At 51.1% G+C, this 129,212-nt stretch overlaps 1 protein-coding gene and 1 pseudogene across 1 annotated transcript; one reads left to right on the plus strand and one right to left on the minus strand.

The window, feature by feature from the left end:
- Positions 1-7,343: 7,343 nt before the first annotated feature.
- LOC107540255 (cytochrome c oxidase subunit FA4 pseudogene) lies at positions 7,344-9,321 on the minus strand (annotated as a pseudogene).
- Positions 9,322-13,803: 4,482 nt separating this feature from the next.
- On the plus strand, positions 13,804-120,460 carry TTC7A (tetratricopeptide repeat domain 7A). The gene is made up of 20 exons (XM_016216977.2): positions 13,804-14,109; positions 22,430-22,593; positions 27,569-27,737; positions 38,398-38,528; positions 40,821-40,936; positions 52,422-52,500; positions 53,306-53,463; positions 54,075-54,138; positions 63,682-63,819; positions 65,499-65,582; positions 70,126-70,230; positions 77,568-77,685; positions 78,816-78,873; positions 79,979-80,051; positions 82,380-82,540; positions 95,054-95,170; positions 98,826-98,923; positions 100,508-100,642; positions 107,523-107,725; positions 118,462-120,460. The coding sequence occupies exons 1-20, from the start codon at positions 13,926-13,928 to the stop codon at positions 118,681-118,683; spliced, it is 2,577 nt and encodes an 858-aa protein (XP_016072463.2). The 5' UTR covers positions 13,804-13,925; the 3' UTR covers positions 118,684-120,460.
- Positions 120,461-129,212: the final 8,752 nt, after the last annotated feature.

The following is a 129,212-nucleotide window of genomic DNA, read 5'->3' on the forward strand; positions in this document are numbered from 1 at the left end:
ACAGCTTGGAAACTTGCTGGGTTGAAATAAACAATTTTCTTCCTATACTCAAGCTGAAGCCAGCAGAATTGGAGACAGGAAGGAGGCATCTTTATCAGGAGATTATGATTGAGGCCCAAGGTAGCAAAGATGGACTATGGGGTGGCCTCTCTACCTGCAGCTGTTATTCTGAATTGCCTCAACTGCAACTGAGCACACAAAGGCCGGCCCCTAGAAGACTTAAATATTCTAATACTTTGTGGTAGCCCAGTTTCCATTTTCAACCCCCTTCTCTTGACATCTCCCCAATAAAGCCTAAAAAACAATCTACTTTGCAGCCATATGGCCATGACACAGTCTCAGGCAATGAGACATAAGGGGAACTTGGGAAATCTTTTACTCTTCTGATAAAAGAGACACGTGGCTGCTGCAGACCTTTCTTCTTCTTCTAACCCTGAATGGGGTATGTACCGCCTCAGTCATCCTCAACTGCGAAGGAAGTGGGAGAATTTCAGAAAGGCTGCCCCAATGCTGTGGGGCTGCTGAACCAGCAACAGCAACTGCTTACCTTCAGTTATCTTGTTATGTGGAGAGAACTATTAGTTTAAGCCTCTCTAACAGTTACAGTCCAAAGCATTCCTGAGTGATACAGAAGTCAAGCAAGATGTGGACTCAGATGTGAACTGAATTTATCAACGTGAGGTCACTGGGGCTCAGAGAGCAGTTTCTGTGGAGTGATGAGCAGCAGCCTGATTGCATTGGGCAATGAGTGGCTGGTAGGTAAACACTGGGTGCAACAAGTATGGGCAAGTCTTTCAAGCACTGGCTGTGAAGGGACAGGAAGGTAGCTAGAGCAGGGCACAGGATACAGGTTTTTTTTAAGATGGAGGGCCTTGTGTATGTTTGAAATCGTTCTGGGAAGGAGCCAGAAAAAATGAGATTGAAGAGACATGAGAGTGGAGAAAACGGAAAGAATAAGGTTATTGAGGAGGCAGGAGAGAATAACTACAAAGCCCAGATGGGGGTTAGCCTGAAATTTGGGAAGTGTGACTACTTTCTGAGCCCACCATGATCTGGGGAGGGCAGGGAGATTGACCAGTCGGAGTGTGAAATCTGCATTGTGTGACTGGGAAAGCAAGCTGCCCCGGGGAGAGGAGACCTGCCAGCCTGAGTTGAAGGCTCAGCTGAGATTGGAGATTGTTCATTTATAATGGTACAGTCTGCATAATTAGTTGACTGTATACAATGGTTAATGTACATTTCTTGAATTTTAATTCTAAAAATTTTTGTAGCTAAGTTGTACATGAACATGGCTAGAAAAAAATAAATAGAACAGAAAGTTGTCTAATAAAACAAGTTCCTCTCGCTTAATCACTAACTTTCCCCCCTCTTGCTAGCTGCTGTTTAAGACCACCTTAGGGTTGAGTGGGGGGTGGATTGGAGAGTGCTTAGACACATAAGGAAGTTTTTACTTGAGTAGTACAAGAGTTGGCTCTTCCACCCTGCCCCCAGTTGACTGCTGTTTAATGCTGACTCACTCACAGTGCTTCTGTGTGGCTCCCCTGGAGCCCTCCCTGCGGTTCCCTTGACATGGCAGCACCTCTTTCGGAACACTGCTGGCCCTCAATATCTCGTTTCCTCTGGCACTCAAGCAGACACTATTTTGGGAAAAAATCCCCTTTAAAATGATCCCAAGCTGGTTCGAGGGCTCATGACTTGGGTTGTGTTTGAGCCAGGGTAGAGACCGCAGTTTCCTTGGGTGTTTTCCAAGCCCCTTGGGGCCCAATATGGGACCTGAACAATGGAAAAGCCATACTGAGGGTGATGTCTGCAAAGGTGGGCCTAAGAGCATCCTCAAGGAGCCCTCCATCCCCAGCATGACTCAGCAAAAAGGAGGCAAGAATTCCCAACTCCTCCAAGAGGGCCAGGTGTGAGAGCAAAGCAACCAGGTGAGACCTGATCATTGGGGTGAGGATAATGCCAAGCAGATCTATGTGACAATGAGAGGCCATGGCAGGACTCCAGGCATTAGTAGCACATGCAGAAAGCACAGGGGGTGTACCGTTCTGGGACTATTTGCCTTCAGAGCCATCCTCTTCCCCCATTGTGTTCTGCATCACAAGGGGGCTGACCCCAGTGGGTTGCATTTCCTAGCCTCCCCGGTCACCTGGCTTCCTGCTGGCTAAACTAGTAGAGGACACCAGCAAGGGATCGAAAGGTGGAAGGAAGAAGCTGCTTCTACTGGCAAGAGAGATTCAGTGAGTTTCAGGAATTCCAGGTACTCTTGAAATCCACCTATATTCCCCCATTCTAATTCCCAAAGTTCCATATGTTCTTAGCCCATTCCAAAACTTTCTCATGAAGCATGATTTGTTTGTAAATTCATCTTACATTGTAATAATATAGGTTCCCACAGTATCAGACACGGCATCTAGATTTAGATGCTTATGATCAGCAGCTCTAAGAGAAAAGAGATTTTTTTTTTTTTTTGGACACTTTTAGAGGTTCTGACTGTGGTTTGAAGAATTTAAAATTCTGAGTTGGTGATTCTTAAAAATTTATTATTTTAAAGCTCTCTTATGCTTATAACCATCAAAACTAGTCAGCCAACCTATTTTACATTGTGTTCCAATTCCCATCATAATGACGCATCGCTGTTCATACAGAGCATGAGTACTCACAAGGTACTTGAAAGCATTCCAAGGGGTGTCCAGGCACAGGTAGTTTTAGAAATTACTTTGCAGGTTCTCTGTTTTCATATGCACTCTTTGCTAAAAGTGACCTGCCTGACAAGGACCTGCCTTAGAATATGTGTGTGCTTTCATAATTATGTTCCCTCCCCACCATCTTTAAAGGGAACTTAAATCCTAAATCTTAGTAAGATGCATTGCTCCAGGGCATAAAAAGCTCAAGATAACCACAAAAGGGGCAATTCTAAATACTGATGTCAGTAAGATCTGCTTTAATCAAGGCATGGGGGGGGGGGGGGCGGTCATATTTCTTTCTCCCTTAATTTTAATTCTGATAGGGGCGAAAGGTGCTAAAAGAATTTTGGCTTCTCTTGGGATGTTCTGAATTGAGATATACTGTAAACTGGGGTGTTGGAAATGATGAACATCTGTATTTAATGACTTTACTTCTTCCATCTTTGTTATCAAAGAACATATCATCACCCTTGATGAAAAGTTCCACAACTGTTGATTTTGTAAAACTTTTAAATATATGTACTTTTCCCCTAACAAGTCAAATACATTAGCATGTCTTAATATCCCTTTTGTCTCCCTCTCCTTCCAGTCACATTCTTGTTTGCAATTTTTGACATTAGTTATTTTGGATAAACATTCTCTTCATTTCTTCAGTCTTAGCTTTTTTCTTTTAGAAATCAATAAATTTATCAAAGTATATATGTGTGTATATATATGTGTGTGTGTATATATATTCTCACCTGAGGATATTTTTTCCATTGATTTTAAGAGTGAAAAGGAGGAAGAAGGAGAGAAAAAGAGAGAGAAACATCTACACTAGAGAGACATATTGATTGGTTGCCTCTCACACACACCCCAACCTGTGCCCTTGCCTGGAAATTGAACCCAAGACCCTTCGGTCCTCAGGCCGAGGCTCTAACTACTGAGCCAAACCAGCCAGGGCTCAAAATATTTGACCACCCTGACATCCCATATCTTTTGAAGATGCTCCTGGATTTGTTTCTCTTACTTGAACACTTCCTTTAAAGATATTTTCATTGTGGATTTTTGTGTGACAAAATTCTGAGGCCTTGCATGTCTGAGAACATTTTTATTACTCTCATCAAAATGAAAATTTGTATACAAAATTTCAGGTTCAGAGTTCTTTCCCTTCAGTACTTAAATAAATAATAAATATATGGTCATAAGAAAAGTTATATCATCTAAAAATATGGGTGGGAAGGGGCATTTAACAAAATTCAGTACCCTCATGATAAAAACTTTCTGCAAACTAGGAATAGAAGAGCAGTCTCTCAAACTGATAAAGGTACCTAGTAAAAACCCACAGTTAATGTTCTTGTAGTGGAAGACTGAATACTTTCCCCTAACACATAGTCACCATTATGTTTACCATTATATGAGAACTTCAAGCCATTGCAGAAACAGATGTAAAAGGTACACAAATTGGAAAGGAAAAGGTAACAGTCTTTATTCACAGATAACATGATTATGCACAGAGAGAATACTAAAGAAACTACAAAAAAACTACTGGAACTACTAAATAAATATAAGAAGGCCAGAGGCAACAGGTCAATATAGAGTAATCAATGCTATTTCTATATATTAATAATGAACACATGGAAAATGAAAAATTTTAAATATCATTATAGCCCTAGCTGGTTTTGTTTGGTTAGAGCACTGGCCCATGAACTGAAGGGTCCTGGGTTCAATTCCAGCCAAGGGCAAGTACCTCAGTTGTAGGCTCAATCCCCACCCCAGTTGGGGCACATGCGGGAGGCAACCAATCAATGTGTCTCTCCCACACTGATGTTTCTCTCTCCCTCTCTCCCTCCCACTCTCTCTGAAAAAGCAATGGAAAAAATATCCTTGGGTGAGGTTAAAAAATAAGTTAATAAATTAATTAAGGTATCATTACAATAGCACCCTCAAAACATAAAATACTTAGAAATAAGTCTGATCATTTTAAGCATGCTTATTTTAATAGTCTGGTAATTCTATTATCTCTAGTTATTGTGGTCTAGTCTTGCTGTTGTGTCTCTTCTTTTGACTGTCAAAGCGTAACTCAGAGACATTTATCTGCATGCAAATGATATACTCATTTTAAATAGTAATTAGACTGTTGTCAACAAGAAGGGATTTATGAGAGAATAAAAAACTAAAGACACTCTGAGAGCAGTAAGTTTTGGATATTTTTGGTTGCTATTTGGGTGTGGGGAGGCTAATGGATCAGCTGGCATCTAGCAGAGTCTAGTGTGTGAGGTGTGCCCTAGGACAGGCTGGCTAGGGCAAGCAAAGGAGGAAACAATTTCAGTTACTGACAGGTCCTTCTGATGTCTTGGAGATTTTAAGTATGGAATATTCGTGCCAAGCTGACACTATTATATTAGGTGAGGTCTGTACCACTTCCCTCAGAATTTCTCAACTCTCACTCCCAGTGATTATTTCCTCCTATATTTTATAATTTCAGATGATGAGCTCATCTTTAGTGGGGCTTTGTCTAGGGGAATTCTGTATGGTCCAGGTGGAAGGTATGTTCCTTCAAAGAGATTTTATTATCTGCTTAGTATCCATTTTAAGTTAATTTTTCAACTTGTGGATTCCAGGTTTCTATAGGTAGTGTAAAATTGAACTCTAGATCTGAATTTGGACAGACTGTAATTATAAATTCTCAGGGGAATTTTTTTTTCCCCATCAAGATGCTAGGCCAAGAGATACAGCTTTACTGTTCCCCTGCACATCTCTGCAGATTTTGTTTCTGCTTCATACTTTCACCAACAGTATAACCCTTTGAGAGTTCCAACTTTATGTGAAAGTATCCAGTCTATCTCTTCATTGTTGTTAACTCAGGGTCTTTCCTCCTGTTGCTACATGCCCATTAAAACTCAAAGTCCTTGGTTCCTGAGACAAGTAAATCCCAGGGAAGCCTCAGTATCAGCTCATCCAACACTCCCTCCACCATTCCCCAATTTAGCTCCCCCTTAATTTATTGACCACTGAGAATTATCCCTATTTTATTATAAGCTTAGCTTTACAATTAATAGAAAGCTTGATTTATTTTACCATAATTTCAAGATGTTTTGAAAGAAACAGAGGTAAATACGTTTATGAAACATTCGTATTCATGCATTAAAACATTCTAGAATATGTTGAATATGAATGTTTTGAATTAGAATATTTGAGAATAATACCTGGAAGAAAAATAAAAATATCCCATGTGGTATTCATAAAAAATAACTTAATAGTCATTGGATATTTTCCTGAGTACTCTAACTTTCTGGTAAATTGCACATTTGGCAAATTCGGGGTAGCTTGGACATTGAACTAATTGATCCCCCTATGAATTGGCCTTTAGGGATCTGGGCTCTTCTATTGAGCTTTCAGTATTTTTTTTTAAATACAGGTCAGTTCAGTGCACTGCACTTGTTTTTTTAGTAAAATGTTGACACATGCCTGCTCAGAATAAGTTAACTTGATTATATCACCTATCAGGTGACTTTTCTCCTGCCTATCCCCAAAATCCCCACCATTATGATCTATTCTCTAAGCAACATTAATAATTGTTTTCTCTTCTTAACCCAACATCTTAACAGTTTTAATAACAATAAGTGAAGGGGTAGATGAATGAATGAATCAGTTAATTTTAAAAGAATGGTAAGCTTTTTAAATTTTCTTTTTCACAGTGACATCTGTTAACCTATACCTGAAATTCTTATTATGAGTATACTAAAGATTGCAATGATAAAAATATAGAAAATAAGGGAAGCAGCAAGAGAAGCATTTAAAAAATATATGTTTTTATTGATTTTAAAGAGGAAGGGAGTGGGAGAGAGAAACATCGATTGGCGGCCTCCCTCATGCCCCCCACTGGAGAACAAGCCCGAAACCCGGGCATGTGCCCTGACCAAGAATCAAAACAGTGACCTTTTGGTGCATGGGATGCCACTTACCCAACTAAGCCACATTGGCCAGGGCAAGAAAAGCTTATTTATTTATTTATTTATATAATTTTTTTAATTGTTCAAAATATTACAGATGTCCCTTTTTCTCTCCATTGTCCCCTTCCACCCCGCCCCACCCTCCTCCCCAGACCCTCACCACACCATTATTTATGTCCTTGGGTTATGCATATAAATTCTTTGGTTAATCTCTCCCCCACCCCACTACTTCCCTCTGAGATTCGTCAGTCTGATCCATGCTTCCATGTCATTCAGTCTATTCTGTTCACCCGTTTATTAAGTTCTTTAGATTCCAGTCTTTCTCTGCTTGTATTATATCGTTTAGCATAATATTCTCCAGGTTCATCCATACTGTCCCAAAGGGTACGCGATTCTTCTTCTTTACAGCAGCATAGTATTCCACAGTGTAAATGTCCCACAGCTTTTTATCAACTCATCTCCTGATGGGCACTTGGGCTGTTTCCAGATTTTAGCTATTGTGAATTGTGCTGCTATGAACATAGGGGTGCATATATTCTTTCTGATTATTTTTATTTTAAAAAATGTTTTACTGATTTCAGAGAGAGAAAAGGAGACAGAGAGAGAGATAGAAACATCAATGATGAGAGAGTCACTCATCGGCTGCCTCCTGCACGCCCTCTACCGGGGATCAAGCCCGCAACTCAGGCATATGCCCTGACCCGGAATAGAACCTTGATCTCCTGGTTCATGGATTAATGTTCAACCACTGAGCCACACCAGCCAGGCAAGAAAAACATTTTTAATGTATTGAGTATTATACTTCTCTTCAAAAAAAAAAAAGCATCGCAGAAATTGAATACTGAAGAGTTGAACTGTAGGACAGAGACAATGTTAAAACTGAGTGCAGAGATGAAAGAACGTGAGCTGTAAGACCTGGGTAGCAGGAGAAGGCTTCACGGAGTAGTTGAGAGTTGAAAGCTGAGATGCAGCACCTGGGCATTCAGGGATGAGACTTGGATATATAGAGGCCATTAGCTAAACAAACAATAATCTATAGGTTACAGTCTGACTGTTCATATTATGAAAGTCTCTTTTTATAGAAGGCATTTTCTTTCTTTCTTTTTTTTCAAGTTGCAAATATTTATTAATCAGTGTAAACCCCAACACAATACAGCAACATGATATTGTGCATTTGGAAGGGAAATATTTCCTGGTTAAGTGGAAAATTGTGCGGATGACTTCTGGAAGACCTTCATTCTAAACAGCTTTATAGTGAAACATTTCATTTAGAAGCCTGGACCTTCTTTCTTCGGTTTGCTGTAATCTACATTCACTGAGTAGAACTTGTATTGCTCACTGGGACCCAGTTTGTTCCAGGGTTCTGGGTTATTCTTTCTGTCCCAACAGACATCTGGATTGAACAATGTGACATACAACATTGCCCCAGTACCTCCTGCTCCAATAAATACAAAGAGAGGGATCAAGCTTGGATGCTTCTTTGCCTGACTGAGGATCTGGCGGAGCATGGTTGCCGCAGAGGGTCCAGAAGCACAGAAAAACAAGACTGCACCACCGGGCAGCAGGTACTCAGTGCCAAGGCATTTTTCTGTGATGATCATTTTTGCCTTTCTAATAAGATTTAATTTACAAAACTTCAATTGACATATCACTTTTCAGCATCACAGCCACTACATGATCAGAGGTAATTACTCATTCTGGAGTTTCCCCAGCCACAGTGTTTACGCCAAGAATTAGTTCAAACCCTTGGCTCAGCCATCGATTCATTCATTATCCTTTGTAAGTGATCAGGATAAGTGTTCTCAGGGCCTATGGGTTTATGGCACACTCAAGGACCACCCTGGACATGGAGAAAAGGAATACATTAAAATGAAAGGGACTTCTTTTGATAGAGCACTCTTTTTCAGAAAAGGGTAAAGGTATGAATGATAGAAAATGATCCTTCTGGAAGAATATTAGAAGCTTCCTTATAGCCAAAGAACCATCCAGACTGTTTATATGAACCCCCCTGTACTGACTGATGGCTCATCCTCTAGTGCTTGGAGGTAGAGAAGGGGACTAGAAGGATAAAGCAGGTCCATGTTAGATGCCATCCTGGAGGCTTATTACCAGAGTTGCCAAGATATATATAAAGTCAGAACGGGAAGATCTCCACTGCTGACTTAAAAGACCTTGAATTGCATAGGAAACTGAAGGGGTTTAGAAGAGCTGTAGGTGTTGGTCAAGGTCTTTGAGAAGCTATCCTTTATCTTTCCTGTGAAAATAGACTATGCTCTGATTCAGTTCTTCAAGCTTAAAAGGGAGCAATCTGATGGAGACTTCAGGGATAGGTTCTTTACTACCTTGGGGCAGTATTCAGGAGTAAATCCTGAAGCAGACTTGACCTTGGCTCTCCCACTTGTCTTTTTGTAAATGGCCTTAAACCAGAAATAGGGAGTTGAATATGCAAGCGAAAAGTAGAATGGGAAATAGTGCTACGGTCAGATCGCCAAAACCTTGGAAGAGCTCTATATTAAAAGAGCTACAGAACTAAGAAACTAAAAAAAAAGAGAGAGAAAAAGTTATCATTGAAGGTGTTCAATTTTCCATTCTTCTCTTTAAAACTGCAAGGAAACATTTCTCTAAAAATTAAAGGACAACGTTACAACTTTTTGATTGATATGGGCATAATATTATCAACCTTAAACCAGAGCACTATTTTTTTTTTTAATATATCTTTATTGATTTCAGAGAGAGGAAAGGAGAGGGAGAGAGAGAGATAGAAACATCAATGATGAGTCATTGATCAAGCCCGCAACCTGGGCATGTGTCCTGACCGGGAATACGAACCCTGATCGCCTGGATCCTAGGTCAATGCTCAACCGCTGAGCCACGGCTGACCAAGCCACCAGAGCACTATTAAACAGCCTGTTCCTTGGAGTCAACAAACTACTTCCTCTGGTCATGCATCTAGCTAATCCTCCTCATCGCACCTTCTCCAGGTACCTCACCCCCCAACTGTCAGCCTTGAACCTTCTTTTTTTTCCTTTCCTTTTTAGCCTTGAACCTTTAACCAAAGAGTTTTCTTCTTCATGACACTACCCTCATTAACTTAATAACAAGAGATTTACTGTGTGAAAGCTCTCCTGATGGTCTCTTCCTTCCAGTCTCAGAGGACATCTCTATTCTTAATGAGGTCCTGGCTAATTTGGATATTGATTTATCAGTACTTTTGTATGTAGATCAAGCACAGATTGAAGCTCTTTTGTAGGTAAACAATTCTACTTATATTCTTCCACACTAAACTCATCAAGGTTTAGACTGACTCATCTAAACCTCTACCCAAACTTGCACAGTAGCCTCTAAAACAAGGAGCTAAAAGCAGGAATAAAAGTAATAAGCAAGAGCCTTAAGAGAAAGGAGTCTTCATATCTTGCCCTATTGTGCCATGGAGAAACCCAGTAGGCAAGAATATAGATTCACTTAGGTCCCCATGGCCATAAATAAATTAGTCATTCTCCAGCTTTGCTTCCCCTGGAACCAAACTCAAATACTTTATCTTCAGGGCCTAAGGAGTCTGACTGCGTGTTTTACAATTGTAGCACTATGTTGTACTTTCTTTGGTGTCTCTTTAAATCAAAAAATAATAGCTGTTTGTTTTCTCCAGGGAAAATCAAGAACATACCTGGATCGCTATGCCTCAGTGAACTGAAGTGCCCTTCTACTTTTCAGAAGACCTCAACCAGGACCTCGAGGGCTTTAAATTGCTGTGATTCTATTTTTATTCAATATGGATGATCATTTATGTTGCAAAGATAAGGTGAGTTCTTTTAGCTCAGAGAGGGCATACAGAAGTTAACAATTTGTCAAAGGAAAGTCCATGACCTAAGACAAGGTTTATCTCATGTAGGTAATCCCCTAACTCTGGACAACTGGCTGTGCAAAAGGTTACCCGCCAATAACTAAGGGACAGTTATTCTTGGATCTCACTGGCCACTGCAAAGCAGTGCATTCCCAACTTTCCTGCAATTACCATGCCATTATTTGACTTACCAGAGTACTTGGTAACCAATCCTTTTCTCTGGGAACCCAAGCCTGAACAGGCTTGTGAGTTCAAATGAGCTTTGTTTTTTTGTCTTTTTTTAAATATATCTTTATTGATTTCAGAGAGAGGAAGGGAGAGAGATGGAAACATCAATGATGAGAGAGTCGTCATTGATCGGCTGCCTCCTGCATGCCCCCGACTGGGGGTCGAGCCTGCAGCCTGGGCATGTGCCCTGACCGGGAATTGAACCGTGATCTCCTGGATCCTAGGTTGATTCTCAACCACTGAGCCATGTCCAGGCCTCCCATTACAGGCCTAACTATATATTATAAACCTTTCCACCTATAAGAACATGAGAGATCTCACCATGAGAACCAAGACCAAGAGCCTACTCAACAAGGCCTGGAAATTAGAAGCAAAATTCCCTTTTTACTTACTAAAGGACATTTAATATAAGCTTTTAAAAAGAGTTATATGCACTTTAATTGTTCTTAAGCTGTTTCTGTAAAATTTTTCCTACATTGTCAGCATATTTATGGAAGTTTGAGGTGGGAAATTTACTGTTAACTTTTTCCTTACCAAGGCAAATAAATAAAGATTAAAAAAAAAAAGATCAATAGCTTACTACAGCCTCTCTCGTGATCCAGTGGCAAGAGCCTCCCCAGCTTGTCTGGGGCAGCAGGTGAACTAGTAGCTTCCCCCGTTGGCTTGGTTTTACTGTTCCCTTTAAACCAGATGGTCCCTCATGCTGTATCTTCATTGCCCTGTGAAAACACACATTCCTTAGCAAGTTGATTTACCTCCTGTGAACTTCATTACTTCCTCTGAGATGCTACTAAGATGTCATGGCAATGTTCTCCCTCACTCTGGCAAGCAAGGAGCTCAGCTTTGTCTGACCAGCAAGTTATCTTGGTGGCATTTTCAAGGTGGAAAGCAGTCTTTACCAGAATTTGTCCTAAACTCTCTTCTAAGGGATTTCAGATTATTAAAAAATAAAAACAACCAGTACCCTTTCTATATGCCTTTGATTTTAGCAAATGCTACTAATACATCTTGGTTGTTCTTTGTTGTACCTACAGTCTCTTATTGCCCCCCAAAAACGCTGGTCATTAGCGAGCGGGTTGGGGTCTTGTCTCTGCTGGAAAAGAGCCATGAAGGCATGTGTTCCACAGTATTGAAGAGCTGCTCATCATAAGTTTTAAACATGACACATGGCAGGGCTTTCCTTGCCAAGGGGTATCCCTCCCACCATGACCCATGCCCACACAAATAAATATTAGAGCACCTGTCAAAGGAACAAGCAGCCATTCCCGTTCAGCTAGTTCCCTAGAGTCCTGCAATCTGGGGGCAGGGTTGGCAAAGGACTGGAGAAAATAGGGAGGAGGGGAGGTTTTATTTTTTCCATAAAGATTGCCTCCTACTTATCAACTCTGCTTTTCTTTGCCTGCCTCACGGCTGACTCTGGGGAATGCCAGACCTGGGGTAAATCACAGGGTGTTCTCAGGCCACCCTCACCCGAAGGACAGGCACAATTCACTCTCCTAGCAAAATCCAGTTCTATTAACTAGCAAGGGCAGCCAAGGGTAACTAACCAAAAGCCAACTAGAGGAGCTGACAGGAGTCAGCAAGGAGGCGCGTGTGCACATTGAGTGAGTCTGTCAGAGCTGTCCCAATTTTCCTTCACCTATCTCCTGGCTTTTGGGAGTTCAGAACAGACCCCAGGTGCTCAGAGCAGCCCCCACGTTGAGGAAATCCTGCCGTGGGGTGGGGCAGGAAGACTGCCTTCCTAAGATGACTCCGTGTGGCTGCAGAGCAAAGGGCCCGGTGGGACTAAGCCCCAGGAGCCTGGGCGGCCCCTGACAAAGCCTCCCACGGTGACAGCTGTCCAGAAGCACGGAGCAGTGAGAACGGTCAAGCTCACTCCCAAGGTCACGGTCCGGCAGGTCCGGCAGTGGTGAAGACCCGTGTGAGGGGTCTTCGGAGTCTCTGCTTAAAAGCTTGCCCGCACTCCCGTTTTCTGGAGTCTTCACTTATACACAGGGTTGTTCTTTTGTTGTTTGCTTTTTGTTTTGGTCTTGCTGTGATTTCTTTCGAGGTGGCTCCAATCCCTACATGAGAGTAAACCGAGGTGACCCCGGAGGCGGGGCCCCCACGGGTGTCAGGCACAGGGTGTAGGTCTCCCGCTCCCTCCAGGCCACCAAGTAACCCTTTGAACTTAGTACCCCACAACGCCGAACTGAGCCCCGCCAAGAGCTCGATACAGCTTTGATCGCAGTCTTTGAACACCAGAAGTAATAAATAAATACCAAGTTGGAGAAACAGCTTAAAACCTTTAAGAAATCCAGGGCAACCGGGCTCTGCGGCGGACAGGCCAGCCGGTTAGTGCAGGGGTCTGGTTGGAAAGAGGAACTCCGCTTTTTAAAAAAAGAAAAGGAAAAGTCTGTTAAGAGCAGAGGCGCCCAGAGCCGAGCCGCGAAGCCCGCGCGCCTCCTCCCGCGCACCCCGCGGGCTCGCACGCGGCCCGCACGCTCCCGGTGGGTGGGCGCCGCGCGGGGCGGCGGGTTTCCGGGGAGGCCCGCCCTGCGAGTGGGGGCCCCGGCCGGCCGGCCTCTCCTCGGATTTGTGACGTGTCGGGCGGCGGTGTCGACCGGGCCACCACACAAAGCCTCCAGGACGCTGGGGCGGGGGTCCCCGAGGCCCGGCGCCCCCACGGGCTGGGAAGGGGGCGGGGAGCGAGGCGCCCCCGGGCGCCGGGACTCCGCGCAGCATTAAAGTGAACGCCGAGGCCGCCGCCCCCGCGGCGGGGGGTTGGCGCCGGGGCGGCCGCGAGCGCTCCGCGTGCGCCTGGCTGCTGTGGCCGCGCTGGCCGCCGGCGCGCCCGGCTCTCCGCAGCCGCGCCACGCCCCCGCGGGGGCGGAGCGCGGGCCCGGGGCGGGTCCGCAGCTGGCGGCGCCAGGGCCCGGGGCGGGGGCTGTGGCCGCAGCTGCAGCAGCGGCGCAGGCAGCAGCGACAGGAGCTGTTGCAGCAGAGGCGGAGGCTGCTTCTGGACGCGCCCGGGCCGCGCAGCCGGAGCCCCAGCCCGGAGGCGCCGGGCGGTGCACCAAGTGCTGCTGCTGCCCCGCCGCCGCCGCCGCCGCCGCCTGGGCCCCCCCCGCCGCCGGAGCCCCGGACGTCGTCCGCGCCCCCAGCGACCCCGCCCGCGTGTGCGCCCCAGCCGGGACGCCGCCCCCGGCCGGGTCTCCACTTCTCGGCCGCGCCTTCCATGACAGCGCCCGCGCGAAGATGGCTGCGAAGGGCGCGCACGGCTCCTACCTGAAGCTGGAGAGCGAGCTGGAGCGCTGCCGCGCCGAGGGCCACTGGGACCGCGTGCCCGAGCTGGCCCGGCAGATGCAGGCGCTGGTCGCGCCCAGCGGCGGGGGCGGCCGGAAGGCCGTCCCGAGCTCCTTATTCACCTCTCTGGACACCGGTGAGCGAGGGAAGGGGCTGGTTCACAGGCTGGAGCGCGCGAAACGCGCCGCCTCCTCCAGGAAGCGCGCCCCGACTGCCCCCGGCCGGCGACGGCCGGCTTTGGTATTACTCTTCCTGTAGTGCTCGCCCTAGGAGTGCCGCGGTAGTCTGGACGGTTTTTCTGCCGCAGGAGAAAAATCGTACAGGTTGGGTGCTTGGGGGAGAGAAACGTCTTTCGCGCTCTGCCTTTAGGATTTTGTGGGCAACTCCATCTATTGTGACATGGTGGTATGGGCACGTGTCAGAGTAGGGCTGGGGCTGGACTCTGCCCCTCCACCACCCCAACCCTCGCTCTGGTCTTTACACTACTTCGGGCGAGGTCTCCGTGTCTCTCCCTCCCCCCTCCCTCCTCCCCTTCCCCCAGGCCGGGTTGACGGCGGAGCCCCGAGCCCGGCAGACCCAGTCGGAGGGGTTCCTGAGCCGGGGCGGGTGGCGAAGTGTGGAGGAGGCCTGGCAAGCCGTCTCCGCGCGCGGCCGGCGTCGGGACCCTTCCAGCCCGGCAGCCGTGGCTGCAGCAGCAGGGCCGGCTCGGCGGGCTGGGCTCTTCCCGTTCCCGGGTGGGAAAGTACCCTGATGTGGCAGTGGGGAACCCGCCCCCGTCTCCAGCCGCAAATCCGGTCCCCGTGCCTTCAGCCCAGCCTGGGGAGCCCTCGCTCTGAGCCCTGCCTCTGAGCACGTTAGAGCCCTGTGGAAGGAAGGACGTAGACACAGATATTAAGAGTTTTACCAAGTATTTGCCAGTCTAAGAAAAGGTTACATCCACAGCATTTTAAAAATTGGATTATTGTATAATGTAAATAAGTAAATAGGATCAAAATATAACAATAAAACATACTAACAAGGAGGGAAAATACTAAATATTGGCAATTCTTTCTTTAAATGTGCTTCAATTTTATTTCAAATAACTTCACATTCACAGAAAAAAAAGTTTTAAGGACTGCCTATGGAAGGCTCTGTGGAGGAGAAGGAATGATAATAATTGTAATTGTAATAGCTAACACTTATCTAGCACTCACTGTGTGCCAGACATAGTCCTAAGCACTTTAATCAACTCATTAATTCCTCCCAACAATCCCATATTGTTGGGGTTGTTCACCCCACTTACAGATAAAGACACTGGGACACAGAGAAGTTAAGTAACTTGACCATCCAGCTGATAAGTGGTGGAATCAAGATTTGAACCCAGGTTTCTCAGTATATCCTTTTAGCCATTTGCATTGTTACGTCTTATCTCAAAGACGTATAGCACAAAATCCCAGCTTGAAGAGTTGCCAAAATGGATGGGGAGGCAGGGAGGTGATCAGAGCACAACTGTGCATTAGATAGTGGGGCTCAGAGGAAGGGGAGAGGGTTTTAGGAAGTAGCAGAAGTGTACTGACCTCTGTGGGATGGGCAGAGTGTGTCTGCCCAATGAGGAGGAAGGACAGGACACTGAGAGGGGCTAGGTGACAGTCAGGTTGAACCTTTGAGATAGGTCTAAACATGGCAGTGAGGGGGAGTCGCCAGAGCTGGTACATATATGGGAGAAGCTGGTGAGCCCCCCCTTTTAGGGCAGAATAGATAAATTGCAGGTTCCCCTCCATCCCTGGTGTGGGATGATGTGATGGGGTAAGTCGGATGAGGGTGGGAATGAAAGTGACCCATACAGAGGGCATTGGGGCCTGGGAGAGGTATGGGAATTTGAGTCAGATTGGCACTGAAGAGACACACGCTGGGACCAAGATAGGAACCTGGCCGCCTCGAGTCCACACAGAGATATTTCCTAAGCTATTCTTTAGAGGTCTCAAGGACATTGAATAGTTTATTAATTGATATCCCAGGAAGAAAGGATTTAGAGAGCCACGCAAGTTGAGAAATTGGACCTAATGGATTAAATATCATTAAACAGATGTTTTTCAACTGCAGGACGTATGAGGGCCTTTAATATGCTCACCTGCATGTGATATAAAAGCCAGGGTTAGAGTATAAATACTACATTTCTCAAACTTCCCTTACCATATTCTATGAAGCATTATTGGGAAACACTGGTAGGACATAGTTTATAAATGGTATGGTATATATTTCTTAATATGTCTTTATTGATTTCAGAGAGAAAGGGAGAGGGAGAGAGATATACAGAAACATCAATGATGAGAGTCATTGATTGTCTGCTTCTTGCACGCCCCCTACTGAGGATTGAGTCTGTAACCCGGGCATGTGCCCTGACCGGGAATTGAACCTCGATCTCCTAGATCATAGGTCGATGCTCAACTGCTGAGCCACGCTGGCTAGGCTGTTGTCGCCATTTTAAACACAGGGACACCAAGACTCATAGAGCCTGTACCTAAGCCTGAGTCCCTGCAGCCAAGTCTACTAGTGACAGAGTGGGGTGTATGGAGCCTGGCCTGGCTTCACTGTGGGAACCTATCAGCACAAGGGAGATTGAAGGATAGTGGGAAGTCTCCTCTGACAACTTTTGGGTTTGGTTCTGTGAGTGATTTCTTTTCCCATTGTTAAGTTCAGATACACTAACTATCCCAAAATGCAAGCATGCACACGAGCAAGGAGGAAAACAAGGGACTCCCAAAGCCCATGCATGGAATCATTTTTGTTTTTGGATTGTCTGCTATTTTGGTCCTCTCTCCACAGGATTCTTGATCAACTGGAGAGATTGAGAGCTTATTTTCTGGGAGTGTGGGGGTGTTGGAGCTGACCCCCCTGCAACCCAGGAGGGAGATTCCTATTTATTTATTTATTTATTTATTTATTTATTTATTTATTTATTTATTTTTTATTGATTTCAGAGAGAGGAAGGAAGAGGGGGAGAGAGGTGGAAACATCAATGATGAGAGAGAGTCATTGATCATCTGTCTCCCGCATGCCCCCTACTGGGATCAAGCCCAAAACCGGGGCATGTGCCCTGACTGGGAACTGAACTGGTGGGGAACCGAACTGGTGACCTCCTGGTTCATGGGTTGACGCTCAACCACTGAGCTATGCCAGCTGGGCCAGGAGGGAGATCCTTAAAGTCCCACCTGACCTATTAGACTCTTACAGTTAGTGACTGGAAGCTTTAACAGTTGTATAATTTGGGAGAGGAGGAAGATACTGAGGGGAGAGCTAAACCCCAATTGAACCCCATTTTACAGACTGACACCCCGAGGCTGTGCTGTACCTGTGGGATCTCCTTCAGAAACTAAAAATCCCAGAGCATGGGTTTCACTGCAGGGGGTAGGAGAGGTGCCATCTGGGAGTGCCTTTTTCTGGTCTGGTGGGAGTGAAGGACCAGGAGATCCTCCCTCACAAGGGGCCCTACCCCTTTTCCTGTCTGGGGAGGCTCTCCCCGCCACCCACCCAGAGGGAAGGTGGTTGCTGCTTTTTGTACATTTACTTTCAAACTCACATCCGGTTTAGCTTTGGTCAGGATGGAGCAGGGGAACCCCAGAGTAAGGCTGTCTGTGGTGGGGTTTGTTCACGTAAAAACAAAAAGCCCATCCAAGTGGTTAAAGAGTATTTCTTAGGGGATGTTTGAGGCAGGTGGCCTCTCACTAGTTTCGGCCTCTTCTCTCTCCATGGTTGGAAGGTCCCAATCCTTTGCAGTCCTGAGAGGTGAGCAGCAGCGGGGACTGCTGTGTCCCCATGTGACCTAGGAGGAAGGGCCTGGTCTGAACTCCAGGCTTGCAGGTTTCCGGATAGCGAATTGGCAGGTTGTGGAGAGGGGAACACCGTCCTACAAGTGGGGGTGCGGGAAGGAGGCAGGTGTCCTTGAAATGGGTCTCTGTGACCTGGTACCCTGAGAGAGTCCTGGAGAGGGGTGGGAGCACAGAGAAAGCTAGCTGCCAGAGGCCTTCCAAACAAGGTGGGGGGGCAGGCTGGGTGGCCACTAAGTGGTGGCCTAATTTGGGTCTCTGTCAAGGGCAGGGGATTAGGATGGGCTGCCAGGATCAGCATCCAGGCTCCCAGAGTCTGCCTCACTCTGTCAAGAAGGCCCTCCTAATGGCCCTGGGAGGGGAGAGCTGGAACACTTTACCCAAACCGGGTAGGGAGTTGATTTTGGACATGATGATAAAAAGCAATTGATTCATCTTTAGAGAAGGACAGGAAAGCCTCTATTCACCTAGATTCTTATTTAACAACTGAAAATTTTAGAACTTTTTTTTTTCAATCATCACCCAAGGATTTTTTTCCCATTGCTTTTTCAGAGAGAGTGGAAGGGGGACAGGGAGAGAGGGAGGAGAGAGAGAGAGAGGAAAAAAAAGAAAAAGAAACAAAAGATCAATGTGAGAGAGACACATTGACTGGTTGCCTCCCACACACTCCCCGACAGGGTTCGGGGATCGAGCCTGCAGCCAAGGTATGTGCCCTTGGCTGGAATCGAACCTGGGACCCTTCAGTCCACTGTCCGGCCTTGTAACCACTGAGCCAAACCGGCTAGGGCGTGAAAATCTAGAACTTTTAATTGTAAAATATTCTTCAGTTCCATAGATTGGCCAGTTGAGAATAATAGGATGGAAAGAAACGGGGAAAGGAAGAGAAAGAATGGTGCAGGGAGAAGTGCTGAGCAAGGAAGAAAAGAAAGTACATTCCCGACACCGACTGAGTGTCTGCTGCAGGAGACGGAGCCTGAGTGGGGGATGCGGAGGGGCAGCATGGCTCTGGAGAAGGACCTGGGGTGTTAGTTTACAAAATCATCGCAAAATCTTTCACGTATGACAGTGAGAACAACTCTTATCCCTGTCCTTGGAATTACTGTTAGCTTTTTAAAAAAATATATTATTTTGTTGATTTTAGAGGAGGGAAGGGAGAAAGAGAGGGGGAGAGAGAAACGTTGATTGGCTGCTTCCGGCAGGTACCCTGACTGGGGATCAAACCAGCGGTGTTTCCATGCGCAGGATGATGCTTAACCAACTGAGCCACACCAGCCAGGGCACTGTTAGCTTTTCACCAGCTGTTTACAGCTCTCAGACTGTTTTTTATTTCTAAAGTACGCGAAGCTTTGCTCTGCATGGGATGCAAGGGAGACAGACTATTCTTCTGCTGTGTCTTGTTATAGGCTGTGACCATAACAATATTGCATATATATATATATATATATATATATATATATATTTAAGTATACCTTTTTTGTTGTTTAAAATATTACAAATGTCCCTTTTTCTCCCCAATGACCCATTCCACCCCATCCCATCCCCCTCCCCAGTCCCCCTCCCCACCATTGTCCGTGTCCTTGGGTTGTGCATATATAAATATACCTTTTATTGATTTCAGAGAGAGGAAGGGAGAAGGGGAGAGATAGAAACATCAATGATGAGAGAGTCACTGATCAGGTGCCTCCTGCATGCCCCCAACTGGGAATCGAGCTGCAACCTTGGCATGTGCCCTGACCAGGAATCGAACCATGATTTCTTGGATCCTAGGTCGATGCTCAACCGCTGAGCCATGCCCAGCCGTGCAATATTGCATATTTTTATTATAATCTATAAAATGGGAACAATATCTACCTTTTAGGGCTGTGCTGATTAAATGATATTATGTAATAAAGTACCTGGCAATCAGTAGGCCCTCAACAAATATTAGTCTCCCTTTCTCATTATAAGATGAAGGGTTTAGCTAAAGAATATATATGCATAGTCCATGAACACAGTAGTGTGGAGAGGGCCAAGGAAGGGGGGCCGGGGGCTGGGTGGAGGTGGGCAAAGCGGGAGAATAGGGAACATCTGCAATAGTGTCAACAATAGAACATTTAAAATTTTTTAAAGGTTCTCTTGTGGTTTAGAGCAGTGCTTCTCAAACGATCTGTGAAGGATCAGTTTTATGTTTTTAAATTCCCAATCTGATGTGCTCTGATACTTTCAAAAGATACACAGACTTTTACCCCCCAATTTTGTATTATTTGATTCAACAGATTCAAATACATTCTGTCATGTTATCATCAACCTTTGTAAACGTGTATTCTAAATTTCTGCATTTACCTCCAGGGATTGGGTCATAAACACAGACCTACCTGTTCCAGTCCACGAACCACACACTTTGAGCAGCAAGTGTTCAGAGGACACTCCCATTATTTTGAGGAGCAGTGCGTGCCCTGGGGAGTTTTTCAAGATTGAGGGTTGCCTAGAAGGAAGCTGGTTTCTCCAGGCCCCGAAAGAAAGAGCCAATGAACCACACAGAGCTCTGGGCCCGGCAGTTGGGTGGCAGAGGCAGGGCCAGGTGGCCAGATGGCTCTGCTGCTGCGAACTGGGTGGGGAGTTAGCTGTGCTGAGCAGGGCCTTGAGCACTCGCAGGAGGGCTGGCACCAGCCTCAGGGGAGGAGCTTGGGGAGGGCCTGTTTCCTGCAAAGAGCAGGTCCCTAACCCCACCCCTGGTTTTACGGAGGAAAAACCAGTGAGGAGGAGAACAGTTTGCCTAGAGGCCCCCATCTCAGGACTGCTGCTCAGACACCCACTGCTAAGCATCCCACCCCTCCTGGCTGAGATTTGGAAATGAAGAAAGGTGCCTTTCATTCTGGGGTTGATTTAAACTTTTATTTGTGACTAGGTAATATATCCACATGGGCCAACCCTCCAAAAGTACCCACTGTAAAGAGTGAAAAGCCTCCCTCTCTTTCCCCGTAAACCAGCAAGGTTATCAGATGGTTGTGTATCCTTTCACATATTTTTATGCTTGCATAAACACACAGTGGCCCATTAATTTAATTTGAAGGTAGTTTAGCACATACTGAGCTTTTTTATTCCTTTTTATAGCAGCGTGGTGTCCCTTTTTATGGATATACCATTCTTTAATCAGCCTCCTGTTGATGGACATACAGGTTGTCTCTAATTTTCTGCTATTACAGGTAATGCTACAGTAATGACTTTATAAGGACATCTGTAGGAGCAAAATTGCTGAGTCAGTGGGAAAGTACAAAAATAATTTTGATATATGTGCTAAATTGCCCTTTATAGAGGTCCTACCAACTTCTATTCTACCAGTGATGGATGATAGTTTGAATTAGGTACTTGTCAGACCATTTCCTACAAATGTTAATTTTAGAAATCATGAGGTAGGTATAGCAAAGGGCCCACTAAAAGGCTGTGGCATCCTCAGAGGAAAAATCTGTGACCGTCCTCTGGGATCTGGGCTTTTAGGATGCTCTCTGCATGGAATCTTCCTTATGGATGGAGAGTCTTCAGAGGCATGCAATTTGGGACCGGTGGCTTTGAGTTGTGAGCAAACTGCAGTGGTCCTGAGAGTGAGGATTTAGTGGCATCCCTGGGTAGGTCTGACAGCACCTTTGTGGCAGGAGAAGGAGCTCTGTGAAGAGACGGGACCAGGCACACATTCCTAGAGACGTTGTGGATTGGCACATCACTCCCTGAGCCTCATGGCTTCCTCCTGGGGTAGTGGAGAGGATCCAATTCACTTGGCGGCTATTTACTGGCACCTATATTGAGTGGTGGGCCTGGTCCTCACCCTGGTTGAAGGGGAAGGGCAATGAGCCAGTCACATCAAGCACAGCCACCCGAGGCCATCATGAAAGCACACTTGACCTATGGCCCTGCACACTGAACACCTGAATCCCACCCCCACCTGAGTCACTTTTGCTGTAGGTAGCTGGAATATGGTGGTCACAGAATTGGAGTTTTCAGTGTGGTAGGGGAGGCAGCAAATTAAACAAAGCAAGATAAACTCACCTGCCAGGTGGTGAGGTCTGCAGATAAGCTACCATGTGAGAGAACTCCAGGCAGTGCCAGTACTAAACCTGTTCAGGGATTTGCCTTGCTGCGCAAGTAAATCTGCTTCCCACCTCAGCTCTCCACTTGGTTGCTAGGTTCTCCTTGGGTCATGTTAAATAAAATACCTTTAAAATGGAAAAAGCCAAATGTGGTTACATGGAAATTAAATTAGGAGCACATGAAAATGCATTATTAAACTGCTTCATATCATTTTCTTCTCTGATTGTTTGGAGAAATTCCTTCTTGGTTTAAGAACTTATTACCCACAATGGGTCATGAGTGTGACTTTGTCATTTTAATTCTGAAATTCTGGCAATTTGTCCCAACTCCTGGAAACTCTGCCTCCCCAACCACTAAACTACAGAAAATAAACCCAAAGGGGCGATTTATGCTGGTACAATGGTAGAATGTCTGTTTTTGTTGTTGTTGTTTAAAGGCTGTTTAAGTTTATGGAAACAGTGTCTTTATTGATTTTTCTCAGACCTGGGACATTTATGTGCTGGGATGGGGCTGTTGGGTTGGAACAGGGACTTGTCCCAGTCTACACATTTGCCACATTCAGGGGATCACTGCCCTGTTTTGCAGATGACTTTGGAAAATTGCTCCTGGCCGAGGCCCTCCTGGAGCAGTGTTTGAAAGAGAACAGTGCCCAGATAAAAGACTCCATCCCTTTGCTGGAGAAGAATGAGCCGAAGATGAATGAAGCCAGAAACTATCTGAGTAGTATCCTCAACCATGGGAAGCTGTCAGTAAGTTGTCAGCCCCTCAAGCCTGGGGTCCCCTTTCCTCCTGCCTCCTGTCTGCTCTCAACCTCCCTGAGTCATTTGGTCAGCTGAGCAGCATGTGTCTCCTAGGGTTGGCCTTGTGCTATTCAGTACAGTTGCCACTAGCCACATGTGCGCTTGAAATGAGGCTAATCCAAATTGAGATGTGCTATAAGTGTAAAACATATACTGGTTTTGGAAGACTTAGTACAAAACAAAGAATGTCAAAGATCATTAATTCTTTACATTGATTACATGTTCAGATGATAGGATAAATTGGGTTAAATAAAATTATTAAAATTAATTTTACCTTTTTTAATGTGACTAGAAAATTTAAATTACACATATGGCTCAGGTGATATTTCTATTAGATTTCATTAGACTGGCATGTGCCCAGTTCTGTGTGCTCTTTGGCAGTCTTGAGAAATAAAACTTTAGTGAGACTAAGATCTAGTTGGAAACAGGCAAACATATAGAACTGGCTAGTGATGGAAGAGCTCAATAACAGGGCAAGCCAGTTTAAGTCCAAGTGCACTTATTGAGCACCTACTGTATACAAGGCACTAAGGGCAGGTATAGAGGGAAATATAGTCACAGCTTTCTCTAGATCTTTACTACTCAAAGCATGGTCCACCCACCTGTAGATTGGGCATGATATGGAAGCTGGTTAGGAATGCAAAATCTGAATTAGAATCTGTAATTAACATGCTCTCTGGGTGATTTATTGCACATTAGAGTTTGAGACTGTTCTAGATTACAGTGTATGCCAAGCTATAGTGGAGGTATTGGTATGTTATTAGAGACCCAAAGAAGATATAATTTTTCAAGACATGTTTTAAAGTAATATATTTATTGACCTAAACATTTGATTGCAACCTACTGTGTGCAAGGCATTGTGTTATGTAATTTGAGGGCAATAAAGATGGGTTCAGCATGGACTCTGTCCTCTGGGAAGTTGCAGATCTACTGGGAAGATAAGTCCTATCAACACATTGTCCAGTGTGGACTCTGACACATGTCATAGGCACATGCAGAGGCAAGTCTGAGGGGAACGCTCCTTGGGATGAGGTGGGAGTCATCTGGGGGATGGTAGTACTAGAATTGGACCCTGGGGGAAGGGCTGGACCTTGAAGGGGGAGGGAGATAGACATACAGAGATAGGACAGAGCATTCCAAGCTAAGGAAGCAGTGTGTAATCTAAGGGTTCTTCTTACAAGAATTTCATTACATTATGTCATTTCATAAGAGTAAAAGGGAATGGTGGGTAATTAGGTTATATAAGTACACTGGGGCCAGAGAATGGGGACTAGAATGCCACACCAAGAAGCATCGGCTTTTTCCTTAAGCAGTGCAGGGAGAGTGTACTGGAAGTTTAAGGTTACTGCCTTTAGGCTCATTGCTGTGATGGGATTATTATAGCTCTGGGAGATTTTGAATTGGATTTAAAATAGCTGCTTGACCCTGAGGATGTTCCCCGACCTCTTGGGCCCTCCAGTTCCCCATCTGCCAGTCAAAAGAGTTGGACTTGATTGGTGGGTCCTAAGCTTTTCCCACTAAGAACCCTTTTAATTTTTTTCTTTTTAGTAAACTTCATCAAATATTTAAAAATTGTTTTTAAAATAAAGATGACTTTGGCTTATTGTAAAAAATTTACTACATAAAAAAGTAGTTTGAGTAATAAATAAAAGTCCTTGTTTGCCACGCCCATTCCCATCCCCAGAGTTGAGCACTAGTCACCATTGGGCATGTGTCCCACACTCCTTTCTCTGTGTTAACAAACACTCACACATGCTTATAAAGCTTTCTTTTCTTATTAGAATCATAGGATACATATTTGACAAGTTGCTCTTTTGCACTGAGAACTTTCACTTGGAGCTTTCTCCATGCCGATGCCCCTTTCTTTGTATTGGCCAAATAGTATACACATGTATTGTGAAAACCGTTTTTTCTACCACATCACATTTATTAAATGCAAATTTTACCATGCTTTATTCATCAAAGGCATACACGGGCACCAATAACATTGAGAAATTCCCTGTTATCCAGGCCAAAGCCCAAAACTTAACATTGATCTGGCAAAATAAAATATTAAAAGTAGTTTATGGGATTCTCTTGTTTTACCCCAAAGGCTGGGGTGTGGTTGGGGAGGGGGTGATTTTTCTTGGCAGCAGAGGAAATCCCAGTTGGATTCCCATGTGTCCTGAGTAACTGTGATGGGACAAAGAGAGGAGAGAGGTGGGTCCTGAGGCACCTCCTTAGGGTAGTTTGAAATCTACTCTCAGTGACCTCTAAGATTCTGCCCAGCTCAGTCTTGTGGAGGTGGGTGAAAATGAACCTTTGTCATAACTTGTTATGCACTGAGCACCTGGCATTGCACCATTTCATGAGTGCCTCATAGTAACCCTCTCAATGGATCTCGTAGTATCCCCATTTACCAGGAGAAGAAACTGAGACCCAGGAGAGGTTAGTCACTTGGCCAAGGATCACAGTGGTAGGTCCAAGACTTGAACACAGGCCTATTTGTCTCCATATCCCAGGTTCTCATGTTCTCTGTTCCTTCTCAGTGCTGTGTCCCTAAGTCCTTGAGTAGAGATAAAACAATGACCGAGAGACTCGGATTAATGTCGGTGATGATGGTGACACTGGCTTTTACAGGCCTATTTTGCCTCTGTGAAGTATTTCCTCATCCGTTCTCTCCTCTTACCTGGGTATTCACATGTCGTCATTCTTTGCTTTTTATTGACAGAGACATCGAGGCACAAAGACTAGGTGACAGGTCTGCTCCACAGCAGAGGGACTATTCCCCAGACGAGTGACTTCCTGCATAACGTCCTTTCACTGGGCCAGGGCTCTCTGGTTCCCTGACTATTGGATATCGACAGGCCAAGAACATTTCAGATTCAAATGCACGGGTCCCACGGAGTGTAGCCAACTTTAAAATCTGCCAAATATGGACATTAAAAAAATAGCAGCAAAACTGTACCACTTTCTATTACCATCACTCCATAAAAGAAAGTGCATCTTAACACCAAAAAGCAAGACACATATGCTTTCAGAGTTAAGAGCAGCTTTTTAAATAGTATAAATTCAGCTTTATGAAACATTCACCACATTGTCCTTAATTTGTCCCCAGCTAGGTGGAAGTTCTTGTAAACTGTCATTGGTCCACCAGGAACCACTGAGCTCTGCCCTATTATCACACCCTGAAACTTGTCCTTCTGAGCTTAGCTGCCCTTTATCCCCTTTACGGTAGAACAGAATAGTAATTATTCATGTTCTGTGTTTATCCTGCTTCTTTCTAAAGAAAAGTTAAAACTTCTTTTCTGGACTTTGCCCTATTAATGCTCTTGGCATTGCTGTGATGGGAGGTGAGGGATGGGTGTTAGGATCTCGCCCTCACAATGGGAAAACAAGGCCGAGCAGGGAGGAAATGTGCCCGTGGCTTGAGACGAGTGGAAAGAATAGCAGAGATGTTGCCCATCTTGGAGGGACCGTGGACTGCATGCCCCTGGGGATATGAAATCTATGGCCCCGGCCCAGGGAGTGGGTAGCCTACTGGGGAGACTAGCAAATGCCCTTGAAAAATTCAGCCTTCGAGAGTTAATCAGTCATCAGCAGGTTAGGCTTGCAGGAGCTGATAGGTCCATTGGTAGAAGCATTGCAGGAATTCAGCAGAAGGGAGCTCCCTGGTAGTCAGGGAGGCTTCTAGGAGGAGGTGGGCTTGAGCAAGGCCCCAAAGGATGGAAGAAGATCTGGATATCTTGAGGGAAAGGGGAGACTGTTCCAGATAGGGGCCTGTGTGAGCAAAAGCAAAGGTAGAATGGGTATTTACAAAAACCAAGAAGACCAGCGAGGAAGGAGAATTTAGCTGTGCCATGCTCCATTTCTCTTAGCTGGCTTCTGAGAGGACAGGAGATGGTGGGGAGTGGTGGAGGCTTCCCCTGGGGTCTGTCACATGTACCCCAGAGTCTGATCTCCCCACAGGGAGTCAGGGGCAGCACCTTCTTGTGATGACAGTCTGGGATGGGGACCAGTGCTTCATCTCCAGAGAGCTCTGTGGACAGAATCAATGCTGTGTGGTGGGGACAGTGCCTAGCATAAGGGGTGGTGGGCCTGCTGAGCACAGAAATGGAGACAGCAGACTAGAGCAAGTAGTCTCAAAAGGTGGGAGATCTTGAAACCAGGCTGGGCCCACGTCCAAGGCCATAACTCTCAGGCAGGGCCAACCAGACCTCCTCGAGGCCTGAGAGTCCTTGTATGGGGTGGAGATTTAGGCATAAGCAGCACTTGAAAAAGTAGGGCAGAGAGAACAGGTTTGAATTCAGACACTTGATTGTGACTTTTATTACCTACTTCTGATAAGATGGGACAGTAGCCCAGCAGGCCTCTGCTCTCCTCCTCTCTTCTGGCCCACAAAGGTCCTGCTGCATGGGGTCTTCAGCTTGAGGCCTGTCACCTGCATGGGCTCTTTCCAAGGCCTTTTACCTAATTGTATATTTGTGTGTGTTTATGCACCCCCAAGTTATATTGGGCCCCACAAAACTGGGCTGGGTCCCTGACTCCTCACTTGCATTGAGAACAAGTGCCTGAACTCCTGAGCGCCAGCCTTGGGCTGAAGCTTCCAGGGACTACAGGAGAGAAGATGGGGCCCAGTCTGCAGGTTGCCTGCAGTGTAGCTGGGTGCATAAGACACACAGGTGAAACAGTGACTCCTATAAGAATTTTAGTAAGAATGTAAGAATTTCAATAAGTAGGCCACGGACTGCAGGTATGGAGAGAAGAGAGCCCCCGCCTCCCAGCATGTGCTCAAAGTCCAGAGAAGGCTTTTGCAGGAGGAGGTTTCTGAGCAGGGTCTTAAGCAAATTATCATGGCTCAGTGAGAGGGTGTTCCTTCTATCTGGTGGGGGTGGGGCAGGGCCTTTGGGGCAGGAGCCTGCTGATGTGGTCCTTGTCCTTTCAGCCACAGTACATGTGCGAGGCCATGCTGATCCTGGGCAAGCTGCATTACGTGGAGGGCTCCTACCGGGATGCCATCAGCATGTATGCGCGGGCCGGGATCGATGACATGTCTGTGGAGAACAAGCCCCTTTATCAGATGAGGCTGCTGGCAGAGGCCCTTGTCATCAAAGGTAGGTGTGGGCACTGGCTGGGGCTCCCCACTCCCATGCCCAGCTCATTACACTCAGGCTTCCCTGTGCTGGGAGCAGGCGGCAGTTGTAGGGCAGCAGATGCTGGGTTGAGGGTGAGCCTGCTGGGCCAGTATCCAAGATATGTCACCCCAGGCGCTGACCAGCCAGGTGGACACCAGTGGTAAGCGGGCATGCTGGCTGATGGCGGGCACCAGGCTGGGTGTCAGAAGACTCAGGTTCTCACCCTGGCTCTGTTGACAACTGGCCACCCACTGTGTGCCTCTGCGAAAATTACCTCTTCACCTCTCTTAGCTGCAGTTGACTCATTTCTAAGACAGGGTTGTAATGCCTGCCCTCTAAGGGTTACCATGACCAAGAGGAATCAGTTGCGTAACCAGGTTGAGAAAGGCTTAGAAAATGTACCATCCCTTTGGCAGGTGGGTGCTGTGGCTGACAGTGACTGCAAATTGGGTATTTGAGGTCTAGAGCAGTCTATCACTTCTCAGGTATTTGTTGGGTACCGACTGCGAGTGGCCCAGGGAGGCGGTGCCAGGATCCAGTGATGGGTAGGTCAGAACCAGGTCCCGGGGTGAGGGGTCTCTGGTGGAGACCCAGGCACACAGCGTCAGTGATGTGGGAATTTCATGATATAGGGGCTGTGGATGGCCCAATTGGTAATAGTGCCATTGACCTGGACCCTGAAGGTGTTTCCTGTTAGTAAAAGCTCTGCCCCAAACTTTGTGCTTCAGGCTCCTTCTTCCCTCCATCCAAAAGTGCTGGGATCGTAGAGCCTGAGGCGTGGCCCTGGGTGGCAGTGAGGTTCCTGGAGCCCTTCTGCCCAGGAATCTTGAATATTTGATCACCTCCCTATTTCAGCACAAACCAACCCCCAGAGAAAACTGTAGCAACGTGTGTGGCCCTATGGGGATTTGGTGTCTGGCATTGGTAGACTATTTGTCACCTTCTTTCCATCATATAGAGGGACTTTTTCCAGTTTATATATATGAGAAAACTGAGGCCCAGAGAGGATACGTACGTTCTACAAAGTTACCTGGAGATTTGAGGTGGAGCCAGGACAGGAACCTCCACTCTCTGACATTGGCCTTGGAATAAGAGTCCCTCACCCCCATTCCTGTCTCCTTTGGATCCTGGGGAATCGACGGTGACATCTGTGCAGGGCACAGCCTCCTTGTCCCTGGCTGGTGGGGCTTCTTAATGGCTGTCCACTGCTGGGGCCCTGGATCCCTTTCCCCATTGAGAGACTGTTCACGCCATCCCAGGAAATCTGCCGAGAATGTCACCCTGGACAGACCGAGCACCAGCCTGCAGGAGGGCAAGTGCCCATCTGGGGTGGTCCAGCCTGTGGGCTCTTCTCCCTTTGCTCTCTTGCCCACTTCTCTGGGCCCCTGGCACAGGCCGGTCTTGGGGGTGATCTTCATTTGGCATTTGGGTCCTTCGGGCCTCTTGGAAACCACCTCTGCCACAGACTTCCCAAAGCTAACACCTTTCCTTGGGGGTCCTTTCCAGCACTTTTTTTCCTGTAGAACTGGCTCGGTGCCTACTGCTCCCTGTCTCCTGCTCTCTACTCTTTCCAGCACGCCTCCAGCTTCTTGGTGGTCAGAGGTCCTGCAGGGGAGGTAAGGAGCCGGGCACCGCGGCGTGGGCTGCTCGGTCGTGGGCTGTGCCAGCTCCCTGTCCCTCACTGACTGCACGTGGCCTCCCACTTGCCTGCCTCCTCTCTGCTTGTCCTCCCTGTCCTGTTGTAGTGACTGTGCCTGCTGCTTGGCATGCTGAGGTTCATCTGACCCTGCGTGTGCTCGAGACCATGCACGTGGCCTCCAGAGTATGCATGATGTTGATTTTCCTAGGTTTGGGGGGACCCAGTGGATCTCCCCATGCAGAGATTAGGAGACGGGGATGGCTGGTCATTGGTCCTAACTCCATTTATGAGCAAGGGGTTTTTATTCAATTTGGGCTGCCAAAACCATAGGCAGTGTGGCTTAAACAATAGGAATTTATTTCTCATAGTTCTGGAGGCTGGGAAGTTCAAGATCCAGGTACCAGCAGGGTCAGTGTCTGATGAGGGCTGTCTCCTTCGGTTGCAGATGGCCACCTACTCACTGTGTTCTCACATGGCCTTTCCTCCAAGTGTGTGCATGAAGAGATCCCTCTCTCTCCCTCTTCTAATAAAGCCACAAATCCCATCATGAGGTCCCCACCCTCATGACCTCATCTAATCCTCATCACCTCCCAAAGGCACCATCTCCAAATAGCAATTCATTGGGGGTTAGGGCTATGATTATGAATTTTGGGGGAGACACAAACATTCAGTCCATAGAAAGGATAGTGGCAGCAGGAGGCCATAGTGCCCCCAGGATAACAACAGTTCCTAAGCCCTCATTCTGTGCCAGGTATGCCCTCATTGAATCTACACAGGCCCCTTGCCCCCAAGCTGCGTCTGGTTGTCTAGCAGCATGTGAGAACCACAGCAGGGGGGCTGGGGAGGTCCTGGGGGATTAGGCCTTTCCCAGGCTCTCGCCTGATAGGGGCTGGCCTTTCTGCCTCCTCTGGCACTGCCTGCAGCAGGAACAGAGAATGTCCAACCCTGATCATCTGACTTGACCCTCACCTACCTTGAATTGTTGTCCAAAGGGAAAAAGGGATCCTTAGCAAAGCTGTCATTCAGGAGGCTACCAGGAGTAAAGCTTGCCCCCTTTTGTAGGCCTTACTGTGAGCCCAAAAAAGTATCCAACATAGGCTAATATCCTGGAATGTTCCACCAGATGTCCTAAAGCTCCAGCCTCCATGGCCCAAGGTCTCACCTCAAGACAAAAGAGGCTGCATTTTAACCGCTGTTGCTGCTGTGTATCTGGAATTCTAGTTTCTTAGCTGGGAGATGGCAAAATCCTTACTGCCGTACCTGACCTCCACTCAGCCAGTCCTTTACTTCAGGAATGGTCCACTCTGACATCATGCTTCTGGGATCAGTTTCTATATAGCCAGACTTACGGTTCTGATGACAAAAATGCAACTCTAACTATCTGGAAAAGCAACACCCAAAAGGGGGTGAGACTAGGAATTTATAGGCTCATGTAACTATTAAGTTGGGGCCGGTGGCATCAGGCATAGCTGGATCCAGTAGCTCTGTGTGTTAAGGTCTCTCAGCATCTCCAAGTTTACATGGTCCTGCAACACAGCACTCACTGCCTGAGAAAGAGTGCCCCGGGGTCGTTCCCATTGACCTAGCTTGGTCTCATGCCTACCCAGGCACCAGTTACAGTGATCAGTGCCTAGGTTGCTGGGGTGATGCAGGGGTGGGATTTCCCTACCTGAATCTTGTGGACTGAGTTGGAGGAATGGTGCCCTCTAGGAAAATCAAGGTGCTGATACCAAAGTAGGTGAAAGGTGCAGAGGGCAGAACCTCAGAGCTGAGGCAGAACTGACTCACCTCAGGTTACACCAGTAGTAACCAGGTCAGAATTTGACTTGGCGCTCTCTGGCTTTGGGGCCCGTCCAAGGAGTACAGGTTTGATTGGACTGCTGTGTTCCAGAGAGGGAAGTGAGTGAGACCCAGCTAGTATGCAGCCTTCCTGGGCGAGCTGGGAGGTGAGCCCGAACTTGAGGAATTACCTGCAGAGGAGTGGGAGACATGCTTTCCAGGTAGAGTCCAGAGGGAAATGGAGGTAACTTGTTTAAAAGGGGGTATAGTCACACCTTCTTGGAGCTAAGAGGGGGTGCATGTAGGAGGGAGTGGGAAATAAGGGGCCATTGAAAGTCTGGCAGTAAGGCTCAGGGTGTCCCTTTATGCTGGTGTTCTAGAACTTTGGGCTCGGAGCCTCACCATGACGTGTGGCGCAGTCTGTCATGCTTAAAATCGGGCTCACCTGTTGGTCAGCGCTGTGTCTGGGTCTGTCCAGGCAGGTGGGTCTGGGCCCTAGACCCTAGGACGAGACCTTTGTGGATCCAGGGTTACATGCTGCCCTCTTTTCTGCTCGTCTGAGCCCTAAGGGGCATTCCCAGCTTTGATGGACACGCAGGATGCTTCAGGTCCTGCACTTTTGACATCTCAGACCTTTCCTAGTTCATCCCCCCAAAGCCGCAGTGCCATTGTCCACCTCTCAGAGGCCTGTTCTGTGACGAAAGGCTTCTTTCTCTCCTCAAGCCTTCTTGTGTCGCTTCCATTTCTGGAGCTAACTTAGTGTGGTAGTGATGTAGGGAATGACGCCCTGCCCTGAGTGTAGCTTGGGGCTCGCTGTGGCCCCACAAATGAGGTGTGAACCCTTTGAAAACTAATGTGCCCTGTGTTTCCGCCTAGCCAACCCCTTTTCCCCTCGCTCACAGCCCTGCGCAGGGAGGCCACAGTCCATGCTCTGGGCAGGCTTGCCTGCTGGCTGAGCACTAAACGGTTGGCTTGGCTATGGAGAAAAATGGCCCATTCACCCAAAATAGTGCAGTGAGATGCTAAATTGTGAAGGTGCCGTAGAAAGTAAAAATGTAAAAAACACTAAGCAGCTGTGAGAATTATGATCTGCAAGTTCTCTTCTCGCCCCTCAAGATCTGCTGTTTCTCTTTTTCAGTTATCTTTCAGTCAGTGCATCCCCAGCTATTCTGCTCTTACCTGGGATTTTGTGGCTTATTAAAACTTTTAAAAATAAAAGAACACCAGCCATGCTTAGGACAGGTTATGGTGACAGATTTGGTCCTGTGTTTTTTTTTTAGTCCTGGTATGGAAGGAATTAGCTGTCTATTTTGGTTTCCTTCTCAAAGGGGCGTGGGTGGTTTGCCTCACGGGGAAGCAGGTCAGCACTTTTGGTTCTGCGGCCCTGGCTCTGGACTGAATGGAGAGGCATGAGCAGGCTGATGTCGGGGCATCTTGGAAGGAGGCAGGTGTATTAATTGTGTGCACACCAAGTCTTCGTTGAGTGCCTTCCTGGGCTGCAGGATACAAAACAGGGCAACATGGTAAACAGGATCCCAGGAGGGACACCATGGGGTTGGAAGGGAGGAAGTTGGTGTGTTCTCCCCTCACCTTCTGCTGGCAGCCCTTTCCTCCGTTGTGGGGGGCCACCCCAGAGAGTAGTCGGTTGGGATGTAGAGTGTGGGCAGGGCTTTTGAGAAACCAGCTTCAACACTAGGATAGACGGCTATAACTAACTCAACCATTAGATATGCAGGGGCTGGCCAGAAGCCTGAGATTTGGGAACCCCTGAGTAACCTAAGGGTAAGGAAGGATACCTGGAGTCTGGGCTGAGAGAACAGACAGAATTGAAGCCAGATGACCTGAACCTAGTCTGGACTCTGCCACTTTTAGCTGAGTGGTGTTGGAAGGAATCTCTTCTCCCTGAATTAGATTGTTCATGTGTCGTTCTAGGGAAGAGCTAAACGCCTCCCTGAGAGGTCATTGTGAGCATCACTTGCCAACGTTTTCTGAGAGCAAACGTTCTGCTCTTTATAATAGCATCTAATTTAATTTTCACGGCCACCTTATGAGGTAGGTATTGCTAATATGTAATCTCATTTTGTGTTTGAGGAAACTTCGACCTCTGTAAATATTTTGAGGTATATCCTTCCAGTTTTTTTCCTATAAGTTTTTATGTGTGTTGTTGTTGTTTTTTTAAAACAAAAGTAAGTTTATACAATTATATTTTTTAAAGTTAATATTTTTATGGACCAGTTTCTAGTACACATCTACATCACTGCTTAAAGTGGCTTCATAGCAAGAATTTTATGGTAAGGATCTATTATAGTTTAGCAAACTTGTTCCCTGTTATTGGACCTATAGGTTAAATCTCATTTTTTGCCATTACGGACAGTTCTGCAGTGGGTATCTTTGAACCTAAATTTTTGCATACATCATTAATTTTTTTAAACATAAACTCCAAAAAGTAGAGTAACCGGATCAAAGTATATATATTTTTCGGAGACTTTGATAGCAGGAGTCAAATTGCCTACTTTTTAAAAAAATTTTCCATTGATATAATATACTGAACATAAATTTAGCATCTTAACCATTAAAAACATTTTTTAGAATTGTGGTAAAATACACATAACATAAAACTTATCATATTAACCATTTTTAAGCTTACAGTTCAGTAGTATTAAGTACATTCACATTATGCAGCCAATCTCCAGAACTGTTCATCTTGCAAAACTGAAACTCCATACCTATTAAATAAGCCCCTAATCCCCCCTGCCCCAAACACCTGGCAACTGCTGCTGTGCTTTCTGTCTCTATGAATTTGACTACTGTAGTATCTCATAGAAAGTGGAATCATACAGTATTTGTCTTTTTGTGACTGGCTTATTTCATATAGCATAATGTACTTAAGGTTCGTCCATGTTGTCACATATGGCAGGATTTCCTTTTTTAAGGCTGAAGAATATTCCGTGTATGCACGTACCACATTTTGTTCACCCATTCATCCACCGATGGACACTTGGTTTGCTTCTACCTTTTGGCTGTTATGAATAATACTGCTATGAATATCTCTCTAGACCTTCCTTTCAATTCTTTTGGGTATATATACCCACAAGTGGAGTTGCTGGGTCATATGGTAATTCTATTTTTAAATTTTTGAGGAACGGCCAAGCTGTTTTCCACAGCAGCTAAACCATTCCCACAGTTGTCCACTTTTGTGTTTGATTTATGGGGGTTCTTCCCTACCTGCCTTGAGGCTTCCTCCCTAAGGGCTGAAGCACTGACTTGCATTTCTTCCTCCCCCACCCCACCCCACCCCGGGATTCACAAACTCTTGGCTCAGCCCTCTGTGGGTGCCCTGTGCTCTTGGATCAGCTGGGTAGGCGACAGGGAGGAGGTCCACCCGTATGGAAAGTTCCATTGCAGAGGAAGCGTTGTGCTCTCCACCTCTGCATCCAGGGCCCAGGGCTCCCAGGGTGGAGCTTCTTGGAAGGGCAGCTGTCTGGGATGTGATGAGTCATCCCAGACTGGAGAGGCTGGCAGCAGGATGGGTGTTGAGCCCTGGGCTGTATGTACCAGGATCAGCTTTCATCCAAACCGAAAGTTAATGAAAAAAGCAAGCCCTCCTCTTGAAAGGAGCCCTCCCTTGACTTGTAGAGCTGGGTGTTTTCACAGAAAGGCAGCAGAAATTGTGAGGTAGTGCCTGGCCCATCCTGGTAGCCCTGGCTTCCTGCCTGATTGACAAGGCTTTGTTAAAACCACTGGGATCCTCTGAGGGCCCGGCTCAGGAGCAGCCCATCTCCGTCTGGATCTGGATTCTGGCCACTTGAGCAGAAATACTCAAGGGCAGAGGGTGAAGGGGAACCCAATAGTTGGAGTCTTCAGCACATTTCCTGTTTGTGGGCAGGAAAATGGACCTTCATATGAATCAGAGAGCAAATAGAAGGTAAAGAAGCCCCTTTTTGTGGGCAGAACTGGGTGACGGGACTGTGACCCTGATTAGGAAAAGCCATTCCCAGCTGCAGGAAGGTTTTTGTTTTATGCATGTTGGAAACTATTTCACAGAAGACCACCTCGGTGATTGCAGCCCCTCTGCTTTCATCTTTTAGTTCTCCAGAATCACAACTTCTTCCTTAGAAAAGGCATCATATCCATATTTTTAGATAAATTGTCATACAGTAAGGTGAACAGATATTAAGTGTATAATTTGATCAGTTGGACAAATGCAAACGCCCATGTAACCAAAACCCCAGTAAAAGCAAAGGCAATTTCATCACCCCAGGAAGTTCCCTCCGGCCTTTCCCAATTGATCCTCTCCCCACCCCAGGCAGTGATTGGTTGATTTCTATTAATGTAAGTTAATTTTGCCCTCTTTTGAATATTATTCAACTAAAATAATACAGCATATACTTTTTGATATCTGGCTCTGTCTGCACAATATAATTTCTGAGAGATTCATCTATGTTGTAAGTATATCAGGAGTTTGTCCTTTTGTTTATTTCTGAGTAGTATTCTGTTGTATAAGCATACAACTTGTTGATGAATTCTGCAAGAACTATTTTTTTAAATGGAGAGAGAGAAACCCACTGGGCTCTGCACTCAGCATGAGAGTATGTTCATTCATCCATGCACCCATCCACTCACCCTTAGCCGGGCCCTGCTCTCACTGGGTGCAAAGATCAGAAATGGGCAGAGAGGGTGGTGACAAAGTAGGTCAAAGGAGATGCAGCTAAAACACTCTGGTGGTCCGAGGTTGGGAGGCTTAAGAAGGTTTCAGAGAGGAGGTGGTTGTGCTGTGAGCAGTGAAGGAGAGGGTGAGATTCAGAATTCTCAGAGAAGCGTGGTGGAGAGGCTTCTGCTGGGAGCAAAAGAAACAGTTCTGGACCCAGAGGTGGGGCAGGAGGAGACCCAGTCAACAGCACATTTCAGGGTAGGGGGACAGGGTGGCTGTGTTAAAACAGATCCACGCTGCCTTCTGGAATTGGTGGTGTCCTCCTGCCACCTGCAGTTGGCCTCCCTGTCTAGGTCCCTGAACAGCTTGTATGTTTGTCCCACCTTCCTGCAGGGCAGACAGGCCGCGTGACTGAGGATCAGGGGCTGGGCCAGCCAGCAGTGAGCAGTGGGGCCCGCCTTCTCCTGCCTTCTTTCTGCGCCTCCTCCAGTGCTCCCTCTGTTTCTCCTCCCCCTTTAGTCCTCTCCAGTGAGGAGCTGAAAGGTTGTGAGTCATTTGGCAGGAAGCAGGTTGACACTCAGGGACTCGGGTAACAGTTTTTGCGTTGAGCAAGGGCCTTCACATTCTGTGCCTGCCTCCCCCTAGGCCGAGGCACCTCGACCTTCGGACCTGTTCACAACCCAGCCTGGCAGAGGGCAAGGTCACTGAATCCGTAAGAGTTGGGACATAGCCAAGAAAACAATCGTAACTCCTCACCTTGCACTGGCAGAGCACTTTGTACTTTGTCAGACGTGATCAGACTTGCTGTTTCTGCAGCCAGCCAGTGCTTGCTGACTGCCTACTGTGTGCCAGCTTGTGGAAAGGTGAATGCGGTGAGGTTGATGCCTTTAAGGAGCCTACAGTCTGGCTGGGCAAATGCGTGAACAAATAAGTCTAAGAAATGGTGGGGCAGATATATGTAAAATACAGACCGGGGCCCAAGAAGGGAACGGTTGGTTATACCAGGGTATGTTGGGAGGGGCATTGTAGAGGAGTGTCAGTGGGGTAGAAGGGGAGAGGTAATTTTGGGTGGACGGGGTGAGGTGGTACATTCTAGGCAGCAGGAGCAACTTGAGCAGGGTCAGCAGTTGGGCGCGGGAGGTTGGTGTGGATGTGGCAGTTATGGTACATTAGACAGTGCAGGCTGCTATAACAAAGTACCACAGACTGGATGGCTTATATACCACAGACATTTATGTCTCACAGTTCTGGAGGCTGGAAGTCCGAGATCAATGCTCCACACAGTACTTGGCATGTACTGGGTTCTCAAGATGAACTACCAAGGAACTATAAGGACAGAATCCTCAACTGTCTCCTGCCCTATACCCCCAACATCCAACTGATAACCAAGCCCTTAACATTTCAAATGTCCCCTCCCCTCCTCCTTCCTCTCTGTCTATTTACCATCTTAACCACTGTAATGTATACAGTTCAGTCGTATTAACTGCATTCACACTGTGTAGCTGCATTTGAAGGCAGGCTTTCCCTGACATTTTCAGGCTGACCGCTTACCAGCTTACCAAGCCCAGTGGAAAGAGTAACATTTCCAGGATTGGTTCTTTCTTGGCTCATACTAGGCCGTGTGCTCCTCCTTGGCCACTGGTGGTCCTGATGGTGGGTCAGCCTGGCTCATGTGCTGCCCCTGAGGTGGAGTGCGGTCATCACCTTTGAACCACACAGGCTGAGACGGTGGGAGGGTTGCTCAAAGGGAAGTGAGGTGCTGTTGTTGAAAGAATGGGAAGTGCCCAGCCGGAGTGGCTCAGTTGGTTGGAGCATCGTCCTGTGCACCGAAAGGTTGCTGGTTCAATTCCCAGTCAGAGCACATACCTGGATTTTGGGTTCAATCCCCTGGTCAGGGCACATACAGAAGGCAACAGATCATTGCTATTCTCTCTTTCTCTTTCTCAGCATGTCCTTGGGGGAGGATTAAAAAAAGAAAGAAAAAATGGGAATGCGGAGGCAAAAATAGCAGATGTCCATCCACTCTAGGCAGATAAGACCTGAGTGCAGATCACTTAGGCAAGATAGAAACTGGTTCCACGGGAGAGGCGCACGTAAAATGCTGTGTAACTCGAGCCTCTGCTGTGTGCTAGGGGTTGTGGAGGTCTACAAAGAATCACATTTTGTCCACATGGAGCTTTTAGCTACTTGGGGAGAGAAGAGCTGGGCACAATCACCCTGCAGTGCAGAGCTGGTGAGTGCCTGGGGGGTGGACGTTTTCTTCTAGCAACAGGAAGGAGGATCGGGAATGGATTTCTAAGGAGGTTGGTCTGGAAGCATAGGCAGGATTGGACGTGGGGGTGTCACAGTGTGGTTCCCCATGTGGGGCATGGGTGCCTGCTGTCTGCCCGCCGCTTGACCCCAGCTGCTGCTAATCCCACCATTGCTTAGCCCCCTCCCCCGGACCTCCGCATCCCGCTGGCTGCTCCAGAGCGTAGGTCTCCTCGGCTGAGCCCACCCGGGCCCCGCGGGAAGGACCTGGCGTCGGGGGGGCCTGAGCAGGGCAGGTGTGAGGTGCTCTCCTCCTGCAGGCCTCTCCCTGGAACGCCTTCCCAACTCCATCGCTTCCCGCCACCGCCTGACTGAGAGGGAGGAGGAAGTGATCACCTGCTTCGAGAGGGCCTCCTGGATCGCTCAGGTCTTCCTGCAGGAACTGGAGAAGGTGAGCTGGGGTTACACTGTGCTCACCACCACCTCTGGTGAGAGCCTGACTTAGCCCACTTAGCCCATAGGCCGGTCGTTCTTGTGCAAATTAGGAAAAGACGCCCTGCACCCCTCCAAAAACATGCTACCTCATTAGGAAAACTCATAGTAGACAGATTCTGTTAGATTGAGACTCTTTACTGCCAGGAAATCGTTTTAATAATTAGAGAGTCCACATTGTCTTTGAGCGGCCAGGAACCACCTCGGTGAGCTCAGCTTGTAGGGCCGAATGTGACAGCCCTGTTTCTATCCGTTCGCTTGTTTACTCCTCAGGACAGCTGTGCAGTAGGTATTCGATTCACCCCTGTTTCGCAGGTGAGGCCTAGAAGTTCTCATGCCCCTGCTCCCCCTTAGGGAGGCCTGTATGGGGCGGCCATTCTAGGTATTAGCAGCGTATTGTGATGTTACCCTAGTTTCCCCCTTCTGGGGGGCTTTTGGTTTATTGTGGATGAGCACAAGCAGGCATATTGAGCAGAGATACTGCTAGCAGTCACTGAGTCCCCGTTTCTGTGTCAGGCACTGAGTTCTTTCCAGTCCTTCTCTAATCTAACGCCCACACTGTGGGCTGGGCGGAGTAGGTGCTGTACTCGTCCCCATTTACAAGTGAGAAAATATGGGCTGAAGAGGAATTAAATAGCTTCTCAGAGTTCAGACGGTTAATATGTGCCATCAGCAGGACTGGGACCCTGAGAGTGTGGCTCTGGTCACTTGTGGGGAGAATTTGGGGTGGTGCTTAGGCATTTTCTCTACTAGTGGATGTTTAGTAGCTGTTAGACGGCAGGTGCGAGGGCAGAGTAGATAAGGACCGGTGTCCCGCAGGAGGAGGTGGTTATGAGCTGAGGGACTTCAAGCCCAGCAGACATTTGAACCTCACTCACTTACTTTGGCAAATGTCAAATGTTAACCCAGCACCTATTTTTGTGATGGGGCTTTTTTGAGGAGTCCTCCTTGGGCCAGGCCAGCTCAACCTCAGCACTCCTGACATTTGGTGCCAGATAATTCTTGGTTGTGGGGCTGTGTTTTATAAAATGTTTTGCAGCATCCCTGACATATACCCACTGAATACCAGCAGCCCTTTTGGGTTGTGACAACCAAAAATGTCTCAGATACTGCCAAATGTCCCTAGAGGGCAAAGTCACCCCCCTATTGGGATTCACTGCCCTAGAGTCCCTCTCCTCGATTGGACTTCAGGAGGAAAGAAGCAGTGATTAGGCCCTCAGCAAAGACAGGACTCAAGTGCATTCCCTGGCAGAGGTCCACGGGGAGAGCCACGTGGATCACTGCTACCAGCAATGTTTTAGGTGCTCTTCACATCACATTTGAATTGTGTGGGGTTTGGAGGAAACTTTCATGAAAAAGATAAAGTCTTCCATTCAGCCAGAAGCCTAGGCTTTGAGCTTTTAAAAGGGGATTGAGGTGATGAGCTATAGTGGTGCCCAGGCCTGGAATCAGTGCCTGGTGGCGGTGGGCAGGCCAATTGGCCCTGATAGCTGGTTATCTTGGGTTGAGGGAAGGCAAGCCAGAGAACCCTGTGCATTCTCGGAAATGCTGTGTGTTCCTCCAAAGACCCAGCTCCAACCTCTGAGGAATGGAGAACATCTCTTAAATCTACTCTGATTTCTGAAAAATAAGGTGGCTGACTCATTGATTTTTTTTCTTGGATCAGAGAAGGGACATGGCTTCGCAAAGGCAGGCCAGTCTTGGTGGGACTGGGTGGCCCTCTTAAAGCTGAGAGACTTAGAGCTCAGTTAATAGGGACAACTCAGTTAATGCAACTGTTTCTCAGCTTTTCTGGGGAAAAGCTGCCCTTGGGCTATTTTGATGTTTCATGATTGTACGACAGGGACAGCGTGGTGCCTGGCATATGGTAGGCACTCAGGTGTTCGTTAAATGAATGAATGAACCAATACATAGTAGAGAAAGCCTGGAATCTGTAGCTGGCCAGACTTGAGTTTGAGGTCAGGGCACATGCCAGCTTTGTGACTTTAGGTACTTTCTGAGCCTCAGTTACCTCGTCTATAAAACACAGACAAAACCAGCTTTGTAGGGCTGTTGTGGTATCTGTCATTTGGATGGGGAGAGAGTGCTATAGACATATTGTGAATTAAAGCAAGTTAGGTTGGATTTGGTCTGAGAATTGCATCCCGTTTCCATGGGGTGGTTGGGGACTTGGGGTGGCCATAGGGACATCTGGGCTTAGACTGACCCTAAGAACTCTGAGACAGTGGCTTTCTCTGTGTTCCCTTTCCAGATCACTAATAACACCACATCGCGGCACCTGAAAGGCTCCCACCCCGTTGACTATGAGCTCACCTACTTCCTGGAAGCTGCCCTCCAGAGCGCTTACGTGACAAACCTGAAGAAGGGGTAGGTCGCCGGCCGCCAAGTGGGACTGTGAAGTGTTTCTCTGGGCTGGGTGCTCCTGGCGTTGCTGGCAGTTAGTCTGGCCTCCCTCCTCTCTGTGTGCACGCGCTCTGGAGGGGATCAGTGTTCGCATTTTGTCAGACTGAGCTGCTCAGAGGCGCTCTTGGGGTGAAGGGCCAAGCTTCAGGAGCAATAAAACCTGCACATGCTTCGGGGGAGAGCTGGGTCTCTTTAGAAGGACGAGCGCGAAGGACTGTGAGCTGGGCAGCTGGTGCCTGCCTGTATTGTTCACTGTCACATCAGGTGTTGGGTAAAGTCATTTTGTTTCCTTGAGCCTCAGTCTCCCCAAAAATGAAATGGGGAAGTTGATTCTTGCTCATTCCAGCTTCCAAGGGGCAGTGAGATGTGAGGGCAAGTGTGGCCACTGTCTCTGCTGATGAGGTGGCAGAAGAGGTTGTTCTCCTGTGTGTTGACTGGAGGGCCCTGGGAATGCTCGCCTGCCTCAGACCCAAGAACTGTGGTGCCACACGCCCTCCTCAGTCTTTTGTGTCCTCCCTGTATGAAGAGCGCAGTGGATGCTTCCCTGGGTGGGATGGGATAGTGGTATGGGTGCTGGGACCAAAGGGGTGCTTCATGGGGTGTGTGGGTGGTGATGGTGAGGGAGGGAGAAGCTACAGAATCAGGAGGACATGCTGCAGGCAACTGTGGCTCTTTGGCAGCTCTGCAAGGGTCAGTCCTACCTGCCTGGAATGCTGCCACCAGCCCAGGGACTCACTGGTGGGAGCTGGGGTTCCTGCACCTCTCTGCAGCCGAGATTTTGTGCCCTATCAGCTCCCTCCTTGGCATCATTTCTGCACTCTACAGACACTAGTCTGGGGCTATGAGGACATCCTGGGCAAGGGAGGGCTCCATGTGCTCACAGGTGAGGAAACAAAGGTCAGGATCACAGAGCTTTGCTCTGACTGGCTAGAGCCCTTTGAAGCCCATATTTTATTTTTGGTATGTTTTATTTTGTTAAATTTACCTTTATTCATTCTTTTAATTAAATGTTTTTTGAATAGGTGGTTCTTGGCATGATAGCATGCTTGAACTTTACACCTTTTGCTTTTCTTTTTCTTTCTAAAAAAATTTCTCAAGTGCTAGGCCAGGGAGGCGGTGGTGTCCCCAGGGAGGCGGTGGTGTCCCCATTTGGGACTTGTGCACCAGGAGGCCCAGAGAGCAGTGGTAGCTCCCCCCCAAGGGTTGGTGGCCCTACAGCCCTGAGCTCCTCACATCACCCTGTGGCCCCTGGGGTGGGTCTTGGGGGGCATCACAAGGATATTGGGGAGCACGCTGGTTCTCCCCCAGCTCCATCTGCTTTTCTTGTCCTTTTTTCATTGCTGAGCTTTAGTTTCAGTGAGACAGTGGCCCAGAGGGCTGGTTCCTGTTTTTACTGCCCAGGCAGCTATGCCTGGCTGCCTGTCTAACTGGAGACTGCCATTGCTCCAGCTCTGCCCTCTTCCCTGGGGAATCGCCAGTGGGCAATTGCAGGTCAGGGATAAATGGGGGACAAGAAGAGATGCCACTCTCAGCCCCTACCTGCAGAGATTCGGAAGAAGGGGCTGCTGAACTTCGGCAGCCTGTTTTTGCAAATAAACTTTTATTGGAACATAGCCACACCCATTATTTACATATTGTCTCACACACAGAGCTGAGCAGTTGAAATTGAGACCTGGTAAGGTGAAGCCTAAAATGTTTACTTCCTGGCCCCTTTTAGAAAAGAGTTTGCTGACTGACACCTGCTCTGTGGTTAAGAAGCCCTCTCTCCCGAGGCCTCCTATAGAAGAGGTGCCCTTGTCCTCCTGCGTGGGAGCCCTGTGGAGTAGATTTTGTGGGGAGGGGACAGTTCTAATTTCAGTGTTCTGTCCCCTCATTCATTCATTTAGCAAATATTCATTATACTAATACATGGCACTTATTAAGTGCTGAATTTGTGCCAGGTGCTTGTTAATGCTTTGCTTGCATGTATATTTAGTTCTCCCAACAGCCCTTTGAGGTGGGTGCTGTTGTTAGCATCCCCATTCTACACGTGGGAAACTGAGGCACAGAACATAAATGACTGTCATGGGCAGGGCCAGGACTATGTGTACAGGGCCCGTCTGACACTCTTAACCACTAGGCTACCCTGCCAACAGCAGAAACCCTGCTGCTCACAGCCTGACATTTGTTCCCCTGAGTGTGCTCAGGCTTGGTAGGTGTGGTCCTAGCTTCTGGTTGGAAGAGTTTGGTGGGTGCCCTCACCATCTAGAGGACATCAGGACAGGACCTGGAGATGGAGGCCACTCAGTGACCCTGAGCAAGTTCCTCTCTACCGTCCAGCGCTGCTTCCTCCCCTCTAACAGGGGGCTTCTGTGTGTCCTGCATCCTGGGGTGTGAGGGTCCAAGAAGAAGGAAGGAATGAAAAGATACCTTGAGAACAGGAGGCATTGCTGTTAACTCCCTCTCCGCTGAGTTCCCCAATCTCCACCCCTCAGAGCTGCCTGCTTCCCTTCCCCACGTTGTATTTTCTGCAAGTGTGATGAGGTTAAGGTGAATGTCAAGGACGACCAGGAGGGAAGGAAGGAGAAGACCAACAGGTTCCAAGCACCTGCTATATGCCAGACTGGATGGCATGCTTTGTACAAGGTCGTGTGACCCCACTCCACTTGCGAGGGGACAAAGGCTCAAGGAGGTTGAGTACCTTGCCCAGCCTCACCCACTGGGATTTCAATTTCAGATCTGAGTGGCCTGGAATCCCATGCCCTTTCCAATTTGGGGTGTGGAAGGGCAGCCTGGGCAGCCGGGGGGGAGGGTCGTGGGAGAAGGACAGGAGGACTCTGGTGATGGTTCCAGTCTCTGGGCTGATTCCAGGGACTCTCGTTGCCTCTCTGGGACCTGAGTCGTCATTCCCAGAGGGAGTGGCTCCTCTCTCTTTAGCTGGTCCCACACCCTCTTCAGAGTGGGCCTGTTTCTTCCCCTATCTTCTGCGTTCTGCACGCTCAAGCTGAGCGTGGGTGTGCGTGTTGCCAGCAGTGGGCAGAGGCATTAACTAACCATCACCCTCCAGGAAATCCCAAGTCATTTCAGTTACTTTTCTGTTCCTGTTACTCTGCTCCCCTCCCTTCAAACTCTTTTCCTCCTGAAGCACAAACTTAAGTCCTTAAAACTAGGATACTGACTTCTCCCCGCTCTCCCTCCCGCCCTCTGGCGCCTCCCAAATAAAGAGGAATGGAAATTGAATCATTTCTTTCCAAGCAAACAGCCCAAACATTTGAAAGTTTGAATGTGAGCAGCAGTCCCCAGGACACATGGCAACAACTCAGTCCCTCTGTTAGTTTCCTGGGGCCACATCCAGCTCAGAGGTGGCCCCAAAATGCAACAGATCTGTAAAGCAGAGGTCACAGCCCTGTGTGCCCAGCTGGGCTTTAATTAATTTCTTCACACCTTCTTAAAAGTAGCTAATTATTTGTTTAGTACTTACTTCATGCCAGGCAGAATGCTTTGAAATGGGGATTAATAATATCCCCATTTTACTGAAGAAAGGAGAGGTGAAGTCACAGGGTTAACAGGTAGCATTGCCAGCAAATCTGGCGCTAAACTGGGTCTGTGGGCACCTGTCCTGTCCATTGAAGGTTTTAGGGGCATCACTGGCCTCTACCCTTTAGATACCGGTAGCTCCCTCACCCCAAAGTATAACAACCAAAAATGTCTCCAGACATTGACAAATGTCCTGAAGTAGGGGTGGGGAGGGGCAAAATTGCCCCCAGTTGAGAACCACTGTCACAGACTAAGGTGTGAGAAGCAGAAGGTTAGTGGGAGATTAGAACCCAGATACCGGACACTGAGTTTTCTCCAGGGCAGCTCTGAAAAGCCCTTTAAAGGGCTCCAGCGCCATTTCCTGCTGGTTACATTCACCCCCACTTGCTGGGCTCTTGGAGTGTTCAGAGGGGTCACGGCCCAGGAGGGGGAATGGGGCTAAGGTAAGAAAGCCCAGACAAGAGCCCACTGTGTGCTAGGCACCCCGCCTGATTCACTGGGTTGGAGCCAGGAACAGGACGAGGTGCCCTCCTATGGAGCTTATATCCCAGTGGAAGCCCACAGCGAAGGAGCCAAAAGTAGTCAGTCAGACTGTGCTCCGTGCTAGGGAAGAAAAGGCAGCGAGGTGGGGGTGTTGCTGGGACAGGGTGGACTCTGAGGACACAGTTCTTCCTCGGGGGCCAGGTGGAATAGAGCCAGGAGCTAAGGTGCTGCTTGGGTATTAGAAGAGGCTCCTTAGGGCCTAAGGAACAGGGAGAGATGGTGGGACCTGCTTCTGAGTGGGAATCTGAGAGCCTGAGTTCATTCCCGGCCGGACCTGGGGTGGACCCAGCCTCCAGAGGGGCCAGAAGAGCCTCTGCTGAGAATTGAGTGCTTTGCCCCCCAGGGACCAGAGAGCCACAAGCAGTGCCTGCCCCCAGGATCCAGGAGCGTCCCTCCAGTTGAGGGTTTGACATATAACTTAGAGGGTGTGGTGTTCTCCATTCTTCAGAGTGGGTGATGTTTGCTTGAGCTCCAGACAGTGCTGCTTTTATCCTGAGCTTTGATGAAGCCTGGGCCTCCATCACGCTGGCTAAGTCTGCAGCCACTACCCAGTTACTCATTCAGTGTATCCGACGGACATTAATTTTTTCCAGGGGCCTTGCCCTATTGTTCCAGCAGTTAATTCCCCCAGATGACTCCTGCCCCTTGTTCTGTGACTGGTGACAGGGTTTCTAATTGACCTGGAACTATAAGTGCTGGCTTGAAAGGACAGTCATGAATTGGGACGCCCCTCCCACAGGGCAGCCGCCGGAGACTCCTGGCGCTCGAGTCGCCTCGTGGCCACCAGAGGGCAGCCGTGGACTCTAGTTGGAGCGTCACCCCAGGCAGTTCTGAGGATGGCAGCTGCCAGGAGGGGGCACCTTTCTGGCATGTTCTTGGGGAGACAGTTGTAGCTGGGCCCAGGGCCCTGGCTGTGAGGGTGGCTTGATTCTCCTTCGCAGGAAGCAGCTCCAGGGGTGAGGCAGCAGGGGAACTGGTACAATGCAGTGCCCCGGAAGCTGACTGTCCCTCCCTCCATGGCCTTGACCACTAGGACCAAGTCCCTGGGCATCTCCCAAGAATAAAAATGTGAACCAAGTTAGCTGTTTTCCCTGGAGTGGGCAAGGGGCATTTCTCTCTGGGGAGGTTTTTTGCTCTTCTTCTGCCCTGCCCTGCAGAGCCTGTTCCTGGCTCAGGGCTGGGAGTGAGTTTAGGTCAAGTGTGTTGGCTATATGTCTTGTGCATGTTCTTTAAAAAAATTTTTTTTAATTACTAAAGCAGTATGTGCTCATTGTACCAAAACCAAACAATAGAGAAGGGAGTGTGTGTGTTTTCTAAGGGAGTTCCCAGGAGCTTGGCAGGTTGTTCAGCCTTATGAAAGCACTCTCCCCTTCTGCTGTGTGTGTGTGTGTGTGTGTGTGTGTGTGCGCGCCCATGCACACACATGATTCACCTTGCCAACTAGGTGCTGAGTCGAGAAGCAGCTAAGGCAGGGTTGCAGATCGCTGTGGGGAGACACCTTAGAAAATCCAGCTTGCTATTTGGTGTGACCCCGTGAGGGTTGTGTTCAGTCAGCAGTCATTTTGTCTTAGTCTCAGCAGCCACCCAATATCAGCAGTGCTGGGGAAGGGCAGGAGGCAGATTGCTCTAAGGGGGAATTTACAGGCCAGAATCACTCAACGGAGAAGCCCAGGAGAAACTCTTGGTGGTCTCTCACACTTTGGGGCACAGGGAGACCTCTGAGTCCCACTGGGGAGAACATTCTCTTCCAGCCTCTTTTAATGCGCAGCCTTTATTTATTGTTAGGACCCACTGCCACCCCCCCCCACCCCCCCGATCCCCTACCTCACTAGAAAGGAAAGAGCCCCTTGCCTGGATCTTTTCAGTGCCCCACAAGAACAGTGTTATAGCCTTTTTCTGAGGCTGGGGTTGAAGAGGAGAGTTTTAGTTTTTAAAACTGATAGTGTGGGTCAATGACAAGAGTGAACAGCTTTATAACCTTTGAACTTCACCTGACCTTGCCTCCTGATTCAACCCTCTTGCTGTCGGGATCTGCCAAATAACTGTGCTCTTCTGCGTCTTTGACTGGAAACTTCTCATATACAGTTTCTAGTGCCAGCCCTGAGACTGGAACTTCTGGTCAGCGTCATATGCACTAGCATCTGTCTAGGCTCCATTCAGCCATAAATTCCATGCCATTTCTTATTCTGTTTCAAATCCAACTAAACCACTGAAGTGTTTTTTATGGAGCACCTACTGTATGCAAAAGTTTGGTAAGCTCTGAATACATCTAGAGTGTGGCTAATTTAACAGACTGAGCTCCTTCCATGCAGGGCTGTGAATGTGATACTCATTCAGTCTCTTAGTTCATTCCACCAGTATTTGTTGGATGCCTGTTGAGAACAGGGCTGATGACCAGGCTCTTGGTATGCTGTAGGCACTTTGGAAAGATTTTGTTAGCTGAGTTCTGGAGTTCCGGTGGCTAGGAAAGGAAAGTGTAACCTTGCCAGGCTGAAAAACAGGTGTCTTTCTCAGGGGTCTTTTTAGTTAAAAGGCAGTAGAAGCTGGACCTCTTGGTGTCTATGGTAAGCCTGCCTCTCCCCTTGGGTAAGTGATAGCCTGGAAAGGTAGGTATCTTCCAGGCTTTAATGTTCCTCTTAGGGGATTGGGGTTATTTCTTGAGTGCCTTCTATGTGCCAAGCATTGTGCTGGGATAACAAAGCCTGCCTTCTCAACCTCCTCAAAAGCTGCAAACACTGAATGAGATGGAGCACTTTGAAAAATCTGCACTGCTGCCTGCTGCTGACAGGGCACCTGCGGAGCTTGCCACCTCCCTGCACATCCCACCTGGAGGCCTCGAGCTGTTTTCCTTGACCCCTCCCTGCACATACATCTCTTTCTGCTCCTGGCCAGCTTGGCTTTACTTGAGTTGGAATCAGTGGCTTCCTGAGGCTTCTCCACGTGCAGCCTATTTCTGGACCAGGGTTTGTTTGAGACCCTGTTTGGATATTGTTAAAAGTGGCAGCTTTGCTCAGAAAGGTCAGCGTGAGAGACCAGAACAAAGGGATCTTTCAAGCTGGCCTCTCACGAGGCTCAGAAAAGCCCCAGCTCCACCTGGTGCAGGCAGCTTTAGACTTTGGGGGCAGGATTGCTCAGCCTGGTGGGAGAAACTCCCTGGCTGGTTTCCAGAGGGGTGAGCTGAGGGGCATTCCCAGCACCTCAGAACAGATCAGCCTGAGAGCCAGAATCCCTGTGCAGCCCTGGTCACTGGAATCAGTGTGTTGGTTTTTCTCTATGTGCATTTAATAAAATTTGAGATTTCTCCAAAAGATGCTTGAGGGTGATTATTTCCTTAGCTAAAGAATTCCTGGGAGCTTATTTTGATACCAAAATTCCTTATAGATTTGAAAATGGTAAAAATGCGTGATCTTTAAAAATAAAGGATCTTGTTAAAATGCAGCTCCAATTTCTTAATTGTGTGTGTGTTGGGAGAAGTAGGGCCTTTGAGGGTCTGCATTTCTCTCAAGCCCCCAGGTAATGCCGGTGCTGCAGGCCTGAGAGCACTCTTCAGTGCTGATGATGTAGGGACTAAAGGCCAAGAGAGGACAGTCCTTGCCCTGGAGTGGGAAGAGGGGGGCCTCAGTTTCTTTTGGCTCTGGCCTCCTGGTAGCAGCCTGGACCATGCTGCCAGGGAGGAGGTTGGCAGGTAGCCCACAGAGTGGAAAATCACCCACAGGTCCCAGGATCCAGCCCCAACTCAGCCTATGGCCATTTGGCCAGGGAAGAGCTCTCCAGCAGACTTGAGTTCCCAGAGCCAGCCATTTCCTCTCTTCTGGGAGCTCATTCAGTCTGTGTCTGTTTTTTCTCTCCTGGTGGTAGCCTGCTGTCCAGCTCTGGTTCTTTCCTAAGGCAGAGGTCTCAGTGGCACCGAAGGCCTCTGTTGCAGATTCTTCCTATTGGACTCGTGGGGGCTCCCAGCCTGTCTCTGGGTGTGGTTTGTCAACTAGGGAATTCTGTTCTTAAGTCCCCTGTGGGGGTGGGGAATGGTGGAGTAAGTAAGATGGACACAAAACTGGAGGATCTCAGGCAAACTTGTTTCCTCCCCCTACTCATCAGCTCCCAAACATGCATGCAAAACAATGTGGCAAATTAAGTTAAAGTACTAAGATCTTTAAGACCCAAATTACAAGGGAGAAGGAAAATAACTAATATTTAGTGACCCTCTACCACATGCCTGGGTGTGCTTGGGGCTTCTCATGCATCATCTTCCAGACAGCACTATGAGCAAGTGAAGAATCTCCCTTGATGGGGAGACTAGGACTCAGAGAGGCTGTCTTCCTTCCCAAGATTACAGATCTAGGATCTGGCTTGAAAGCTGATTTTTTGCATCTGGTTGTGCTTTCTGGAACCTGGCTTTGTAGCATAGGAGAACTGGAAGACACTGGGGATCATCTAAACCAATGGTTCTCAAACTTGAGTGTCCATTGGAACCCTCTGGAGATTTGATAAAACCCAAATTGCTGGGCTGGAGTCGAGGGGAGGGGTGTGTCTCAGAATTCGATTTTCTAATAAGTTTCTAGGATGCTGATGCTGCTGGTTCAGGGACCACACTTTGAGAACCTATGGTCTAACTTTTTGTTTCTCGAAGTATGGGATGAATAACTCTAGCAATACACAAGGTGGTTTTAAGTGATACACAAAATTTTTAAAAGTACTTCTGTATTTCTGTTTGTTAGCCAAAAAAGAACTAGCACACCAAATCCATGATTTTGGGTATTTTTGATTAAGATACGATATCTACTGAAGTAAAAAAGAAGATATAAAGAAAAGTGTTACATGAATAATAACTCTGATGGTATGTAGCTCGTAGCAAAAATTGTAAATGTGGTATGCAGATAACACAAGTCTGGGAGATGCTGATCCAAACTAAAGGCCTGACTTTGTAGAGGAGGAGACCATGCACAGCCCACCAAGGTGACTGTGCATCCCTGGGCCACTTGGCCACCAGTAGCAGTGTCCATACTTGAATTGTTTCTAAGGACGCTGTGGTGCCCTGTCCTGCTTTCCCCCCCTTGTTCTTCAGAAGTAGTGAGTAGGCTAGAGAAGGTCACTGTGAGTCAGACTCCATCCCACAGGTCTTTGTCTCTATTCTCTTTGTCTCTATTCCTAACCTTACAAACAAGGGCCTGTGTTTATAATGTTGGTAGTTTTCGTATTTGGAACTTGTTTAAGTGAAACCAGAGGCCCCCGAAGGCAGGGAGGGACTTGATCTACAAACCTGACCTTTTATGGCTCCAGGCCTCGAAGCCCCCTGGAATCTGGTCCATGCTTAAAGATTGCAGGAGGGGCCAATGTGGTTTTCTTGACTGCCCCCTTTGGCTTTTCACCCTCTGATCTTTTCTCTTTTCTTTTCTTTTCCTCACCCGAGGATATTTTTTCCATTGCTTTCCAGATAGAGTGGAAGGGAGAGAGAGATAAAGAGAGACATCTACGTGAGAGAGACACATCGATTGGTTGGTTGCCTCCTGCACACTCCCAGACTGGGGCTGCAACGGAGGTATGTGCACTTGGCTGGAATCGAACCTGAGACCCTTCAGTGTGCAGACCGACACTCTAACACTGAGCCGGACCAGCTAGTGTTGATCTTTTTTTAAAAAATATATATTGATTCCAGAGAGAGGAAGGGAGAGGGAGAGAGAGAGAGAGAGAAACATCAATGATGAGAGAGTAATTGATTGGTTGCCTCCTGCATGCCCCCAACTGGGGATCAAGCCCATAACCCGGGCATGTGCCCTGACCCGGAATCGAACCAACATCTCCTGGATCCTAGGTCGATGCTCAACCACTGAGCCATGCTCAGCAGGGCTGATCTTTATTTGCTGGCCTATCAGCCTCTGCTTTCCCTGTGTGCTGTGATCCAGGGAATCCCTTGAACAAATGAGAAGAGTAGTCCTCAGACTTTGGTTGAGCACTTGCTGTGGGCCAGGGACTGTGCTAAGGCTGAGCTTCTGGAACAAGACAGGAGTCCTCAGGGCATGAGAGATCAGCCTGTAAACAGAAAATGACCGAAAAATGGCATGCTTGCTTCTGAAAAGGAATCAACAGGGTGCAAGTGTCACAGCATGGCTAGGGACCTGGGAAGGCTGCAAGAAGGAAGTGATACTGGAAAGCGTTTTGTTTTTGTTTTTTTTAAATATATCTTCATTGATTTCAGAGAGAGGAAGGGGGAGAGAGAGAGAGAGAGAGAGAGAGAAACATCAATAAAGAGAGAGTCATTGATCAGCTGCCTCCTGCACACCCCAGATTGGGGATCGAGCCCGCAACCCGGACACATGCCCCAACGGGGGGGAATTGAACTGTGATCTCCTGGATCCTAGGTCAATGCTCAACTGCTGAGCCACGCCCGGCTGGGCTAGAAAGGGTTTTTTAAGGATAAATACAGGAAAAGCTGTGTAAGGTAGTGTGAGGAGCCTGTGACATAGGGAACTGGGCGGTCATGCAGAAAGGACTTGAGTGGTGGGAGATGAGATGGGAAGAGAGAGGCAAGGGGCAGACCCAACAGCTGAAGGTCTAAACTGGACTCTAAGCACTGAGGGTGCCAACAAAAGAGCCAACCTGGGGAGGAATAAGATGACTTGTGCATGTCAAGTAGACCCCTTGAGGGACGGTGGGAAGCAGTTTTTTAAACTGCAGGCCACAACCCATTAGTGGGTTGCAAGATCTATTTAGTGGGCCTCGGCCAACATTTTTTGAAAAGGGGAGTAAGAGGAGACATAAAATAGAAATATCAGAGTGGATTACATGTCGTAGAGGTAGGTAATGTCAAGAAACTTGGTTCAATTGTATGTAAGGGAAGTGTGTATATATCCAGGGTTGTAAACTCAAATGTATTTTTTACTATGAGTCACACTTTAAAAAGCTTGAAGATTATTTTAAGGAACAGGGTTGACTGGAAGGGGTGAGGCTGGCCAGGTTGGTTATGCAGGCCTGGGGTGATGCAGGCCAGTCTGGGCCCTGGTGGAAGGGACTAAGGTGAGGATGGGTTCTAGTGTTGGCCAGATGCAGAGAGTAAAGGTAGAGGAGTTGAGACCAACTCAAGTCAGAAAGTCTGACACCAGCCCAAGGCTCTTGGGCCAAAATAACATCTTGTTTGAAACACTTGACCTTGGTCCCCTTCTGGGTGCAAAATGCAAGGCTGTTTCGGGGGTTCTGGAGAGAAGGATCCCCCTGTTCTTTGATGGGTGATGTCCTGGCCCTCTAGGGTCTTGGTGTTACAACTCTGACCTTCCGTTCCAATTACTGAATGTTTTCAAATAAAACTCAGTCTGGTTCCTAGTGTTTACAGGCTTGATGAGGTGTCCTTGGGGGAACTAGGCTGGTACTGACCCTGCTCTGCTGTCTTCCCAACTAGGAATGTCGTGAAAGGCATGAGAGAGCTCCGGGAGGTCCTACGAACTGTGGAGACCAAAGCAACCCAGAACTTCAAAGTGGTAACATGGAGGAGGCCCCAGGGCTGGGTGCTGGGTGCTGGCTGTAGCCAGTTTACTCAGGGGTCAAGTTCACTGGGAGACAGCGGAAGTCCTAGTGGCAGCCCCTGAGTCAGGGATGGCAATATGTCACGTGCATACTTCTCCTCTCCCCATTTGTGCTCATGGCACACATTGTAAATCAGCCTCAGCACTTTCCTGCTAAGCCTAGGAAGCACCCTCAGCAGCCTTTTCATCACAGCACTGCAGATGGCCCCTCGCCTCAGATCAGAGTTGAAGCCTACGGCCACCATACCCCAGAAAGGTGGTGTGCTAATTCTTAGGGATTTGTGATCTTAGTAAATAACCTTGACTCTACTTTGCTGTCCCACTTCAGCCCCACCTTCCCAGGCTTTGATTCAGCCCGAATCAGAGCCGGAGCAGCTCTTCACTCTAGAGTTTTTGGTCAGATATCAGAAAGGTGTTTGGTAGAGAGAGCTTAGCTGCCTGTGCCCACGGCTTTATGCTCTGCAGGGGCCTGTGAGTACTCAGCTGTGCTAGGCCCCGCAGCATCAGGAGAAGGGAGAACTGCACTCTTGTCCAGGAGAGGAGAAAGGTTAAAAGGTTAAGTAGGAGCCACCAAAGGCCAGCAGAAAAGATGGGTAGCCTCAGTGCTGGAGGGCGCTCCTCGGAGTGGAATGGTGGGCCTCCTGGAGGGGAAGCATTTTGCAAGACAGGTAGATTTGGTTGGGAGGTGGGTGAAGGGCATTCTGGCCACATCAGGAGAGAGCTGACCTGTGCCTGGGCCTTACCCCTCCCTCTCTGTCAGATGGCGGCCAAGCACCTGGCTGGGGTCCTGCTGCACTCCCTGAGTGAGGAGTGCTACTGGAGCCCCCTGTCCCAGCCTCTACCCGAGTTCATGAGTAAAGAGGAGAATTCCTTCATCATGCAAGCCCTGCGGAAACCTCACCTCTATGAAGGAGACAAGTAAGCTCTGCTGGCCCTGCTGGCCCATGCCAGTCTCACGCCACACCCCGGGTTTGGTCCCCGCTGGTCACCCCTCTCTGCCCCATGCACTCTAGCTGACACCCAGCTCCCTGTCAGGCAAGCTCTTCAGTGTCAGCAGGAGCCAAGTAGACTAGATGAGACAAGTCTTGAATGGGGGCTGGCAGGAAATTCCCATAGGGCATCCCAAGGCCACACAAATTATTTGGGGGGTACCTGCCTTCCTAAGTGTCTTACTTAATATCCCATCTCTCTTGTTTGTGCCAATAATTGAAGGTGGGGTCTGTGACCACCCAGCAGAGCTCCTGCCCCAGCCTCTTTGCACAGCGCTGGGCACTGGAAGAACCATTTCTTCCCCAGGAGCATTTGCAGTACTTCCAGCGCAGCCGCCCACAACAGCATTTCACATCCATAACTCTGGGGCATGATACAGAGCTGCAGGTGGTATCCAGTGCCCGTGAATTATGCAGGAGAGGGTCACCTTACAGGGCTGGTGCTGACTCCGGGACAGAAGGGCCAGTGTGGCAGGCGTGGTGGGCCAGCAGTGCTGCGTGAGGCTGTGCTGGAGCCACATTGCCTTTTTTGTCTTTCAGCCTCTATTGCCCAAAGGACAACATTGAGGAAGCCCTCCTGCTGCTTCTCATCAGCGAGTCCATGGTAAGCTCCAGGGCCTTCCTCTGCCTCTGTGGGGTACGACTGCTCAGCTCAGGCACAGGCCACCAGTCCTGGCCTCCCAGGGACATCCCTGAAGCAGGATTCTTAGATCTGTCTCCCCACCCCCCCAGGGGTGAGGTGCACAAGGTTGGGTCATGTGCATAAGGCTTAAGGCTACATTTGGGGGCCCGGATCCTGCTCCCAAATGAGTAGGGCCTGAGCTAACAAGTCCCGACCCACGTCTTCTGGGATTACAAGAGATGGTTATCAGCAAGTCAGCTGTCTGCATCTAGCAGCTCTGTGCTGGGTCTGGGACCCACATAAGGGAGTGGGAGGAGCATGTGCTCTCCATGCAGAGGCCCTGGGTTCAGGTTCCAGCTTTGCCGCTTGTTAGCTGAGGGCCCTGGGCGAACCTCCTAACCTCTCTGAGCCTCAGTTTCCTCACCTATTAAATGATAGTAACTCCCAGAGGTTAGTTACAAGGTGCCTGTAAAAGGAACTTTTTTTTTTTAATTTTTAAAAATACATCTTTATTGATTTCAGAGAGAGGAAAGGAGAGGGGGAGAGAGAGAGAAACATCAATGATGAGAGAGTCATTGATCGAGCCTGCAACCCCGGGTGTGTGCCCTGACCAGGAATCAAACCCCGATCGCCTGGATCCCAGGTCGATGCTCAACCGCTGAGCCACGCCTGGCTGGGCAGTAAAAGGAATTCATTTGTTCACAAAACTATTTACCCAGTGTCATCTACTTTGTGCCAGGCCACATGCTAGATGCCAGAGTTGCAGCAGCAAACAAAACGGAGAAAAGTCCCTGCCCTCATGGAACTGATGTTCTAGTGAGGGGAAGGACAATACATTAACTATAAAATATCCCAGTTCCAGTGTCTGTGTGTGCCATGGGAAAATAAGGCAATGGGGGAATAAGGCGTGCTGGACAAAGCACATGCGAAGTGCTTTTTAGATTTTTTTTATGAGACCCATTTCCCCTGCCCTGGGCAGGGAGACAGGCACACACACATATGAATATGCGCACACATATGCGAACATATGTGCACACATGCCTGGGTTTGGAGGCTCAGCGAAGGAGAGAGGTGTGGTTGGGTGGTCCAGGAAGTGGTGAGATGATGGATGCCCTGGTCTGAGGGATGAGGGGGAGGGGTGGGCAGGAGTATCTAGGACCGTGCGATCCCAGGACTGGTTTAGAGAACTTTGGTCAGTGGGTTGCCTTTGGTTCAATAAGTTCTCCAGCAAATAGAAGGAGGGGGCGCTGGACTAGGGGGCGAGAGGTTGTATCCTTCCTCAGCCAAGTCCACTGGGATTTAGAGTTCTGTGAAGGGGCGTGGATATTTGGATCTGAATGCAAACTGGCCAAGGCGTGGTCCTGAAAGGTTTGCAGGATGTGGGCTTGTGAGGGGAGAAGTGGTTGCTCCAGGGAGGAGACATCTAGGTGGTCTGCCTGATGTAAAGGTAGAAATACCAAGTGCCATATCTGATTTTCATTGAAGAACAGTACACTTTTCACAGAAAAAGGACCCTCTGACCACAGACTGAACCCCAGTTTCTAATTATGGAACCTCAGACATAGACCAGTACCCCCTCTCTGCCCCCTACACACACACCTCAGTTATTTCACCACCTACACCCTCAAGTGAGATTGCACTGAAGTCACCTGTCTCAGGAAACACGGGTCATTATTGTCACCTTGTGCTGAGGGTCACAGTGTGGTACACAGGTTGGAGGTCAAAGGTGAAAATGAACATTTCTTAGGTCCTTTCTATGCCAGGTTTCAAGCTGATTATCTCATAGAGGTAGGCATTATATTGAGCCATATGAAAACTAAGAGGTTTACGTGGTTCAGTGTAATGCCAATATGGTCCCATCTTACAGATGAGATAAGTAAGGTCCAAACAAATTTGTGTCTTGGTCAAGGTCACACTGTAATAATCCTTGTAACAATGATTTGAGTCACATCTGTTTCCCTAAATAGCTCCAAAGTACAGGCTGGAATCGAGGCTGGGCTCTGTCTCCCCAAGATTTTCCTGTGGCCTCTGCTTGATCTGGGTGCCCAGGACCAGAGTTCAGATGCCTTTTTCCTCCCCAAACTCTCAAGCTGCCCTAAAATAAGGTGCAAAATGCTTTTTGCTGAATAGTGACCCACACTTGGAGCCAAGGTGAATTTTCCTGAGTGTGTAGTTTCCCTCCAAGCAGCTCTTTTCTTTTTTCGAGAGGCTGTGTGGGGCTGGCTTGATCAAGAGACTTGGGATCCAGGCGTGCAGGGCAGGTGGCGTCCTGGGAATTCCCTGTAACATGTAAAGCAGAGGAAGTGCTTGGATGCCAAGTGCACTGCAGCTGGGAGGAGGCACCTCTCCTAGGGCTGGCTGACTGGCTGGCTGGCTTCCCCTTGATCACACCCAGCCTGTCACACATTTAGAAAGTTCAGCAACTTGGGGGAGAGTTTTGGCAATGGGCTTAGCTTTGTCGTCTCATCTACAGAGGGCTTTCCACCTGGGCTCTGGAGATGGTTGCTGTGGCTCAGAGCTGTTTCTCAGAGTGACCAGACACCTCTGGCTTCTCTCGTACTCATTTCACACCCTCCTCCCCTGTAGTCACATTCTCAAGCAGGTGCGGTCGTCACTGTGTAAGCCTCCTAGGCTCCTGCTCTAACCCCTCCGTTAAACTGAGGTTCAGTCTGGCCCCCATGTACCTGCAGGGTTTTCCTCATCTCCCTTTGGTGCTGGCTGGGTTTGCCTGCAGATAATAGGGAGAAACCTGTATAATAGCAGTTGGCTGCTGTGGCTGCTACCTGGGTTCTCCTAATACCTGCAGGATTCATTATACTGCAGTGAAAGCTATTTCAGCTCAGCCAGCCCAGGAGGTATCATTCTAGTTCTCCATCTCCAGGATCCCCAGAGCAGCTGCTCCAGGAAAGGGTGTTTGCACATTTCCTGAGTATAGCAGCCCCTTTTCTGTGGTTTGGAACTCAGAGGAGTAGCCTGCACGGGATCTGGTGTGGGGTTGGTGCATTGGACATGGTTTTGTTATGGGCTGACTGTGATCAGAATGAATGGGCAGTAGGCGCTTGTCTTCCAAGAGGTAAATAGAAATCTTACAACTGCTTCCACAGAAACACAAGGGATATGAGCTATAACTGGTTGAAGACTTGTGTTTTGGATCCAATTTTGAGTCTTTGGGGCCAAAAGACCATTTAATTAAATTAATTATTTATTTTAATTCTCACCCGAGGATATTTTTTCATTGTTTTTCAGAGAGAGTGGAAGGGAGAGGGAGGGAGAGAAAGAGAAAGAAACATCAATGTGAGGGAGGCACATCTATTGTTTGCCTCCCACAGCCTGGGGTTGAGCTTGCAACCGACCGGATGTCCTTGGCCGGAATCAAACGAAGGACCTTTTAGTCCACAGACTGACTTTCTAACCACTGAGCCAAACTGGCTAGGGCTAAAAGATTTTAAAATCCACCCACATCTTGTTGGGTGGATTGTTGAGTGGCGTGCTGGGTTGTGCTCAGCACTGGAGTTACAGTGGTGAACAGTTCAATCACAGCCCCTGTCCTGCAAGTACTCCCACATGATGGAGAGTGTGTCCAGAGACGTAAGAGAAATCCTGGTCCCCAGATCAGAAGGAATTACCCCAATCTGCTGAACCCCAAATGCATAGTCTAGCCTTTGAAAGAATCATGTATCAAAACCAGCTTGATTTTTCTCAAACAGTTGGGGGACCAGGAGGTATGGGAATCTCGCCATTTCTAAAATACTGATCTAGGGCATAAAAATGTGTGTGACAGCAAAGTAAATCCTTGGGTCCCTGTTCATTCAGCCGCTGAAAAAGTCGCTGCTGATGTCAGATTCTTGGGAATTAAAGGCAAAAAATGCCTGGTGGTGAGCGATGGGGGGCGACCTTTACAAACTAAATTTGTGCCATATCCAACATCAGACATTGGCAATTTAAATCTTGACTTTGTCATTTACAACCTATGTGGCCTGAGTAAGTTTCTTACCTTCCTAATTCTCAGTTTTCTCTTCTGTAAAATGGGGCTAAGAAGGCCTCTCTTGCAGGGATTTGAGCGGATTAAGTAAGAAAATGAACACGAAGGCACCTGATACACTGTGGATGTCCAACATGTATCTGTTTTGTCCTGATAAATACTTTGTTCTGACTCAGTCCTTTTAGAAAACATTTAGGCTCAGATCCGGCTGGGATAAAAATTGTTTTCAGAATACCGTGGTTAAAAAAAAAAATACTTTCTGGGCTTGATTCCATGTGGGACTCAGCAGACGAGCACAGATTGTTCCAGCTCTTGGCACCTGGTTTGCTCTCACACGAGGCCCTGCTCTGCTGCGGGCTGCGATGGTAAAGGGTCTGATCACACTGCAGCTCAGAACACTCAGTTCAGTAGAGAGGGAGCCTCTCGCCCTTGCTGGCAGGAAGAGCTGTGATTTCTGCTACAGGAGGCTGATGCAGCGGGAGAGTGGGGACTGGCATGGGCCTGGCCTCCCCTGGGTCACTCGGTAGATAGGACACATCACAGGGCATGTTATTTCTTGGCTCTGGATGGGCAGCTCGAGAGCTGGTGGTAATTATGTCTTCCAGTGGGGGATGACAGCACAAGTGGAACATGGCAGCGTTCTTCAAGGAGGGGCAGGCACTGGGCACAGATGCTGCCAGGAAACTCCTTTCTAGGACAGTGGCTGTGGGGTGTCAGCAGAAGGCCCTGAGGCTGGGTCCTTGACCAGTGGAGAGGCTGTGTCTGAGAACAGGGCTGAGCGAGATGCTGGCCACATTGCCCAAGGAGCTTGTTCTCTGCAGAGAAGCAGCGTCGGCCTGATTGTGAAGGCCTGGCTGTGGGTTTTGCTTTGGTTTTTCCATAAGCAGAGACATGCCAGACCCTCTGATGGCCAGGACAAGCCTACTGGATGCTTTCTCAGAGGCACCTGGAGGCAGGGAAAGAGCCTGGGAATGAAGCCAAAATATCTAGGTTCTAATCTGAGTCTCAACAACCTATCTGTATGCTTTTGGGTGCCTCCCTGGTCTCCCCAGGCCTCAGTCTTCTCATCTGTAAAATAGGACAATAGTTTGTGAGATTTATGAGATACCACTTACAGAGTGTCCACAGATTAGTTCCCTTTCCTTCTCTTACACTGTTTGTGTCCAGGGTTAGAGAGGAGATACAGGGCTGGTCAGAAGCAAAGGTTATTACTGTTTGAGGCCCTGCAGCCCACAGAACATCAGACCTCGGCTGGCAGAGGAGCGCAGGGTAGCAGAAGCTGCCCTAGTCTGGCCATCAGGGGCTCTGCCTTAACTCCCAGGACCTTCTGGGGCTTAGTTTCCCCATCTGCGAAGGGAACATAGTGGTTTCATTCTGCCTCTCCATGGAGGTCACTGTGAGGCCAGATGAGATGATGGACATGAAAATTCAGCTCCTAAAAGGGTAACGCATGGCACACACATAAGGGATGGCTGCTTGAACAGAAGCTGGCTGCCATGGGTTTCACAGGGGCTGGCCCACATGGGGAAATGGACATTCCCTCGTGGGCCTTCCTGTGAGGCCCGTATTTGCTCCGTGGGTATTTGTCCAGAGACCAGATGTGAGGCGTGGTGGCCGTGATTAGCTGTTGGGTGATGGAAGATGGAGAGAAGCACGTTGCTTTGGCTTTGTCTCCTCTGACCTACTAGGAGGCCTGGGGTGAATGTCCTTTAGTCTGGGGGAGGCCGCCCCTGGGAGTGCAGCCAGAGGCCCAAGACTAGGAGCAGGGACAGCCCTATGAACCTGCCCGGGATTAAGTACCTGGGTTCAACGAGAGTGGGGAATCCCCACAGGCCGGAGGCAAGGGAGTGGGCCTGGGGGTTATGCCAGGGGACTCCGGGGGAGAATATTCTGTCATTATTCCAAGACTAGTAAGGACCATGATGGTGGGAATAAAATTTAGGGTATATATGTTGCTTTAAGGGTCACAGGCTCAAACACATCTGTTACTACATTTGATCTGAAGGATTTCCTGGTGAGGCCATGTAAATGCTGAAAGGAAGAGAGTGTGCCTGGGACTAGTTGAAGGCAGGCTGCTGATGGAGCTGGGAGCCTGCGTGTGGCTTTAAGGGCCCTGAGCCCGGGGGAGGAGGGAGCAGTACAGCCAGGTGCCCAGGGCAGGGACTTGAAGACTTGAAGCCCCCAGGATGTTGGGGGCCTTGCCGCCTGAGGCTTGCTGTGGTCCCCGAGCTGCACCTGAATTCCTACCCCACTGCTCTCCCCCACGGGTTCAGCTTCCTTCTTTCTGCCCCATTTACCCCACCCCGCCCTGTTGCCATGGTTACGTACTTAGGCCAAACCCAGCAAGCACCGAGCATTTCACCACAGCCCTGCCCCAAGGCCATAGCAACCGCTAGGCAAACTTCTGCTTTTGGCTTGCCTTTGGGGAACCATGCTTCCCTCTTGGCACAGGCTCCAAGTCCCGAGGACCCCTGAGAAAGTGCCTCCCTTGCTGTCTGCCTCATGGGGAGCCTCTTCCCTGTCCCTCCGCTGAAACGATGCTGCTGCAACCTCTTCTGTTCCTATTCTTATGACCTAATTCCTTCCCGGGGCTAGAAATCCACCCCTCCCTTCCACCAGGCCCACCCTAGAGACACTGCTCTCTTAAAGGTCAAGGTCTAGGGCAGACAGGAGGAAGTTCCCCCCACCAGGTCCAGAAGTCTTTCTCTCTCAAATGTCACTTGTTCTACACACGTGAATCGAGGAAAGTGCTTTGTGAGCCTGTACTGGGGCTGGGAGTTTAGAGACATGCCCCTGCCCCCAGGACTGGTTGTAGTGTGTGCCCACTGTTAGGGGAAGACTAGGGGGTCCATCCTTGCCTGGCGAGATAAGTGCAGATACCTGCTTCGAGTTGTGACAGGCCAGCAGGCACCCAGATTGACAGAGGGAACAGTGACAGGCTGTGGTGAGGATAGGGAGCTGCAGGGGGAGTTCCATGTGGGGACTGGGGAAGACTGGGGAGCTGGGTGGAGTGGAGAAGCTAGACTTTATCCTGGGGCAGTCTAGAGGGGGTTGGGAGTTGGATTCTGGGATGGGCTACTCTTCAAGGACAGACCAACCAGAACTGAAACTTTTGCTGACAGCTTGCTGCTCACCTGCCCCCTGAATGTGACTGGTCAGCATGGGCGAGTCCCCAGATCCTAGATGTGCCCAGCCAGGTTTCTCGCTCTGTCCCACAGAAAAGCCACCTTGCAGGCCACCTGCCCTGCTCCCTCTCCATCAGGACCTCTGTCTCCCACCAGAATTCTAGCTCAGATGCCATTCGGTACCTGCTGCTGGGAGTGGGGACTGTTTCCCATCCTCTCATTCCCTAATACCCGCCACCCCCAACACTGCCTGGTGGAAGCTACCCCCCGGGCCCTATTGTGGGCAGCCTGAGCTGGGGAGTTGTTGGAGGTGAACGCTGGAGGGGGGAGTGGGGATGAACATGGCCGCACACAGAATAAGTATTGGAGTTTGTGTTCCTACACAGCTCAGTGAAATAGCTCCTGCCAAGCATCTCCTTAAAATTCCTTCTCCCTTCCTGTTGGTGCCTGTGTGGGTGGATTTCACCAGGAAGGAGGGGGTTTCTCTGGCACTTTCCCTCTCCAGTCCTCTCCCTCCTCAACTATGTCGAGTGCCTGACCTGCTCTTGTTTACCGGGCTGGCACAGTGCTCAGCCTTTATGGGCATCTCTTGGCCTCCCATACCCTCTCCTAGGGCCGCTCCATGTCCATGGTGGCAGTGGGCAGCCCTCACCTATTACAGACCCCTGGCCTGAAATGCCCCCGTGGGCGAGTCACTTCCTTGGGTCTGATAAGCACTGTGGCTTCCAGAGCCTCTGTGGGAATGCAACTGAAGTCTGCACGGCAGGACATGCAGCCTATATCCAAAGGCCATTGGGCTTCTGCCTCTGTAGCACTTGGGAGCCTCCACCCTGACCTGGAGGAGGGGTAGTGGTCCTGGCTGGAGGGGGTGGTGGTGGCGGGGGGAAGGACCATCTGTGACAGGAAGGATTGTCTGGATCTGACCAGCAGGATCTGGCTTTTAAGGGCCAGCAGTTCCCCTTTAGTCTGTCAGGAAGGTCTGAGGTCCTGTGTGGGAAAGTAGAGGAAGGTGAGTCTCAACACACGGAGGAGATTCTGACATTCTACGGAGGGAGGGGGATGCTGGGAAGAGGCCGTTGTGGGCAAAGGGGAGAAGAGGTGGGAGAGGGCAGGATGCTGGGAGCAGCCAGCAGGAGCATCTGGCCAGAACTCAGCTTTGCTTCAGTCCTCAGTGTGTATGTTGGGAGGTGGGGGAGGCGCAGGGGCCCCAGAGCATCCCCAGCCTGGTCCCTACCCTGTTGCTACTCAGCTCAGAAACACTGTAACTTCTGTTTAGCTGTTCCTGAGTGCTGTCCCCAGGGTATGGGTATAAGGGGACCTGGACTGCATGCTATAGGCCACAGAACAAGAGGGTCTGGGATCCCTGATGGTGAGATTTCAGGCTTGGTGACACAGAGCTCCCCCTTCAGACTGGCCTTCCCCTCCCTGAGCAGCCACCTGGCAGCTCTGAGCTACTGAACTGAGTGCTGGATGCAGCACAGAGACCTCAAGTTTGGGGGAGACTTTTGGGGGAGAAAGAGAGTTCTATGGTTGGAGGGGGTCAAGGATAGACATGTGGGTAATGGGAAAGAAGTATGGGGGTTCCTTATTAGAGGGACTTGGGAGACCCACAGAGTAAGAGAAGAGTGCACCGAGGGCCCAGGGCCTGAGCTTGCCTCTGGGAGTCAAGCAGCAGAGCCACCCACCTGATCGGGACAATTCCATGTGTTCTCTGAAGCTGTTTCTGTGAGGGAACAATTACAAATACAAGAAGCTCTTCCACAGGACAACTGGTCTATCTCCTCAAAAATGCCAGTGTCCAAAAAGACAGAGGAAGGCCAAGGGGCTTATCCAAGATGAAAGGACACTAAAGAGGACCGTGACCCTGGATTGGACCCTGGAATGAGAAAAAATAAATGACTAGAAAGGTCATCGATGGATGGGTGGCAAATTCAAATATGAACTGGTTTTAGATGGTAGTGACATCAGTGTTATATTCCCCGACTTTGGCGTTTCTGTAGTGGTTATAAAAAGAATGTCTTCTTGTGTTTAGGGGTAAAGGGTCATATTGTCATAACTTACTATCATTGTTTTTACGTAGCAGAGAGAGAAACGGCAAATATGGTGAATGTTCACAATTGGGTTTACTGTTGTACTATTCTTGCAACTTTCCTGTTGGTTTCAGGTTTTTCAGAATAAAACATTGACCGCCCAGAGCTCAAGCCTTGAGAACTGCTCCCTCACCCCAGCCTGGGCTGAGAGCGGAGTGTCTCCTCTCTTTGGAGAGGGCCTTGGTGGGGGTGAGGAAGGATCTACCTGTTTCTGGGAGTGTGGCCCCCTCCCTGGCCTGGGTCTCGGCCTGGGAGGCAGGGGCTCTGTGGGTACAGGCACCTGTGTATTATCTGTCCTCACTCTTTCCCAACCCATGTCCCTCTGCAGGCTACTCGGGATGTGGTGTTGAGCCGGACGCCGGAGCAGGAGGAGGACCGGGCGGTGAGCCTGCGGAATGCAGCAGCCATTTACGACCTCCTGAGCATCACGCTGGGCAGGCGGGGCCAGTATGTCATGCTCTCTGAGGTACGAGGCACCCCGGCCCGCCCCGCCCAGAGTCGCGTGGTACTCAGAGGAAACCAGGGGGAGCCCCCAGTGGTCCTCCCCCATGTCCCTTCCCCGCCGCCACCAAGGGGTGCAGCTCTGTTCTTGGGAGGCCAGGCTTGGGACTGTGCCTTTCCAATGCCAAGAGAGCTGCCCTTCACTGGCAGTGTTTTTGCTTTTACTAATGTTATTTTTGCGGTTTTCTTTTGAAATTAACACACATCATTGTATAGAAAGGCACAAGAAGAAAATTATGTACCCTCAGTTTCCCCCAGAAATGACACTGGTGGGTTTCTTTTTGTTGTTCAAGGATATATTTATTGATTTTAGAGAGAGGAAGAAAAACATTGATGTGAGAGAGAAACACTGACCAGTGGCCTCCTGTACACGCCCTGACCAGGGATCAAACCGCAACCTGTGTGCCCTGACTGGGAATTGAACCTGCACCTTTCGGTGTATGGGACGACACTCCAACCAGCTGAGCCACACTGACCAGGGTGACACATGTTTTGTGACTTCCTCTCCTGGCAGAGATCTGACCCCCCCCCCCCATTCTGTTGGGCAGTGCTCAGTGAGCTGTGCCCAGGGGGTGGTACCTCTCTGTGGTAGGGGGGACCAGGGGTATTGAGCTGCCCCTCTCTTCTGCCCCCTGCCCACAGTGCACGTGGCACACACATTTTTGAGCTTTCAAATCCAGGCAGAGATCAAGGTGGCTGTGGGGCCCTTGTCTCCTTGTGATGGGAGTGAGCCTCTTGGCAGTAGATTCTCTTTCCACATGTTTCAGAGGGCTTTTGAAAGGAGGGACAGTGACATCTGCCAAGCCCCTGCTCAAGCCAGGCATAGTGCAAGGAGCTTTCTGAGATGGTCCCCTCTTTAATGCTGGAAGGATAAATGTTCTCTCAAGTTTACTACAAGGAAGGCGAGACCCGCAGAGGTGGTTTTTGTCCAAGATGGCACAGGGCATGATGTCGAGCTAGCATGTGAACCCAAGCCACTGAGCTCTCAAAGTGTGTGTTGTCTGATCCTGCGTCCCTCACCTGTCCCCCACCCCACCTGATCATGGCCACACGGTGAATCCTGTCCTCATATACTGGCAGTAGACTTTGTCAGTGGGTGTAGAGAACAGCGGGATGAAGAGGAGCCATTCTATCCATGAGCTTTACAGTCAGCCTGCTCTGCCACTCACAGGCCTTGTGACTCTGGCAAGTCATTCGGACCTCAGCTTTCTCATCTGAGAAATGGGGGTAGTTAGATAATCCACCTCACAGGGTTGTTGCAAGGAGTAAATGAGTTATTACATGTAAAAAGCTGAGAACAGTGCCATGCACAATATTAATAAATGTCAGCTGTATTATTTTTATTGGATGTCTACATCTTGAAAGCATTTCCATAAATCTCATTTCATTTGCTTTTCTCCATCACCGTGTGAGATCATTCACATGCTATGGAGGTGGGGACCGAGGGCCAGAGAGGGCTAGAGACTTGCGTGGGATAACACAGCATGCCTGTCGCATGGACAGGTTACCTGGAGTTTTCTGACTAGAACCAAATACAGGCTCCCACAGCCTCTGAGGGCAGTGACTTGGACAGTGATTACTTTGGGAGGGCGGGATGGGCTGGGGCACGTCCTGGAGAAGTGCTGACCCTCTTCCTCTCTGCAGTGCCTGGAACGAGCCATGAAGTTTGCATGTGGAGAATTTCACCTTTGGTACCAAGTGGCCCTCTCCATGGTGGCTTGTGGAAAGGTAAGGCCCAGGCACTGGAAGTTGCACATTCACTCTTGGGGGACTCCACTCCCCTCGGGTCCCTCCCAGAGGTGGGGACTGCATGCGGGACTCAGAAATGTTGTCGGGCATCTGGTTTTCATCTCCAGGAGAGAGGGCATGGGAGGGCCACATACAGACCCCTGTGTGAATCCAGTGTCCATGTGTGAGTTTCAGGTGTGCCAGGTATGCAGTGTGAGTCTATGGCTGCTTTTTTCCGAGAATATGTGCACGCATGAGGCATTGTGGCATTTCCATGGGTAAATTGATGGGCCTGACTGCATGAGACAGGCATGGGGAGACGGTTCCAGCAAGGGGAATGTTGTTCCATTTGGGCTGTAGCCAACATCCTGCCCCCAAGCGTGGAGTCAGGGAAGGACCCCCCCGTGAACCTGGAGCTGACCGTATCCCCGGTTGAAGGGCTGCATTTGCTCTCTACCCACCAAGGACTGCTCCAGCACCCCTCATTTTCCCTCGGATGAGAATCATGCTTATGTAAGCTTCTATTTTAAGTAGCGACATGATAGGAAAAGCTTTCTGGGGCTGGGTGCTGGGGCTGTTGGAACTGAGGATGCTTCGAAGGCAGGAAATAAGATGGCAAGAGCTCGCAGATCATTCCAAGAGCTGTAAACACCCAGGGCCCTTTCTTGGGGCTGAGGGAATTCCTCGCCCCCTCCTCCTCCGCCTGCCCGCCCATCTGTGCCACCTGCCATTTCTAGCCCCGCAGCCGTCTCCAAGGAGGGCCCTCTAAGCTTGCCAGGGCCTCTGTCACAAGTGGAGGGTGCACAGGCTGGGTCCTGGCAGGGACAGGGAAGGAGAACAGGTGCTGTAGCCTGACAGGTGGGAAGCGCAGCCAAGAATCAAGTGGGGAGCCTTCCCTTCCCCTGCGCTGCTGGGCACTTGTCTTCCCAAACCTCTTCCTCCTCTCCCATAACGTTGGCCACCCCACAGAGCAGGACATGACATTCCGGGCTCTGTGCTCAGTGGGGCCTTTTCAAGGCTCAGGGAGAACTCAGAACAGAGGTGGGGAGGGAGGAGCCAGGCTGGAGCTTACATGGAGTCTGGGCAGACAGCTCACGGTGGCATGTGACAGCTTCCTCCCTCCAGGGAACAGAGAAAATGCCTCTAGTTTTGTAATAGTGAGCGTGGACCAGGAGGAGAGCCAGGGCCCCAGTGGTTCTCACCCTTCTGTGAGTCATGCACCCCTTTGAGATGCTAAGGAAAGCTGGGGTCCCCTCCTCAGAATGATCACACATGAAGTTAGCTTTAATTTCTGTGTTTGCTCCTGGAAGCCCCCAATCTCAGGAGAAGATGCCATGGATGGTATGGGGTCTTCCACCTCCTTACTGAGAAGAGACAGGCTCAGAGGGGTCCAAACATAGCCCAGCATGTTTCAGGGTCCAGGGAGCTGGTGTCCCGGCCCGGCTCCTTCATAGACCAGCAAGGTGCACACAAGAGTGGGCTTACAGATGGGGTGTGGGGTGACTGTTGAGATCCTCACATGAGGCTCCTCACGCTGGAGACACTGGGTTGCACCTACCCCTGGGTTGGGTGCAGCAGGGGATTGTTCTAGAATACACTCTCCACCTCCCTGAGGAACCCTGCCCACCAGATTGGTCAGCCTGGTTGGCCAGACCTCACCTTTTCTAAGATCCTAAGGCAGAAAGCAAGGTTCTGGACCTGGGATTGTGCACAAAAGGTCTCCCAGGAGGGCAGATAGAAATGTACCTAGCACTTCAGCCTGCAAGAAGAGAGGGAGTTCCATGATTTAGGTCGCTCTATCTTTTGGTTTCCTCAGCAGTCCCATTGGCTGTGTTGCTAGGTAACGAGTATGACAAAAAATAAAAATAAAAAAAATGCAGGCTGCCCTGCCTATGGAGTCCTCAGATGGCTCCTTAAATAGCAGCGTTTTGTGGCCTGTGTGGGGGTAGAATGAATGTGGGAGGGTCAGGGTTAGAGAACCCTGTATTTTAGGGAGGCGCAGGTCAGCAGCTGGGGAAGGAAGCCGAGGAGAGGCCTCGAAGCTTGTGGGGTGTGTGGCCAGAGGGGCCGGGGTGAGGGTGCTGGGAGCAGCATGCACAGGAGGGGCTCGGGAGAGGTGGATGCCCTGCAGCCCCTTCAAGCCCCTCCTGCAGCCTCCCTTGCTCCAGCCCACGCGGGGCGCTCTGTGGGTCTCCCAGCCTGCCGGAGCCTGTCATCTAATGCCCTCTTGTGCGTGGTCCTGTTTCTTGAGAGAGCAGCGGGGGATGGCAGTGCTTGTCTTCTCTCCCCAGCCTTCCTGACAGCCCGTCGCCATGGCCTCTTGCCCCTTCCCACAGTACTGGGCACAGAGCAGGCTGTTGACCGAGACGTCTAGAACTGGCCTAATAAGCCTGAGCCCAGAGCCCAGGGCTCACATCTGGGCTGAGAAAAGCTCTCCTTCCTTAGCTGGTGGAAAAAGGAGGGTTAGCTCAAGAGAGGCTGGGAGGCCAGGGTGGATACAGACCAGTGGGGTCCCAGGTCTGCATCCACCAGTCCCTCACACCATGCTGTGTACAGGTGAACCCCCGTTTTCTCAGCAGTACCTCCGGAGTTGCCAGGGAGGGTAAGAGCTAATTGATGGTGAGGAGCTCAGCCCGCAGTAGTGCCCAGCATGTGGGAATTGTTGAAGTTACACGCATATGTCCCTGCCTACTTGGGGCTCACACAGGAAGGGGAGTGTACACACTGGGTGGTGGTGGTGGTGGGGAGGTCACTGCTGAGTTCATGGAAAAGCACTGGACTCAGTCAGAGGTTCCAGCCTTTAGCCTGGGGGGGTGAAGGGAGGGCAGGGGGAGCCGGGAGACAGAGGCGGCCTCTCTGGCCAAGGCAGTCACCACAGAGACAGGATAGGGTAGTGGTTACAAACTTGGTGCCAGACTGTTCAAACCCCAGCTCAGCCACTTATGGGCAGTGTGGCTTTGAACAAGCTACTTAACTTCTCTACATTTCTGTTTCCTCATCTGTGAATAGGGGCATAGCACCTACCTCATAGGAGAGTTGTGAAAATTAAATGACTTAATATTGTAAAGCACTTGCAACAGGTGTCAGCAGCCTTTCTGCAAAGGGTCAGAGAATAGACATTTTTGACTTTGCAGGCAGTTTCTGTGGGAACTGCTCAGCTCTGCCTTTGCATTATGACAGTGGCCACAGACAATACACATATGAATGGATGTGGCTGAGTTCCAACAGAACTTTATTTACAAAAGCAAGCAGAGGGCCTGACTTGGCCCTGACTTACAGCAATGCTTGGTCCGTAATGGGATGTAGATAAGTGTTGCTGGTGTTCTTCTCATTACTGTGGTTAGCTATATTCCTGCCTGGCTCTGGATGCTCTCCCCTGTGGCCCTCCGTCCACACTTGGCCAACCTCAGCAGGTCCAGTCTCATTCCATATCCATGACTGAGTCCCTAGAGCCTTGGGGGGTCCCCAGATTCCTGTCTGGAGGTTCTCTCTGGCTCTGCAACCTTGGCTTCTCTCCTCCTTGTCTGCCAGCCTTTACACTTCCACCCCACTCCCTACCACCTACCCTGCCTCCAAGTCCATGTGGTTTTGGCCTAATCTTATCATCTATTAACCCAAGAGTGTTGAACTCAGAAGTTTGAGAGAGCTCCTTTCTATCTCTGAAATTTGTGTGGTTCACATTTGAATTCCTTTTACGGTATTTTTTATTTTATTTAATTATTTATTTATTTTTAAATTTCTCTTTATTGTTGAAAGTATTACAGATGTCCCCTCTTCCCCCCCCCATTGATCCCCTCCACCCTGTATCCACCCCACCCCCAGGCCTTCCCTATACCAATGTCTGTGTCCATAGGTTATGCATATAAGCATATAAGTTTTTCAAGTAATCTCTCCCCACCCACTCCACCACTTCCACCTTCCCTCTGAGATCCCTCAGCGTGTTCCATGCTTCTATGTCTCTGGATCTATTTTGGTCATCAATTTATTTTGTTCATTATTTTCCACATATGAATGAGATCATGTGGTACTTGTCTTTCTCTGCCTGGCTTATTTCACTCAGCATAATCTCCAGTTTTCCTCCATACTGTCCCAAAGGGTACGAGATCCTTCTTTTTTATAGCTGCATAGTATTCCATGGTGTGAATGTCCCACAGCTTTTTTATCCACTCATCTACTGATGGGCACTTGGGCTGTTTCCAGACCTTAGCTATTGTAAACTGTGCTGCTCTGAACATAGTGGTGTGTAAGTTCTTTCTGATGGGTGTTTCGGGTTGAATTCCTTTTAAAGAGCTTCCGTCTGTTGTCACCTTAGCTGTTACCATATCCCTTTTGGGTAGGGGTCACATCCTCCATTCTCCAGATGAGGAAACAGGTCTGGGAGGGATTTGTCTGCCCACACTGCCTGGGCTCCTACTGGGCCCTCTTCCTGGCTCTTGGGAGGACAGGGGCGCAGAGCCAGGACTGTCCGTTTGGAAGGTCCGCCCACCGTGCGTGAGGCGCCCGGTCTGTTGCATGATGGCGTTGCCTGCTCTTTCCTCTGCAGTCGGCCTACGCCGTGTCTCTGCTACGGGAGTGTGTGAAGCTGCGGCCCTCGGACCCCACTGTGCCTCTGATGGCCGCCAAGGTCTGCATTGGGTCCCTGCACTGGGTAAGTGAGCTGTGGGCTCAGGGTGAGCAGGTCCCTGCAGCTTCCTGCGGGAGGATGGCAGCAGGTGGGCATGAGACAGGGGCATGCCCATTGTGCTGTGTATATACCGTTGATATAAGTGACAAAGTATGGAGAGAGCTGGATGAGTCAGAGAGGCTTCCTGCAGGAGGAGGCCTTGGACGTCTGGGAAGGATCCATACAGACCAGTGGCAGGCCCTTCCATCACAGCTTGCTTTCCCCAGCCCCATGGTTAGCAGGAAAACCTCTTGCTCTCCCAAGTCTTTTCAGGGAGACTGCTGGCATCTTGCACCCTAGACATAGGACAGCCTTGGGATGTGGGGGGTATGTGGTTGCCGGCAGAAAGGAGACACCCAGGCTGAGCAGTGCAACAGAGGGTGGTGGTATGGGCTGGAGAACACAGAGAGGGTGTTCCCAACCTCTAGCTCACAGTCCTACATTTTCGCAGGATTCCTGAGAAGGACCTCAACCCCATCACTGAGATGAAGCCCAAAATACACATCTCGCTGAGGTGGGGTGGGGGAGGGCATCTGCACTCCCAGAGACTGCCAGCTTTGAGGTGGCTGTGGGTCCACCCAGCCAACAGCCGCCTTTGCCAGGAAGTCCTAAATTTAGGTCTTCCCGCCGTGGAGGAGCTGTTTCCCTCAGCAGCATAATTACAGTAATTATGTGCATTCAGATTACATGGTAATAAAATTAGGATCAAATCAGTCCAAATTGAAATCAGATGAGTTAGGAGCAAAGTAATCAATGACAACATAAATAGAAAAGCCCAAAAGGAAACTTAAACATGCAGACTTGTCATCAGAATCAGGGAGGAGGGGGAGTTGTTTAACCTCAGCTGAGAGCATGTTTGGGTTAGGGGCCTGGTTTGAGCCTGGGTTTAAATTGGGTACAGGCAGGGGTGGGTCCCTCTTGGAGGGCTGGGGGAGGAGGGTCTCTGGCAGCCTTCCCTCACCAAAACCTCACCAGCACAGCTCCCTAAAGCCTCGCTTACACCTGCCTTGGACTTAGCACATCCCATTGTAATCATTGGTGTTTCCTTGAGGGCAGGGACTGTCTGTCTTGCTTGTTGAAAGCCCAGCCCAGAGTTGATGCCTGGAGTTTATTGGATGACTCCTACTTGCCGGTGAGCACAAACACGTGGCACCAAATTCTGTCTTATATGGTACTTGTCTTCCCAATTTGATGGGAGCTTCTTCACTTGCCATGTCTTGTACCCTGAGCCCCTCTTTCCCACACAGAACCCTGCACATAGTAGGTGTTCGCTAATATCTTATAGAATGACACCTGCTCCAGCTGGCCTGGAGGGTTGGGTGTGAGAGTTCTACATCTCATTCAGTGGTTTTTCCTGGCTCCCTGGTTTGCTGCTGGGCTGAGAACAGAAACAGGAACAAGGCCAGGAGAGGGATAGCCAGCACTCTTTGTTATCAAGGCTGTGAGCAGGAAGAATGGGTCTGACTGGCACACGGCAGGTGCTAATACTTGGGACAGGGCATGGATCCTGAAAGGTTTCTGACATCGCCTCTGTCCCCTGCCTTTGTAGCTATTCTGGCTCACATCAGCCCCCAGCAGGCCCAGCCATTGTCCAGCCAAGCCCTGTTAGCAGGGGTCAGAAATCCAGGGGTGAACAGTTTGGCCCAGGTTGCAGGAAGGGAGGCTGAAACTGGGACATTTGAAAAACGAGTCGTGCTGGATGAAACCGGACTGGGTGGCCATGTGCCCAGAGGTGGAGCACCTGCTGTCCCATGTCCTGTCCTTTTGCCCAGAGCCAGTATGGGACTTCCCAGGCTGGGTCTGGGTCTGAGGGTGGGTGGGAAGGGGACCAGGCAGAGGGATGGTCACGTGCTGGTTGATGTGGGGTTTGCCACCAGGTGGGAGCAGCTGGGGCAGCTGTGGGATCAGGCAGGAGGCTGATCGTGAAGCTTCCCTAGGTGACAGCTGTGTGTGGCAGCCTCCTGCTTTGGCATGGCCAACATCTTCCAGGGTCCCCAGTCAGTTATTTGGGGCAGGAGAAAAGGGAGATGTAAATATTTTTTAATATCCCTTCAAACACAATTACTTAAAATTCATGTAATTTAAAACATTGACTCCTTTCTAGGAGGATGGATGGGTGTGTGCATGTGTGCACACAGATGGAGAAGGAGAGGTTATGAAACGGAAAAGCGAGCCATGCTCCTCTTTGGAAGGGTCTGTGATACTGTCTCGGGGCCTCTTCCCGTGAGGGGAGGGGTTGTGTGGGGTGGTAGAAAGAGTGCAGGCTTTGGAGGCAGAGAGGACAGGGTTCAAATCCCACTTAGTGCTGTGTGACTTCAGGGCAGTTACTCACCCTCGCTGTGCGTTATCTGTGACCTGCAAACACCAGAGCTGAGGAGTGTCCCTGCTAGCACATTTCAGGTTCATGATAAATGGCAGCTATCCCTGTGACAGCCTCTTCAGAACAGCAGGCTCTCAGAAGGGATGTGCTTTTTGTGGTTTTGCCTTCATTTTTCAGATTCTGGGGTGGGCAGAGCCAGGAAGATGGATTAAGTGTTTATGAGGTAGGGAAGAAAGAACAGCAGCTCTCTTGCCATTAGCTTGTGAGAATTAGAAAGAGGCCTGCTCCTCCCAGGAAGACAAAAGTGCATTTTCAATAGAGCAGATAACGACAGCACCTGGGCCTTGTGGGATGGGCCTCAGGAGAAACCGGAGGTGCTGTTTAAACAAGCTCTGCAGGCTCAGAAGTGACCTCTCTCCAGTTCCCAGGGAGGGGAAGGGGGGAGATTCCCAGGGCAACCTTAGGCAGCCCTGGAGGTGGAAGGCAGCCTGAGCGTGAGCAAGGGTGTGCAGCCAAAGCTGGTCTTGTGTGGGGACCAAATTAGGACGGCTGGAGAGATGCAGGAACTTGTCAAGTCACTTTTTTACTTATAGAAAGCAAAGGTCAAGAGTCAACACATGATACAGGCTTGGGTTGGAAACTCAGTTCTGCCACTTACTAGCTGGGGGACCTTGGTTAGGTCCCTTAGTTCCCTGTGCCTCAGAGCCTTCACTGTGAAACACCCATCCCATCAGGTGGCCCTGGTGCTGGGAAAAGTCAGGTAAGCACTAACTCGCTCTAGAATTGCAAGGGAGGGGGGGGGATCTCCACCTGGATTTTGTGCAAAGTTACATGGCTGCCATGGGTAAAGGAGGTATTAAAAGCAGCATATCATCGGAAAGGGAACAGTTGAAAAGAACTTTGAAAACCCATCATCCCTAGAAGTATTTTGATGAGCAAAGAGGGCCCAGTGCTGTAACCTGAGCGAATCTTGCAGAAGCAGGAGCCATAACTACAGAGCTAGCAGCTGTTCATTTTAAGGCCACAGAGGAAGCGTCTGGAGATTGGAAAGGACCAGTGAGGTCCTAGGTGGGGAGAAAGATGGCCAAGGTGGTTGTAGATGGGCAGATGCTGCGCAGCCCAATCAACGATTTTTCACAGCCCAGGTCGATACCCATCAGTGGGCTGTGAAATAGGACTCTCAAAAAATAATCGCGCCTGGCCAGAGCGGCTCAGTTGGCTGAGCATCGTCCTGTGCACCCAAAGGTCGCTGGTTTGATTCCCGGTCAGGGCACATGCCCAGGTTGTAGGTCCGATCCCTGGTCAATGTCTCTCTCTCTCTCTCTCTCCCTCTCTCTCTCTCTCTAAGCAAGTCTTCAGGTGAGGATTAGAAATAATAATAATAATAGAAATAGACTGTTAGAGGATAGAAAATGTCCAAGTGTATTACCCACAGTTGGGGTGAGTGTTGTGACAATGGGTAGATTAGTGGTTATATGTCTGTGTGTCCCGGACCATGGGTGGAGGTCAGAGTTTGAGCACCCTGGCATAGTGGCCTGCCTAGGGCTGTGGAGACCTGGCTTGTCCTTGTGCAGTCACTCCTTTTCTATGACTGAGGGTCAGGCCAGAGACAGAAGGTGGGCAGTCGTGTCCCCTCTCTGGATCCAGGAGGATCTTTTTTGCCCCTTTTTAATTTGTCACTGAGCCTAGATCACATAGCTATAGGGGAGCGATCTACTTAGATGGCACTGGCTGCATCTATCAGGCAGAGACTTTAAAATTTTCTGGAAGATTGAACTAATTATAGATATAAAGTTACAACTAGTAATAATATTTTACTTTTATTCAAGCACTGCTCTGAGCATTCACCATGTCTTCATCCCACTCAGTCCTCTCAGAAACCCTGTGAAGCAAACAGTTGTTATTCCTATTTCACAGAAGAGGGAACTGAGGCACAGCAGCATGAAGTGATGTGCCCAAGGCCACACAGTTAGTAAGTAGCCAGACTGAGATTTGAGCCCAGCAAGTCTGGCCCTGGAGCTTGTGTTCTTAGCTACTAGGCTGCCCTGCGCTCTTCGTGGAGAGCTATCATGGGTGTGGAGCTGACTCGGGACTTAGGTTGGATTATAGTTCTTCAGGACAAAGGTGAAAAAGCCACATTCTCAAGGGCTTTAGGAATCCCACTCTTGTCTTAGATGAAGAGGAATCATGCATTATATATATATATTTTTTCTTTAAATAGTTTTTGTTTTTATAATATATATTTTATATTTAAAAATACATATATACTTGGGGGTTTACCATATTGGATATTGTCATACTTAATGGACTTGATAATATTTCTTTTCCTTCTTAATCACTGCATTGGCTTCACATGTAAAAGGCTGCTTTGTTTCTGGTAAAAGAAATCAAAATAGTGTTGGCTATGTAGCAATGGTACGTTGAAGCCTTGTGAGTTTGATTTGAGAGAAATGCTGACACCATGCTTAGAGATTGTTTTAAACTATGTGGATAAGGCTGGCAAGTACTGGTGAAGGAAGGCTACTGGCTTGGGGGTCAGAGTGGACCACAAGTGAACAAGCTAAGGATGTATGTTTTTGCTTTTTAAAGCTAAAATATGGTGAGCTCTATTAATCCAGAATATGACATGTTTGAACTAGAGAGTAATTTTCCCTGTTTGCCAGTAATCGCGGGGCCTTGTTCCCAGCACCCTCTCCATGTGGGTTGCAGGAGGTAGAAGCTGGCGTTGGCCGAGTAGAAGGACGTGGCCATGAGAGAGTGTTTACACATGGAGTGCAGTAGGTTTCTCGATTCTTTTTATAACTTGTACTTGGTGGTTTATTGAAAAAAAAGCCTGTTTCTTTTGCATGAGGCATAGTGAGGACTAAAGACAGTGTGTGAGATGAGTTGCATCAGCAATGGGGATGTTAGGAAGGAGGAAAGGTGCTCTTTGCTCACTCACTCTTCCCATCGTGCCTGCTGCCCCTCCTCCCTGACCTGAGACCTGCTTGGACAACCCCGGCCACACGATCGCCCCTCTTTTGAAGCTCCATAGTCCCATGCCAGCCCCACACAGTATAGCCTTAATTAAGAGCCAGTTTGTTCTGTGGGGTCCTGCCCTTCTTTGTTTGGCTTCCAGGATCCCGTGCAAGCTCACCAGGCATCCCGCCCCCCTTGTCATTGGGCATCCCCAGCTCGGCCCAGCACAGAGTGTGGTGCTGCAGATGCCTCAGTGGAGGTTTGTAGGGAGGAGCAGTTTAAGTTGGGGGTCCAACTCTGCATTTTGCAAGTGAGGACCTTTGGGGCCCAGAAACTAAGTGACTTGTTCAAGGCCCCATGGCTATTAGGTGCCGAGCCAGGATCAGAGCCGGTGTCTGGGGGCTTGTCTCAACCTGGCTCTGACTTTGGGCCCTGTAGCCCTCCTGAGTCCTGCAGGGCCAGGTGCTCCAAGAGAGCTGTGGGGTTTCCTGAGCTGCTACTTCCCCCTGAACCCCAACTCCTCTGCTCTAATGGTTTCAGGCCCAGCTCCCCAACTCCTTCATTTTTTTTAAATGGCCAGCCTACGAACCTGGAGGTGACCCACTGCCCAGGCCAGCAGCTTGCAGCTTGAGCTTGACCAGGAGGAAACTAGAAGGCTGCCCTGGTCAACATTTGTCAGGGATGGCGCTTGGACCACAGAGGGATTCAGCCCTCCTCAGCCATCTCTCTCTGGACTGTCAGATCACTCTCTCAGGCTCCCTTGTACTTTGGTTTTATTTCTTTCCCTCTCTGTTCACTGACTGTGTTCTCTGCTCCATCAACCTTTGTCCTGCACCGTAGCCCACCACAGCTGCACCCAAATGGTGGACTCAGCTCAACTCTTTTCTCCACACTGATGGCCTCTGTCTCAGCATCTTAACTCCACACTCCAGGGAGAGAGAGTCCATTGTCCTCCCACTCCCAGCTATGGCCAGTGGTCATGCCACAAGATGCACAGAGTTGCCCCTCTCCCAAGGGAGTGGGGTTGGGCCTAGGCAAGGACAGGAGCAGGGCCGGGCGCACTGGCTTGGGTGCCAGAAGCCAACTTAGGTTTGACTCTGCTCCCTGGTTGACTGACTTCATGGGCCTCTACTGGGGGAAAACACCCACACAAGGGGACCTTTGTTAAGCCTCCTTATTATGGGGCAGAACCGATCTTTGTTCTTGGTGACACGAACTTGGGTACACTGCCACACCAGGCATGTGGGCAGATGACATTCCTGGGCCTGAAAGGAGGAAGGGGACATTCTCAGAGGCCTATAGGCTGTGAGTGGGCATGGCTGAGGTCCCCAGCTGTCCCCTGCCTCCCTAACTGACCTGACCTCCATGGGTGACCCAGAGGGCTCCGGAGGCCTGCCTTGTGTTTGCCCCTCTCTTTGTGTCATATGTTGTATATAATGGTGTGTGCACACGTGACCTGTGCCAGTTGGTCCCTTTCCAACTGGAACAGGACAAAAACAGCCCGAGGCTTTTTCCCCCTGAAAAATTTGAGCTCTCTGGGTCAGGGTTTGAGTTCACAGGCAGAACAGAAGTGGCAGCCTGGCCACTCTGTAGGGTGGGCGGTATCCCCCTACACCCAGCCCCAGACCCCTGTCTGTTCCCCCTGTCCCTGGTTTCCTTCTGCTGAGCAGGGACAGACACAGGTACCTGCAGAGGCCAGATGAGGAAAGGAGCTGGCGTTGACTGGCTTGGTCCTGGGTCCATGCTCTCAACAGACCAAGTGATGGGAGGCACGGATCCCTGGGACAAACGAAGCTTTCTCTGAGCAAGGTAGTGCCCTGTAACCTTGAGCACTGGCCCCTGGGTAGGTGGTGAGGTCCAGGCATCACTGACAGAGGTAACAGCTTTGATCCTCCCACTCTGGCTGTGTGGCCTCAGACAAGCCACCTGGCCCTTTTGGTCATGCTGCCCACACACTAGGAATTGCAGGGCTGGTGACTATGAGTGACTTGCATGCCAAGGCCAGCAAAGCCATCCCAGTGACTTTTGCCTCTCCTCTTTGCAGCTGGAGGAGGCAGAGTGCTTTGCCATGATGGTGGTCAACCTCGGGGAGGAAGCTGGGGAGTTCCTCTCCAAGGGCTACCTGGCGCTGGGTCTCACCTACAGCCTGCAGGCCACTGACGGTGAGTGCCAGGATCTCAGCCTCTTCTTGGGGTGACTCAGACCGAATAGCCCTCCCCAGGCCTCTTGTTCCATCAGTGGCCACCTCCCAACACATCCCCATTGACTACTCTGGGACAGTGCACACACATACACACACAAACACACCCCTCAGTCCCATTTTCACTTTTCCCCAGACTTCACTACTCTCAGAGATGCCTTCTTCAAGGCCCAGCTCCTGGCAGAGCCTGTCCCAGCCTCTGCCTCTGGTGCCCCTTGTGGTGCTGGCAACTGTAAGGGCTGCCAGCCCTGACCCCACATTCTAGTGCATTCTGGTTCATCTTTAACTTCAGCACTGCTGTGACCTTCTGAGGTCTTTTGGATCCCCCTCCATGCATGATGTAGAGCTGGGTACACAGTAGGTGTTTAATAAATACTTGTGCTTGGCAGAGAGGTTTCACTCCTGCCACCAAGAGCCTGGCATTCTCTCCCAACCCTGCCAGCTCAGCTGTGTGTCCCCCAGGGATCAGGCAGCCACCTACTTCTGTATCCTTCTAGCTTGAGAGATAGGGAGTGATGGGCCCCCCAGACTAAACCTGGGATAGGTATTGGCCCCTGAAAGTATAATGGAGGTTTTGAGGGGTCTAGGGGGAGGGGAGTTAGTGTTCAGTGGGTGTAGACTTTCTGTTAAGGGTAATGAAAAAGCTCTGGAGGTGATGGTTACACATTGTGAGTGTACTTAATGCCCCTGAATTGTACACTTAAAATTTGTTAAAATGGCTAAAGAAGCAGCGGCTTCGTGGGTAAGGAAGCCCAAGGAGGCATGTGGCCAGGACGGAAGTAAGAACCTTTTTCTCCAGGCTCAGGCCTTTGAGAGGGTCAGGTTGGCCCAGGTGGCAAAGAAGGCAGTGGAGTGGAAGGACCTGGTGTGCCAAGAACCATGCCAGGGGCTGGGGCCAGGTGGGCACCGCACACCCTCCCCCAGTAACCAGGGCAGTGGGTGGCATCAGTTGGAGCTGCTTGGGTACAAGCATTTGCCAAACAGGGCCCAATGGGACCTCTCCCTGCAGATCCTGTGTGCCCTGGGGTGGGGCAGGGCTGGGTTGGCACCCTCCGCATCCCCTCATGGCTGTCTCCATCCTGTCTCCTCCAGCGACTCTGAAATGCAAGCAGGATGAGTTGCACCGGAAAGCACTGCACACCCTGGAGAGGTGAGGGGGCCGGAAGTGCACGGAGGCAGAGGTGCCAGTGCACATGTTGGATCTCAGTGGACCCTCTGGTCGTAGACGGAGCAAAGGTTTCTGTCCCCATCTTATTGATCAGGGAACTGAGGCTCTAAAAGCTCACACATAAGCCCCAGGCTGAGCCCCAGCCCTCCTGAGCTCAAGGCTCTAAAATGGGAATAATAACCCATTATTGTTTTGATGATTTCCTGAGATAAAGCAGGACAGGCACCTTACACAGTGCCTTACCTGCGGCAGGAACTCAAAAATTCAAGGGCTGTGAGTAGCCCCCACCCATAGTCCTAGAGATTTCCTGGCAGCTGCAGGGTCAGGAAGGTGCGGGTGGGGAGGAGGGGAAGGGAGGCAGAGAAGCCCTTCCCCCAGCAGCAGCCCTCCCTCCCTCAGACCCATCCTTCCTGAGCTCCTGTCTCCGCCACAGCCCTGGCCCCCTGCGCATCCCTCCCCATTCCTTCCTCAGAGCCCTGTGTGTCTTGTCCCCCATACCTCCATCCCCCTAGCACTGCCAGGTAAGGGGCATGCCCCAGACTCCTTGTGCCAGCTTCCTTGGAATATGTAGCATATCTAACTCCCTTTGGGGGCGGGCTGTTCCCCAACCCAGGGAGGTCAGAGAGTCCCATCCTGGGTGCCCAGGACAGAGGGACATTTCCTTCCTTCCCCTGCCACCTCTTCATTCCTGAGGCTTCTTGCCCATTCCCAGCCCCTCCACCCTCAGGAAGGTGTTCCCTCTGTCCTGTGGTGCAGAGGGCAGGCTCCAGGCTCTGTATAAGACTACAGCAGGGCCACAGCCAGGCTAGCAGCTGCCCAGAGATTGGGGGCTTTCCCACCCCCAATCCTACCCCTGCCAGATGGCCCCCACCTGAGCCGGAGCCAGCCTTCTAGGAGCCCACTGCCCCTGCCAGTGGCTTTCTGCCCAAGCCATCATCTTCCGGCTGGGCAACCTTCCAAGCAGGGCCAGGCAGAATCCCCAACATTTTACCCCGTGCACCCAGCACACATGGCATGCTGGAGGCCCATACTGGACACTGCTGCTCAGCCCTTGGTGACTGACTTGGTGCTCCCTCTCCCCATACAGAGCCCAGCAGCTGGCGCCTGGCGACCCCCAGGTCATCCTCTATGTTTCCCTGCAGCTGGCCCTCGTCCGACAGGTGGGTCCTGACTGTTCCTAACCCCCAGGTCTTTGGGGGCTGCTGATCTTTTCCCAGCACCACTGCTTTTACCAGCTGTGTGACCCTTTGCAAGTGACTTGACCTCTCTGAGCCTCTGTTTCCTTACCTGTTACATGAGCGCCTTCAAACTTCACCTCAGAGGGACCTAGTAGATAAAGTCAGATAATGTGGTTCAGCACCTGACCCACAGTGGGCACATGGTGGGCAGATTATTCTCTGCCCTCACTCCCCCTAGAACATGTCAGACTCGTGAGAAGTTCACAAGTGATCATGATAAGCGTTTGTTGGTGTCCTCACCTTCCATTGAGCTTAATCCACTGATCTGGGGGAGCCCCAGGAGTCTGACCCGTAGCCCACCTGCCACAGCTAAGAAACCCCAAGTGGCTCTGAGTATCCTGTTTGAGACGGGGCACTTAGAGCCTTGTCCACTGGCCTGGAGGTTGATCTTACTGGTCTGTGTCAACTTCTGGCCTCTGATTTCTCCTCCAGTTAGTTCACTGATCTCTTTCTCTCAACTCGTCAGCTTGCTGTTTGCTTCCCCTTCCCCTCGTCCCTGCATCAGCCTGGCTTTTCGCCTCACTGCACCTGACTCTCTGCAGAGACCCTTCCCTCGCATGTCCCGGTGCCCCTCTCTGCCCAGACCTGAATTGTGCCTCATCATCACTATTTCTGAGTCACTCTGTCTCCCTCTCTGGGTCCTTCTGTCTCAGCCATTCTCTCCTTAGCGGCCCCCCCTGCTCCCAGCTCACTCCATCACTCCTCCACCTCCAGGCTGCTGCTGACTGCCCCGGCCCCTCACCCCGCTGCGCCCAGGGCTCCTGACTTCCAGGTCCTGAACAAGGTCCTTGGTACCTCTCTGCCGCTCTCTTCAGGAACATCAGTCTGCTCTGGCGCTCCTAGGAGCACAGATAGCAAGATACCTGAGACCACTTTATTTTCAGCCCTCTCTGAAAGAACCAGTGGTTTTCTTGCCAAATTTGTTATAAACCTTTGGTGATGCATTTTTTTATATCTTTAACTATTCAGCCACCTCTGATGAATGAATAGTGTCTATTGTCTCAGAGATGGCTGAGCCAGGCCAGTAGAGCCTGGCACCCAGTTTTCTTGGGGACCCCAGATCTTGGTAGCATCAGGGGGTCAAGGGCCCCTGAATGTTCTCTAAGCTGGACCTTGGCCTGCTTGGGTCTAAGGACCACTGGCCTATTCTGCCCAGAGAGGTAAGGCTCCCCGAGCAGTGAAGGCTGTGGATTTGGCTGCCCAGCCCAGGATGATGGGGTCCACTCTGGAGAATCCCCAGGGTCGGAGCAGCCTCAGGGAGGCACAGGCAGGCCAAGCTGGCAGCCACACTAGCCTTAGCTTCCTACTTTACTTTACTTTACTTTACTTTCCCACAAAGGAAGGTCTTCATGGGAACACTCCGCCTAGCACTGCCCACAGCACAGCCTGTACAGAGGCCAGGCAGAGACCAGGCTGGAGCAGGGCACACCGGGACCTAAGGCCCCCACTGGCCTGCACTGTAGGTGTCTGAGGTTTGAAAAGAAGCCAGGCTTTCTAAAAAGACTCACGAGGCTCCTGGGAGGATATGGATAAGGTCACAGGAATTGATGCAAGTGCCAGACCTGAAAACATGAGACCACACGTCCTTCAGGACTAGGAGGAATCTTACTTGGTCCTTAGTTGCCTGGCTTTGAGAGCTTGAAGAAGGAAACACATTTTCAAACGCGTGTGGTACTCTGCAGAACATTTGTCCATGTCCCCTCAGCCACCGCGATGGCTATGACTGTTCTCCTTCTGCAGCATAAGAACTACAGCTCAGAGAGGTGAAGTCCCTTGCCCTGAGGCTCCAGCTGGAACATGGCAGAGCTGCAATCCATGCCCCCTTCGGACCCCATGCTCTTGTCACTGTGAGCCTCTGAGTAGGCCCCTGTCACTGCATGGACTGGCTCAGAGAAGAGGGCCTGGCTACCTCTAGGTGTGTAGCTAGTGGCCTGGTGGTCTCTCCTTATGACCCCTACTCCAGCTTCGGAAAGACTTCCCAGTGTCTACCGGATCTTTTGTGTTACACCACACACCTGCTCCTCTTTACTTCCGAGGGGGACAGTAGAGGCTTCCTAACTTGGGGTAGTAGATCCCTGTTGCCATGTTACTTGGGGATGTGTTTTCTCATCAGAGCACCAGTCCTGACCCTCAGTGCCCAGGGTCTCAATTGAGTCTCGTGTCCCCTGGAAGGCTGGCGCCTGGCATCAAAGTCCTGGAGGGAGGTGTGGGCCCTGGGAAGGTCACTGAGCTGGCGGTTTTCTCTGGCAGATCTCCAGTGCCATGGAGCAGCTGCAGGAGGCCCTGAAATTGTGCAGGGACGATGCCAATGCCCTCCACCTACTGGCTCTCCTCTTCTCTGCCCAGAAGCACTACCAACTTGCGCTGGATGTCATCAACATGGCCATCACAGAGTACCCTGAGAACTTCAAGTGAGTTCCCTGGGGACACCGCTGGGCTGGGGGGCTGGCCTGTCACAGATGCAGGTGTCCAGGTACTCCCCACCCTGCCATGTAGCCAACCAACATACACTGATTAAGCTCCCACTGCATGTACTTTCCCTGGCTGGAGAATCAAGGCAGGGAGAGGACCTGTAGGGTCAGAGAATCACTGTGGCTTTCTGTGCCCAAGGGTCTTAGTGGGGAGTTCTATGTGGCACCTGCAGGCTCCACTGGGGCTGTGTGGACCATGGAAGGGGCTATGCTGGAATACATATGCTCAGGCTGCTTCAACCCAGCCCTGGGTTCTGCATTTGAGCCTCCTGGGGACACTGTCTTGTGCAACTTAGTCATAACCCTGATGCAGCTAGCCAAGGGTGGCTCCTAACACTGGCTGGGCTGGTGGAGGCCAAGGGAGCCATCCCCTTGCTTCCAAACAGGTCAACAGGAAGTTGGGGGAGGGTGTTGTCTCCTTCCAGGGTGCTCCTGGCCTCTCCATCCTTAGCTCCTCCACACACCCTCACCATAAACGACATCACCCAGGTGCCTATCTCTGGGCCCATCTCTGGAGCAGGGTTCACATTGCACCTGGCGCAGGTGGTGGTGGGTGGGGCAGGACTAGACCCTCCTGTCCCAACCTGTACACAAAGGACCTGCTCTCGCCCAACTGGGACACTGGGAACAAGAGCCATGCTGGGCCAACTGAGGCAGAAGGGAGTGTTGCTCTGCAGGAGGGAGCGAGGGGGAGGTCAGCAGGTGACCTTATTTCTCTGAATCCTGTGATCCCAGGATGGGGGCTCAGCACCGCACTTCCACCGTGGCCTACCTTAGGGTGTGAAGGAGGGCCATTTGGAACCGGCCAGCTCTGGGGCAGACAGCAGAAAGAGTAGCAGTCCTGGAACCCCGAGGTGACTCACGTTGTCAATGAAAAAAGGTTCACAAAGCATTAGGGGAAATTGGTGGGTGCCACAGCTGTGAGATGATCAAGTTGTCTCAACCCAGGGAGGTTCCCTTTATGTGGGGAGCCCAGTGTCCACCTCTGTCCATCCCTAGTCCTTCGGGGATAGGGCTGACTCTCTAAGTGAGGCTTCGGCTTTCCTGTACCTTTGGCCTCCTTGAGAGGATGCCACCAGGGGCTTGTCCTGTGAACTTTCCTGGGGGTGGTTTCCTCCTTGCTAAGGCTCAAGAAAGGTGTTTTGGCAGTGGCAGAGTATCCTATCCATCAACATAGGATATATTGACATATTGTCAATATATGTCAAAACTAACTGGAAAAATATAGGGGGCTTCTGACCTCCAAAACTATGCAAGAACACATTTCAGTTTCTTAGGCAGAAAAAAAAAAATCCATCTTAAAAAAGTGGGGGTGGAATATCCACCTCCCACACGCTCTGAAGTGACCATAGGGTATCACCATGGCTCTTTGCAAATAAGTCAATACTGTTCCCCACAGATGAAACCCCGGAGTACAGAAACCCATGGATTAGCAGGAAATGTCATTGAGTCCATTACCGGTCAGGGATCACTGAAAAATGTCATTGCTCTTCAATGGAAACTGCATCCTGCTTCTCCAGCTGCTCCCTGCATTGGGAACAAGCTGTGTGGCTCTGGCTGTTGCCACGGCAGTTAATTAAATGACCGGTCCAGTAAATATCACTGCAGCAAAACAAAAATATCAAACCCCCTTCACACTGGCCTCGGCCCAGCAAGGTCTATGTCCTTGGTGAGGGGCACTTAAAGGCCCATGGCCAGGGTCTATCTGCCACTGAGCTCCTCCCCGCAGGCTGTCCCAGGTGGCTGAAGCCCTTTAGAGGCTGCAAAGCCTGCCTTAGTGAAGAAAGAGGCTGGCAGCCAGTGTCAGGGCTGGGGGAAGCCTGGTACAGGGGAGAGTGGAGCTGGGTGCAATGGGTCCCTTTCCACACAAGCTTCTCCCCTTGTGAGTCGTGTCTGTCCCTTGCCTGTGTCCCTTCCAGCAGCATGCTTCTCCTTTCTGTGCCTTCTGCCCTGCCTCCCTCTGCTTCCAAGGTCTACTGTGAGACTCAGGCAAGAGAAGGTCTTGCAGTCGGTTTACAACCGTGTTGAGGGGCAGCCGTGTAGAGGGGCCTGGGAGTCAGCCCACAGACAGATTAAGACTGCAACGTGGGACCCAGAGGAAGCAGTGCACGTGGGCCAGGCGATGGTGGAGAGGGCCCTATGTGAGGGAGGGCAGAGAACCGGAGGCAGGGACACTCGGTGAAAGTTTTTAAGCTTTTTAGCTGCATGAGTGGCCACTCCTCCTACAGGCAGTCTCAAGACTCCTGGAGAAAAACCCAGCTTTCGTGGAGTTGAACTTTTAAAAATCCTCCTGAATTCAGGGATTAGAAAGCAAAGCAAAGAAGATCTTGATTTCCGTGCTGCAGGATGACCTTTCGTTAATGGGGTTTAAAAAGGCAGGAACGTGATGAGGCAGAGACTGATGGTGCAAGGACAGTGTGAACCTGGCACAGTGGGAACCAGACTCTCTGAGCAGCTTCCTGAAATCCTAAGGGCTTCCCACTAAGCCCTGGACACATGTGCTGGCCAGACTGGTCCTGGTTAGCCCGCAGGGGGCCTCATGGGGGCAGCAGACACCCTGTTTGGACCTGGTTCCAAGCCTGGCTAGGCCAGGGAATGTGAGAGGGCCCACGCCAGCTCGGAGATGCCTTTGCTAGTCTTTTCTCCTGATCCTGGGTGTGGGAGGCAGCTGGGAGGCCCTGAGGGAAGGGGCAGGAATATGGGGTCAAAGGGAACAGGCGCTGATAAGCGTGGTTCCTGAAGCCCAGGGCTCCTGGGGCTCTGGTTTTAGGTAACAAGATTCCTTATGCTTTAGTCAGGCCACTTGTAGTGAAGGTCGCCATGGTAACCAAACAACATTCCTGGGCTAATGATGGGAGCTTTCCAATAACCAGCCTGTCAGTCACTGCCCCCACCCCAGGCCTGGCAGCCTGCCAGACCGGTTTTGAAAGCCCAGGCCATGGGGCTGGAGGCAGAGGAGCCAACTGGCTTGCCCTGCCCAACTCCTCAGTGCCAGAGCTGCCTCCTCCCACCCCTGTGGGTCAGGTTAGGCCCTAGTGGAAGTTTCTGCCCAGCCAAGCTCAGGTCCTGGGGGAAGGTGTACAAAGCCCCAGGGGGCACTCCCCCCCAACCCCCACAGGAACAATGTGGCCCTCTGGACAAGCTGGGGCTCGCTGCACATAAACAAATGGAACCATCAAAGCCATCTCCCCAGGGAAACCTAAGCTGTTTTGGAAAATGTTTGAACTGATAACTAGGCGTTGGCTGAGGCCAGACCTCAGCCTTATCCAGTTAAGGCTAAGGTTGGCCCCAAGGGCACCTCTCTCATCTACCTGGCCTGCCCACCTTTTTCTCAAGTGGTCCGTGACATATTTGTAGTGGTGCATTCTCCAGAGCAGAATATCAAGGTTCTGGGGCTCCTGTTAACATTTCTGACTTAAACCCAGTGTGTTTATTGGATGAATCTTATTAGGAACTTGCAGTAGATCAAAAGGACGCTTAAAATACCAACCTTCCAGTGAGGAGGCTGGAATCAAAGGTATTAGCACAAACCTAGTTTATCACTTTGCTGCATTCATTAAACATGTTTGGCTGCTACAGCCCTGCTGAACCATGGCTTAAACTTGCAGCCTTGTGGCTGAGGGACGTGTTAAGCCAGGCATAATCACTGGCACTGGGCTCTCTTCCCCAAAGGTCAGTTCTTCATCGCTAAGCTGGTTTGACATTCAGCATTTCCCTTTGCTGGTTGTTCCCTGCAGCCTCCTGTGATCTTGCTCCGTGTGACACTGCAGTCAGATAGTCCTTGGTCTCGCCCCTGGTGGTCTGCTTACACTCAGTCTAGGAGGGTAAATAGATGAACTTTTGTGTTTTGTATGGGGAAGAAAGGAAGGAAAGGAAAGAGCTATTTGCAGATTCTTCCAAAAGGAATTCTTCATTTGTTTTAAAGTGGTTTTAGCCCTTTACTTTCTGCCTCCTTGATCTCCCTGCTCTCAACCTGTGCTGGAGGCAGGCACTGGGGCCCACGGTGCACCATTCTCTAGCTGAAGTAGCACAGCCCCTGAGAAGAGAGGACAAGGGGTATTTCATGCCTCTAGAGCAGGATAGCCTTTCCCTTTGCAATGGATGGTCTTCAGGTCCTAAGGGTCTGCTTGCTGGGCAGAGATCACAAACCAGGACCAAGATGTTTGCTTCTTGGTGTCTTATACCTGGCTGGGAGCCTACCTTTGTTCCACCTGAGGACCTTTCTTCTGGAAGTTCCTCCACCGCTGAATGGTTATGGAATGGCTCTGGGTGATTTGTGTTCATATCCTTCAAGATCGTGAATTTGTGTTTGGAGAGTCATCTGGAGGGAACTGAAGGTGGCTTGCAGCTGAGGGAAGTGGGCCTGGAGGCCACCAGGTTAGCCATCAGTCAGCCAGATGAGAAGGTCTTGCCATGCAGCCAGCCACAAGGCGTGCACTGAGCATGGGCTGTCCTCCAGGTGGGGCAGGCCCTGTGAAGTAAGGAGAGGCTAACTTCAGTGAGCAAGGCTTATAGGCTGTTAACTTTTAAAGCTTCCAAGTTAGGTGACATTGAATGAATTTATTAGGTAGAAGGTCAGCATGAGCCTTAAAACATTAGGGGACATGGGTCAGTGTAATCCTCCAGACTCCAGGAAAAATCATTGGTTTTTAGGGCTAAGAAGAGCTGCCATCAAGATCACATTGAGGCTAGTCCATAGGAAGGTAATAACGCCGGGCCTGATTCTGGCCTTCTCCCTCTGCTGTTAGAGCTTTAAAATGATTCCCTCAGAGAGCACCGTGTGTGATTTTAAGCAGTTAATTGCGCTGGTGGAGTCTGTCCTGGAGGTATGGGATCTAGAGGAGTCTGGGAGACCCGTGCCCTTCAGCGATCCCTGGTATTCCTGGTCAGGGTCTGGGCGGCTCTGTGAGTGCCTGGCGATGACAGCTTGAATGAAGTGGAGGGCAAGGGAGGCGGTTGGCTCCTACTCTGAGGGGCTGCTCCCCTCTTCTTCCCACCCCCATCCTGTCCTGGAGGGAGGAGATCTGTGCCTGATCAGGCTGACCCTTCCCGCCCCAGCTCCAGACCTCCATCCCTGCCAGTCCAGCCCTCTAGGGTGCCCTCCTCACCTCACTTTGTTCGGATCCTGCCCACCCTCAGAGGCTCCCCTCGGCTCTACTTGGCCTTGAAGCCCCCGTATATTCCTCAAAGCTGAACCACCCAATTGAGTACTTGGTTCTTTTCTTCTGTTTTGTTTCCTCATTGCCTCGGATGTATTATTTGAGCTTCCCCTGAGTTTGGAAGTACTCTGGGGCAGAAACTGTTACCTGCCCTCTGTCTCCACCTCCTCCTGTAGGGAGCCCACCGATGGGCACCCAACACCCAAGTAGACCCTCCGAAGGGTAGGCCATGGGGAGGAAGAATGGGAACACACAGGGATGTTGGCATCAGACCTATAACCCTCAAGAGTTCTCACACCCCTTACCCTGTCTTGTTGTTGTTTTGGTTTGATTTGTTTATGTTTTAGTTTTTATAACTCCCCTACTTTCAAGGTGAAACTAATGGGAAAGCTGCATGATATCTCAAGGTCAGGTAACTGGTGAGTGGAAGAGCAGGAGCCAGAACTCACACCTGCTGATGAGCTGAACAACCCTGGGATGCTTCAAGCCACAAGCTTCAGTACTAATAAAACAGCAGGACACCCAGTGACTGCTCTGAGCACTTTACCAGCATTTACTCATTGAAGCCCCTCAGCAACCCTAGGAGGTATAGGAACTACTGTTATTCCTACCTTACAGATACGGAAACAGAGGCACCGAGGGCATTAGTAAGCAACTGGACATAATAGGGGCTAGGTAAATAATGACAGGACAGACATGGATTGGACCCTTTAAGGGCCAGCCCCCTGCTGTGTACATTGTTTCCACATAAGAACCCTCAGGGCATATAGATACTGTCATTCCCATTTTATAGATACAAAACTGAGGCTCTGAGTAGTTATATGACTTGCCCGGGATCATGTGGTTGGAAGAAGGGAAGCTGAGATTTGAACTTGGGTCATCAAACATGGATCCTGCTTTCCACCACCACTGAGTCAGACCTGGGGCGGCCTGGGATGGGGCCTACTTCCTGCAGAACCCCGTGCTATGTGCAGGCTTTGGCCTCCTGGCTGAGGAGTTGGACTTTCCAAAGGCGTGGTTGCCTGACTCAGAGAATAGCCTGCTTTTTCACTCAATTATGTGTTTTCTATAAAAATAGAACACTTCATTAAAACAGCACAGTGCAGCCATCAGCTGGAATTACTAATTACTGTCCTTTAAAGAGATAATGTCCCCTTTTGAGCATTCGCCACACCTGCCGCCACCCCTCCCCCCAGTGTGGAGAGCTCCGGTGATGGCCGGGAGCCAGAGGGAGTGGGCAGAGCTGCCCAGGGCCTCGAGAATGGATGAATGCTCAGATGGGGCAAGATAAGAAGGACACAGTCCCTGCCAGAGCGCAGGATCTGGCAGTGAGGACTGGTAATGAGTGAGCAGTCTCAGGATGACAGCTGACCTTTCTTGAGGGTGACTATGCACCAGGACTGCCTTTACAAGTTCTATTGCCCGCAGGCCTCCAACAGCCCTCCTGGGCGGTGCCATTACTGTCCCTGCTTCACATAGCAGCTAGAGCTCAGGGAGGTGAAGGCACTTGCTAGGAGGCGGCAGAGCACAGAAGCATCTGATGCCAAAGGCCATGTTTCTGCACAATGTCCTCCTGTTTGACAAGGAGTGAGCCAGAGGTCACAGGTGGCTCCCTCAGGTGCACAGCAGTTACTGTGCTCAAGTGTTTGTTTTGTGTGCTGAGTGATTTTATAGGGAGCTGCTTTCAGAAACATGAAAGTAAAAATGTGGACCCATTGTACTTGCTGCCCACACAGCCCAGGTCCTTCCCTGCAGCCAGCTCTGCTCTGCCAGTGCCCCTCTGCCACCGAGAGGGGGGCAGGAGTGAGCAGCCAGGGAGGGGACACGGGAAAATGATCGGCTCTTAGGGGGAAATGGACGAGGTGACCTCTGACCCCAAAACAGCGCTTGCTTAGCCAGAGCCATAGTCACAAAAATATCCCCTATTCACAAAATAATTCTTCTTTTTAAAAAAAAGGTTTTGGAAAGTCTCATGTTCCTCAGTTCTGAGGAGGTTCACCCTAAGATATTTCCTCTTCGCAGCAGTGGAAAGAAAGGATTTACCTTTGCCTCAAATGGAATGGCTCCAAGCCTCAATCCTTTTGACAGATAATTAGCAGGCTGATCCTGATCTTGATTCTGCCCCAGAAGAGCAGGCCAGGGAGGGCCCAGGAAGGGTGGGGAGGAAGAGGAGGCAGATGCCAGGCTTACCTGGGCATTCCCCTGGGAACTTCCACAATCAGCCCTGGCCAGAGCGATAGGGAAGATTGGCAAAGCTGGTGACCTGTGGTGACATCCAGAGACACTGACCTCACTGGTCTCTGCCATCCCCCACAGGAGAGGGGCTGGCCCAGGCAAGGCAGACACACAGACTCTGCAGGGCTGAGATGTTTCACTGTTCGGCAGGGGCACTCCCCACCCACCCACAGTGCTGGACTGAAGGTGATTCCGGAGGTGGCAGGTGTCCGTCTTGATCAGAGCGCAGTGGTAGACGAGGGGCTGAGGGAGCACGGAGCCTAGGCCGAGGTGCCTGCTGGCTGTCAAGGCTTGGGTGGCATTCTCAGGGGGCGTGTGAGCTCAACAGGAAAGTGCTTATAAAAGGGGCTCACAGCTGAGGTTGCTGTGGTTCTGTCCATCCCTCTATCCTTTCCTCATACCGAGCTGGGGTCCCAGGAGCCACCAGGAGGACCACCTGCCTTGCCAAACAGGCCATGAGCTCGGGGGCTTTCTGAGAGCCTTCAGCAGCACCTGGCCTGGGAACTGCTTTTCCGAGTCTGCTAGGTCTGCAGGTTCAAAGCAGGAGCCCCTTCCCTGAGCCTTGCACAGGCCTGTGCTTGAGAACTAACTGCAGCTGTGGGCTCTCAGCTGCTACTAAAGTTCATCTGTGGGATCCCTGGGCAGGCTGGGCAGGAGACCTCACTCCTATTTCACAGGTCTGGAACCTGTGACATGCCCAGCTGGGCAGCCACAGAGCTGGGACTTTGGCTCCGGTTTCTCACTCCTCGGCCAGTGTCTGTCCACTCTGAGCGAGGTCACAGTGCGGGATCTAAGGATAGCAATGCAGCCATTCCTTCTTGGGTGTGATTCCAGTATTCCAGGCCTTCCTGTCTTAGACTCTTCCCGGTGGTTCTGTTGGCCCTGCCTGGGTCCTCTGGGATGAAGACCCCCCCCCAAGTCACAAGGAGCCAGGCATCTTCACATTGTGTCCAGAATTCCCTGTTCCTCCCCAGGCCCTGGACAGCTTTGCTTCTGGACAGCTTAAAAAGGAATCGCCCAGCGTGCTACTCGCTGGCTGTGTGAGTCCAGCTCACTGCAGTTACAAATCAGCAAGTGATCAGGTCCCTCTCCTACCTTCCTAGCCGGGGCCCAGCAGCAGGAAGTGGTGCCAGAAATCGGCTCTGATTTAACACGGATTGTGAGGCCTAGACAGGGGCCAGATGGTTATAGTAACACACATTTTCACAGTACTAAGCGGACACTGCTCAGCTCCGGGCCAGGCACTTGGGGAAGCTAGGACGATGTGGATGTGGGGAGAAGCAGGGCCCTGTCCTTCAGGTGGGGAACCCACTGTGAGACACATGACAAAATAAATGGTGGTTTTACCATCTGTAGGCAAGACTATCCACAAACTGTTCTGAATTTTAAAATGCTTTATGTGAGTTTATCTTCATTATTAAACTCATAAGCCTATGCAGCAAGAAGAAATATATATGTAATGTAATTAAGGGCTAACTGCAGACTGTCTGGAACATTCAGAGAAGGGTGGTCATATGGACTTTTCATAGGAGGAGGGCTTGGAGCCACTGAATTAAAATAGTGCACTTTCTTAAATCCTCAGAATTCTTTCTTCAAATGACAGTTTAGATCCATTCAGTATATAAAATGTATGCCAGGGCTGGTTGAAGGGGCTGGGCAGCCAGGCTTGCCCCTCATATTACCCCACCCCCCACTGCTAGGAGCCTCCCCGTGTCACACCCAGGAAGCACAGTTCTCTGATGAGGCTGTAGCCTGTTGTGTGGGCCCAAAAGTGTTTCCCACCAGCCAGGGTGGCCCACTAGGGCTCTGCCAGCCTTCTCATGCCGTTGTCTGAAAAACTGAGCCACCCGTCTTGGCAGAGGGGATGGAGAGGGAGCCCTGAGCTCTGACAGGCCTGTGGATTTGATAGTCTTAGTCAGGAGAGCAGCAGAGTTGCTTCTTTGGAGAGAATGGAATTGTTTGCTGATCCCTGTTGCAAGAGGGGCGAGACTTCAGCGGTGAGTTAGAGGCCCGCCAGCAAGTGTACGAATAAGCACCTCCCAATGTAGTGAAGTCTGTCCTGGAGGGGGTTGTTTACAGACCCCATGGGGACACAGTGAGAGGATAACATCTGGCAAGGACTTGGCCGGATGCTGAAGGGGGAAGGGTTAGTCCCAGCAGGGCGACAACGAAGCAGAGCATGGATGAGGCCAGGAGCCTGTCCTGAAGTTCAGGGAGCTACTGATACCCATTGAGCAGTGCTCGGGTCCCTGAGGTCATGCAGACGGGTGGCCAGAGTGGAAGGTGGCACACACAGGCATTTGGATTGATGTCAGACAGTCGGGACGGGGCTTGCTGTTGAGGAAGTTCTCACTGGCATTGCTGAACGGTGACACCAAGGAGATCTCAGGAGCTAATCTAGAGCCTCCCAGGATCTCAGAGTGAAAGGTCTAACCAGAGGTGACTGTTGGAGTGCTTGCCCCAGCCCAGAAAGGATGTGGTTGGATTGAGAAATTCTGCTATGGTCACTCCTGCTGATGGAATGTCAGCAGCCTCGAGGACAGCAGCCTGTGTTGGTAGCAGTCACTGTAATGCCAGCACTTCTGTTCCAGGCACGTGATTGGTCAGGTCTGCCAGGGCCCCATCCTGGCTCCCAGGTATGCGGGGAGCAGGAGGGGAGGCACCGTAGCCGAGAAGAGAGCTGAAGAGGAGGCGTGCCTGGGCAGACTGGGTACTAGGGGAATGCTGCAGGGCTGGTCTACCCAAAAGCTGTCCCCGAACCAGCCCAGACCAAGTGGCCCTGCCCAGTGGACTCTGCTCTCTGAGGGGAGGGGGCAGCTTGGAATGGACTTGAGCCTGGATGTTTCCTCCTCCCCCAGGGAGGGGCTTTCACTCCTCCCTCACACCTGCTGCTCCAGCCACTGTTCCCCCCGTGACACCCCCATACTTCTCTTTTCCCCCACTCCTAACTATATCCCATCTCACCCTCCGTTTCATCAAATACCAGCAAGACCCCTTCTCTGTTTTTTCCTGGCACTGAGTCTGATCCAGAAATACAGTGCTTGATTCTCTAGGCAAGTTGTCATTTGTAGCACTAACTTACCTTGAAGGCAGAAACTGTCTTTCACTTCATGTTTCCAAAGCACAGGCTCCTAGTACGTGTGGAGTGTTGGCCACTCGGAGAATCGGGGAAAGGGAAGCGGGGGTGGCAAGACCAGATCTCCCCAGCAGCTGCCCACTGGGGTACTGAGCCCACACTCCTGCTCGGGCCTGCGCAGGCTACACTGTGGGACCTTGTACGTCAGCAGGGCATCCTGAGAGTGTGGGAAGGCTTCCTGAGGTAGGTGAGGTTTAAAGTCCAGCATGAGTATTAGGGGAATGGATGGAAATGGAGAGGAGAAGCACATAGGGTGGGGGTGGTACCCTGTGTGCAGGGCACAAAAGGCATGTGGTGTGTTTGAGGAAAAATGAGGAAGAAAAATACTTGCCCATACCCCAAGCCCCCTCCTCTAAAAGGAGGGCTGGGCCAAATTCCACCCTCTCATTCTCTATCTACTGACAAGTCACAATCTACGGAACACAAGGTGTGAAGAGAAAGGAGCAGAGTGTGGCCATCAAAGTTCTTCATGAGCCGGGAGGTCTCAGTACGAGCAGGGGAGGCCAGGGCCCTGAGCGAGGGAGGGGAAAGGTCAGAGGGGAAAGCTCCCAGATGAACTCCTGGCCTCTCTGGGGCCGGCCCCCTGCTGCACCCTTAGGTCACAGGGATGCTCCCTCTTGAGATGGAGGACCCGGCTTCCATGAGGGCCTGTGTGCCAACCTCATGTGGGCTGGCGGAACCACCCAGCAGCAATCAAGTTCAGGGCCTGACAGTCACATGGGTTTGCCCAACAGCCATGCTGGGAATAAAGGGCCTCACTGCTCACCACCTGGTGATCAGCAGGAGGCTCAGTCTTGTTTGGGCCTCCACGGCTCAACCAGTCTGCCCTGGGCCGCTGGTATGCCTCTGTGTTGCTGGCAGTACCCGTGGTAAAGGACTGCAGTATCTCCATACCCACTGGTAAACAGCCACTGCCTTAAACCTCCTAAGTGTCCCCAGATCTCCCCAACTGAAAGTCTAGCCCCTGGCACAGCAGGGTGTCCACGCCTCACCCAAGCCCTTGGAGCCAGTCTTCCAAAGGTCTCTGCTGTGTCCTGGTCAGAGGGAAGTAGCCATCTGCCCCTCCTGTAGCCCTGTTTCCCCATGGAACTAGCTCTTTTCCTCTCTTCCCAGCCCCAGTGAGGGCCACATCCCCATACCATCCTTACATCAGAGGACTTCTGGTTTTCAGGTTGAAAGATACTGAGTTTGCTGTCTCCCTTTGCAAGTAACTGTGTTCCTAAATGGTGACTGACTAGGACCTCGTGTAGCTTTAATTCTGTTGAATATATAAGGGGACCAGGCTATTTTAGCAAATGCAGTGAAGAATCCTTTGATACAAGTCAAACATGAATGTCCTCGTGTTTCCAGGGTCAGGAAATAAAGTTTGTAATTCAATTGAGAAGATGCTAATTGAGCTATTGTGTGCTGGCAAGGTGGAAAGCAGGACTCTGCTCTTTAGTGACCTTTTTACTAGTTCTTGCTGAGCCTCTTTCCTTCACTCAGAGTTGCTTTCTGGGTCTGTCTCTTATACAGACCCATCTTGGGCCAGTGGGATATGTCAGGATAAAGATAGCCACATGTTCAGTGAGGACATGCAAGCACGACCTGTAACCATGCTTGACAGTGTTTCAGAGCTGGGGACAGGATAGGCTATGATCAGGGCATAGTGGATGAGCAGTGTGGACACTGGTGAATGCAGAAGAGTGCTTCATGCATTAGCACAGATACTCGGGAGAAACTGAGGCATGGAGAGAGTCAGTGATCCAGGGATATGGCCGAGGCCACCACGTTCTTAGACACTCTGCCTTCTTTGGGCTGGAGAAGTGGGCTGGGGGCTGCTCTGATGGGGTTTGGACCCTCTTGGGGTCCCACCCTGGGAGGAAAGCCAGGGAAAGGGAACCTCCTGTGGGGTGTGCTGACTGTCACTCTCTCTCTCCGTAGCCTGCTGTTCACCAAGGTGAAGCTGGAGCAGGTACTGAAGGGCCCAGAGGAAGCCCTCGTGACCTGCAGACAAATGCTGCGACTGTGGCAGACCCTGTACAACTTCTCTCAGCTGGGGTGAGTGGCTGTCATTGTCCCTTGGGTGTGCCAGAGTTGACAGGAGGTGGTTGTCAGGGCAACCGCCCACTGCAGAGCGGCCACAGGCCTGGTGGATGGGGCTGATGAGAATGTTTGAATGAGAGTGTGGGACTTGCTGCTCCTGGGCCTTTTACATCCCTGGTCTAATTTTAACCTTGTGACAATCCTCTGTGAAGTACATAAGGAACCTATTTAGGAGACTGGTGTTCAGAGGGGTGGGAAGGGAGAGAATCATTACTGAGCATCTGGGCCAGGTCCTGGGCTTGCTGCTCTGTCTTCCACCTCAGCTGCTTACACCTTAGACGTCATCAGGTTTTATTCTCACCCCAGTGGGAAAACTGAGACCAGGGACCTGGGATAATTTGCCAGAGCTGCTTGCCTGGTAAGTGGTAGTGCTGGGGCTTGGACCTGGGTCTCCTGCATCCCAGCCTGTGGAGTCTGATACTTCTTTCCTGGTTCCATTTGAAAGCCAGAAGAATAGGAGGAAGCAGAATTTCGCAAGGTCCCTGCCCCACTCACCCACTGTCTCTACTCATCCTGTCTCCTGCTACAGTCCCCAGCCTGGGCTCTGGGCCTTCTCTGGGCCACAGCAGGGTACTCTTGTCCAGGCTGAATCTGCAGAAAGTCTTTGTTCAAACCCCCTGGGATGTTGGGGTTCAGCCTGTGAGCCCAAAGTGGAAAAGGGCGTCAAGCGGTGCTGTGCACTGCCTCTTCCTGGTCCTCTGGACCCTACCTCCTCCCCCTTCTTCGGGACTGCTGGCTGTGTCATCTCCCTAGGGCCTCAGGGGAACCCAACTCTAGTGGATGTATTTGCATTTTCACAGGGACTCTGGGAGCCCAGAAGGCTTTCACAGTCCCCAGAGGCCTTTCTCTAATGGTGAAATTTACATAGGAGGTCCCAGGGTAATCCCATGTAATAAAACTCTTGGGCAGGGTAGGGTCAGCCTTCTCCTTGAAGGCTTGGGGCCTGGAAAATTCCAGGGCAGAGCAGAACCAATGGGTGGAAGCTGCCAGAAGAAGGCTCTGGGGTGAGGGACTTTTCAGAAAGAAAATGGGGAGCCACCTGGCTAATGTGAGGTGAGGGGCAGACTCTGGTGTAAGGGGGCCTATGTTCAGATGCACCTCATTTTACAATTTACTGGCTGTGGCCACTTGGGCAGGGGCACAACCTGGCTCCCATTGTCCCTGGAGCTGGCAGGGACCCCTCTTAGCTAGATGGCTAGTTGCCTGCTCATTCTGGCTTTCTCAGCACTGCAGCCTTCTCTCCAGGCATATAAGGCCCATTATTGCTCCCCCCGGGCTGAAGAACTGTAGGGCTGTAGGGTCAGTGGAGTTTGCCTGCCTTGGGGCCTTTTCAAGCCACCACTCACACTCATCTGTGCTCTGAGGACCTGATGGAGCTCCTTCCCTAGGCACTTCTCCTGGGGAACCTTCAGGGTGAGGCAGGGCTCAGCCAGGCTGGCTACCTGGAGACAAATGGTTGGGACAAGAGGCCTGGATCCAGTACCCTCCAGGCTTTCCCAAGAATAGAAAACATTGTTTCTCAACCTGGAGCCACAGCACAGAAACTGGGGCTTGTGAAATCTAGATTGGGTCAGCTAAGGACCAAGGCCAGAATCCACAGCCTGAGGGTCTAGCCTACGCTGTCCCACCTCCTGCTTTGCTCCCGCATGTCCACACAGCCCCACAGGCCCTGCTCGGATGCCCCTCCAGTCACCCTGCCTCATGCTTCTGCTCAGCCTCTCCATCTGGGTCATGCTGATTGCTCAACTTCTACCGTCTCTTCTCCCCATCTGGCCGCCAGATTCTTTAGGGCAGGAGCAATACTGTATATTGGCCTAGAACCAAATGGCAAAAGGTCCCCGAGATGGGCTGTTTCTGGAGCCCTGGAAGGGGCCTCTTCAGGGGCTGGGAGGGCAGGTAGGGCAGAAGCTGTACCTGTGGATCTGTTCCAAGCCAGCACATGCTGGGCACTTGCCCATATTGTTTCATATGCTCCTGACAACAGCCTTGTGAGATCAATATTCTCACTCTCATTTCAAGACGAGACAACTTATCTTGAGCTCACCTTGAAAGGTGGCTTTGCCAAGGGTCACACAGCTAAGAAGGGGTAGCCTTGTGTTTTTTGAGGGATTTTTTGTTTGTTTTTAATCCTCGCTCGAGGATATTTTTTCCATTGCTTTTCAAAGAGAGTGGAAGAAGGGGAAGAGAGAGAAACATCGAAGTGAGAGAGACACACTGATTGGTTGCCTCCGAACTCTCCCTGACCAGGGCCGGCGATGGAGTCTTCAAAGGAGGTCCATGCCCTTGGCCAGAATCAAACCCGGGACCCCCCAGTCCTCAGTCTAACCACTGAGCCAAACCGGCTAGGGCTGGCCTTGTGTTTTTAATCCAGTATCTCTGGCACCACACTCTGGCACCTCCTGAGAAAAGAGGATGGGAGAGGACGGGAGCCAGACCTGACACACTGCTTTTGTGGGTGGTTTCCTCTAATGCCCATAAAGATGGCTATGTATCTACAGGCCCACGTTCAGGCCACTGTGAGCCTGAGTTAGAATGGCAAGGATACCCCAGGCTCTGGCATTCTTTGTGGGACCATCACCTTGGCACCCCCCTGAAGGGGAGAAGCATCTGGCCTCAGGCTGTGCCTGCCTTCTCTCTCCCCCTTCCACTTCAGTCCTCCTCTGAGCTTCCTCAAGCAGCAGGTTCAAGGGCCATGGGCATCCCTGGCATGGGCAGGGGCAGTTAAAGGGCACAGGAGGCTATGCTGCCTTTCTGAGCTGGGAGCTTCTCCAACCTCCCACTCTGAGAAAAGAGGAACCTCCCTAGCAGTGTAGGAGCTACAGGGACCTGCTTTTTTATCTTCCACGCCAGAGGTCCCCTTTGCCAGAGGCCACCCTGGCAGCCAGGGTAGGGTACCTGAGGCGAGAGTGGCACCTGGGACCTTCTTCCCTTGGGGGGGTGGGCTGGGGACACTTCTGGTAGCCTTTGAGGACCAGGCTTTCCTTGGAAGCCAGTCCTCAGTACCTGCTCTGTACCTGGCCCTCAGCTAGACATGTGAGGGCTGGAAAGGGTAGAAAGGCCTCCCTGAGGCCTGGGGGAGCTTCTGGCCAGAAGGGGAGAGTTTCTGAGCCTCAGCATCTGTGGTGCGAGGATCCATGCTGATGGACAAGAGGGAAGGAAGGCCCCATGAAGGGCAGGGGAGCCACAAGAAGCTTTCTAGACAGATGAAAGGCACTCAGGCTGGGTTCTAAGGGATGGGGGTTTAGGGTGGACCAAGAAGAGCAGCGAGAACATTCTTGGTGGCTGCAGCATTAGCAAGCGCATAGCTTTGGGAATGAAACTTGGGAATAGTGAGGAGACTGATGGCCCCACAGGCACGCAGCAGGCAGCGAGTGTACATATGTGTGAGTGATGGGGAGCACCCCATGTCAGTTGAGCCTCTGGGGTGAGCCAGATTCTAGCATCCCAAGCCTGAGCCCCGACCTGTCCTGCCACTCTGGTTGTCTCCATCCTTCCTGCTGGTCCCGCTTTGGCTGTTCTTGCAGCCCCAGAGCCTGCCTGGAAGGAGGCTCCCTCGTTCTCCCTGTGAGCCCTCAGCTGTACTGGGGCCTGGCCCTCTCTTGCTTTCCAGAGGCCTGGAAAAGGATGGCAGCCTCGGTGAGGGCCTCACGCTGAAGAAGCAGAGTGGCATGCACCTGACTCTGCCCGATGCCCACGATGCGGATTCCGGTAAGAACTTGCCCCTGGGCAGCTATCCACGTGGGCCCACAGCTTGCTCCCCCAGCCTGTGCATGAACTGGGAGAATGGCATTTCCCAGCTTGCTCCTTGTTGGCTGCTGCCCTAGGGCCTTGTGCTAAGGAGCTGCCCTCTGGCATCTTTCAGGGCCCAGTATGGCTCTGGAACCAATTGGCTACTAGGCCTGGGATGGGAAATGGGCAGCTGGAGTAGGCAAGGGAGGGACTCTACCTCCTGAGTGGAGGCCAAGAGGGGATAGTGGGATCAAATGACAGCCATGGAGCATAGAAAGCATTTCCTCTTAGGCTACAGCTTGAGGTCAAGTTCTGCCTTTAGGACATCCTTAGTAGGAAGGAATGAGCTGAGCGTATATTTACAACTCTAAGCCCAAAGCTGACTTTTACCTGAGGACCTGAATAAAGAAGAATACATTCCTCAAGACACAAGAAGGATTAGTCACAGGAGTGAAAGTGAGGGAGTCGTGTTTAGTGGCCTTGCTCAGTTTTTCCACTTCTGCGGACATGGACCAAGTTGTGCCTTCGTTGTTAAGTGATGGTGTTGATTCCCTTGCCAAGCCCAGCAGCTGACTTGAGAAGTGCGTCTGAGAAGTGCGGGTTGCATGTGAAGCTGTTGACTCCAAGGAGTGAGTGCTGAAGGAGGGCATCTCGCCCTTGCGATGAAAGGGGAAAGAACCACGAGCAAATTATTAGGATTCCGTGTGCATTCATCTTACAAACTGAAATCATCTGTGGTTTGCCCTGAGGTCTCCTGAGTTTATTGGACCCTTTATTGCCTCTGAGAGAGAAAGTGCTCACATTTCACCTGCATGTGAATCATAAATGTCAACAGCTCACGTATCCCAAACAGGGAGCCACGTCACCCAGAACTGCCACAGGGAGAGGTTCTCCAGGGGGCTCGGGGTCTGACCTGAGCTGCTCCCCAAGGATCCTTCACAGCACAACCTCAGATGGGACATTTTTGTGTAGGAAGCAATAATACGCACTTGTGAAAACAGAAAGCAAAAATAGCAAAAGGAAGAAAAATCACCCATAATTCGCCACCAGTCCTTAATAAAGTCCTTAATTCAGACTTTTCCCTAGGCCCGTATTTCTTTTTTAAAACAATGCAGTCATTCTTCTGGCCTGCTTTTTTCACCTAACTATAGGTGTCCGCATCGATGGCCATATTCGTGCACTGTTACTTGAATAACTGCATAGTCTGGTATGATTATACCCTCACTTGTTTTTAATCGGTTCCTGCTGTTGGACATTTGGTCATTTCAGTCAGTGTCAAGGTTACGGGCAGTAGTAGAGCGAGCAGCTTTGCCGACGTTTATGATTGTGTTCCTCAGGGATGGACTCCTAGAAGTGGGCTCGCTGCCTGTTTCCCTTTAAAGCTCCTCCCCCCAGCTGTGGATGAGGGGACCAGGCGGCCCTTCCTGGTGGCTCTGTGAGCTGTCTGGTGGCCACCTGCCCTGATTCAGTGCCCTCTCTACCCATGGGGCTGAGCAGTCCCTTCTCCTTGGGCCTGCGGTGTATGGCACGCTGACTCTGCACCCTTCCCCTCTTGCTCTGCAGGCTCTCGGCGGGCATCGTCCATTGCAGCCTCCCGGCTAGAGGAGGCCATGTCAGAGCTGACCATGCCCAGCTCTGTTTTGAAGCAGGGCCCCATGCAGCTGTGGACCACTCTGGAACAGATCTGGCTCCAAGCTGGTGAGTGTCCCTGGCCCCAGTGATACCCACGCACCTACCAACAGGCCACCAGGCTTTTGGGGTTGTGTCCTGTCCTAGAGAATGGAGTATATAGGATGGTAGGGACCCCTGACAAGGCTCACATGGGCTTCATTCCTCATGGAAAGGCCTGGCAATCAGGAACCCAGAGCTCTAGTTCCAGCTCTTTCTTTGCTTGGCCCAGGAAAAGTCACTTAATCTGTCTGGTCCTGGGTTTCCTCTCCCCAAGTGGGGACAGCGCACGCACCTGCCTGCCTACCTGGGAGAAGCTCTCTGGCAGCAAATACAAATGGGAGAGGACTGGAGGAAAGTTCTCAACAACAGGCCCCATTCCTTCTTCTTACCCAGCTTCTCCTGAGTAAAACTAGTTAGGCTCAAGCCCCAAGAGCCCACAGAATAGCTAGAGAAGAGGTGAGGTTTGGCAGCCCCCAGGAAGGGAGGAATGGTGGTAGAGTTCATTGAAGGCAAGGGTGGTAACACTAGGGTTGCCATTTAGGAGACAATCCCTCTTGATAGCTATTCAGCACTATTGCCACCGTGGAGTTTGAGGGTCAGTGTTGGGGAGGAAGGCAGCTTCAGAGTCACAAAGAGCTGGGTTATAATACCAGCTCAACCCTGCCTGTCCTGATCTAAAATGAGCTAATGTGGGTAAAGCAGGTAGTGCAGTGTGGGGCACATAGTAGGTGCTCAGTAAGTGGCATTTGACTTCTGTCTTGTCCACTCTGGTCGTGGGCATAGGGGCAGCATGGCACCACCAACAGTGACTGTCCTTGGTGCTCGACTAAGGAATACCAAGGAGTGACTCCCTGGAGTGATTGAAAATCTAATCAGACCATGGTGTGAGAGGTAGACTAGAGTGAAAAGAGAGAGTCAAGGCTGGAGATGTGCCTGAGATAAAATGGCAGCAGCCGCAAAATAGAGAAGGTGATAGAGTGAATGGAATCCTAAAAATGCGCCAGGCCCACATGCCTCCGTGTCTGTGATCTGCCCAAGTGAAGCCCCTCTCCTTTTCCCCATTACCCTCCTACCTGCCCCCTCTCTACCAAGGAAGTGGTGCCCATAGCCCCCGAGGGAAGATGGGAAAGAGACCCAAAGTAGATGATCAGTTCCTGGGACATGTGGGTTTTGCAAGTTAGAGTTAGAATGTGCTTAACTGAGAATCTAAGCTTTCCTGCTGCATGGAGTTCACATATGGACACATTAGTATGCAGCACGCCCCCACTCCCCCACCCCCTGCAGGTTCTGAACATGGGGGAAAAAGTTGGACCAGGATTCACAGAAAGGTTAGACAGGGAAGCATTTTAATAATGCAGATACTGCCCCAGTTACTATATCAGGGTCTGTCAGGATGCTAGGGATGTGTTGGGGCTGTGCTCCGTGGTCAGCTTCTTGCATTTTAAGTAGGAAAAAGAATGTTGAAAAATTCAGGGGAATAATAGACAAAGCTTCCTCTTAGGCAAATATTGCCCTGTTTTCTTCTAAGATATGGGGCCATAATGGCTCTGGAGGGGTGTGCTGGGGGCCTCATCAACTTCAAGGACTATGTCAGTAACACAGTGACCCCATTCCAGAGGCTCCCGAGGCCTTTCGTTTTAATGATGTGTCTTGTTTACAATCATCAGCAAATGAAAATGTTTTTGCATTTTACAAGCCTGCTTGCATTTCGCAGTATACTGCATTATGTGAGTGGTGCCAGTGTGTTCTGGTAACTCCGAGGAAGGTTATCATCATTCCTGAACCCTATAATTAGATATGGGAATACTGGTATAAACATAAGCCCTTCAACAATTTGCAGCCCACAGAGAACTCTGAGAACAAAATCCGAGTACTCTGAACATGGTGCCCTGTGAGGGTTGGGCAGTGTGGCATCAGGAGTAAAGTTCAGGTATGTGTGACCAACCCAAAATAGTAGTGGCTTCCACAAGGTAGACGCTCCATTTTCTCGCATAGCAGGTCAGAGATGGCAGCCTTGTCTGGGGTGACAGCTCTCCTGGTCCAGGGACCCAGGTCTCTTCCATTTTGTTAGCTCTGCTCTCCCATTGTCACTCTTGTCCCCAACATGGCTCGCCACCACATCCACATTTCAAGGCATAATGGGGAAGAGTGAGAGAAGGGGACACTCCCCGCTTAGGGACATATCCTGGAATTGGCACACATCACTTCCTGTTAGGACCCAGTGTTCAGAACTTAGTCACATGACCACACCCAACTGCAAAGGTGAACCATCTCCCCTCCCGGGCCACCATCATCACCAGCAAGCATGTGCTGAGCACCTGTTGAATGAAGGGCTGCCAGGAGCAGGTCACCAAGACAATAACTTCTCCCTAACTACTGCCCCTTCGCTCACCTGACCCAGGCTAAGAGTATTGACATCAACACCCCCACCCACCCACCTAATGATTCCAGCTGCAGCAATTTTGCAGGAAGGGAAAAATAGCCTCCTCTATCATTTTGGAATGAGTTAATCCCCCCATGGTTTGGTTCAAGATAAACTGCATCCCAGTCTATTTGGGCAGTAAGTTCCATCATTAACCCCCCTCCTCTCCCAACTCTCATTGCCCTCCCCTCCCCTATTCACGTGTCCTCCCCATTCCAGTCTGACGTGAGAAACTTCACAGAGGGTTTCCACTCGAGAGGTGAATTTCAGAAATGTTGCCTCTCTGGCAGCAGGTCTGTATGGGAGAGGCACCGGGCCCATAGATGCTCCAGGACCCTGAGTGTCTAGAGGTGCTTTCCAGGAGAGCAAGATGGCCCACCTCGCTCTCTCACTATTGCTCACATCTCAGGAACTCACAGTGTGCTAGAGGGAGGCAGATGGATGGAGGGAGAGTTCCCTCCCCTGGAGGCCCAGGGGCTCACAGGTGGACCATTGGCTTTCCCTGAGTTGAGGGAAGTTGACCCACGTCTCAGCTCCCAAATAGCAAATTCATAGGCCTGGGTACTGATGCCCTACCTCTTTAGGTGGCCCTGCAGGTGGAAGCTCCCCCAGCTGCCAACTGGGCAGCCTGGGGAACTGGGGGGTGGGGGGGCAACCAGGGGTGTGTCTAAAGATCATATTTGTTATAAAAGGGGAGAAGGAGGAAGCTGTCTTACCCTTGGTCCGCATCACCTATGTCTGCATCCGGACTTCCTCATTCCTCTCCTGTCGTCCTTCACTCTCAGAAGATAAGCAGGGTCTCAGACCAACCCAGACCCTTAAGGCCTCTCAGTTATTCCCGGGCATTTTGCCTTCTGGCTCCCCGGTCTCCTCTGTCATTCCTCCCTCTTCCTCCCACCCTTCTTCCTTTATTCTGGGTGTCTTAACCATATGTCCTGAGGGTCTGCTCTATGGGGAGGATGCTTATTTCCTTTAGGGGACAGTTTTGGTGACTCCCCCGGGCTCAAGGCTAGCTAAGGTGGGTTCTTTATAGGGCCCAACCTTTACTTCTCTCCTGCCTTGGGGGTGGGAGAGCTCTGCCCTTTTAGCCGGTGGCCCCCTCCTTTCTTAAGTCTCACAGAGGGTCTCTATCTGGCTTGGGAAGGTCCCTAAAAGGCCTAGGTGTGGACCTGGGCTCCTGATCAGCCTGAGGGCAAGGTCCTCTCTGCAAAGGATGTGCAGATAGTCCTTGAAGGTGAGTCCATCCCCCAGCCTTGGGGGATGAGGCCTCTGCTTTGGCAGGAATGGCAGCAAGGCTACAACCAGCTCTGGGTGCAGGGTTAGAGCAGCATGCCTTAGAAAAAATAATAAAAGGCACTGTTACAAAGCTCCAGGGAACAGATGTTTTCCATTTGGCGGCTGCCAGGAGAAAGCTCAGAGAGGGGCGGGTGGAGAGAGATGGAGGGAAGAAGAAGAAAAGCTGAAACAGACAGGCGAGACCGGAGGTCAAGAGCAGGCAGAAAGGAAGACGGGAGAAGCAGGAATCAGAGTAGGGAGAGAGTAAAGGAACTGAGGGGCCTCTGACACCGAGGGGACAGCAAGGCCCGTTTCCTGGGGTGATAACCGCAACTATGAGAATTTAAGGAAAATCCAGTAACAGTGAGTGCTCATCCAGCCCTGGCCATGGGAGACCGGGATGGGTGTGGGCACCTTGAGGCCCTGGCAGCCAGGGCCTGGTGGTAGAGGATCAGGGCAGTGGGTGGGCACAGTGCCATGCGGCTGTCTATTTGGTAAAACAACTGCCCAGGGAGATTGAGTCTAGGACAGAGGGGTACACTGCAGCCCCCAGACCTGTGAGCCTGTCCGCAGGTCAGAGGCTCCTCCCTGGAGGCTGGGCCTGCCAGGGGCTGTCTACAAGGCCGCCAGCAGCCCTCAGGAGACCTCGCTTCTCTGGCTCTGTTCTGTGTCATCTGGTTTCCTGCCTAACTGGTAATGAAGTCCATTGCAGCAAAGCAGCCCTACCTATTTTTCAGGGCATGTTTTCTGGTGTATGGCCAGCTTCACAAGGCCCAGGGCTCCAAGGAAGGAGGTAGGTGGGGATCCTGTGATTGAAATCTGTTGATGTCAAGGCACTGTGAGGAATCCCCAAGGGAGGGACTGGGGACAACCTCCAGAGATTAAGCTCAGGAGATAGGGCAGCAGGTTGTAAACAGCTTAATGCCTAGACCAGGTGGGCAGGTGGACCAGGCCTGGGCGGGCCTGCTGGAGCAAGGTCTAGGGGTGTGGAGAGCCTGGCCTCTGAGCTAAGCCCTGGTGATAGAGGAAGCCACCATGTGGGCTGGTACAGGAAGGCCTCCCCACCCCAACACTCACACCACACTTCCTTCTGCTTCTCCCCTCTCCTTTGTGACCTTTGGGACTTCTGCCACAGTGGAGCCCACCCCTCCAGGTTAGCACAGCCTCCCTTCTCTCTGCCAGTCCAAGTCTAAGGCCTGAGTCTTCAGGCCTTTGCTCAAATGCTGCCACCCCCAGGAAGACTTCCCTGGCCACACCAGCACAGCTGACCTGACCCCTTCTGAGTGCCCAGAACACTCAGAGTTGGCACTTGTCACTCCACTGCCTTGGGCCGCTCCAGTGGTTTGGTGGCTTCACTCTTTCTCCTTGTGGGAGGGCCAGGCACACCATCAGTACTCAGTAATTGCACGTTGGTCGCTTAGTTATGAAGGCAGACTGCTCAGAGCGTCAGGCAGCAGCCCCAGAAGGAAACACAACAGCAGAGCAGAGCTGAGGCTGAGAACCAGACTCCTGACCACCAGGCCAGTCCTCCCTGCAAGACTCCAGGTTCAAAGCCTACCCTTCCTGGGCTCACCTCCCTGTGTTTTCTGCCTTGGAAATCGAGTTCAGGCTGTCTCAGGGAATAAGAACTTGGAGTTCTCTTTCTTGCCTTATCATGGGAACCTGGCTTCTCTGTGTTTAATTAATTCTCTGATTCTCCCAAATTCTCATCTCCACCAGAGGAAAAAAGTACCCTTGCTCTGAAAGCTTCTGTAGTATTTTAGGATGTGGCAAGCTATTTGATTACACAATGAGCCTCAGGCAACATTCTTGCTAAGCACCAGTCCCGGCCTTAGGCCTCCTTCCTGCTTCTTTTCAGAACAGGAAGATAGGATGCCTGAGCCCGGGTTTTCCACCTCTTTCCGGGAGCTTCCTTTGGGATGTCTGCTATCCAACCCACCCCAGACCTAATCTGAACTCATATAACCTCAGCTCTTACTCAGCCTTTGCTAGGAACAGCTTTTGGCAAAGTCACAAGCCTGGCTTTGCTTGCCCTCCTGTGCTCCCATCTGTGCACCGGCACCAGCCTCAAGAGGGGCAGCCAGGTCTGGGGCTACCATGAGAGGAGGGCTGAGTGGGCCATGAGGCCACGCTGCAACCCCAAGAACTGTGTTGCTAAAAGCACCTGCTGTGGGTGTGGACCTGCACAGGAGGGTTTGAAATGTGCATTTATGTGGGCTGGCCCAAGATTGGAGAAACTGCCCCATTTCCCACTGATCGGGGGAAGAAGGCAAACTGGTTGCGGGGCAGATTGTATGTGTGTCCTCTGCTCCTCTCAGTGTGGCAGAAAGTCCTTTGGAGGGAGGTGAGGAACCCCTGGGGGGCCCAGCTCTGCCTTGCCCCTTCCCACTGAAGGATGGGAATGAGGTCCTCTCTCAGCCTGGTTTGTTAGCGTGGGGCTCATGAGATCCTGCCTCCGTCCCAGACTTGTGAGGATTAAATGAGAGGAGATGCTTCACACAGTTGGGCCTTGGCCCGCAGCCGGCTCTCAGTCATCGCAAGCTGTTCGGGAGCTGTTACTAACGCTCCTGGGTGGAGCCCAGCTCTGCCCCTTCGCAGGGGGCTCTGTGAGCCTCTCTCCTTCTCAGCTGCCCAGCCCATCCTTGGCAGGATCACTGAGCTCCTCCTGGGGCCCTGTGCACACTGTTAGCCTCCCTCCCCAGAGACTGAGCGCTGGAGGAAAGCCACCACATCTGCCTTCATCCCCTACCCTGGACACATAGTAAACAAGTGACGTCAACAGACATTGGGAAAAAAGTCACCTGAGCCATCGCCGAGCTCCAGGAGATACCCCTTGTGCCCCCATGGGGGCTCTGAAGTTGGGGACCCAGTGCAAACCCTGGCTCCTCACTCTCCCTGTGGCCCCAGGCGAGTTCCCTACCTTATTTGTGCCTCAGCTTCCTCCTCTCTGAAGTGGGTCAGTGACAGTGCTTGCTCTCCAGGGCTTTGTGAACACTGGCTGAGACGGTCTGTGTGGAGCACGGAGCACGGTGCCTGACACAGTGAGCACTCAGAAACCATGGCCTGGTGTTAACCCCGCACCCCCTAGAGAGCCTGTCCTGTGCCCACTCGAGGTGATGGTTTCCATCACCTGAGACCGGTTCCCACCAAGAGGGCTGCTGCCTCTGACTTCCACCACCCTCACCTCCCCCTCTCCTCCTGGTTTCGCAGCTGAGCTGTTCATGGAGCAGCAGCACCTCAAGGAAGCAGGTTTCTGCATCCAGGAGGCAGCAGGCCTCTTCCCCACCTCACACTCGGTACTCTACATGCGGGGCCGGCTGGCCGAGATGAAGGGCAGCTTGGAGGAGGCCAAGCAGCTGTACAAAGAGGCGCTCACGGTGAACCCCGATGGCGTGCGCATCATGCATAGTCTGGTGAGTCAGCCCCGCACCCCCTCAAAAGGCCTCAGGGCCGTCCTCTCCTCTCCCCCCTCCATGCCTGCAGGTGCCTTGCTGCCACTGTGCCCTGGTGTCTGGGGGAGGTGGCTTCCCCCCTGCTCTGTTGGGAAAGACAGTGCTCCTCCTGCAGAAGCATGCCATTTCCTTCCGATCAGAGCCTCCGAGTGGATGAAAGAATCTGGGAGGATCGGTTGATATTCTTTGTGACTTTCTGCTCTAAGTTGCTGTATGGCAGTCTAGCCCTAAAGGACTTTCATTGTTATACATCAGATCCTCAGGCTGGATGGAGACTCTAGATACCAAAATGCTCTTTTCTGTGGGGGTCCTCAGGCCCTCCTTGTTCACTGGACTGCCTTCCCCATTTCAGAGGAGCTCCTTGGCGGGATTCCAGGGATGTCCCAGGGTGGGCTGTCATTTCAGGTCTGACTCAAGTGCACATTGAAAATGGCTCCTAGGGGCCCCCACTCTTAGGACACAGAGCTCAGGACTTGGGTGCCCAAGGCTCAGTGACCTTCCTGTGGGAGGTTCGGAGACTGGGAACAGAATGCTGGTGCTCTTGTCCAGACCTTTCCATTCTCTCTCTGGGTGATCATGGGTGATCATGGGTGATCATGGGCAGGTCAGCCACCTTCTCTGTACCTCGTTTTTACTTATCTGTGCAGTGGGGATCTCTAACAGGTGATACAGTAGACCCTGGGTATAACTTTTCTTCCCCTTGCTTGCTTTAGCTGCTTTCAGAGAGCAGGTATCAGGATAAATGCAATGATCTGAAAATACAGGTCTGCATAGGCACAGTAATTTTTGAAGTATGATTTAGGAGCCCACAGTTAGTGACACAGTCTTCCCCTGTCAGGGCCTGGGTTCCACTTCATGTCCTCTTGGAGAGCTCTGAGAACAGCCATGAGAGGCTCAGTAACATCTGCCACATGGGAAACGCCGAAGGACCAGGAGAATGGCTCCAGGTGGCTGCAGGGTTGTCACTGTCCAAAGAGGTCTGATTGTTCATGAGTAGAAGCTACTGGGAGTTAGATTTCAGCTCAGTGTCAGGAAAAATGGTGTAACTCTTAGAAGAGCCTAAGCACAAACTCAGGAATTGTCTGGTGAAGATGTTGCCAAGAGAATAGAAACATCACATAGGGTAGGAGCTGGACCAGGTCATCTTTATAAGGTCCTTTCCAACCCCAAGAGTCCTTGAAAACAGATCAGAACAGAGGTTCCTAGCTCAGCTATTACTCCCACTGCCTGGGAGTTAAAAGCTGTCTAGGCGAGACCCGTGTGTGTCGGTGTCGGTTGGAGAGGCCTGCACGGCAGTGTCCCGCCCTGGCCCACGCTTCCCTCCACGGGGCTCCGGGCTGCCTTCCGGTCTGCTCAGCAGATGTTTGTTTTTTTCAAGGCACATCCTCCTTCCTCCCACAATTCAGATATTAGCTCCTCTGATGAATGCCTCCCCGGAGGTCACATCCAGAAACTTGGTTAGGGCGGCGGGAGGGAGGACGTGGGCTGTGTCATTAGGCCAGCGGCCAGGCGGCGATGTCTGCCCTCCACTGCACTCACGGATGTGCACCTGCCGCTCAGCTCCTAAAACCCGGCGAAATCCAATAACAAGTACAATTTTGAAGTAACAGTGTGCCATTTTTCATTTATGCTTATTATTGTTTGTAGCTATTTCCCTGAAATTGAAGCAGTTTCCAAGGGTGAGTTTCCATGGTAACTGAAGGGCTGTCCAGAGTGGCTCCCTAGAGATGTTTCTGAAATTGCCCCTTTTCTCTTCTCGAGGTGCCTTGCCAATGTGATGAATTTGGGGCAAGTCAGAGTCAGGCCTGCCCACTGTTAGTTAAAAGCAAGCAGAGGGGCCTTTGGCTCTTGCGTGGGCAGCCCATCCCTTTCACACGCTCTGTCCCTACCAGCACCCTACACATATGCATACAGAATAGCAGATTTCAAGCCTGGGAAGATTTACTAAGCACTCATTTTCCAGAGACACACGAACACTTTGGCAGGTTGATCTCCAGCATTCCCCAATCTAAGTGTCTTCCCTGCACTGACCTTAGACTCAGGACATTTGGGACCTCGCCCTGGCTCTGGCCCTGATTCATGTGGGTGACTTAGGAAAAGACACACTTAACTCCATTGCTCCTGACATCTCCCTTTGTAAATGAATAATAATCGTCATCATTCTTAGACCAATTTTCTAATCAAATGAGGTGATGCATGTGAAAGTGCTTCTAAAAGTCTACAATGCAACATCAGAGAAGGCAAAACACAGTGAATATGCCACTACTCTCTAGTCCCTCACCCATGACAGACATTGCTACTCAGTCACAGCACTTTTCCCCACTGAGCACAGATGGGAAGTGGGGATCTTTTTCACTATGGTACAACATGAAGGCGGCCGCTACTCGTCAGCCTAAGTCAGCTTGACATTTATGTAAGGGAGTCACTATAAAAAGTCAGTAAAGAATGAGAGCAATATATCAGTTATCTCAGCCTTTGTGAACTCCAGAGGTGGGCACATCTCTGGAGAATTATCCAGAGGAAGGAACATGGACAGGAACAGTATGTCACCCCCCGTGGAGTCATTGACAAGGCAGGTTTCCAGGGAGGATATCCTGGCCTTACCATGCCACTGTGGCTTTGTGAGGACACTGGCCTCTGGTAGGTACTAGAGTCCCCTGAGAGCACAGCCACCCACAGCCTGGGCTGGAGAAGCTCTAGGTCCCTCATGAGCCCTCTGAGGTCGTGGTTGAGTCCCACTCCCTGAGGTTTGGAAAGAGAAGGTTGAGGATAGACTTAGTGAGCCTCATGGGGGCCAGGTTCAGCCCTACAGTCCTTAGGCAGGATCACCAAACACTAGGAGGCCAGCCTCAGGCCTTTCCCTGAACACGCTGGAGACAGCCTCTGGGAGTGGAAGACTGTCGGTTTCAGGAGCCAGGGTTCAGGCATTTCTAAGAATATGAACTTTGGCCCAGACGTGGGTTCTCTACTCTCCCAGTCCTGCTGCCCTCCTGCCTGGAATGTGACAGGAGACCTTTCTATGGTTCTGGCTCCACTCTGGGCTTGGCTCAGATTTTCCCACCCAGATCAGGCAGGAAAGAGACACCTCCTCGGCAGTGCTCTGCCAGGGAAGAGTCTCCACTGCCCACAGCAGTGTCCCTGAGGAGTCTATGTCCTCGAGCCCTGGTCCTGCAGCTGCCACCTCTGCCAGACACAAGGATGGTGAGGTTGCTTTGAGGGAGTGCTGAAGTACAGGAAGAAAAAGGCAATCTCTCTGTAGATGGACATTCCCAGTGAAATCTCAGCAGCAGGTCCCAACAGTCTGCCGGCTCTGTCCCGGCCTCCCCACCAGGTAGCTGGAAACCCCACTCAGCCTGGGTGTTCAGAAGTTAGTTTACTGGCAGAAGAAACTAGTTAAGAAGGGGGGACTGAACTTTACCTGCCTGCCCTTACAGAAACATGAGAAAGAAAGTAGGGTCCTTCCCAAGATCAGCAGTGGAGTTGGCCCCTGGGTGGCACTGCTTTTCAGAGAGGGCTCCACAGTCTCACCCAGACAAGGATCCTCAGGCAGCCTGCACCCGTCTCTCTGAGCCTTTCTCTGCCCTGCTCCTACCAGGAGCCCCTCTGTATCCCTAAGGGAGCAGGTATGCCTGGGGATGGCAGGGAGCCCAACTGTGGCTGATGGACTAGCCGAGTCACTAAGAGCCCTCCCAAGAAGCAGTTCCATTGAGGTCACCTGACCTTAATGGTAAGAAGGTCACTAGCCCTGACTACAGAACAACTCGCTCCCCCTGCCCTTCGCCCCCAGGGGCACACTCTTAGGGATGGTAGGAGGGGTTTCCTGCCCCTCACTGGCCCTGTCACTGGCCATGCTTTCTTCTTGAGACAGAGCTCTAGGTTCCTGCTGCTACAACTCCCCAGAACCCTTTCCTGCTTAGGCACCCCAGCAGTAGGGAGAGATTGGCCTGTGTGAGCTTTAGCTTCTGTGATGTAATTCCCGGAGATGTAATTTCTGAAGCATCCTGGCCACGTGACCTGGCCTCTTCTCCCTCCAGATGCCCCTGGAAAGACGGGAAGACAGCATTTTCATCCATTGCCCTCTGATGAGAGCATGACCATGAATTATTTCCCTGCATTTGTTCCCTCTTGCTCCCAGTGTGGGGCTGATGTCTCATTCTTGAAGTGGGTTGGGGGGATCAAGGTCATAGCCATCCCCAGATGACCCCAGAGCCTCTTGCCCCCTTCTCCCTAGACTGGGGTGTGCTGCAGCACATTTCAAGTCCCCAGAGCTCCCCACCACAGCCCCGGCCTCCCCCAAGGTGGGTTCTGAGTCAGTGAGGACCAGGGTTCTGCCTCACCTAGCCCTGAGGTTCTGGGTCAGGTCTTTTGCAGGCGCTCCAGGATCCAATAAGAAGTCTCTGCTCTCTAAGGCCAAAGAGGTGAACTGTGGCTACACAGAGCTTCGCCCGTTACCCTCCTTTGGCTGGCCCATCCCCAGTCCTGGAGGGGAGGACCAGACCAGACAGAGGTGACTCACTTCTAAGACAGACAACCAACCCTGCCAGCCCTTAAGCTATGGGGCACAGAGATTACTTCCCTTCACTGGCTTAGTTTTCTATCAGATGAAGAAAATAACACAGGCCCTTGTGAGCACAATAGTTTTAGGGCTCAGATGTGTTGAGACCTGTGAAAAATTAAGTTAACATCAGGCATTTTGTCACCATCTGTGTGGAAGACTTGGTGGCAGGTGTCCTGAGCCTACCTTTGACCAGGGTGCTGTGGGATGATGGTCATTGGCCCAAATTTTCTTGTTCTGCCATGTGGCCCATGGTGCCAGCGGGGTGCTAAAAAGGCAGGGAGGGGGTGCTGGGCAGGGACCAGGGACCTCAGAGCTGCCTGTGGGGCTGGTTGACTGGAACAGTTTTTAAGCCCTGGTATCAGAGCCAACTTGTGCCTGGAGGTAAGAACATAGCCTTTGAGTCTGGCTGACCTGGACTTGAGTCTCACTTTCCCTATACTTACTGTTTAACCTTGGCTAAGCTCCTCAACCTCTCAGAACCTCAGTGTCCTCATCTGTAAAATGGGAACCATGGTGCCAAGCACACAGAGCTCTTGATAGAATTACGTTGAGTAATTCTGTAAGTTAATGGTTCAGTAGTGGAGTTACTTTTATTTTTTGCATTTATAAGTGCTGCTTCCCAGACAGGTTCAGATGCTCTTGGTTTGCAGAGAGAAACGGAAGCCTAGAGCCAAGCCCAGAGACTCATTGTAGCAAAGCTGCTCGGTCCTCAGTGAGCTCACCAGGTGACTCTGGCCAAGGCATAGATGTGCAGAACATTGGCCCCAACTGCCCTGTGGCTGGGACAAGCACATACACAGGGCAAGGCCCAGCTGACCTTAGCTGAGAGCGAGAATGTGAGCTGAGGGATGAGGGAAATTTGAGACCGGGTCTTGCAGTGTCAGATGTTGGGTGAAACCCTTCAGCTAAAGGGTCACGCTGGGGCCCTCAGGCTGAGAGAGAGGAGGAGAGGGGAAGGCCAGGCTCTGGAAGGTCCTGCTCAGCCCTGCACTCTGCCCCATGTCTGCCAGGCTGGTTCAGCCTCTGCCTCCTGACTCTGAGGAAAGGTGTCCGAAGCAGCGAGAAGTACAACTCAGCCTGACTATGGACAAGGCTGCGGCACACAGAACAGAAGGGTCTCTGGTTCCTGGGGCCCCATCCCTCAGGGCCCAGGGCGCCCATTGCCCCAGGCCTCCCTCCATGTCGGCCGCCTGGTCTGTGGCAGGTGGCTGAGAGGGTCAGGCCTCCTGAGGGCTGGGAGGATGCAGAAGTCTTGGCTCTGCTGTGTGTGTGTGGAGACCCTGAGTTCTTGCACACAGAGCCCCTGGCACTGGAATCTCCCTGCCCCGCTCTCCCTCCCCCCAGCTCCAGTAGATGGGGAGTTTTCTTCTTTTTGACAGAAAAGTCCAAAAGGAAGGTCTTGGTCATTTGCCCTCCTGGTGTGGTGGCTTGATTGTGAGCCCTGTATTTTCCACCCCTCCCCAGTGCTGCCTGAGGTCAGTAGTCCCTGGTGGGCAAGTGGAGGAGGAGGGGGAGAGTTTTGGGGCTCACCGTGCTGGCAGGTGGGAGGTGCACAAGCCTGTCACCCAGCATGGGCCTCGCTGGTGTTTCGAGGCCCCTGCCCACCCTGCCTCACCCCTAGCCTGGCACAGCCCCCAGCACACAGTCTGAGCCCTTAGCCCAGGCCCAGAGACCTTCCAGAAGGTGAGGGCGACTCCCCTGGCTCTGGATTTTGGGAAGCCTTAGGTGGTGTGTGTGCTCCTGATGTCCATGCCAACCCTGACGAGGAAGTGGAGAGGAAGCCTCCTGTCAGTCTGTCGTAGGTTCGGATCAGCTTGTCAGTGAAGCACTGTTGCCTTAGTGCAGCCCCAGGATCAAAGGTCTGAAAGGCTCACTCTGTCTGGAGGAGCAGGGTTCAGCCTTTTCCGCCTTATAGGCCAGCCCTCCCCGCCCCCCCCATGGCTCTGTCTCCTGGTCCCATAGTGGGGCCTCTGCCATGGGTCACCTTCCCACTGCCCATCACAGGGTCTTCTCTTCTAAAACCTGAAGTCCAGGGGTCTTACTACAGCCCCCTGACTTAGCCCTGAAGGCCCTGTCCTCTCCAGGATGGGGCCCACCTAAGCTGGGCTCCAGGTGAGTCTGGGGGCTCCCTCAGCAGGGTTTTCTTCCTATGAGAGCCTGGAGGAGTTGTGGGGGGGCTATCAGCCAGGCATTGAGTGGGATCTAGAAGGATTTGTGCCCCTTCTCCCAACAGGGGCCCCCCCAGCTCCAAGATGGATGTGGTGATGTGTGGGCTCATTCTCAGCCTGGAGAGCTGTCTCATTCCCAGTCTGGTCAGACAGGTTGAGGCTGACACACCTGGGAGAATCCAGCATGCAGGAATGCAGGCCTCCCTTGCTGGGCATGTCAGTGCCCCTGGAGGGGGAAGGGAGGGAGCCTTCCTGTGAAGCAGCCTCAGAGGTGGTTCCAGCAGGGGCTCCTCCCTGCAGCCCCAGGGTCCCCAAGCAGGAGGCTCCAGGGACCTGGAGGCTCCAGCAGCCTCCAGCTGATTCCTGGCTTCCCAGCTGGAAAGGCTGTGACAGAATCCCAGGAATGTGCCTTGAGCTCAGAAAGAAAATTCCCAAAATAACTCCTATAAATACTTGAGGGTAAGGGCGGGGAGGGAGCTCTCAGCATGGCCTACAGCTGGCCCAGCACTGGGGACTACTTCCCAGGGCAGTCCACCCCCAAAAGGAGAAAAGGCACACACAGACAGACCCTCCTGCTGCCCTACCTCTGGGGGACAGTGTCAGACACCGAGTTAACTGGGTGAGATGGTACGCAGTAGCAATGCTGAGAAATAAGACAGGATCTTTTTCCTCCTTCATTTCCATCCCGGGCTATAGCCCCTGACCCTACCCTATACCTCCCCAAAGAGCCTGGGCTCCTAAGCGGGAGGGTCCCCCTCAGAGGGCCTCTCCAGGCTGCCTGGCCCGTGGCCCTAAGCAGCTCACTGAGCACACACACTTGTCTCTGGTGTACCTGGCCCTGAGCCCAGGACCCTCCCAGCCGAGCTCTGTTGGAGGAGCAGGATGGCATTTGACAGCCCACTGTCATGGAGCACAATGTCAAGGTGATGGTGGTTGGAGGGACTGCGGTCCTCAGGGAAGGCTTATTGCGGAGCAGGGTCCCAGGTAGATGAGATGTGGCCAGATGTCCCCTCCTCCCTGAGGTCCAGGAAGGGAGGGAGGAAGGAATGGAGGAAGTCGGGAATTTGTGGGACTTCCCCGCAGCCCTGCCCTCCCTGAGCAGCTGTGGCAACCCTGGTCCCTCCCATCGGCGCAGCGCCCCATCGCCACAGCAACTTGCACTCACTTTCTGATCCCTGTGCAAGAGCAGCACAGCTACGGCCTCTCCCAAATGAGAGTCACCAGCAGGCCTGGTTTCTCTGGCTTCAGGATGCCCCCTGGCCAGTGTGGGGACATTTGAATGGAATTGTGTTCCCACCATCTCCCTGGAGACCCATTCTCTGGCAGCTAGGGGCAGGGGTGCCAGGCCCTTGGCAGTGCGGGTGGGGGGCAGAGCAGGTGAGACCTACATTCTTCCTGGGGCGGGCCCTGTCCAGTTGTCAAGCAGCAAACAGCTCTGAGTTGCTACCCAACATCAACGGGCTGGTGTCTTGGGCAGGTGGCAGCAGATCCTGTTACCGGCCCAGGGCCTCTGGGCCCCAGCTTGACCCCAGCCCGGTGTCTCCTTTCAGGCTCTAAGGTCAGCACCCCAGGGTGGTGGGGACATGCTCCAACCCCCACCTAGCCCACAGTCTCCCCACAGAGAGCCCTGCCCTTTAGAGAAAGCAGTTTTTCCACCCCCTTACCCCCTCCCAGGACCCTCTGCTCATCCTGGGGACACTTCCATTTGCTATGCGCCCACCATGTGGCCTGCCTGGCTCTACAATTTCAAATTCATTGAGAATCCTCACAATAGCCTATGAGGAAGGACTCTTCTGTTCCCCAGTTTACAGATGAGGAAACAGTGGCTCAGAGAAAATGGGCCACTTACCCAGGGTCGCTGCACTTGTCGGTGGCAGAACTGGGATTCCTGTGGCTGTGGAGCCCTGGGCTTGTCTCCTACACTGCACACCCTCCAAACCAAGAATAACACACGCGTGAACCCCTGTTCAGCCTGCACACACACCTGGCCCCTTCCCAAACGCCCACACACTTGAGATCAGGGGTTTTCAAACTTTTTAGATGGAGCCCTCTTTTCAAACAAAATCTCATGTGGAAGCTCAGTATAGCAATCTTAGTGTATAAAGCCACTGCGGCCCCGCCCCTCTGGGAGACTCTCCTGGCTGGCCTTCCCCATCTGTCCTCTGTCGCTCCCCCATGGGCAGCTCTCACAGGGCTCAAACCTTCCATTTTTGGTGCTTAATTTTGGTGTCTGGCAGCCTGTCGTCTCGCCTTCCTTCCCTCCTCCCTGTGGGCCCTGTTCCATCGTGAGCTCAGGGTCCAGCTCCCAGGCCCTGTGGGCAGAACAGCTTGGCCTGGAGCCCCACTGGCCAGACCGGGCACAGCCCTCCGGTCCTAGGCAGCCCTGAGTCAGCACCGCTCCCATCTGGCCAGAGCTGGAGCCGGGGGCCCTGCCTGAAGCTCTGCCCAGCCGCAGCTCCCCTGTCCTCCCCTGTCCCCTGCCTCATCCTCATGGTTCCCTGGGGATGGCTTCACCCTGGGTTGAAGAGACTGTGGATACATCTCCCTATTCCTTTCCCACCCCCTGGCCCCAGGACCACCAACCAGCACCTTCATCGAGGGAGAAGCTTTCCTAGGGCTTCCTGAGTGCCATCTTCCCCTCTTGCCTAATTGGTCATGTTCCAGGCTCTCGGAGGACTTTATGAAATCAGGCATCGTCCCTAGTGGGTCGCCATAGCAACGGAGGGCCTAACTCTGGAGAGCGTGGTGGGGATGAAAATGTTCCAGCTAAAAATGTACATGGCCATCAGTGGGCGGGCACCCAAGAGGGGGCCCCCGGCACATAGAAGGCAGCTCCCCGCCCCCACCCTGGCCCCCGCCTGCCCAGGAAGTCAGAGTTGTTCGTGCGTCACCTCGTATCTTTGAATGAGAGGGGCCCCCCTGAGAGGGGGCCATCCCATGCCACCTTTGAGGGCTGATTCACAGATCAGTAGACAGTATGGTGCAAAGCAGCATTTATGGGAACAGAGGCCAAAAAGGACCCCGGCCCCTTCCCCTGCTCACCGCCCTGTCCCTCTACCTCCCTGCACCCCTCTCACTGTGGGTAGAAGTGGATGGAGAGGGGCAGGGTGCCAGTTTCACTTCCCAACTCCTTTTTGTGACAATTCCTGTCACTTCCTATATTTCTCTGGCAACGGGGTTTTTGGAGCCAAATAAAAGGCCAAGCTCCTGGCCACCCTGACCCACCCTCCCAGAGCCCTCCTTTCACTCAGCCTCCGTCCCTGGTCCCTGTCCATCTGACTGTCCTGTGACCCTCACCTGCCAGGCCAGACTGGGATGGGTATTTGGTCCCAGGATCCAGACGTCCCTAGGAAGACTGGCTGCTGGTTCAGGCTGCCCCCACCCACTGACAAGCTTGAGGTTCTCCCCTCGGTGATAGGAGCTGGAACCTGCAGCATACATCCCTGGGTCTCACAGCATCCCTGGGGAGAATGGCAGCTCGGCAGTGCCGCAGCAAGGCTGGGAGTAGCAGGCCCAATGACTAACCCATGCAGGCCAGACACTGTTCAAATATTTTACATAAACTCGTGTAAGCTTCACAGCCCTTGAGGTGGCTACTGTGGTCTTTCCCATTTATAGATGAGGAAACTCAGGGCCAGAGAGGGGTGGCTTGCCCAGGATCCCCCAGCCGGTAATGAGGAGATTTAAAGCCAGGTCTGCTCACTTGGAAGCCCATTCCTTGAGGCCAGGAGGGACACAGCTCCCACAGTGCATGATCTGGGAGGCTGGACTGGAAGTAGGTCTAGGGTGGGGACAGATAGGATTTGCATTAGTCATGGGCACGGTCACTTGACCAAACCCAAACCTGAGACACCATGTCTGGGGCCCTCTCCAGCTGGTGGACAACCTGCTTCCCACTCCTTGCCCTGATCGCCAGGATGCCCCAGCCCCAGGACATCCTCACTAACCGCTGCCCTGTGCTTGCTCCCCAGGGTCTGATGCTGAGTCGGCTGGGCCACAAGTGCCTGGCCCAGAAGGTGCTGCGGGACGCCGTGGAGAGGCAGAGCACCTGCCACGAGGCATGGCAGGGCCTGGGTGAGGTGCTGCAGGCCCAGGGCCAGAGTGAGGCCGCCATCGACTGCTTCCTCACTGCCCTGGAGCTGGAGGCCAGCAGCCCAGTGCTGCCCTTCTCCATTATCCCCAGAGAGCTCTGACACCGCCCTGCAGCAGCGGGGGGGAGGAGGCTGCCCGGTGTGGGGGCAGGCGGGCCGGGGGAGCACGGGTTCGGGGAGGTATAGGACCTCAGGGAAATACATCTCTAGGGAACACTTCTGCAAGCTGCAGCCCTAGTTCTCCTCGCCTCCCCACCCCACCCCTGCATTCCCTCCAGGGCCAGCTGGGTCTGGGAGCTGCTCATCTGGAGCCAGGTGGACCAGATTTGCATCAAAAGCAAATTCCTTGCTCCTTGGGACTCAGACATTATGGCATTTATGAGCAAGGAAGTAGCTGGGAGGCCACATCAGCATGGGGGCCCCTCCCCAGAGTATCTGTTCATCTAAATGTGTAGTAAGATCTGTGTGGCTTGGTTACCTCCCCATCTAAAAAGCCCTGTCCTATACCTGCCACCCTCCCTCACCATCCCTGACCCTTGATTTCTGGCTTTGCACAAGCTTTAGTCTGGAACTTCAGCTCTTTGCTCTCCAGCACCAAAGATGAACCCTGCAAGCTGCCCCCTGGCTGGGCCAAAAGGGTTTTCCTGGATTCCTTCCTTGGCGCCTTGGAGACAGTCGGCTTGAACCCTAAGTGACTGAGAGTTGTGGTGACGGGACTTGCTCCTTGTGAACCTCACAGCTGTACTCCACCCCACCCATGCCTCTGTGCCTTGGGGAGCCCGCGGCCCTGGTCTCATGCCCCAGCCTCAGGACAGGGTTCTGGATCACTCTCAGGTCTTGCCCTAACTTTCCATTTCCGCCCACCTCTTTTTCTGGAGACACCCCAGCTTTAGCAGGCCATAGCCCCAGGATGGGCCTCAGGATATAAATGTGGCTGCTGGATGCAGCCCTTTCTGATTGCTTACATCAACACATTCCTTCAAGCCTTACCTTTCTGGGCAGTGGGTACATTGCAGATTGCTCTGTAGATGGGGAGTCTCTAGGACTGTCCCCAATTCATCTCACCACCCACAACACATTTCACCTCAGGCTTTCTTGGGTAACCCAAGCGCCACCCTGGCCATTTGGTTCTCCCTGCCTGGCACCAAATGACTGGTTGGAGACCTGAGGAGTCGGGGCCTGGCACCTCCTAACTGGTTGAGCAGGCCTCTGTATACTTGACACCTTTGTCTGCAGGGACCCTGTGTGCAGGTGGGTGGGTGTCTTCCTGCTGCTCCCCTACCTGCGGCATGATGCTCCTGGAATTCTCCGCAAGAAGTCAGCCCCTCCACAGGCCTGTCGGGAATTCCTTTTTTATCTGCACTTTGGGTTTTAGTTTTAAAGCTCCAGGTACACCTCTCATTTTAAGATGTGTGGAAAAGTTGGGTGAGGACTGCCCTGGTTTGTTGTAGCCCTGTCTCTCTGTGGGAGACCCACCCTCCTTGCTGCACTGGCTCAGCACTGCACCCCCAGGTGCTTCCCAGGGAGAGCCTGCGCCTTCTGGCCTCCGCCCGGTGAGCAACACTGCGGAGAACAGCAGACCCTTCACCTCTTGGTTGAAGGATCTCTATATATTTGTGTGTGTATAAATATATATATATATATATGATAGAGCTCTATTTTTATTCTGGAATTCTGTTAAGAAAGAAAGTAAACATGACAAAGGAAATGCCATTGATTTGCCTTGGGGGGGCCGCAAGATGTTGGTAGTCAGTTCTGGGTAATACGAAAGCGACCGAGTGCATTTTGATTGTATGCCCTCAGAGGCCATCTCAGTGGGCTGGGCCAAGTTGCTGACAGTTCGCAGATTATTCTGAATAAAGAGACCCCTGAAGGGGAAGCAGGCTTGTCTGAAGCAATGTGTTCATTCAGTGTGCAGGTGGCCCCGAAACAGGCCTTGAGCAGCCCTGGAGGAGCAGGTGTTGCAGAAGAAGAGGCCTGAGGAGCCGTGAAGGCCAGGGCCTGGGCCTCACAGGTGGGGGTGGGGTTGTGGGGGGAGGAGGAAAGGGGCCGCTGAGGGACTGTGATTTGATCCAGTGAGAATGGATGTGCACAGTGGAGGCTGGGGAGGGCTTTGAGGTCAGGCTGAAGCCTGGAGATGGGTATAAGGAAGCAGAGGGGTCCAGGCAGGGCCAGCAAGAGTAGGTCTCATTCTGGACTGCCATCTGTTCCTTAGATGGCCCTGAGCTCCTTGCTGCCTCCCCGGGCCAACTGGAGAGTCCAAGGCCAGACTTGCCATCTGAACAGTGACTCTTCCAAGGGCACTGCCAGTGGAGCCGCTCCAGCACCTGGGGAGAAGCACCGGGGGGGGGGGGGGGGGAGGTAAGCATCCAGGCCAGGCTGCACCCAGATTGGCCACCTGCCCTGAGAGGTCCATAACCAATACATGCCTAATATGTAGGTTATGCTACTTAACAACACACTACATCCATTAAAAAGTGCATTAACGTTTTGAAGGATGACAAATTTTTGCAGGAGTTCTATTTCTTGTACCCCAAGGGATCATCTGGTGCACCCCCAAGGCTGCACCCACCCACTTTGAAGACAGCTGCCTTTGAGGCTTTCCCTGGAACTTGGGACTGCCAAGACTAAGCGTCCTGCTCCCTTGGCCTCCCTGTCCCTCAGTTGTGTTCTCCATTGAGGTTTTACTATACTAGTGAAGGAGGGTCTGTCTTTAGGTGTCCAGCTTCTCTCTTGCTGTGATGCTTTCTTTTAAGGAAACACATTCGCAATCTTTAGTGATATAACAATTAGTATCAGATTACTTGTCACACACCCTCACCCCCAGCTCATGATCCCTTGGGGTGAGAAAGGCCATAGGTGATGTTATATTATCTACCAGCCTGGGAGAAAGTTCTAGAAGGCATATCCTTCAAAAAAGAGAATGGAAGGAGGGAGAAGGAAGGCCTTCCTATTCAATATGAGTGCTGTGCTGTGCTGTGCTGTGCTGTGCTGTGCTGTGCTGTGCAGAGCTGACCTCGAGTTGGTCAGATGTTGAAAAGTCAGGAAGGGGTGGAGACATTTCCTGACCCCCAGGTCTTCAGAGCCCTTGTTCACACATTAACCCTCACTGGAGAAGGAGGGAGCCTGCCCTGCGTCCAACCCATTGTGCCAGAACAAGGGCTAGAGTCTGGGGAGAAGACTTGCGTTGCACTGTCACCCTCATGGACCTCCAGCCCACCCACTACTGTCCAGGACACAGCCCTTCAGTATTAATAGTGTTTATCTGCAGGCACAAATATGAATGGAATTTCAGCCACCACCACCCAGCCTCCTTTCTGGTACCAAAGTGCTCATTGTTGCATTTGTACCCCTCACCCGGGCATTCAGATGTTGTCACCATGCAAATATTTCTTGGCCTTGTTTGGGAAACAGCCAGCTAAGTAAACCTCCCCCAGCCCATGCTACCAGCTCTTGGTGGCAACCCACTGTGATCCCAGAGCCCACAACCCAACCTGGCCTCAGGCAAGGATCTGGGGACGGCTGGAGCACAGATGAGAGGCACCCAACCAGTCTAGAGAGGCCTGGGAAGGATACTTGGAGCATACCTAGGGCCACAGGAGGGCAATATTTAAAGCAGAAGAATGCCTCACTCCCCATCCCAGCTACAGGTTAGATAGATGATGTGGAAGACTGAATAATGCCCCTCCAAAGGTGCCTATGCCCTAATTCCCAGAACCTGTGAATATGTTCTCTTCACGGTAAAGGCATTTTGCAAACATGAGGACCTTGGAGAAACTATCTGGATTATCCAGGTGAGCCCTTATAACCACAAAGATCCTTAAAAGAGGAAGGCAGGAGGGTTAGAGTCAGGACCAGATGTAATGGGAGCAATTTGGAATGATCTGAGGAAACGAAAGGTGGTCTCTAGGAGCTAAAAAAGACAAGGAAACGGATTCTGCCCTGGAACCTCCAGAACCCCCTGCCAACACCTTGACTTAAGCCCAGTGAGACTGCTTTGGAAACTTCTGCTCTCCAGAACTGTAAGAGAATAAATTTGTATTGTTTTAAGTGACAAAGTCAGGAGTAATTTGTTATAGCAGCCACAGGAAACTGATACAGATGGTTTGAAGGCACAGAATTGGGCACATGGGCTCAGGGGTACTCTGCAGTCCAGCTCCCATGCCCGGCCCAGGAGGGGTTGGGAATTAGAAGCCTAAGCAGATATGGCCCTGCCTGGCATGTTCTCAAGCGTCCCCTCTAGCCCCATTGAATAAAGGAGGCTCCAGCAATTTCCTTTGTCCCTGATGGCCCTGTTACCATGCAGGACCTCTGAGCTCTGGGACTTCAGAAAAGGAAGGCAGGGACCATGGCCAGCCCCTGCAGCCCTAAATCCAGAGCCCAACCCCTACCCCACTTGGGCCTGGCAGGCTTCGCAAGCCTGCAGCCATGCCTTTAGCCAAAACCAAAGGCCTGTGAGGAGCCCAGCCAGAGGCTGGTAAGAGGTGCCTGGGTTCAGGCCCCTGCTGTCCTTTCTACTAAGAACAAGCGCTGTCTGGTACCGCTCCGGGTACTGGCTTCACCCAAACGGGCCCCATGCTATACTTTTCCCTTTGGACTCAGCCGGATGCTAACATGGGCCCATCTTTTCTTCATACCTGGAGAGGGACTTCTAGGGGAAGGGCCCTGTCTTCTTAAACCTTTAGTGTTGAGAGAACTTGCCCAGAGTTACTGGTGCTTGGTCCCTTCACGCCATCTCAGTGGTATTTCTCAACTTTGGCCACTCATTGGAATCAATTGGGGTGGGGAAGGGGGGTGAGCTTTAAAAAAAATACTGGGCCTGAGTCCTACCCCCAGAGAGTCTGATGTGATCTGTTTGGGAGTGGACAGCACCAAGAATTTTAAAGTCTCCCCAAGGGATTCTAAAATGCAGCTTAGAACCACTGATTCCGAACTTGTAGATTTCAAACTGTGTTTTCAAGAAAATAGGGCTTTCAAAGCAGTCCTAGGATGGGGGACCTGAGTCCTGGCAGCTCTGTGCTGCTTCGAGGTAGGTGGCAGCAAGCAGGTGAGAGATGACGCTGGAGGCAGGGCCAGTCACCTAAGCAGCCTGTGGCCCTCAGCCTCTGAGGCTGGAAGGTGTCACCTGCAGGTCCAGAAGGCAGTGGGTGGGGTGGGGGGTAAGGAAGGAGGGGAGGAGAAGGGGGAGGAAGACAGGCTGTCCCCATCAGCGCTGTGACATTTGACATGCTCTGATTTAATGGAGAGGGAATTTCACATGGAAACAGCAGAAGACATTTGCTGCCAAGAAGAGCCAATCCCTTTGGTTGAAGCCAAATTCAGAGGGCAGTTGGGGTGGGGGTGGAGGGGAAAGGAACAGAGCGATAGAGAAGCCAGGGCAGGGACCTTGAGAAGCCAGTGTCACAGCATCCAGTGAGGAGGGAGTAGGGGTCCTGCAGGGAAGGCCTCTCGGGACTTAGGATACAGGCAGAAGTCTCTTCATCCACTCTAGACTTTTCTGAGCGCTTTGGACGTGTCATTTGGTGTCCGTAAGAGCCCTGGCCGCCAGGTGTTAATATCTCAATCTCAGCCCTCAAGCTGAAGTTCGACCCAGGTCTGCCAGTCTCTCCATCTAGGAAAAGACAGAGGAGACCCTGCTCTTCAAATAGTGTCTCAAGTTTAAGCTCGTGGGGAAAAAGAGCCATCCAGAATCCCTCTGGTCTCTTTGGGAAAGCCCCTCCCTAACCGTATAAAATACTATAAAAATATTAGAATATGCCAAAGAGGAGAAGTAAAACATTCTCTCCTCACCACCTAGATCTTGCCAGCACCTCAGCTAATACCTAGGGCAGGGTCTCTGACACAGCACCCGAATCACAGAGGAGGGGGGGCTGTATTATAACCAGATGGCAAGACTAGTATAGTAAGGAAGACAGGGCTGAGGTGCCCACACCCACACTCAGCTCCAGAAAGACATCATGGGAGCCAAAGGCGCGCTAGGAAATGGACCCAAAACACCAGGGTGTCTAGACGGCCCTGCAGGATGTTCTCCAGCAGCCTCGCCTCCAGGTGAAGTCTCTGCAGGCAGGCAGACCCTCCCTTCTTATTCTGCGTGGGTCTTCATTCTCTCCTGGGACACCGGGGAGCTGCCCTCCACCCACTTACACACCCACACAGCTGTGGCCCTGCAGCCTGTCACAGCCGAAGGGCCCAGGGGTGGACCCCTGACTCAAGCGGGGCAACTGGATTCTGTCTCCTGGGAACTGGATACTGGAACCAAAAGGGGCTGATTGCATCCTTTTAGGGCGTTGGCTCAGGAAATGACGCGAGGAGAGGCTGAGGTGGCTACATTAGATTCTGTACATAAAGAGGCCTTGAAGTCAGCCTCTCAGGGAGGAGGCCTGAGTGAGAGGAAGAGGGAGACGGAGAGAGAAGTGGTTCACACTTGTCGGGAGATACCCTTAGGTGCTGACACCACCAGCTCCCTCCTCCCCTGTTGCTGTGAAGGGTTCCCCTGGCTTCCACCCAGAGCTCTCAGAAACACTTCCCTGAGCACCAGGTGCAACCTGGAGAAGACACCCTCCAGCAGCACCGCCAGCCTGTGGGGACTGTGACCCACTTGGAAATAAAATGTGGAACTATCTGCCTGCAGCCATCTTCAGATCAAAACGGGACAGGAGCCTGCGCCCTGAGAAATCGCTCTCATCTTCCAAGGGGCTGTTTTGGGCCCTGAAGGAATGCCACGCAGAGAGGTTCTTCCCGCAAACGTGAAATGCGAATAAATTCAGTGAGATGGTGGCCCTCCCTTCCTTGCCCCCAGTACCTATTTTATAAGGGCTTATATTCTAGACAAGAGAGGTGGGATTTTTCTTCTTTTAAAATAAAACAAAATACCGTAAAAGCATCTTTAAAAGTTCCATTTATTTATTAATGACTCTGGAATCTCCCTACCATTTGTGAGACACCAGCTGCCATGCTCAGCATCTGTCTAGTGTAGCGCGTTGAGCAGGACTTTGTGGCACAAGTGGCTGCACGCGGTCCCAGCCTTCTGACGGAGCCTCACGCAATTCCCCTCCCACCCCCCTCCCACCCTCCACTCTATTTGAGCCAGGCTAGGCTCCCTGTTCCCCTCCAGCAAATGTTTATTCTTGCCTTTTGTCCAAACAGGGTTCTTTGCCCGTGATCTCCCCTCTCCTCTCTGCCTCAGCCTCTTGGTCCTTGGGTGCCCGCCAGGCTTCCCCCCCGCACACTGCCTTGTCCCTGCTCTGACCGCCTGCAGCCTTCATTGTCGAAATTGCTCCTCTGGGCACCGGGTGCAGTGACTTTACAGCTTCCAGAGATGAGGGCCTGTCTTCCCCCTTGAAACTCCATCTGCATGAGGGCAGTCCCTGGGTTTCCAACACCAGAAAGAGCTGCTTGGCACAGCTTTCAAGCCTCCCTTGAGCCAAGGACTACCCCAAACTACCCTCCTGGCCTCATCTCCCCTACAACCCTCCTCACGCTCAGTCACATGCTTCAATCATCTTTCTTTTAGGCCCCCACTCCCCAGTCCCAACACAGCACCTGGCACAGAGCAGATACTCAAAACATTTTTGTTGACTTGAAACCACAGATACTCATTGGGTTGAATAAATATTGTTCTTTTCAAGGAGTTGAGAGAGAGAAAGAACCACCTGTTGGGATCCCGGCAGGCTCAGCTTGGCCTTGGTTAAACGCGCACCCCCCACTCACAAGGAAGTCTCCTTGAGGCCGTGAGGTATTACAACCCTAGTACAGTTGAGACCCAGCCAGAGAGCCCAAGGCCCGCACAGAGCACAGCCTGGACACGCTGGGCTTGTCTGAGCTGCTGCAAGGGCAGCCCAGGGAAATTCTCCAGGAAAACACCTTTTGACAGCAGATTGAGCATAAAATTTATTGTTTAAATTAGGACACTTCGAGAGTGAACTGGAAATTATGCTGGGACTAGTCCAGGTAAGCAGGCTAGATGGTCACTCTGGGCAATCTATTAGGTTCTGTGCTCAAACCCTCCTAAGAGTAGACAGAATAGTTTTCCAAACATAATAACTTGCTAAAACAAAGCAGCTTAGGGCCAGGATGGCTTCATTTTAAAAGCCAATTGTGTTGTTGAAGAAAAGGCTGTGCTCTCTCCCCATTTTGGCTATGGTCCGGGGCTGCTTGGGGAATTGTGCTGAAGATGCGTACGCTCCTGGGCCCGGAGTTTTCTGAAAACAGAACGGAAAACGGGAACTGATGAGAGCTTGATCCCCAAACCCTGGAGCCCACTGAGGCTGGCTGCTGGCTCAGGTGTGACTGGCAAGTCCCCATGGAGGGAGACAAGGGCCACACTGGCTTTGGCTGAGGCCTGGGGCACCCTTGCACTGACGCGTGTCCTTGGAGGTCAGACCTGCTCCTGTCAGCCCCTCTCCCCAAGGCTGCAGAGGTATTGAGAGACAGAGGACAAGCAAGCAATGACCTAGACCTGTGGCGATGGCAGCTCGCGTGCCATCTGCACCTCAAGGGGATGGCAGCTCACATGCCACCTGCACACTTTTTCCCACAGGGCAATTTGTTCCTGGGAATGTCATTGTCGTCTGCTCTAGTGAATCTTAGTCTAGTGGTAAGAGGTTAGAGAGAATGGATTCTGAACCACAGTGGTTGACTGCAAAAGCCCAAACTTGTGGGTTTCTATCATTGACCCAGCATGCGCGCAGTAAGCGTTTCTCTGCCACAGTCCACGGACCCCAGGGTCAGAAGTATTCTCAAGGGATCGACGAGTTCTACTTTTTAAAAATCATGTTTTCATTTTGATGAAATTCTTTAAAAAATTATTGTCTCAATTGTTAAAATAAAGCTTCTGTCCTGTAGTGATAAAATGCAAATGACTGTCATTTTCATAGACTAAGACTTGGATTTCTAAGGTCAATGTTTTCCAGGCTGGGCTGCACACACATATTCTTAAAACCCAAAGGAATTTTATCTTGGGTTGTTGGAGAGACACCAGGGTCTGTGTGTGTGGTTAAGGGAAGAATTTTATTGTCAGATAGGCCTGGGTTCAGGTCCTAGTCTCACCCTCAATGGCTCGGTGTGACCTTGGGCCATGGGCTTCCCATACTTCCCCCATCAAATGAGGTTCTGAGGCTCACAGGAAGACAGGCACTCTACACGCTAGCTACGACTGCTAGTATAAGTCCCTGTTATCACCTTCTTGTCATTTCCTCCCTTGCTTGCAGCTTGTTTTCTTTTCAGGAGACAGTGAGAGTGGAAATTGGATTACCCTGAGAGTGGGACCGAGAGTCAGCCCAGAGTGGATGAGGTCAGCTGACTGCAGAAGCCTCTTTAAATGACAGGATGTTTCCTTTGCCGAAAGCAGAGGAGCAGCCTGGAAATCTCATCAAGGCCTGGCCGGTGTCAAAGAAGCTGAAGCCTTTATTAGTGCTATTAATGAGGAAGCAGCTTGTGTGAGGAGTCCTGAAAGACCGGCCCCCTGAATAGGTTTGTGGGCCTGTACCCCACCCCTAAGACCACCCCTCAGGAGGCTACCTATTATGGTTCTCAGACCTTGAGAACATCTGGCTCCACCCCCCAGTCCTGATTTCACTGTCACCAAGCAAACTTCTGGTTGTCCTCGGCTTCCATGAAGTTTTCTCTATAAGGGGAGACACTCCACAGAGCAGCAGCCCCGAACACCAGCAACCCCTCTCTGGCTTCTCTAGCAGTTTCCTGGGACTTTGGTTAGCATGACTCTAACTTCCTGAGGATGCTCAGCCCTGTGATCTCTGACAAAAGTCTCTGTCTGGATCATGGTGATGCTATTAGGGTATGAGGAGCCGATTAAAGGATCCACCAACTCCTGTTGTCAGGCTGTTTTTAATTTTACTGGCTAGAACTCCCCAGTATGCATACCTCCAGACAAACACCACACTACCCCACACTGCAGCTGGCAGCTCTGGAACAAGATCCTGCAGGCAAGGGCCTGGGACACCACAGGTAGGGCTGGAGAGGTGACCTGGGAGCCCAGACAGCAGGTCACCCACTGCCCAGCTTTGCCCACCTTCCTTCATCCTCCAGGGCGGGCCTTTTCCCTATGGGCAGAATTTGTATTTCTGTCTCCCAGCCATCTCAAATAAGGCTATATATCAGCAAGTCTGAGGGACTTTCAGACTGGGGTGCAGGCTGGAAATACCAAAGCCATGGGAATTAAAACTGTCTTTTAACATTTTTTTAAAAAGCCACTGTTAATACACTCCGTGTTCTGCCTTTGAGATCTTTCTTGGCCTTCCCTAGGCCTTTGAGGCTCTCCCACACTCCCAGATTCTACCTTGTTTATATCTCTCTGTGGACTGAGCCCCTTCCCTGTCCTGAGTTCTTAAGGGCAGGATGATTGCTCATGACTTTGTGGTCTCCTTCGATTCAATGATAATGTTTCTGCTCTCACTTTTTGCTCTCAGAAGCCACACATACAAAGAAAGGCAATTCTGGATGGATGGGGGCAGCCACTGTTCACCGCTTGCCTCAATTCATTAAAGGTGTTTCCCCACAAGCATCCAGGCCATAGCATGGGCGGCTAATCACTGTGCTGGCTGTTCTCACCTGGACCTATAATTCAGCTGCAGTCTTCAGGAGTCACCTGTACCTAAACCCGGCCAAGGGCT

The sequence above is a fragment of the Miniopterus natalensis genome, chromosome 13 (assembly GCF_054644295.1).
Source record: "Miniopterus natalensis isolate mMinNat1 chromosome 13, mMinNat1.hap1, whole genome shotgun sequence".
Lineage (NCBI taxonomy): Eukaryota > Metazoa > Chordata > Mammalia > Chiroptera > Miniopteridae > Miniopterus > Miniopterus natalensis.

Coding starts and splice junctions, on each gene's coding strand:
- TTC7A (XM_016216977.2), top strand. CDS start 13,926: ATGGCTGCGAAGGGCGCGCACGGCTCCTACCTGAAGCTGGAGAGCGAG. Junction 14,110..22,429: donor ATTCACCTCTCTGGACACCG/GTGAGCGAGGGA, acceptor CCTGTTTTGCAG/ATGACTTTGGAAAATTGCTC. Junction 63,820..65,498: donor AGTATGTCATGCTCTCTGAG/GTACGAGGCACC, acceptor TCCTCTCTGCAG/TGCCTGGAACGAGCCATGAA.